The sequence below is a fragment of the Macrosteles quadrilineatus genome, unplaced genomic scaffold (genome assembly GCF_028750875.1).
Source record: "Macrosteles quadrilineatus isolate MER2022 unplaced genomic scaffold, UCM_ALF_1.0 Scaffold_8__2_contigs__length_117827958, whole genome shotgun sequence".
NCBI lineage: Eukaryota > Metazoa > Arthropoda > Insecta > Hemiptera > Cicadellidae > Macrosteles > Macrosteles quadrilineatus.
The window spans coordinates 55786266-55930444 of record NW_026542601.1 but is presented as its reverse complement, the minus strand read 5'-3'; the positions used below and the strand labels follow the sequence as shown (position 1 = coordinate 55930444).

General features: G+C 34.8%; 4 protein-coding genes across 5 annotated transcripts in view; all 4 read right to left on the bottom strand.

Annotated features, from left to right (window-relative positions):
* The window catches only part of LOC128999452 (monocarboxylate transporter 12), an 83839-nt gene extending 33527 nt beyond the window's left edge, over nt 1–50312 (bottom strand). Inside the window, exons 1-2 of one of the 2 annotated variants that reach the window (XM_054425983.1) lie at nt 50204–50312; nt 33527–33735 (exon numbers count right to left, since the gene is read on the bottom strand). In XM_054425983.1, the coding sequence (XP_054281958.1) occupies nt 33527–33614 (88 nt within the window). In that variant the 5' untranslated portion in view covers nt 33615–33735; nt 50204–50312. Of the gene's footprint in view, nt 1–33526; nt 33736–35086; nt 35146–50203 lie in introns of those variants that run through there. The other variant, XM_054425982.1, reaches the window with a different exon arrangement.
* Nucleotides 8396–10709, bottom strand: LOC128999451 (phosphatidylinositol 4-phosphate 5-kinase type-1 beta-like). Its single transcript, XM_054425981.1, has one exon. It carries the CDS (start codon nt 10668–10670, stop codon nt 8673–8675), a length of 1998 nt encoding a protein of 665 aa, XP_054281956.1. The 5' UTR covers nt 10671–10709; the 3' UTR covers nt 8396–8672.
* A 5231-nt stretch (nt 50313–55543) lies between the features above and the next one.
* Nucleotides 55544–56437, bottom strand: LOC129000397 (piggyBac transposable element-derived protein 4-like). Its single transcript, XM_054427362.1, has one exon. It carries the CDS (start codon nt 56435–56437, stop codon nt 55544–55546), a length of 894 nt encoding a protein of 297 aa, XP_054283337.1.
* Nucleotides 56438–62350: 5913 nt separating this feature from the next.
* LOC129001682 (dedicator of cytokinesis protein 9) lies at nt 62351–140452 on the bottom strand. The gene is made up of 38 exons (XM_054429074.1): nt 140277–140452; nt 137854–137970; nt 136735–136907; nt 133860–133929; nt 132233–132360; nt 130618–130720; nt 129356–129527; nt 123888–124060; nt 122732–122878; nt 121666–121842; nt 121155–121321; nt 118081–118242; nt 117345–117424; nt 115726–115967; nt 113828–114063; nt 113630–113717; nt 112890–113078; nt 111874–112059; nt 111458–111649; nt 110848–110994; nt 110438–110612; nt 109321–109508; nt 108345–108591; nt 107796–107934; nt 106602–106772; nt 106202–106416; nt 100626–100892; nt 97434–97594; nt 84927–85047; nt 81731–81939; nt 81072–81213; nt 77951–78144; nt 77555–77623; nt 73757–73903; nt 71463–71673; nt 64963–65135; nt 64190–64308; nt 62351–63626 (listed from the first exon to the last, which is right to left on the bottom strand). The coding sequence occupies exons 1-38, from the start codon at nt 140373–140375 to the stop codon at nt 63392–63394; spliced, it is 6231 nt and encodes a 2076-aa protein (XP_054285049.1). The 5' UTR covers nt 140376–140452; the 3' UTR covers nt 62351–63391.
* Between the last annotated feature and the right edge of the window lie 3727 nt (nt 140453–144179).

Here is a 144179-nt window from a genome sequence, read left to right as displayed (position 1 = left end):
TATAATGTGACGTGTTTACGTAAACAATGTACTGTATAATGCTTCAAGACTATATATATTCGTATTTTATTTTTTAGGAAAATTGTAAATTTTGTATATATTGTAGAAATAAAACTGATTTTATTTGATTTGATTTGAGTGTTTAGACACTTTTGTCTGGTTTCCTGCATTTCCATTAGTCTGAGAAGACTGTTCAACAGAAAGAATTATCCATACTATTATAAAATCGAGGTTGTGTCTGTTTGTCTGTGCGGCTGCCATAACTAAAACACTAAACCGATACAGTCAAAATTAAACACACCGATAGTCCACATATCTAGGAACGTCATGTTTAATTTCTGTGGCCATAGGCCTATTCACTTCCATGAGTTCCTCCCGGAAAAAGGTTCATCGGAAGGGGCTACGCCCCTTAGATGTCCAAAGTTGTGAAGTGAGGTTTTTCAAAAGTAAATATTAATTGGTCTCAATGGGAGCATGACCTTTGTGTTGGCATTTCAATGTAAACAATCAGAACTGTTGAATGCTTATTCGACAATTTCAGACAGCTGATCCAAACAAATTAAATAAAATATTTTACACAATTAATTCTATAAGTATGTCATTGATTATGGAATTAAAGAAAGGTTCTATAACAAGCTATGACAATTATGTTATCGATACATTTTAATGTTAAGAGTAAGACAGTTCAATGTAGGTCATACTTTTTTGCATACATTTGGTGGCTTTATGTTTATAAATTCGAACTACTCAACAAGTGTTTGGATTAGGCGGTATATAACATATTCCCGATGCGAAACACGGGTATAGAAGCTAGTTTTATGTAAATATAAACACCTTGACTAATATAGACATGAGCCTGTCTAAAAACAAAGAAAGTTGTCTACTTCATTGCAATGCAAGGCAACAATAAAAAAGTAATCAAAACAAAGTAGCCAGTGTTGAGATATTTTTGGCCACCACTCCCCCACTCCCCCCTCCCAACAACATATTCATGTGTGAGGTACACAACATAGGAATCCCCACGCATTTTGAATGTGTGTACGAGAAGAGACGGTTTGATAAGGTGCTTAATAGGTAGGCCTACACCAGAGAGTAAGACCCGCCATCAAAAATTGTTGGTATTATGAGTAAAAAAGTTATCTAAACATGCTGGAATGTATATTATTTCAATTTTCCTTGGTTATGTTTTTTTTGTTGGATAAAGGTATTATTTCCAAATTACAACATTACAAGTGCACGCTCTTTTACAGAATTCCTGAACTGTTTTGCAAACTAAAATAAAACTAATACCTCATTACTCATAGTCAATAATAACAACTCACCAGTCAATAATAACAACTCACCAGTCAATAATCAGTAAGCAAAAAGTAACCTTCTTAGACGTTTCAGTTAAGTATTGTCTGAATCATAATTCTGTCACTTGTAAGTCCCACGTTCACATTTAAAGTTTTTATACCATATAGGCAACATACTATCTAATATAATTTTTTTCGGTGATTACACTGAAGGAGATAGTTAGACATAGAGCACACAAGTGAAAAAGAGAGATAGCGTATAGTGTAATCTGTTTGTCTCTTTCTCAAGTGAATGTGAAAGAGATAGCCTCTTGAATAATATCTGTATTACTTTCTTTGTGACTCACACCACATAGATAATATATGACACACAAGTGAATAACAAAGATAGCCTATAGTCAAATATTTTTTCTCTTTAACTGATACCACAGAGATAGCTACACCTAGGACACACTTGAATGCAATGTCGTCTTTCCAGGGAAATTAAATCTGCTCCAAATCTCCCACGGGAACTGCGCAGATATTGGCAATCTGAACATATAGCTTACAATGACTACAGACACCAACAAAATATTGAGTTCTAAAGTCAGGTTGTGTTACTGGTACGTCTATAAGAAATATTAAATGCTATTTTTTAAATTCACACAGTCTAGTAATATGTGTTCATTAGAAAGATATGATTCGTCTTTGTTTGATGTGATACATTATGTGAGTTATCTTCAGTGTATGGTACGATGGTACTCAAAATAGGTTTTTAACAGTTGACATATAACAAAAGTGAATTTTAGCCTTAAAAACTCATTGGTCCAATATGCGGTTAGTGTTAAGTCGAGATTTATATTTTTATCCTTGCACTCAGTCTGTTTCCCAGTGTTAAAATGAGCATACCTCTCAAAGAAAGAAGAGGTTGTTAAACACATAGCTGTAGATGTAATTTAAAATTGAATGTTTCTCTGTCACTATCAATATGTGGATTCGAAGTACAGTAATGCCATCTGTTGGTTATTAGCAGTGTAGCTGTTTAGTAATTGAAATATAATGTGTTTATTTGGTAAAAAACTTCCTTTTAAAGAACTTTGGCCACAGTTGGGATTCATGTTAAAAAAACTGCAGTACTCTAGTATTTTTAAGTTCAAGTTTTAAGTTTTGGATTTAAATATTAAAATTAGTGCCTGCTTGATTTAAGTCGCTATTTGTTGGCATTGGACAAAACAAATCGAATAGTCCCTAAGACATTTATTTATTAAAATGTCTTAGGGACTATTAAGTTAAAAATATCTTAGTTACTAATCACTGACAATAGTAAAATAAATATTAAAAAACATAGGTTAATACTTTTCTGATATTAATATTTCAAATCATGTTTGTATTGTTTCTTATATAATGTCCTATCTACAACGACTTTACACCACAGTGCATAGTAATATAAATTATCAAGTCAATTTGAAGAATCTAAAACAATAACAAAGTTGTATCCACTGCATCGCTGAGATAAAGTTAATTTTTTACATATTCATAACTCTGTGGTACGTCTGTCATTTCTACGAGTTTGCGGGCTTATTTACATATTCATAGCACTTTAGAAAACATTTACGTAATTAATTCACATCCCAGGCTTATATTATGTGGGAAATATTAAACACCAACCCTTTTATTTATTATTAATTTATTTAAATAAGCAAATACTTTAGACCCTTGTGCTTGAAAAAACTACAAACTCTTATAATACAATTGTAACGGGCAAAAGAATTAGAACAAAATAGTTTTACATTTTGAAACGACTACGAATTTCTTGAGTTAGTAACAAGAGTTTCTTGTACACCTTTTTCAGCAATATTTCCAACAATTCCCATGAGAAACCCTCTCTGTCCGGCTCCGGGCAAGGATGCATCCTTTGAAAAACCTGTAATCGCATAAAGTCTTTAAATCTTGGCGAGTAGGCGTTTGGTTCAATTACAGAAAAACTGTTTTCCCTGATCAAAGTTTTTTTTACTAACGTCTCCATTTTCTTTACAAATACATATTCCTGTAATACATCTATAATTCCTAAATAAAGCCTTACTCTTTCACCATGAACAGTAAACGCAGGTATACTTCTCGGCCGATTATATTCCCCACGTTTAGAAACAGATGTAGTTTCTTCTTTGTCTTTACTTTCGCAAGGTATACTGGTAATTTCACCAGTAGGTCTTTCCCTTTCTTCTTTGCTTAATATTCTACCTTCATAAGAAACACCCAACAATAAACTGAAATCAACAATGTTTAAACCATTTAAAAACTCAGCATCGGAGGCGATAGCGTTTACGACTCTATCGTAGTCTCTTGCTTTCAAATATATCCCGTGAGAATGATGAAGAAGAAAATCATTTTCTTTGAAAGTTGGAAATTTCTTCTCCTTTTCATCATCATTTGCTTCTCTCCCGTAGCTGGATCCTTTCAGGTCATATTTCTGACTGATGATTTCAAGATCTGCCGGCATCATGTTATTCATCACGATCATATTTAAATCACTTTGCAAAAGCTTTTTTCGAAAGGACACTGGCACGTATGTATAGAGACCAAAGAATTTTGGAAGAAGTGTGTATGCACCTTTTTCCATATAAATCAAATACCGCTTCAGAACATTTTGAACTGTAGTTACTTCTGAAGACTTTAATGTTTTACCCATAAACTTTGCATCGCGTGATATATACAAGTCGGCTTTACTCTTTCCTGGGTTTGAGAGTGGCAATAAAGTGTCTTGTGAGAAAAATTTTAAATAGTAATCTTCTTTAACGCCGAACAAACGCCTCAGATCCAGGAAAGTCAGTGGTGAGTATGCATAGACGCGGAAGCTTTCAACTTTCCCAGAAACATTATCCGACAGTGTAACCATGAAAGTATCATCAGATTTCACTGTTTTCTGAGATTCAAAATCAGTGATCGCCTTTTCAATGCCTCGCTGAAAGGAGCTTATGAATTCGAAAGGATTTTGTTTTTTGTATGCCCAATGATCGCCTTTAATTTTCGAGAATTCTTTGAACTCATCAAGACTCTCACCTACACAAATCCAGTCATTACCTTGCATTACGTTAGTGTTCGGCTGTAACTTACCTACCACAGCCTCCAAGATACCGGTGGTAAGCATATTTGTGATATCGGCTCCTTTCATGCTGTTCCACAAACGGTCACCGATGCCACTGACTTTATTGTCCATCTCAATTACATCCGGATTACTAACACTGTCTACTTTTATTCCGAGGATGATAACCGAGCATTGGGATTTCAGAAACTCGGTCTGAATTTTTGGAAGTTCATTAACAGCTAATAGGAATGAAACGAAGCTTTCCTTAGGAAACGTATATTGAACTGAACCAGTTTTAGAAGTTGCATCGCAGAACTTTTCAAAGCTCGTCTTAGTCTCGTCAATAAAGGTTTCAAATGTCATAGGCTTTTTGAATGTCATACTAGCTTGAACTAAAACTTCGACATAGCCACTTATTAAAGATGGTTGGTAGCAAAAGTTCCAATTTTTATCACGTACCTGTAGACTGACTTCGGCCAGTGCTTCAGAAGTGCAAAGTAACCCCGACTTGCCGATGTTTTCTTGAAACCTGGGTATCTCAATTGATTTGGATATCAAAGACGTCAACGTGCCAAACATGTTTCTAATCAAACCCTCTTTTATCGTTCTTGTAAGCTCGTCGTAATTGTTTGTTGCAGGGTTGGCTAGAGTACATGTGTCCTTTAAACTGTTGTTAACGATGCCCGGCACACCACCAGTCGCACATTCCACCACAGTTACCACACTTATCGCAGTAACTAGATGTATCACTGAAACTCCAATGCATTTTCTTTCTTCCATGATGTGTTAACAAAGTCTAGAATACACGATAACGCTACATATGTAATGCATCACAAGAGCACAGTTCACAGCAATGTACAGCCACAGCATCACACGTGTGTCGCCAATTACCATCCATCATCATCATTTCAAAGACTGTATTTGAACGTATAGTTTGTAATTATACCGTGGGTCTCAAAAGTCCCACCCCCTGTTATTTCTTTTATTAATAGAGATAAAATTATATACCACTACCATCCATCATTTCAAAGACTGTATTTGAACGTATAGTTTGTAATTATACCGTAAGTCTCAAAAGTCCCACCCCCTGTTATTTCTTTTATTAATAGAGATAAAATTAAAATATTCAGAGCGTGTTTATATTATAAAAACCCCCGCCGCAGCAAACCTGCCGTCTTAGCGAATTTCCATTTGGCTGAATTGATTTTCAATTGATCTATTTAAATAACATTAGGTTTAACGAGTACCTAGGTTTGCTGCTACAAGGACACTAATAATGTGTGTGTTTTAGGTAAAATAATTATTGCTTAGTATAAAATGAATATATTTGCCAAGTTTGATCAAAAGATATCCATAAACAAGCAAACTACAACATTTTACAATATTCTCCATAAGAATAACATGGGAATTTTAAGTTGACCATTTTTTTTAGTTTTCTCCATAACCAATAACCGTACAAAACACTTTGATATGCTGAATTGTTTGTTTATTTAAGCTCTTTAAGAAGGTTTAGAGGAAAATTAGGAAATTTTGTGTTTTGAGGGTCAAAAGTGAGAAAAACCTATTTTTACCCCATAAAACCCTGTTCCCATGATCCGATCATGCTGGATCGCGAACTCATTCAAGTTTATCCCGCCTTACACCTTTAAACCAAATGTCATCAAAATCGGATAAAAATTACTCAAGTTATCGTGTTCACGGACACACACACACACACACACACACACACATATATATATATATATATAAATCTATATATATATATATATATATATATATATATATATATATATATATATATATATATATATATATATATATAAATTTGAACGAATGGTGTTTTTGGCCTCTGGGGACATCAAAATGAAAAAGTAAATCGGTCCCGGGCCTAAGTGTTACCATGAGACCTACGGTAATAGCTACTTCCCTATAGGGAAATTCGCTAAAAAGGATGTTTTTGGTGTATGTAAATTTTCACTCCCTCCCCCCCAAAGGTTTCATGGTGTCCACACCATAAGTCGAAATTTTCTAACGTAAACTCCTATTGAGCTATTTGGATAATACTTGTAAAGATCATAGTAAAAGAAAAATAATGGCGCAAACTAAATGTATACGTCAATCCTATCAAAATTTATGACAATTCAAAGTTTTAATTTCCCCCCTTTTATTAAAAAAAACTGGGTTTTAAACGGCTATAGCTCGTTTTCAGTTAAAACACGTCAAAAATTTAGAGACATTTTCAAAATCTAGAAGTACGGCTTTTTTTTTAAGGCGAAGGAGTGTGATCGGAAAACACCCAAGATTATTTTGTAGGAAATTTAATTCTTGACAATTAAAATTCTTTCAAATCTTCTTACCGCTTTCGAGCTATAGCCATTTTTTAAAAAACGTGTTCGAGACCTCTAGTTTGCGCCATTCTTTATCTTTTATCATCTTTACTAAAATTATGTATAACTTGATAGGGGTTTAAATTTGAAAATTTCAACTTAACCCCAAACTACCCCTTTTGGGAGGGAGGGGGTAAAAATTTACATAGACAAAAAACATCCTTTTTTGACCATATAAATATTCCCTGAATATTATCATTTTGTCTCTATTAATTAAACAAAACAACACGGGTGGGACTTTTGAAACACACGGTATGGTAATTGTATCAAGCCTTGCTTGTTTATTTCATTAATAATTAACCCTTTAGTTACTACTAGTGGCTTGTAGGGGCACTGGCCCCTATAATATTCTAGTAATTATTTTGTACAAATTATTAGTCTCATGGGTTACCCTAACTTGAATAATTGTTTAACATTTTTATATATTATAGCCTAATATGTATGATAGTTATTACATAGCTGCATTAAGCATTTTGATGTCTGCTCTGTTTAAAATAAAAATTCCAAAGGACTGTTTATGCGGTGTGTTTATAATTTTAACTTTCTAATCGTAATACAACTAAAGAACATTTTCAATATTAATCTTTATGACTATTAATTAAATACATATAAATTTCGTTGAATATAGACAAATTCACTTCGAAAAAACACATAGAGATAATGTCATCCTCCAAATTGTAAAATGCAAAAACTCTCTGTTTTACAGTATCCATATTAAAGTAGATTCCTTGGTCTTTATTTGGTAGTATTTTAACATCATCTGGCCGCTTTACCCGGCTAAAAGCAACATAAAGCTGGCCACTGGGTAAACATTGGTTTTTTTCCAAATAAATGCCAACTTTTGTGAAGGTTTGGCCTTGCGCTTTATATAGAATAGCGAGAGCTAATCACAATGGGAATTGAATCCTTGTAAACTTAAACGGCATATATTAGCATCTGTAGATATTAGTTTTATTTTGGCATCAAAAATATGTTCCCTTTGCCTACTCCAGTAATTCCTTCTAACTTTTTTCAGACATACTTAACACAACCAATCGTACTCCATTAACTAACTGATTCAGATCCTTAAAATTGTAAAAAAGTCTATTTCAGCTTTATAATACAGTAGTATACATATTACAGTACATATTACAAATTACCATATGCTTTAAATAAAGTTAAACCACATGTTTTAAAGTAAACAAAGCAGACATGACCTTGGATTCCCATGCTATTTAAATGAGAATTAATTTATTCCGTAATAACCTTTTGGTGCATAATTAAGGAAAATGGCTAATTTTCCCCAAAATTTCATGCCCAGACCTTTAAAATGAGACCTCTCCCAGCTTTCTACGGCCTCCCGTTCACTCACAATTTCATTGTAAAATTTTGGGCTTACAGAATTAGATATATAGATTTTATATGTTTTGTTACATCCACCAATTGAAAACTCAACTTGAAACAGTCATAGGCATGTTATTTAGTGAATGTCGTTTGGTAAAAAGTTAATACTATTTCCCAAAAAATTAAATTTTCTGCAATGACAATAAGCTTGTATTTTGCAATTAATTATTTCAAATTCTTACTAGCTAACTATCATATGAAAGGTTAGACTTTTCTGAAACACTTGTATTATATTATTTATTTACATCTCGTTTTAAAATAGTTTTACAAACATTTTAAAATTACAAACTGGGTAAATAAAATTGAGAAAACCCCTACAATCGTATAAATAATAAGTTCTAGGATGTTTTTAGTCTCCAACTTTCTTGTACCACTAACCTCGGGAGTTTTCAGTTCACACTGTCCAAGAGGTTCTGCATTCATTAGTTCATCGTCTATGTTTTAACATTTGTCTGGAATTGTTTGGAAATAACTTATTTCCTTTTCGAGCCTGCTGAGTCAAGACAAAGCATTTATTCAACATTTGTTATCCTTTCAAGAGATTTACTTATTTTCTGCCAAGCAAGGCTGCATCTTTCGGAAAACCTTTGATCCCATGAAGTCTATGAATCTTGATGCATACGTTTTAGGGTCTGTGATAGAAAATGAGTGATCCCAAACGTACAAACTGAAGACTCTATCCTGCATCCTCCTCTTAATATTGAAGTTCTGTAACCAATCTATAATTCCTAAATAAAGCATAACTCTTTCGCCATGAACCGTGAACCCTGATAAACCCTTGAGAAGATTATTTTCTACGTGTTTAAAATCAGAGGTTTCTTCTTTACTTTCACAAGGTATACCAGTTACAGTTCCAGTGGGCCTTTCTCTTTCTACTTTATTTAATATTCTACCTTCATAAATAATTCCCAATAACAAACTGTAATCTGAAATGTTAAAATCTAATAAAAACTTCGAATCCGATGTTACAACCTTCCTTAGTCTCTCGTAGTCATTTGCCTTTAAATATATACCGTGAGAATGGTGTAAAAGAAAATCTTTATCTTTGAAAGTTGCTATTGTCTTCTTTTTCTCTTTTTCAGATGCTTTCCTCCTAAACTCAGCTCCTTTAAGGTCATATCTCTGGCTGATTTCTTCCTCGTTTGCGGGCATGATGTTATTCATCACAACAATATCTTTTTCAGCGCCGTAAGGGTGAAACAATGTGCTTCGTTTCTCGTACGTGTAAAGACCAAACATTTTCGTTAGTAAGGTGTCTGGAGTTTTGCTAACATATTCGAAATAAGACTTTAGAATAAGTTGAAAAGTCTCCACTTCTGACTGTCTCAACGTTTTTGCTATAAACTTTCCATTTGGAGACATGTACAGTTTGGCTCCACTATTTGCTGGGTTAGGGATTTGCTTTACACTGTCCTGACAGAAGAAAGTAAAATAGTAATCTTCCTCAATTCCAAAGAAATTTCTAAGTTTTTGAAAAGTCAGCGGGGCGTGCATCAAAACGTAGAAGTCTTCATATTTCCCAGCCAAGCTGTCCGACATTTGGACAATAATGGGCTCATCTGATTTGACGGTCTCCATGGATCGAAAGGCAGAAACTGACTTTTCAATGCCAAGCTGGAAAGAGTTGATAAATTCTAAAGGATTGTGTTTCACGTAAGTTAGCTTACCTTTGGAACCACCTTGATTTTGAATGTGTTTTCCAAACTCCAACAAACCATCACTAAGACAAACCCAGTCTTCGTCTTGCATTCTGTTACCAACCGATTGTAATTTACTCAGCAAAGCCTTCACGATACCATTATTCATCATAGTTTTTATACCCTCTTCTTTTATACTGTTCCACAAACGCTCACCGATGCCCCTGACTTTGTTGTCTATCTCCTGTACAACAGGATAACTCACACTTTCAACACTGATTCTATTTATGTAAACCGTGCATTGCGACATTTGAAGCTTGGTCTGATATTTTGAAAACTCAGGAACTGCTAGCAACACATTGACGTAGCTTTCCTTCGGGAAAGTACAGTGAACAAACCCCGTCTTGGACCCCGCATCACAGAACTTGCCGTCATTCCCACTGAACTCATCCATGAAAGTTTCAAATATAAGAGGCTTCTTAAAGATCACACTGGCCTGAAACGAAACTTCTCTATAGCCATGCACTGGAGAAGGCTGGTAGGAAAAGTCTGAAGTTATATCAAGTACCTGAAGACTGAGTGTAGTTTCGGATGTGCACAGAAAACCTTTCCTACCAACGTTTTCTTGAAATCTGGAGATTTGAACTGATTCTGGAATTAATGAAGTTATACTTTTAAAAGAGTTTTTTATAAACACCGCTTCGCTCATTTTTCCATCACTATATTCATCCTCGTTGACACCGTCAGTCGTTTGAGAAATGTCTTCAGGATCTCCGTTGACATAGTCATGTGACTTGCCTGACGTAATATTCACCGATAATACAGAAACAACCGACAACCAAATCATTAACTTCATGATAGCATTCACAATACAATTAGTATTTATATCGTGCATTTTTCGCATTAACTAGCTTTTAAGCGAACACACTAGGTATTGGCATAACGAAAGACCTGCATCCATTGAGGGCTCTAAGTAGTGTTAGTATGTGTGAACAGCTGTGAACTATTGTAACAATGAGTAATTACTCCCTACCCCACCCGTTAAGTAACTGAAATATCATTGATAACACCTACTTTATTATTATATTTTTTATCCTAATGGATCAGCCGAAGAAAATTTTATTGTTGGTTCCGTCCGGTGCACTGTATAGATCGTGTGTTTTTTTACAATCGTTTACCCAAATAAAACAATTTAATCATAAACAAAAACTCATCCTCTACTTGTCACCAGACATGAACTAGACACTAAAACGAGACTCAAAATTTACAATGGGATGAGAAGTCTACTTGTGTTGGCTATGCTAATATTATCTATTCGTTATTAGCGAATTTCCCATATAGGGAATAAGCTATTACCGTAGTAGTCATGGTAGGACCTGGACCCGGGACCGATTTACTTTTTACCTTCCCCGTTGCAGCAAACCTAAGTACTCGTTAAACTAATTCTATTTGAATAGGGAATAAATGTGATATTTTTAAGGAGGCATTTTAGTGTAAATCCTATCAGGCTAATGGAAATTCGCTTAGTCTGCAGGTTTGCTGCGGCGGGGATATAATATTTATTTACATAAAACATTAATATTGGCTATAAAGTAATATTTGAGATATTTTCCAAAGGATCAGCCCAAATAGTACTCCGGTAAAGTCAAATCAAATGACATCATCGAGGCACGCCGACCTTAGTAATTAAGGAGAGTAGTAACTGGTTGTACGGACAATTATTAACAACTGACAAAAATATTTGTGCATAGGACAGTACAAATTTGAGATGTGTATGTAGGGTAGGCCTACATTGTGGTACCATGTAGTTGATTTGAGGAAAACCTTGTGAAGTATTTAAGTTATACCATTGAGTATACCTAGTCCATAATAAACCCGACCTCAGAGACTATTTGAACCGGAAGCTCGATGACAATAATGAAATACCAAAACTTCTATCGGCATTGATGTGTCGATCGTAGTAGTTAACACTTATTTTTCTATTGTTCAAGATTGTACCACCTGAACTAGATTATACAAGTTCAAATAGATATTCCAAAATAGTATTTTAGATGTACTCCAAGTATAGGGTTTCAGCACGGTTGTACAGGAGGAACCACAACTCATTAACAAGTATGATTTTTAATGACCCTGCGTGTTCACTGGCCATACCCTTGAATAATTTCCCTCTAAACAGCTGCAATCATCTTTACCCCTCACTTGCGGACTTAGTATTGTAGATCAATCGTAATAATAGTAGGAAAAATATACTAATAAAAAATATATAAAATATACTGTTGGTGTGTTAGTTCCACAACATTTTAAAATACTGAATTGTTAGTATTGACGTCTGTAGAGGAACTTTTAATATCTTAGAGGACCCCTGCTGCTCTGCAGCGTTGAAATAAATATCATATTCGAGAAATAATCAAATTTATGATTTTTAATTGGGTAATACAGTATCTTGAACTTAACTGGTTCAAACGATCAACAGCTCAAATTAATGCTTATGGTTTACTGATTATCTTGAGTCTAAAACATATAAAAAACATAAACAATACTGGAGCTATTCATTTTTAATGATTGAAAAGCCTAGAAAAATCATTTTTATGTTGGTTGTTCACCTTGCGTTTGCTTGAAACTCGTCTGATTTCAATAGCTAATAGCTGAAATGAAAGCCGGTATTTCACTGAAGGTTCTTATACCAAAATATATGGGATTATATAATTATAACTGGACAAATACATCTTAAATTGAAATAAGAATTCAAAATTAAATCAAATTTATGTTTTTTGGTCAAGTAATATAGTTTATAAATATATGTCAATGCTTGATGTGAAGTCTGTGCGTGCATACCTTCAATTTGAGACCTTAATCATGAAAATTGGTCGGGTAGAAGAGCCAAAACTACCTCGGAAAAGAAAAAGATATAACTCCCATAAAAAAAATACATGGGGAGCAAATTTCGTTTACGTATAATATAAGCCGAGTGGGACAGTAGATAAATATATGCCGATGCTTGATGTGAAATCCGTGCGTGCATACCTTCAATTTGAGACCTCAATAATGAAAATCGGTCGGGTAGAAAGAGCCAAACGAACTCGGAAAAGAAAAACCAATTTTTTCAATAAGATGTTTTGCATTTATTTGGTATCGACTCATCTAACACTGGCCTATGCAACTAATACAACTATGGTTTCATACTCTATTTGTAGCCCGGAAATAAATTCACATTGTCCTCGAAACGACCTCTTGCGACGCATAGGCCTACCAATGTGCATTTAGCAATCTAAGAATTGCGTTTTAGCCAAGGATTTCCCTACATAAGAGAAAAAAATAACATATCGCAAATTCAGCTTGGTGTTATATTGACATAAGCTAAGTGACACATTATTTTAATATAGCAACTACTACTTTTAAACTTATATGGCACATTCATTGTAAATGTCTTACTGAGAACTATTCCACTGTCTTATACATATTTTTTTACTTTATACCTTACACAGAGAATTGAAATAATAAGAACAAAATAATCATAGAGTAGCATGGAGGTGTTCTGTATCCTAAACTCATATACAATGTAATTGCGTCCCTTTATTGCGTTGCAAATACAGGCGATTATTTTGTATACCTATAATCGTATCTTCCTTGCTATCACTGTACCTAGTGTACCACAAATAGAATGCTTTATAGACTCGCTCCTCTGTGCCACAACATTATACAGTGCAGTGCTTTTGAACTTGACTTCTTGCTTTATCAAACAAATATGACCACATTTGAGTTGTAGAGTCGTCATAAACGCTGAATCGTTCATCAATGTAAATGTCTTGGTATAATACATACTTCAAATACTCTAGCTCCAATAATCTGTCACTGTGCATTACTTGACCTCAAACCCCGTATTTAAATCAACCAGATTGTAAATAACCGTGGGAGAGAAGCCATAGATCCCATAGAAGCCATAGACTTTTACAGTAGAAAATTGTTTTAATATCACTAACATTTAGCAATGTACCTACGATGTTTCGTGTATTGGATGATAATGCTCCAACCCAAACCCAACTCAAATTTTCCATTGATCTTGATTAGTCTTCCGGTCTTGTGTAAACAACTGTATTAAAAGTGTAAGGATAAAAAAGGCTATGACAAGTTTACACGTATTAATGCACATTTACTGTACTTATATTTTAATGCACAACATGAACATATTTTATGTAAACAAGATTTATTAGCATAAATAATATTGTCTACAGATATGGAGTCCAACAGTTTAAACATCAATAAGTAGGGCCACATTTTCATAATAACTGTAGACATAATAAAAATCAAGGATATAATTTGTTTAATATTTTTTATAAAAAAGTAATTAATATATTAAAATTATCAGCACACTGTGGAAGCACAAAAGATTCCTTTGTACAATATTTAGTTTATAATGCCGGACATTTTTAGTTACACAAATGAGGCAGACTAAACAAATAATGGGATTTTGAATATGCCTCTCAGAGTGTAAAGGTCAGTTAAAGTAATCTGCTTCAACATTCAACTTTATGGCAGCTGGAGGAAGGAACGTAGAGCCCATTGTTCTTCCATAGAAACTCTATTGTTCACCCAAATGAACTGTTTTCAATTGGAAATGCTTGATCCACTTCAATTAAAAATTACACTTAGTTAAAATTATTTAAACTAAAAATCATAACATGAGTTTTATATGATAAAACCTATATACATAATGGTTTCATCGGTAATCATTTGTTGCAACAACAAAATGTTAAACTAGATTTTGTTATTTTTACAGTAATTACTCTAGTTTTTGGCAAGGTGTTCACATAATTGGGGTACCGTAGTTTTAAATATACTAGAGGTCGTCCAGTGGTCGAAACTCGACCAAAAATATATAATGTACAGACTTCTCTATTTTCACCCCACACTGTAAATAAAACATGTGATTGGCATTTCTTCTATTTGTTTTGATTTTCTGTTTATATTTCGTTGTTATTTCGTCACCAACATGACAACCCATAAAGCCCATGTTAATTTTATTCAAATTTCAAATTCATTTCTTATGCTTATTTCTGAGCCTATTTTAATTTTTAAAGGGTTTCTGCACACCTACAGAAAAACATCTTTCTAACGGTATGCGTAGATTTTCCCTGCGATGCACACGAGCTGAGAAAAAAGGTTTTAAAGAAACATGCTTGCCTATTAATATATAGATAGATAGATTAGAATATAATTTATAGAAATGAATCGTGTAAACTGAAAGTATTTAGTTACAGTTAAAAACCCCTTTTAGAGCAATTTTAACGAAACAATTTACGTTTTGACCCACAAAGAGTGTTACAGTTAGATCCCAAACAGTCTAAGTTGCAATTCCATTAGTCGATTATACAAGCACAACGTGTCGACTCTCTTTTCAATCGAACCCAAACAACAACAAACAACAGTCAATGTTCCTAAACAAAGGAGTGCCCAATAAACAGTTTTGCATTCTATGGGTCAGATCATTTCAACGAAATTTATACTTTATCCAAGATTTCTAGAGCCTTTTTATATTTTTTATCACTAAGGTGAATGTTGGTATTTTTGTTAACTAATTAAAAAATACAAAGTCATATTTTTATGTTTCTTAATAACTTTTCAATTCAACCGCTATTTTTAGACATGGAACATTTTATATGCATCATCATACTGCATTTACTTTGTACTTACACCAAAAAAATTTTTCACACTGAGTACCAAACACCCTGTATATATAAGCTAACCCGATAAGGAATAACTATATACAGGGTGATTTGTACTCAGTGTGACAAAATTTTTTTGATGTAAGTACAAAGTAAATGAAGTGTGATGATGCATATCAAATGTTCCAAGTGTAAAAATTAGCGTCCCAAAACTTATTTTATGTTTTTCAAAAATAACCATGCTTTTAAACTTAATACAGTGATTTCTCAAATACCTGTATATGGATTTGAGTAGATAATGTCATTTTCGTGTTCTACATTAAATTTTGAACAAGAATAATGGAAAATTACGGAGGATCAGTTGTAAAAACTCCATTGTAAATAGATTCAAAGATAAAAATTAAGATATTTGATAAAAATTTTAAAAACAATGGTCTATTGTATTTTTCACACCCTGTATACAAGAAAGTGTCGGAAAATGTTAAAAACTGCGCCATTTTATAAGCTTTCCAACCATATGCTACACTATTAAGGTTTAGACTTTTTTTTTTGTTTTAGTGGTTTGAATACCAGAAAACAGGGAACTTTTTACTGTTTTTACTGTTCAAGCTGAATCAAAAATACAACTTTTGCTTAATACATGCCAACTTTCTATGTTTTAAATGTTAAAGACACCATGCTTTGTAGTCTTCAAACCATTAAAGCGTACATAAGCAGACATAAACCTCAATAGTGTAGCATATCGTTGGAAAGCTTATAAAATGGCGCAGTTTTTAACATTTTCCGACACTTTCTTGTATACAGGGTGTGAACAAATGCAATAGACCATTGTTTTTAAAATTTGTATCAAATATCTTAATTTTTATCTTTGAATCTATTTACAATGGAGTTTTTACAACTGATCCTCCGTAATTTTCCATTATTCTTGTTCAAAATTTAATGTAGAACACGAAAATGACATTATCTACTCAAATCCATATACAGGTAATTGAGAAATCGCTGTGTTAAGTTTAAAAACATGGTTATTTTTGAAAAACATAAAATAATTTTTTGGGAAGCTAATTTTTACACTTGGAACATTTGATATGCATCATCACACTTCATTTACTTTGTAATTACACCAAAAAAATTTTGTCACACTGAGTACAAATCACCCTGTATGTATGTTCCTTTGAAATTGATATATCACACTTATTTCATAATTTAAAAATTTCTAAGAGCAATTAAGCATAGATTTTTGAACAAAACATTTAAAACGTATCATAAATTCATCATTTTGTTGAAACTATAAAAAACTTGCCATGCAGTGGAGAATCCATTTAAAATCATAAATAATAATGTAAACATTTAATTTTGACAGTTTCAGTAGACCTTTGAATACAATTTTAATATTAACAGCTGGTTCATTAAAGTAGTGTAAAATTTTCCATATGGTCGTAATGTAAACAAAATTGCAGAGTGAACTTTAAAGGCTTCTGGGGCAGAGCCCCAAGGAAATTTACCGCGTTTCTCTTTTGAGGGCTCACCTACAGACCAATACCGTTCTTTAGACACCCCTACCAAGTTTCTACGCCCAGCCGTTCTCTCAAATTAGCTTTGAAAAAAACCTCGTTTTCCTCCATAAGAATAACATGGGATGGGAATTTAAAGGCCACTGGGGCAGAGCCCCGAGGGAATTCTCCATGTTTCTCTTTTGATGGCTCATCTACAGACCAGGACCTTTCTTTAGACACCTCTACCGAGTTTCTACGCCCAGCCTCTCAAAATAGCTGTCACAAAGAAAAACAGTTTCAAATTAATATATAGATAATTATTACTAATTCAAGAGATTTTAACATCACTCTTTGATTTTAAGGTTAAGTTTACAACAGTCACAATCATAATACTACTGTAAACGCAAACAGCAATAATGACTGTGCAACAGCTGATCTACATCTGAAGATAATTTTACAGCCAGTGTTACCAATTTGTTAACGCGTGTACGACCTCCTAGCTGCTTCGTTCTTGCGGTTTTAAGACTGAGGTCTACCACTATCACTTCGCCATAACCCTATTCCTTTTTCACTGCAAATGTTAAACATAAAAGCACAAATTAATATGCACGTAACAGCCAGGCGAGTTAGTTTGCGCGTGACAAGTTGGCAACACTGACTGTAATTAGATCAGCTGTTGCACTATTCATTGTTGCCGGAGGTTGTGAATACGACGACAATGTATATTTAACTTCGTGGTGCTTAGTGGCCTAGGGTCACTTACTGACTTAATAATAGGTTGATATTAAGACTTAATACTAACGCCTCTAGGCTGCCCTAATGGTTTACCTGTCCGTCGGTCGTCGGTGATCCAACTTCTGCCCGTGCCGCGTCCTAGTGTCATGTTGATGTCATGTAGGCCTACTGGCCACTTTCGCCGTCCAATATTTCTGTTTTATGTTTACATTTTGTTTGTGTGTACCAAAAACGAGTAATAAGATACTTGAATTTAAGTCTGATTATGATATTTTCATCTTGAATCCGGTCCCCATTTAGACAACAGTTGGGTCATCGACGGACATGTTAATCCAACCATGTATGTAACGTAGGTCCGTGAAGTTGGCGTACCCATATTAGCGTATCCACTTTTGATCATACCAATCGTTAGTTCATCGTTAGTTCTCGATAGTTCCCAAATTTTTTCGTTAGTTCTCAAAAAATAAAAAAGTTATAGCCGATTATAAGTGGGTACGCTAACTTCACACTTCCGGGTTCTAGCACGCGCCGTTTTCTAAAGAGAAATGTTTACATCTATATACCAATCGTTAGTTCTTCGTTAGTCCTCGATAGTTCCCAAATTTTTTGGTTAGTTCTCAAAAAATAAAAAAGTTATGAGGCATACAAAGTGGGTACGCTAACTTCACAATTGTACAATTTCCAGCGGGAACAGTTTTTTTACTATAAATGCCTATATCTATATACCAATCGTTAGTTCTTCGTTAGTTCTCGATAGTTCTCCAAAATTAACGTTAGTTCTCAAAAAATAAAAGAGTTACGAAGCATAAAAAGTGGGTACGCCAACTTCACAGTTATAGAATTTCCAGCGGGCACAGTTTTTTTACTATAAATGCCTATATCTATATACCAATCGTTAGTTCTTCGTTAGTTCTCGATAGTTCTCCAAAATTAACGTTAGTTCTCAAAAAATAAAAAAGTTACGAAGCATAAAAAGTGGGTACGCCAACTTCACAGTTATAGAATTTCCAGCGGGCACAGTTTTTTTACTATAAATGCCTATATCTATATACCAATCGTTAGTTCTTCGTTAGTTCTCGATAGTTCTCCAATATATACGTCAGTTCTCAAAAAATAAAAAAGTTAAGAGGCATACAAAGTGGGTACGCACACTTCACAATAATAGAATTTCCAGCGGGCACAGTTTTTTTAGTATAAATACCTATATCTATATACCAATCGTTAGTTCTTCGTTAGTTCTCGATAGTTCTCCAATATTTTCGTTAGTTCTCAAAAAATAAAAAAGTTAAGAGGCATACAAAGTGGGTACGCCAACTTCACAATTATAGAATTTCCAGCGGGCACAGTTTTTTTACTATAAATACCTATATCTATATACCAATCGTTAGTTCTTCGTTAGTTCTCGATAGTTCTCCAATATTAACGTTAGTTCTCAAAAAATAAAAAAGTTAAGAGGCATACAAAGTGGGTACGCTAACTTCACAATTGTACAATTTCCAGCGGGAACAGTTTTTTTACTATAAATGCCTATATCTATATACCAATCGTTAGTACTTCGTTAGTTCTCGATAGTTCTCCAAAATTAACGTTAGTTCTCAAAAAATAAAAAAGTTACGAAGCATAAAAAGTGGGTACGCCAACTTCACAGTTATAGAATTTCCAGCGGGCACAGTTTTTTTACTATAAATGCCTATATCTATATACCAATCGTTAGTTCTTCGTTAGTTCTCGATAGTTCTCCAATATTTACGTTAGTTCTCAAAAAATAAAAAAGTTAAGAGGCATACAAAGTGGGTACGCTAACTTCACAATTGTACAATTTCCAGCGGGAACAGTTTTTTTACTATAAATGCCTATATCTATATACCAATCGTTAGTTCTTCGTTAGTTCTCGATAGTTCTCCAAAATTAACGTTAGTTCTAAAAAAATTAAAAAGTTACGAAGCATAAAAAGTGGGTACGCCAACTTCACAGTTATAGAATTTCCAGCGGGCACAGTTTTTTTTACTATAAATGCCTATATCTATATACCAATCGTTAGTTCTTCGTTAGTTCTCGATAGTTCTCCAATATTTACGTTAGTTCTAAAAAAAAAAAAATAAAAAAGTTACGAGGCATACAAAGTGAGTACGCTGACTTCAAAATTATAAAATTTCCAGTGGGCACCGTTTTCTGACTAAAAACGCTTAAATATATATACCAATTTTTAGTTCCATGCATTGTAATTTGATTCATCTTCACACAATGAAAATCAAAGTAACACTGACATTAGAATAACTATCACATTATGATTCTCTCGAAGAGAAAGGATTGCTTATCAGTTCCAGGATAGCGCTTATCTGTGATATCCGCAATAGTAGTTGCAGGTGTCACTCGGTTAGATTATTTTTTAGGAGTGATAATTTTGATTACGTTATTAAAATGATTAACAGTTGAATATCAGTTAATATTATCAGTTAATTAGAACATCCAAAAAAGACAACGCTTCCAAAAATTGGTTTTAGATAGGCAATGAAATCATATTTATACCTAATTAGTTGTGTGAAAAAGTGCATTTTATAAAAAGTCCATCATGGAAACAAAATAAACTATCCATCAAAATGAAAACCAGAGTCTGCTAAGTAAAATGGTATAAAGTAATTTATAAGCAGTGATTATTTGAATTGGATTAAGCAGATAAAATATCAAAGAACTTCTGTTTGGTTAATTAAACTAATCGTTTGTATTGTTTGTATTTGTTTGTGTTCGTTATTAGTATTATAAAATTACATCATTAAACGTAACAAGTTACGAGTGACAGTTGCACGGATCGAGACTGGAAGGTCATACGGACTTGAACAAACTGGAGACTGGAGTAGTGGATGGAATAAATGTGTACAACACATTACTAGCATGGCGTATTGGGTATGGCGGGGTCGAGACAATATTTATTTAGTTGTATAGTAGTATACTGTAAGCATTTTTCGTTGAATGAAGGTGCGCGCTGGAAATCAGAAGCATTAAATAAGTTTATCTATTGATTATTGGCTATACGTATATTTATTTAATTTTTTTAGAACTAACAAAATAAATGAGTGAGCCCATCTTACGATTAATATTAAGATATAGGCACTTTTAGTCAGACAAGGGTGCACGCTAGGAATGATTTGGGTTTGAGGTTGGCATAACCACGTTTAAGACCTTATTGCCTTTTTATTTTTTAAGAACTAGTAATAATATTGGGGAACTAACACGACATAACGAAGAACTAAAAATTGGTAAATAGATATAAGCGTTTTTAGTCAGAAAACGGTGCCCGCAGGATATTTTATAAATTTGAAGTCAGCGTACTCACTTTGTACGCCTCGTAACTTTTTTATTTTTTTGAGAACTAACGTAAATATTACAGAACTATCGAGAACTAACGAAGACCTAACGATTGGTATATAGATCGTATAGATAATTATTTAATTATTTAATTTATATTAAGGGTATAGATGATAATTTGGTATATAGATGGTATAGCATTTATAGTCAGAAAAAGGTGCCCGCTGGAAATTGTATAGTTGTGAAATTAGCGAACCCTCTTTGTATGCCTCGTAACTTTTTTTATTTTTTGAGAACTAACGTAAATATTGGAGAACTATCGAGAACTAACGAAGAACTAACGATTGGTATATAGATACAGGCATTTATAGTCAGTAAACAGTGCCCGCTGGAAATTCTATAATTGTGAAGTTAGCGTACCCACTTTGTATGCCTCGTAGCTTTTTTATTTTTTGAGAACCAACGTAAATATTGGAGAACTATCGAGAACTAACGAAGAACTAACGATTGGTGTATAGATATAAGCATTTATAGTCAGTAAACAGTGCCCGCTGGAAATTCTATAGTTGTGTAGTTGGCGTACCCACTTTTTATGCTTCGTAACTTTTTTATTTTTTGAGAACTAACGTTAATTTTGGAGAACTATCGAGAACTAACGAAGAACTAACGATTGGTATATAGATATAGGCATTTATATTAAAAAAACTGTTCCCGCTGGAAATTGTACAATTGTGAAGTTAGCGTACCCTCTTTGTATGCCTCTTAACTTTTTTATTTTTTGAGAACTAACGTAAATATTGGAGAACTATCGAGAACTAACGAAGAACTAACGATTGGTATATAGATACAGGCATTTATAGTCAGAAAACAGTGCCCGCTGGAAATTCTATAGTTGTGTAGTTGGCGTACCCACTTTTTATGCTTCGTAACTTTTTTATTTTTTGAGAACTAACGTTAATTTTGGAGAACTATCGAGAACTAACGAAGAACTAACGATTGGTATATAGATATTGGTATTTATAGTAAAAAAACTGTGCCCGCTGGAAATTCTATAATTGTGAAGTGTGCGTACCCACTTTGTATGCCTCTTAACTTTTTTATTTTTTGAGAACTAACGTAAATATTGGAGAACTATCGAGAACTAACGAAGAACTAACGATTGGTATATAGATATAGGCATTTATAGTAAAAAAACTGTGCCCGCTGGAAATTCTATAACTGTGAAGTTGGCGTACCCACTTTTTATGCTTCGTAACTTTTTTATTTTTTGAGAACTAACGTTAATTTTGGAGAACTATCGAGAACTAACGAAGTACTAACGATTGGTATATAGATATAGGCATTTATAGTAAAAAAACTGTTCCCGCTGGAAATTGTACAATTGTGAAGTTAGCGTACCCACTTTGTATGCCTCTTAACTTTTTTATTTTTTGAGAACTAACGTTAATATTGGAGAACTATCGAGAACTAACGAAGAACTAACGATTGGTATATAGATATAGGTATTTATAGTAAAAAAACTGTGCCCGCTGGAAATTCTATAATTGTGAAGTTGGCGTACCCACTTTGTATGCCTCTTAACTTTTTTATTTTTTGAGAACTAACGTAAATATTGGAGAACTATCGAGAACTAACGAAGAACTAACGATTGGTTAGTCATTTATAGTAAAAAAACTGTGCCCGCTGGAAATTCTATAACTGTGAAGTTGGCGTACCCACTTTTTATGCTTCGTAACTTTTTTATTTTTTGAGAACTAACGTTAATTATGGAGAACTATCGAGAACTAACGAAGAACTAACGATTGGTATATAGATATAGGCATTTATAGTAAAAAAACTGTTCCCGCTGGAAATTGTACAATTGTGAAGTTAGCGTACCCACTTTGTATGCCTCATAACTTTTTTTTTTTTTTGAGAACTAACGAAAAAATTTGGGAACTATCGAGGACTAACGAAGAACTAACGATTGGTGTATAGATGTAAACATTTCTCCTCAGAAAACGGCGCGTGATAGAACCCGGAAGTGTGAAGTTAGCGTACCCACTTAAAATCGGCTATAACTTTTTTATTTTTTGAGAACTAACGAAAAAATTTGGGAACTATCGAGAACTAACGATGGGTATGATCAAAAGTGGATACGCTAATATGGGTACGCCAACTTCACGGACCTATGTAACGTTGTATCCTTTAAAACTTTTAGTGGTATCTATATTACTAAAAGAATTTGTTGGATTTTCGTGTGCAGCAAATCGACGCCTAAATATTTATTTGTTTATAGGCATATTGGGTATCAATTTAAAACTCTTATCCCCTTTTGAGGGTTTGGATGCTATAGGCTTTTAAAATTTCGTAGTTTGTGCTGAATTATGTTGTCAATCATCTGAACCTTTTTTAAGTTTACATTTGTTTACATCAAAACAGATGGCCATGATACAACTTTGTTTACATCCATATACGCAAATGGGGTTATCAGTAGTTGGTGATGTTTCAGTGAATTCAAGTAAAATGTTGTAAATCTTGCTAATTAATAGTTTTATGAGTTAGTCAAGATAGCCAAGAAGGTAATAGCTAAGAACATTTCGTTAAACCAACAAACAGAAACATAGCTAACAAAAACACTAACGTAAATAACAACTTTTTGGTGTACAAGAGACTAAGTCAAGGACTATCAGAAAATTTAGAACAACATATGATGTGAAAATGACTAGTTTTCTATTTAATCTATAACTGTAATATATTTCCCAATTTCCAGTGGACTTAATGTTAACAAGTGTCAACTTCGGCTGTGAAAGTGCAGCATCTTTGTTGGCATGAAGCCCTGCTGTACTGCCAGAGATAGGGTACACCACGTGGCGAGCACGGTGTAGCCTCTACATCTTGGCAAACACATTCACTACAAAACAAGTGTGTATACACAAGCCAACGTTGCACGCGTCTGACATACTGTTAATTGTAGACGCGGAGTATGTCAGTCAGTGTTGATTGGTGTAAATAGAAACGCTCTTCAATATCTGCCTCCGGTTATGCATGGATAGTAGTCGATTGATGCCCCTTAATCCACCATTACGAACAACCACCAGACCACCCTGTTGATGAAAGCTCTACAGAGATTATTATTTGCTTTGATTCGTTACAATGTATGAATATCCGAGGCTCGATATCAAACTCGACATGCGGATAGCACGAACCATCCTCGGAAGAAGGAACATTTTCGGATGTACTGTACTGATGTGGCTAAAGTAAATACATGCGAGACAAGACTTAACAGAGTTAAATATATTTTAGATTTTTAAAGTCGATCAATCACCTATGCAATGGCTATACATATGATCAAAATTCATTAAACACAAAGTAACGCAATATTTACTGCTAACCTTAAATTTTAATCATTTGATCATTATCATTTTCATTTATTAAACATTACTACTGCACGAAATATAAATTTACTATCAACAGATATATAATATTAAGGAATAAAGCATTGTCAATTGTTGTGTATTGATAAAATATCTACGTGTAAATAGGGGAAACCCCGGAAAACCGGGGAAAATCTATTTGATATTCGTAGTGAATACAATCAAACCAAGCATATCTGCAAGTGATTTATGGAATAGATGAATGCTCGTTTTACATTTAAATTCTTTTTACTGAAGCAATCACTCAATTTCGAGTTTAAGCATCAGTTTAAAATAAAATTTTCAAAATCATCTTCCTGCTTTGCTGAAGCTATACTGGTCACACTACCAACCCTGGTCTCACAACGTTGTACCAACATTTACCTTACCATTGTGAACTAGTTTATTATGTCCCAAATTAAAGATAAGCCCCACTAATCATGATAAGTGATAGCATTAAGTTTTAAACCCGTCAACAATCGTTTAAAAAATTATATTAAAATTAGTATTGAACTCCGTGTGAGGGGTTTAGTTGTATGGTTTATCACCGTAGCCCTATTATAAAAAGTTAAAAGTCTTAGACTAATTAAGTAACCTTAAAACACTGGAGTAAACAATGTGGAATTTATGAAAATAGACATGCCAGTCATTGAGTGAGTGTCGCTTTGTGGTATTTTCGGCTACCCCCCCCCCCCTACGAGGTTACAACCTCGATGACTCTACTTATACTTCCTCGTCTTCCCTACTTATACTTCCTCATCTTCCCATCTTGTACTTCCTCGTCTTCACACGTTGGGAGAAACAAGAACTGTCCACGAGTTGTCCTTCCGTAGTGTTCACTTGACATTCAAATTATTTATTTGTTCATTTTATTTTTGCGTATAGGAATACTACATCCAAAACTCATTACGAGAGCAGTTTCGCTCTTTTTGTAAATACGCACTACGAAAAATGTGTCTGAATAAATTTACTTGTTGGAAACAACAGGGGGAAATTAACTCTGTTTAACAACTACGGGCGACGTTGATAACAACAAAATGATTTTTTAGTAAAAATGAAATCCAAAAGTTATTGGCATTTTTGGTTCAATATAGATTCGAATAACAAAACAATAACAAAAATAAATTATCTCAATAATTTAAAAGAAGGAAAACTAAAATTGTTTAGATAAATGGAAATAATCCAAAGTAAATAAGGAACTTTGTATATATTTTAATATTAGCTATTGTCACTGGTAAAGAATGGTTGTAGCTAAGGCACTTGCAAAATATCAAAAAGTTACTTTAAAGTAATAGAATTTGTAAATGAAGTTCACATTACTGATGGCAGGTAGCTAAAAAAATTTTAAAAAAACGTTCAACTCTATTTTCTTTTTTGTAAGAGAATAGATAACATCGAGAAGAAATAAACAAAATCTCACATGATCATTGGTGTTAAGGATATGATGAAAGAGGATAGGCTACAATGTACAAGTACCTTTTATACCTTAATCAATGCCTGAATACAGTATATGAGTATCCAAATATTCATTCGAACTTCAGAATGAAGATGTTTACTCTGTGATCGAACCATTGCTCGAAACCAGTTAATTACGTACAAAATAGTGAAGATTTTTGAAGTCAGATAACCTCAAAACATGTTTGAACCCCCATAACCTAACAGTCTGCCATTTCTATTGTTTGTATTGAACTTAAGTTTCGTGAAGTTGAGTTAAAATGAACTGAACCACATTTTCCTCCAGCATTGTTATTCGTTGCACAAATCTAGAGACATAACAGTGAGAGAGTCAGTGAATGTCGCGACAGAATCGGTTCGGTTTCCAGGAACGAGGTTAATGAATATTTTGTTCCTCTTATTGCATTCCGTGGCGACGTGTAAAAACAGTGTAATTGCTGCTTGGTCGGTTTAATCGGATCTTATAAAGTAACAGGTTTCTTTCAGACCATTGTCTAGAGCGTTGTGTGCAGGTTTTTACAGCGTGCATTATAAGTTGATTTAAAACTTGACGCCAGTTCTTTGTGCACTTTATAAAAATTAGCATTTTTTTTATCAAATATTTTAAATGAATAAAACAAGTTAGATCTAGACTTTGTTGCCATTTAGTCATTCAATCCCCCATTTTTCATGTAGTTAACATCTAACGATTGTTTTGCATTGTTGCTACGTTATATTTCAGCTAGGCTAGTGTAAATTATTGCTTCATTTTTACTTGCTTCCCCCTATACAGCATATGTAGAAAGTATTGTTTTCGATTTCTAGTTTTGCGTGGAAATATCCTTTTTAGGTCTCCATGAACACAAACAAAATTGTCTGCAGTTATACTCGTGCTTTGCGGTTGCAATGGGAGAGGACACGGTTCTTTGTAAATAAAAATTTGGGTCTTTTAATTTACGGTGTATAATAGTATAGCACATCTACCATAGCCATAATGTTCTACCACTGACCCTAAACAATAAAGAAGTTAAATTCTCATCTTTCACAGCTTTTTGTTGCTAGTTGGTTCAAATTAGATGTTGTCACAAATGCAAAAAATTAACAGCGCTGCATCCTGTTGGTAAACCTTATAACTTTTTAATGCTATTTAATATCATAGAACCAACTTGTGTAGTTGAAACAGCTGACAAAATTCTTTTATCCCACTAATTAAATGAGAAATTTTGGATTTATGTATGTATGCAAATTTGTGACAAGTAAACGCAAAAAATACTGGTCGGATTGGGCTGAAATTTGAGGTGATGATAGCTCACATTCCCGATTAACATATAGGCATATTGTTATCCCAAATCTCCTTTTAGGCTCCACCCCAGAGGGTCTGGAGTATCCCATGTTAACCTTATGAGTATTCACATTTAAATGGAAAAATAGTTATTGGTGCAACTAGTTAGCAAAGTGAGCAATTGCCTCACTCGAGAGAAACCCTTACTCTAATGGTTTCTCGAGTGAGGCGATTGCACTTTGCACTCGAGTTGCAGATTATTTTTTCCTACAGTTACCATAAAACAAATAAATTGGTAAAGAAACGTGCCTTCACGTTGCAAATCTGGAGTGAGACAAAGTAATTAGAGCTGTTGAGCGAATTGGCCACTTTGCTTTCTCAAATCAGTGAGAGAACAAGTACTTTGTTAGGTAACTGTAGGAAAAATAATTTAGCCAGCTGATTCGAACAAACAATTTGGTTCTATGACATTCAATAGCATTAAAAAGTTATAAGGTTAACCATCAGGGTGCAGCACTATTATAATATTTTTTGCAATCCATATATAAAACCCAAAGTACCCATGAACTTTTGAGAAAACTTTAAGTCACACCCCCATAAACCATATAAGCTACGTAAAATGTTCGTCATGATGAGAAACCTTTCGCATAACTATCCATTCTTTCATAAATTGCCCTTTAAGGTCGTAATTCCTTTCTAAAGGGAACTTTCCATATACCTAATGTTGAAAATACCTCAGCTGTATTTATTTGTTTGTTATAAACCATCCTTGAATAATGCTTAATAATGCCTGAAAGCTAGTTTCATTACAATCTGTCGAGCGGTTTCGGAGTCCATAAAGGACAAACAAACAAACATACATACAAACTAGATTTTATATATATATATATTACAATCAGGCGTGATTATTTGTTTGTATTACTGTATTACTGTATTCTGTTTTGTTTATTTCAGCTTAACTTAACCAATCAATAGTTGTATTAATACTTATGAAGTCAAGCGGGGTGAAGCCCGTGGGTAACAGCTAGTCTATATATAAAGCTAGGATGGATTTGAACTTTTGAGAAAACTAAAGAAAACCTATCAACCTATGAGAAAACCTATCAACCGCATACTCGAATGAAAAGTCTTGGTGTGAAACTTCCCCGGAGAATATTAGTTTTTCGATAAACCCTCTTCTAAGGACAGGGACCTTAATTAAAGGGATGTATTTTATCACATGTAAAATATTGAAGATACATCAGCTGTTGGATTTGTTTTGTTTTAGTTTATTGTTTACTGTTTTTTGTTTGTGTTGTATCCGTAGAGTATTTTGCCTTGTGACATGGACATTGATGAAACCAAGCATAAAGATATAAAGAACAAGCGCCTGATAATCCAGCAGTTTGAATTTGGCGAGGTGGTAAAGAACCAGTGGCGAGGCACGGGCAGAACAACTAGTTCCTTTTAAATATGAATACTCATAAGGTTAACATGAGAATCTCCAAAGCCACTGGGGCGGAGCCCGAAAGGATTATTGAGATAAGAATGCGTCTGTATGTTAATCGGGAATGTGAGCTATCATCACACCAAGTTTCAGTCCAATCCGACCAGTATTTTCCCCTTTACTTGTCACAAACAACCAACCATCTGTCCATCCATACATCCAAACATTCTCACTTATAATATTAGTAGGATTGAAAACAAACCGATTTTAACAGAAGCGGTCCAAACGATTTTTACTAAAATATGTTATGGTCCTTTTACCGGTAACAAAATCACACAACCTCCTACTCTGTAGATTTTCGTAATTTCCCTTATAAAATGTCATTGTTACTTCCACCGCTTACCCATTTTACGGATTGTTGACAAGGAAATGAGAGATAGTATGTGTCAGTTTGCTGATGCCGTTTATATATCTCCTTACCCCATAGCCATATACAAAATGTTCCGAGCGCCCGAGCGGTGATCAAAAGCCAGTGAAGTTAAAGTAGTCTATCATGTCAAACCCTCGAACATTTTCCGTTATACGTCTACCACTATGTTTTCAGGTATATATGATATATATTTATCAACCAATCCCTATATGATCAGATTAGAACCGAAACACAACCTTCAACTTCAAGTTGGAAGTGGTCAGAGTACCGTTACTACATACACAATAAAGTGGATTTACTTCTTAACAATGTAATGAGGAACAACAATTACGTTTTAATGTGGTAATTACTTACATTACCTTACGCCTTAGGTAATAAGTTAAGCACCTTACTTCTCTGTGTTGCATACAAAATTATATAGTGGTAGTCGTACTCATAGGTAGTACTGTAGCGAACATCACATGGGAAGTGGTGTCACAGTGATAACATCGTGTAGAGGTCGGGTCTCGAACCACCAACGCCTTATCTGCACAAGACTTCGCCACTGAACCGTGGTTTAAACAATATACTGATGATTATTACATTTTCAAAAAAATAAACGTACAGTGCATTGATTTATTCGTCCGATATTAAAAATTGCAGGGTTAATATAAAAGCACTGAACTAATAACTTATTTTGTAAAAAGATTAACGGAAATTTAACTTCCTTCCATATCTTGTGTTACAGAGTGTAACAAAACACTGTGTCAACAAAAATAACAAACAACAGCTCATGTAAATAAGATGATCTTCAAACAATGAAGGTTTAAACAAACTCAAATTACATAACACCAAAACAGATATGACCTTGAGGATAAGAGACCTTTGTGTCTAAACAGAAACTTTGACTCGACCATTGATGAAACTGTTGGTATTTACACGTAGCTCACAATTCGCAATGCAGCTAACTACAATCGCAGTTGTGAACCCTGAGAGTTAAGTAACCATCTGGTTCTAGGAATACGTGTCCATTGATACTGCAGCGCAGGATCGTCTTTACACATTGAATACAAATTTGAGATATCTACTGTTACAGAACTGTTTCCAGAGGAAAAGAATCTATTTCGTCATAGTCAAATGTAAAAAGAATCACGGTGGAAAGAGCATCACTGCCGTTCTATTGACTTGACTCCCTGATCAGAGCTGGGATTTCTGCCTTTGGTGCCTATCTATACTCCGATACCATCAAACATAAATCGCATCTTGATGTGTGTTCATTCTCAAATTATGGTTTAGACCCTACTATAACCTGATGGCCCATCTATGTCGTAAAAGAGGGGGTCTCGGACGAGCGGAAGTTTTACTCCCTCAACTAAAATCCATTAAGACATTTTTATTACAAATAAACTAACTAAAATCCATAAAATGTGTACAAGTAAATTAATTTTCATAAGTTTCTTAGACCTACTAAAAGAGATGTGATTTTTTTTAGTTTCAGTATATAACATAAAATCTTAACTGTCATTTCGTATAGATTCTTTATAGTAGGCCTAACACTAAAATTTAAATGTGCGAAATAGTAGGAAACAACATCATACTTGAAGAACAATCATTAAACAGTGGTAAGTGCATACACATTCGACTGACGTATATCTGTAGTGATTGTTGATTGTTGCAGGTGTGTCTAAGTGACTACCACGTGACAACACAACTACAACGTCGTATGTACGCAACTGACGTACCCTACATACGTACGTACGCTGAAAATGTCATGGCCAACCCCATTCATTTGTTTTCTGGTAGCACGGTTTATTCCATTGTCTGTGCTGGTAGGGTCATGTAAAAAACAATATCATTTGTACAATAACCTCAAAAAACTGATTTTCCTTGAAGAAAAATGTTTGGTTTGTTTGCATAAGTGGAAATCGATATCTTCCACGGTTCGGAAATTTTAAATATGATAGTATAAATTGTAACATACATTACAGAATCATAATATAGCTATGTGATATACGAATGTCTACTTCAAAGATTGTAATTTACAGTATTGAATGGAAAACAATAAGACGTTCTTTTATGGTGGGCATAATTTACACGCTGTTAATAGGCTACTGGAACAAAAACAAAAGAATATATCGCTAGAGGCCAGTGACCTCTATATCACGAATTTGCGTTATGAAAGTATTAATGGGCTTCATATGAGCGAGAATGGACAATAGTCATGTATTTTTAGCTCTACCATTAACATCAATAGTCAACCCAGAAAAAAATATGTTACCGAAACATTAAACAGTGGTTAAAACCTAAACAGTAAACATTTTACGTAACATAAAAAACAAAAGCTACAAGAAATTCCATTCAGTAAGCCATCGATAACCTACATGCCCTTTGTGTAGTTAGTGGTTGCGTCGTATTTTACCATGGTTTAGTTAGCGGACTGCGTGAAGTCCTCTAGCGGACAAATGATAAGAGATAACAACTCATGCATCGGGTCCTGTTATCAGCTACTGATACGAACGTGTGACAAACAATGCGCCAACTAGTGGCTCTCTTGCATCATCCTGTCCAGCATGAGTAAATACAGTATTACCACAGGAAAACTAGTGTAACACTCATATTCTCTTGTGAGAACAAAACAAACTGCACGTGTCGCCTTGAGTATATTGCATTACGATATTACTTGAGAAAATATTACTTTCGCGAGTCTTTTCAGGGTTGATGTTTCCTGTAACTATAGAGCTATTTGTAGATGAATGTTAGTGTGCGTGATTGGGAGGGGATATTTACAGTCTCACACCGTTGTACTATATTATCCATTATGCAAGAAGGGTTCGATTTTTTTAAGAGAAAAGAATTTATTTATAAAAATAAATACGTCTGCCTTAAAAATAAGGTTGCCAATGACACAGAAAAAAACGAACACTTAAAATATAGATGGATTATATACAGGACTAACCCATAATTAAATCCATCTTTACATCCTCGTACCCTATGTTTCTTGCTAATAATTTCAATTAAGGCAATTGTATAACATAATATTAAAATGTATACCAGAAACTTTTATTATAAAGTTTATGCTAACCGTTTATCAAAATTTAAATAAAGAAATACGCAGAACAAAAAAAAAATACAGTACTGCTTAATGTTCGTGAAGATAAATTTAGTTTAAAAGACTGTAATTAGTTGCTAAGCCGTCTGCGGCGTCTTAAATGCTGTATAAAGGACATTCTTTTTGTTAGTCGGTATACTAAGAATGCGACATTTAACAAGGATTAACGAGGTAACAGACGAAAAACGCTTTTGAAGATGGGCTTTTTAGCGTCTATTTCAGTTATTTAAATAGTTAGTTCGGTACCTATCCACTCAACGTCGTAGTCGTTATTAGTTTTTAACAAATTTAGAAATTAAGTTATTTAAAAAAATATCCTTCATTCAATGCCTAACCACCTAAAACTTGAGGGTGCGTTTCTTTTATAACATCTTAACATGTTTACCGCACTTAATTATAGCTCAAATCTATAATATTAATATTATTTTATTTTATTTTTTTTATTATTGTTTTGGATCCACTATCACAAAAGAATGAACTGTTTAATTTCAGTACAGAAATAACAATTTTGATATAACTTTACTAACTGTAATCTCAAACAAAATACAGAATATGTATAGGATCAGAAAACAACTTTAGGCATCATATAGTCGTAGTCGTAAATATTATAATACAACTGAATAATTGTGTAATTAGTAATTTTAAAATCAAGAATTAATTGTAAATGGTATAATGAATGGCCAGTACATAAGAGATACCCAAGAGATGGCAAACTTGTTAACAAATTGTTGCAGGATAATTAAATGTCTTGAATACTAATGTGAAATGCATTCTCGAACGTAAATTAGATCTTTCATTGGTACAATTACTGTGATTTAAACTGTCCTAATTTATCCTAATAAACTTAATGACTCAGTAAAGTAAGATGTTTTGACTTTAATTGATAAAATTGCTTTTCTTTGCTACATATTATCAGACGACTCTCGTTAGATTCGTGCTGTTGAAGCCCTTCTGCCAGTAACGCGTTGGAAGGGTTTTTTATTTGAAACATCGTGGTAGGCTTAGTTGATATTTTATAAAGCAATATCTTGTACTAATATATTATATATGCCTAACAATACAATTTAGTATTTCAAAATGTAATGGGACGATGGTTCTCCAGATTTTATGTTTTCTCAATTGTTATTCTAATAACTAACTCTGTTTATAACAATTACTTCCTCTTTGAGAATATTTAGCTCATAAACACGTTACTGTATAATTTTGCTATGAATAATGATTATATTATTACTATCCTAAATTAAATTTCAAGGATAGCCTACATGTAAACCTGGAGGGGTAGATTCTCTTGTAGACTTCCTAAAATAATATAATTCAACCTATGCTTAAGTGTAGCCCTCTAAGAATATAGGTACATTTTTAGTTTCTTTAAGAAACAACTTTACGTAAAACTTTGTCTAACGCCGCAAAATCCTCAATAATCTTTGGTCTCTTGTCATAAGAACGCCTATCGCGTTATCAACAATTAACAGAACCGAACGTATAAAACATTATAAACAGGTACTCACTGACTATGTGTATCATGAAGGATGCGAAGACGACGACCCATCCCCAACCACCGTCCGGGGGCGTGGGTAGATCCGGGGACTTGGCCATCAGTGCGAACTGGACGGATGGCGAGTACCAGGGCGATGGAGGAGTACGAGGCGGCGTTGGAGGCGGCGGTGTCGGCGTTGGAGGCGGCGGCGGCGGCGTTGGTAGCGGCACTGGCTCAACACTGAAACACACCGCACCATACACTGACTGGCTGTGATTGTGTGTGTGATACAACCCCGATATGCGATACACAGCTACTACAGGCTGTAGTACCAGTGAGTGTCGCGGTCGCGCCGCAGCGCTGATTATTGTTTATATTTACCACGTGCTCCGGGTCCGGCTCCTGCTCCACTCTGAAGCGGCGCGCTGCTAGACGCTTAGAAGAATAGCATTGTAGAATAGCATTAAGAATAGCAAAGGGGCAAATTCATGAGTGAGGCGAGGATAAGGAGAAACATGTGAGAGAAGGTTAGGGTACAAATTGGGAGGAAGTAAGGGAAAATAAATGGTGGGAAAGGTAGCGCTTTTGTATGAGAAGGTTAGGGGGAAAATACAAAGGGGAAGGTTAGGAGGAATGAATGGTTAGGGGAAATATATGAGGAGGTAAGGGAAATATGGGAGGAGAAGTTTATGGGAATCATTGGAGGAGATATACAGTATATGAGGAGTGAAGGTTTAAGGGAAATATATAAGGTGAATGTTAGGAGATATTTATATTATAATTTAGGAGAAGATAGGTGAAATACACGAGGAGGTCAGCAAAAATATATGAAGGGAAGGCTGGGGGAAATATATGGGAAGAAGGTCAGGTTAGGAAGGTTAGAGAAATTATTGGAGAGGGTCGGGAAAAATGTATGTGGATTGCGGAGAAAATTGGGGCGATGTATGAGAATAAGCATATGGGGAATTATGTAAGGAGAATGTCGGGGGAAATAAATGAGGGTAGGAGGGAAATTATATGAAGAAATAATTGAAATGCAATAAGGTTTAAAAAAATATTGGTTGGGTTCTTGATACTGTAATGAGGCTGTCTGCTTCCATAATGAAACCACCGAATAAGATGATCTAGGTACTCGTATATGGTTTGCTAACTGAGCACTTTAGTTGTAAGCAATGAAAGTGTTTTTGATATTCAAATAATTGTTGTTTAGTTAATTATTGTAAGTGGTCTGAATAGGTTATTTTTTAATTTTTTATGACGCCAATCAACGTATTGTAGTTGTTGAAGTTCCGGAGGTGTACGGAACGAAGATTTTGGAATCCTTGCGAATGCAACTAACACAAAAGTGATCGAGAACGGCGAGACAGATACGATAAAAGTTTTTTTTATAAACGTTATAAACTAAAGGTAGGCAATGATACGGCTTAAAAAAATAAAGCAGAAATCATGTAAAATTAAGTTTAAAAATACATTGTCTCTCGTTTTATAAAATAAATGCTGCGCCATTGTATATCAATGAACATAGACACCACCCTCTTTCTCTATTTCCCTTTCCCTTATAAAAGAAGCATTAAAAAAGTTAATGACTTACTGGAACTTGGCAATGCATTCTGTGGAGCATATTTCACATTTTCTCATGCTGGAATTTTTGTTTAAACTATCACGAGCTCAGAATTATTGTTAACAACAACCAAAAATATCGTAAAATAAATACTATGTTAACACGTTCACAGTCATGTAGAATTCATTACACATTGAAACATAACCTTCTCATTGTTATGTTTACAGTATTGCATAAAAACACAATAATCATTTAGACAATTATTATCGTAGTAAGGCCGACATGTTCCTTAGACACAGATGTTTAGCCCATACAGCTAATGGCAACTAAGGGACCTAGAGTTGCTTTTTTATACAGCTGGTTTCGAATCAAATTTACTGAAGATAGTTCAGTATACAGTCTATAAGCATAGATAAAACACAAGTGTTGGTTCTATTTCTATACTATAAGACAAGACAACATGCGCGGGTTCTAATCCTACACGTGTGCAATCGATACTTATAAAGCTAAACTTATAAGCTCAACAATGTATGGCATAGCTGGCGTGGAAGTTGACGGCATTATTGAGTAAGGATTGTACACAACACCTGTTTTGCTTCTTAATACATTAGTATACAGGAAGAGGACACGGGTTTTTCTTTCCCTTTTTTTTGCTCTTATCTTAGTTAAAACTGGACAAGTCGTCTCAAAATAAATATATATAAAAAATACATCAAATGATTTAACATTTAACGAATTTATTTTTTAAACTTGGTGCTGTTTGATAGGAAATTTCGAAAGTTAAATAAATGTGTTGTAAGAACTTTTTTCATAAAAGCAGCCGTGTTTTGGGGTTATAAAAATTAAAACGGCCGCAGTTTTTAAACCAAAACCTTGTAAATTATGATATTTTCTAAAGAAGCTTTTGGCCTCATATAATGATATAACAAATTTCATAAAGATATAGACTATAAATATACATTTAAAACACACACAAAAATGGTGGATATCTCGCTAACGAGTTATTTTTGGAAAAAGTGTTATCCTTGATTTTCGCTTTATTTTGACCCATTAAACATATTCTTAAATATTTTGCACTTACTTACTAGACACCCTGTATAATTGTTTTTACAATGAATTGTGCATGTCCAAGACTATGTATTTTATATTTGTGTGCTGCGAATTGCGTGATGTACAACATTTTGTCAGATCAATAACCTTGCTAAGTAGATCAACTCTTATCTCGGTCTAAAGGGGAATCTACGAAGTTAAGACACTTGATTGACTAAGGACTTGGATATCTGATAAAACCACTCCACGGCTGTCGGCTGCAAGCAATTTTGACGCTCTATTGCATTTAAAAAGTCTCAACCATCGTGTTAGTGTTTTATATACTTATCAAATTGGATCTCTGATGTACCTGAAATATAACTTAAACATAAAAGACTATTTCTAGATGTAGAACATTAGCTACTACACTCGTATTGTATCAACAGGAAAACAGTATTTTAAAACATATTTACGAATCTTGCATACAATTTAAAAACTTAACAACAATTTACCAAATCCGTTGTTTAAATGTTAAAAAATACAATTAAAATGATCAAAACAGTTTTTCAATCAAAGAAACATTCATATGCCACTTTCTTGACATTTTATGGTAGTGTTTTACTTTGTATGTACATTATGTTATTCGAACACGATTAATTAATTTCGAGTGGTTATGATGGTTGATTGATTATCATCCCTAACCCTACATATTGAAGGGTCAACAAATAATTTTCTAACTACTGTACTTTTTCTTATGTTTCTCTTACACAAACGAAATTGGACTAGTTTTTTAATCTTGTCGGTCTACTTATACGTTAAGGTATTGAGTTCAGTAAGTGCATCGGTAAATGATGCTATTTTATAATATTCTATATGGACTTTCGTAGTCAATGACAAAATATTGGCCTGATAAAAATAAGAGCTACAAATAATTAAACTTACACTTAAGAACTATTCATTAGTTTAAAGTAAATAAGAGTTTCTGCAATATGGTAGCGAACGCCCAAGTATTAATTTCTTTGTTTTGACTTTGTTAGAAATGAATCATAAATAGATAACATCCAGAACTCCCAATTAACACACGGAGTTCTAAACGCTAGCAAGTAAAGACCAGCCCTCGGCTAAAAGCTGGCAATTGTCCTCGTAGCCGAAAGGCTTCTCTGAACCAGAGAGAGATAAATGTTTTACACGTGGAAAGCTTCACTCACAACGCGCTTTTCAACAATGAAACACAGTCCAGTAAAAGGCATTATTTGAGATCCCTGGCTTGAAACTACCTTTTTGTGTCTCCAAGACTTTTGTCAGCATAAAAATATAAAACGTTTGTACTGACAGGCCTACCATTTGGTAAATATGTAACGAATATAAGAGTGTATGCAATAAATTGAAACATACAAAGGTTGGTGAGATTCGTATGTAGACAACTGGAGTATCTTTTACCTACAAATGTTCTAAAAGAATGGACTATGATCCATGTTACATTGAAATCACCATGTGTTAGATCAATGGTGATAAAATGAATTTACCATCATTTAGCTTCAATTTTTTAAACATTGGTGTTGGAAAGTATTAACTAGGATTGACGATTCCATAATATGAATAGTAATCCTTTTAACGTGAAGGTGATTTATACGAAACACTACTCCTCCGTTAATAACGGACGGATTTTTAAAAAACGATGTGTCAAAATTATGTATTTTTTGTGTATACGCCCCCTTTCACTAATAATTCCTGTAATAAGAGTCCTCGGGCTTTGCCCCACAGGCCATAAAAATCCCAATGTATAAGAAGAAAAGATTTTGTTTATTTAACAGACGAATAATATGTATTAATTACAGCTGTTCATAGTAAACACACGATACACACAAAAGCGTTCGTTTTCAGTTTCGATAACTGGAGTGGAGTGAGCGTTCGTTTTCAGTTTTGATAACTGTAGTGGAGTGATTGATTACATTATTTTTGAGTTGACTCTTTTAAGTAATCGGAAATTATGACTGTTACTCGTTTTGAAATAACGCCTGGAATACTTTGAAATTGCTCGAATTCGAGCAACAGGTGCACTAGTTAAGTATATTATACGTAACCATTGGTCAAAATCTTCGTACATTCACTAAATATCACAATAGAGTTAAGTTCAAAAAAATATTATACTCATTGATTCTGTGATTACCTTACGTTTCAGATCTTTCATGAAGTTTTACTTACCTAAAGAGAAATATGGCTAAGTTATAAATCTATGATAACCAATCCAATCCCTTATGATTAAACAATTGTGAGAGCAAAATTACTAATTTCTCATTCGTTATCTTTCTTGGATTTTCTATCTGTCATGACTCATTGTTAAAATAAATAAAATATTTTTCAGTTGGATCAACTACTGTGCTTGATTAGGAATAGTATTCATTGTAAAATAGTACGAACACTAGCAAAATTATTGCAAACTCAGTGGATCAACAAGCCAGCAAATAACCATCAAACCATCATTGAAATAATTATAATTTCATACATGTGAAGTGGCGTTTTATCATTAAGGCAAGGTATTAACCTAATAGTTTAATTTAACCTTGACACATATTACATGTTTTTGTGTCTTGTTGAGTGAGTACTGTTATCCCCTTCGATAAAAATTCTTGATAACGCAATGAAATGTCGAACATGAGCTGTTGATGCTACTTTTACTATCCTTTTTAATACATGGACACTGAATTCAGTGTGCATACAATATACTGTGCATAGCCAATAAACAAGTAATAAGTAATGCAATTTAAAATATTGCACATCATTGCTTTAAATATGTAGCTATATGTATGAAATATATTTTAAACTCAAATAAAAACTTAATAATTTTCCTCTGTTTGGACATAAGATAGTTTTAAGAATATTTAGCTCGGCTGAATGTTAACTCGTAGGATATTCCAAGAAAGATGCGTGCTTCTAACATATTTTATTATTTAAAAATATATATTTTAAAATCAGATGCAAATTGAAACTACGGTAATATTTTTTAATCTATTACACACGCTGCAGTATGTTTAAATTAAAATAATATTTTTTTTTAATAACTGCACAGTTTATATTTTTACAGACAATTTAAGTGCATATTCCCGTTTCAAAACAAAACCCCACGTTAATGTCCTCGTATTTTGTAACGAATACAAAGTCTAGAGGTGATAAAACAAAAATGTTATCTCGGTACAATCAGTAGAGCTAACAGTTTAGTGACAGAATATTGCATTACCTCCTCCCCCTCCCTCACATCACCCAGTGCTGGAAACCACCGTTGGGGTAACAGGGGGGGGGGGGAATGTTGGCCTGGGTCGTGGTCGGTATATTGACTATTCAAAAGTCGTCACCTTTAGTAACGTTGCACTATGTAACAAAGTGAACTATATATTAAAATAAATCGTAAAATAACAGAAGTTAAATGGGTTAGTGAGGTGTATTCTAAAATTTACAATTGACAGTTAAGAAATTAATTAATATCAATGTAATATTTAAATTAAGTATGTAAATATATAAATTGTAAACCTTCATGTAGCCAAATTCGTATAAAATAATTGAACCTGAATTGTAAAAACTGATAAAAAAATTGTTTAATTCTAAAATATACACATGTTGAATACATGGCTTTCACAGGAAAGATACATCACGGAGCCTGCCTAAAAGGACAAAGTTCACCGTCTATCAGCGAGCTCGTGATATTTTACCTTGATGCAAATATGACAGGAGACTGACATGATTAACAAGTTAGTAAATATGATGTGTATGTATTGAGAACATGAGGGGAGGTGGGTATAAAATGATATGCCATTTTATGTTGTTTATCACAAAATCTCCAGTTATAAATTGTTTTGTATGATTTTTAACGAAATTGACTGAATGAATTAGGACATTAGAGTATCCAACTACATCGTGTAGGCCTACTTTTTTCTTGCAACATGCGAAAATTAGTAAAACATCATAGATGATAAAATAGAAAATAGTCAGTATATATGTGATAAACAAAAGAGTACGATTTGGAGTTTTTATAAAATAACCTATTCAACATGTTCATGTATAAAATGTCAAATGAAACATTGTCATTAATTTTTCTTCTTACTTGACATAAAGGTTTATAAATTAAATCAATTCTAACATTCCAAGTAGTAGGGAAAAGGAACTTCATGCTTTAATAAATGAGGTGAAGGAAACTTTAGAAGAGTGTACTCATTATTTAAGAATTTGTATCAACTAATAATGTACACCACACCAGGAGTTGAGGCAGTTGTTTACATTTTACACTTTAAGACTTAAGTGAAAAGATCCTTCGCGTTTAACAAGTTCTTTAGTGCTACCAAGTAAAACTGTTTTTGAAAATATCGAATTTACTGTCAGAAGTTTTGCACTGCTTGTTAATGCAATGTCCTGTACTTGGAAAATGAATGTATAATTCAAGGAAGGACAGAAGGTATAATGAACTTAGATAGGCCAAAAACACATCCGAACCAAACTAATAAGTTCTGGATTCTACTCCCCACATTTTATTGAATACCTTTTCCAGGTATTGGACACAAAGGCATTTAATTAAAACCTTAGTCACTTTTCAAGTTATTAATCCAACTTTGATGGAAAAGGAGTTCCTCCATATTCCTTAAGTTCAATTGCAAAGTATTCCAAGCTTTCAGAGAAATTATGAGATCTTTGAGCAACTTATAATTAAATTTTCTGAAAACTATTAAACCACTGTCAAACCCAAACGATCGATATGTGCATTATCGGATTCCTACCTCAAACATTTTTGTACAAAGCAAAAACTAAAATTTACCTGTAATATTGGTAAAAAAATATAGAATGTCAGTTAAAATAACCGCGTATATTTGTTTTTCAGATCCCTTAACAAAATAAAAGGTTCTAACTTTAATCCAACTTAATTCAAAACCTAAATGAAAATTATTTTCATTATTTTAATTAAAATTAAAATAATAAATTATATTATGATACATATTACATTATTATATTATTAAAATAATTTATTTCATTTAAATTACTTTTCGAGGCTAAGATACTGTACAGTACAACAACTTTGGAAAATAGTAATAGTGCGATGGTCCAAAAAATTAGTAAATTCCTACTGAAAATCAATTACGGGTACTCATTAAGTTACCCTTAAAAATGATAATAATCCATATGAAATGGTTTACATTGTTACATACCCGATTTCTCATTTACCCCTTGGTAGATGGCTTAAATGGGAGTTAAAAGAGCAAAAACTAGTAGTTAGTAAAGATAGGCAAACCTACACCAACTTTTCACCTGCACGATTTAATCGAGAGTGTAGTTTCGGTCAGCTCACACTCACAGTGTGCCCTTTAATATGCTGCTGAATGTGCATAAAAGGCCCAACTGAGCAGCAGAACTTATTCTAAAAGAAGGAAACCCCTCCCCATGCTGATATGTAATTGGTCTGTTAATTTTTGGGGCCAACACAATATAACAAGTTATGGTTTAGTGGTTGAAAAATCAAAACGGTGCTGTATGTAATTTTATACCCACCTCCCCTCATGTTCTCAATACATACACATAATATTTACTAACGAGTGAATCATGTCAGTCTCCTGTCATATTTGCATCAAGGTAAAATATCACGAGACGGTGAACTCTGTCCTTTGAGGCAGGCTCCGTGATGTATCTATCCTGTGAAAGGCAGTCATTTAGGTAATCTCAACAGCGGCGGTGAACATTGAAAAGGTTCTTTTCACTTTTAATTTTCTTCTATTTGTTATGAAGGATTTAATGTTTGCTGCACAGTATTTTACTTGTCCATCTTGTATAATGTCTCTTTTAGGGCCGGGTCATACAATTTACAATAAAAAGCTATTTTTCAGCATCCATTTCACCCAAGTTTGACAGCAAAACTGCAGAATTTAATTGTAAAAAATAATTTCACCAATTCGAACTATGCGTATTTACAAAACTAAAAACGTCGCCGCATTCAACTGACTTTATAAGACGTAAAATCAAGTCATAATAAATTATACTATGTAAATTCTAAATACTTTATATTTATTTATAACTAGAGGTCGTCCAGTGGTCGAAAACTCGACCAAAAATATTTTATTTACAGACTTCTCCATTTTCACCCAACACTGTAAATAAAACAAGTCATTGTAATTTATTCCTTTTGTTTTGATTTTCTGTTTATATTTCGTTGTTATCTCGTCACCAGCATGGCAACCCATAAAGCCCATGTTAATTTGTTTAAAATTTCAAATTCATTTTTTGTGCTTATATTTGAGCCTATTTGAATTTTTAAAGGGATTCTGCACATCTACAGGAAAATATATTTCTAACAGAATGCTCAGATTTCCCTGTGTTGCACAAGAGCTGAGAAAAAAGGTTTTAAATAAACACGCTTGCCTATTAATATATAAGATTAGTATTTTTTCTCTTATTTTACAATAAGCTGAACACTGAAGAGGGAGATGCTTTAAAATAATTAAATAAAACAGCTACTAAGCTACACTATCGTAACATTCATTGTAAAAACTCAATCAAACCATTTGTGTTTGTACAAATCTCTTACGTTCAATTTAGTCAAATAAGGTGGCAGGCTAAAATAATAACTTTTTTTCAATTTATACATAGGAAATGTGAAAACATTGTTGCTTTTATTTTTGTTACAATGGAGACTATCCAATTTACTTCAAAATGTCTCACTTAGACCTTCGAAAGACCGAGGGGAAATCCCTAAGTCAACATCGAAACAGGAATAAACCTGTAGTAATCCTGGGTTCCTAAATACCTTTTTTCAAAGTTTCAATTAATTTAGTGCAGTCGTCACGAGTTATTTTTATAGACACATTATTTATATGTGGTATAGATACACCCGTTTCTACCTACGTCGAACATTAATATTTGTAATTAATTTAATGTAATTAGTAATTGAATATTCAATATTTAACTCTAGGTCAAGCTTATCCATGATTGACAACCACGTGGACAAACGGTAGTTTGATTACTAACTAATAACCCCCCCCCCCTTCCCAGGAGGGGGTTGTGGCGGGGGTGAGGGGAGGTTAGATCAATGTTTCCTTGGCCTTGTACTTCTGACTGCCGTTATCGTGTATAAAACATTTACATATTAATTGAGTCGATACAATGTATTGACAGAGTGTGGGTGTTAAATTGTAGCTGGAACGTATAACAGTGTTTTACTTGTAGGAAATTAATCAGAGGTATTCACTAAATCGTATGCTGCAATGCAAGGTAACTCTAATAACATTGGCTGTATTGTATTGTACCGTCCATACTCAGAAGAAAAGCAAAAAGATTAATGAGATTTGTGGTTAATCAATTCAGATACTAATTTTTGCAAAACTCCTTCGGGGATTGTTGGGTGAAAATTTTGACTTATTTACAATACCACCTACATTTATTTAGGTTTCAATTCTTACAGAAGATTCATTGTTTTCAACACCATCAGGGCCAAATTATATTGCCAAATGCAAGATTAAAATAACTGCTTGCAAACCTCATTCTCTTATTATAGTTTTAATTAGGTCCTACATTTTAGAACCCTCAAATTAGTTATAACTAACCTATAGCTAAACCGTTTTCTTCTCTAAAATATAAATCAAGTGTGGTTTTATGGTTCTACATGGTAAAATGTATTTTATGGGGTTATGTTGTAATATTAAGCAGATGTAATTAAAATGTGTTGGTCGATACGTTGAATTGTTTATATTTTTAAAGTCCAATCTCAATTAAATCTTATACTTTTGCATCAAGACTAATGAATTCTCAATAACTAATGCATTTTTTAAAAACAGATTATAATGGCTTACTTATATATTTTTATTGAACCCCTATAATATATAATTATTGTTTAACTGTCTAGGAAATATCGTCTACACCGTAGATTTAAAGAGATTGGTATTAAAAATAAATAAAATTGCCTAGGCCCCTTACAATACAAGTACTAATTTAGATTTGTAGCGAGTGAAAGTATAAATATTCACTCCCATATAATCATTTTGAACCAATTTGTAGTGGTCACGTGTTACAATGACGTCATCTACACCTGTCTGCGGGTAGAGGGGGGAGTCACGTGACTACCGATCACGTGATCATTCAAGTGACAAACTGGATCATACGTGCTATTAGCTGCACAACGTCTTACTTCTATGTTGTCACTTGTAGTTTATATCATGATTCAGCCTGCAGATAGTGTAGAGCTTCTTTGGAGTTGTTCAAAACACTTCTGTGCTACTGCATTATCAAAATTATTTATAGGTACTTTCTGGTCTGTCTTGTTCTTGCCACTTGTTAAATTGTAAAAATATTCATAGTTTATCACACCGGTCGCACTTAGTCTTTTTGTTGCTTTTGTATCTATACTTATGTTATCTATATTTATTATTGTAAAATAATTGGGTTTATCCATTTTTACATTCTTAATTTGTTATTATTTAATTGTTATTGTTGTTTCTTCATGTGTTACTAGTTAATTACAGTATTGCCTACTTACTGTGATGAAAAAATGTATAAATTATTCTCATAATGTTATATATTATTCTAAGTATTGATAGCTTTATATATTCACCTACATATTATCTTCACGTATTGCTCACATGTAAACACAAAAATGTATTATGTAAAATGATGTTAACGTATTTAAATAAATAAATAAAATTTATTTTTCATTGTATTGTTTAAAATCTGTTTAATCGATTTTTAAAATAATAAGTAAAATAATTTCAACGAATTGGTTATATGAGAAAATGTTAACTAGACCTAGACACTGGTATTAACTTGATATGTTAACACATTATGGTACGTTAAATGAAAGTAGGCATATTCAATGAATTTGATTGATTTTCGGGTCAACAAATAAATAATTTGAGTTTACATTATGTTTCCTATCAGTCTGCATATAGTGTGAAGCTTATAAGAATATACAATTGAATAAGAAGATAATCACTAAAAATTTCGAAATAATTGAAAAGTTTGACCAAAAATTATATATTTAAATGTGTTGAACGTTAGAGGGTAATATTGTATACAATTTATTAAATTTCAGTTCAACAATCAAACGGCTTTGTCATTATGATCCATAACAGTTGGAGGGTAGTAAAACTTTTTTATACAAACTGTCACATATGTGTTAGTTTAGTTCATGTTAGTTTTATAATCAATGATGCCTTAAAACTGTGTATACTCTGTCACGAAACTTAATACTCTATACTACTGTCAGGACCATGTCACTCCCCACTATTCTCGCTCTCTGATTAAATGGCTACTTAACGAAATGGTCGTATTAATATTAAGCCTTCCCATCAATCCAATGTTAATTATATAAAACATGTCACAAACGTTGGACCCAATAATAATACATCTTCAAATAATGTGGTACGACACGGAGAAATATTGTATACATTTGATTGACTTTTCGTTCAACATTCGAACAACAAAATAACTATCTTCAGAACGTGTTCAACAAACTTAATAAATATAATTTTCAGACTGTGTTCGTTTTTAGTAGTTAAATCACGTAGCTTTATGAAAGAAGTCGCGAAAACATAATTTTCTATTCTGTATACAGTTTGAAACAAAACTAGTTTAACGCCCCACTAGTATATTATTATTTTTGTTCATTGTGTGGTGCAAATAAGTTATTCATATTCATATGTCATGTTCATATGTCGTATTTGTATTTTGCCTAATGTGATTGAAAATTAATTTTAAATGAAGACCAGAGTGGTATACTATGATGTAGGCCTTTGTTTGAACTACACGCAACTTTGGTTGGCCCAGCGAGATTGAATGTGAAGCATGATCATTATATTGTGTCTAATTGTATTTGAAATGTTTTTACACTATTTGTATAATATTTGAAATTAAGAATAGTTAATTCGACAGCTAATTTATTCCTTAAGTAATATACCTGGAGACCGAGAAATGAATTCCTAATCGTGACTTTTTGAAGGTTTAAATAACATAATAGGCTATATCTTCTTTCTCCAAGAAAATATGTCCTTTGACGATATGACAAACTTTCTACCAAGAATTGAAAAGTGGACGTACTTTATAATAATCTTTAAGGGTCCTTACATTATTTTACTCGTATTCTATCGATAGATACTACAATATAGTCGATGCTTCAGTCTATCATGGTATGGATACGATAAAAAACATGTTTGAGATAAATAAAAATGCAAGTGAAAAATATATTATACCAGTTCCTCTACATTAAGATGGGTTTTTGCACGAATACCAGAACAGAAAATTTTCTGTTCTAGTATTCGCGGGAGTTTGTGTGAATATTAAACGACATCATCTGATTACAATAATAAAGTAATAGTCTTTCACGCAACTATTATAAATTTACTAAAATGACTTTTTACTTCAAATTTGATGTTAACAGTATACACAGTTCCAAGCTAGACAAAATTCGTAAATTCAGCATAAAATCAGAAAATGTATGAATATGTAAAACGTGTCATTTAAATAAATATACAGTATCCATAACACATACAGGCACCTATGTAAATCCTAATCTTTCAATTTTTGTAGGTATTTTTACTTTTTTTTCGTTTTGTCTATACAGTTTTGCAATTTGGATACTAATATTTAATAATATTATTTATTAGATGCAAAACATTACATCTACTATGTAATTAACATTTGGTAAATAAAAGACCATTTAATTTTATGTCGTCTTGGTATTTGTTCAGTAATTAGTTTTGAAATAAATAAATTATTCCTAAATTTATTTATTTATTTATTTGTTTACGGTATAACACCATTTTTACCATTTTAGCGAATTTCCCATATAGGGAATAAGCTATTACCGTAGTACTCATGGTAAGACCTGGACCCGGGACCGATTTTTTTTTTGTTTTGAGGTCCCTAGAGGCCAAAAACACCATCCGTTCAAATTCATATATATATATATATTTATATATATATATATATATTTATATATATATATATATGTGTCCGTTAGCGCGATAACTCGAGCAAAAATGATCCGATTTTGATGAAATTTGGTACAAACGTGTAAACCTACGTTTATTCGAACGAGTTCGCGAACCAGCATGATCGGACCATGGGAACAGGGGTTTATGGGGGCTTTTATGGGGTAAAAATGGGTTTTTCCTATTTTTGACCCAAAAAACATAAAATTTTGAGATTTCTTTCCAAAATATTTTGTAGAGCTTAAAAAAACAAATAATTTGGTATATTGTAGCGTTATAATGCGCCTAATGGTTACGGATAAAATTCCAAAAAATTGTTAATTGAAAATTCCCATGTTATTCTTATGGAGAATAAGTAAACTGTTGTAGTGTGCTTGTTTATTAACATATTTTGCCCAAATTTGGAAAATGTTTTTATTTCTTACCAACTATTAACATTTTACATAAAAAAACACTTTTACCCTCCCTGTTGCAGCAAACCTAAGTATGTGTTAAACTGATTCTATTTAAATAGGGAATAAATGTGATATTTTTAAGGATACATTTTAGTCTAAATCCAATCAGGCAAATGGAAATTCGCTTAGTCTGCAGGTTTGCTGCGGCGGGGGTATTTTTTAATGTTCTGTAATGGTAAACAGAGGTGGGTAAATGTAGATGACACTTCCCACTACATATTTACATAAATTAACCGAAATTTTATATTAGTTTATTTTGCAAATGTGAATTATATTTATTTGTGATACAATTCTAATTAACCTCATATTCAATGAGGCTGATACCTCAGACATTTTAATGAGATGATGTACAAACAAGAATAAATTAATTACATGAAAGTTGAGGTTGAAGCATCGGTGTTTGTTTGTAATATAAACATTCGCGGGCCTCAGCAGTCGCTTGCGAATCAACGGTTTTTGAGTGCTCGATGCTCCAATACAGAGAATTCGTTGAGTAAAATGGCTTTTCCATTTTGATTATTTTATATCTATACTAGCTGACCCGGCGAACTTCGTATCGCCTAAGTTATAGGTTTCCCCTAAGACATACCGATGGAAAGAAAGTACCGTTACGTTTAATTTTCAAGATGATCTCGTTCGCATCGCTCAATCACGTCCTGGTTGAAGTTCGTTCGCTACGCTCACTCACCTTTGGGTTGGAGCTCGTTCGCTACGCTCACTCACCTTTAGGTTGGAGCTCGTTCGCTGCGCTCACTTGCCTTCAGGTTAGCTCGTTCGCTACGCTAACTCGCCTCCAGGTTGAAGTTCGTTCGCTACGCTCACTCACCTTTTGGTTGCAAATTAGCTGTTGTCATAAATGTAAAAGAAATAATAGTGCTGCACCCTGTTGGTAATCCTTGTAACTTTAATGCTATTGAAAATCATAGAACAGAACCAACTTGTTTAATTGAAACAGCTGTTAAGATTCATTAATTCCATTTCTCATAAGGTTAACATGGGAAACTCCAGAGCCACTGGGGCGGAGCCCTTTTAAGAATTTCGAAACGGGAAATAGTTTACGTCCGATTCGCATACCTACAGAATTTTCACACCAAATTTCATGACGATAGGTGAAGTCGTTCCGGAGGAGTTTGCAGACAAACACTGTGACACGAGAATTTTATATATTAGATTTCTATCTATACTTATAAAAGGCAAAGCCCTCACTGACACACTCACTCACTCACTCATCACTAATTCTCCCACTTCCCATTTACCTAGGAGGCTGAAATTTGGCACACCGATTCTTTAGGTATTAAATAGGAAAACTAAGTTGTTTTTATTCTGATCGGACCCTCGGGCTCCGTCCCAGTGGCTCTGGAGTTTCCCATGTTAACCTTATGATTTTTCATATTTAAAAGGAATTAATGAATCTTATCAGCTGTTTCAATTAAACAAGTTGGTTCTGTTCTATGATGTTCAATAGCATTAAAGTTACAAGGATTACCAACAGGGTGCAGCACTATTGTTTTTTTTTAATTTATGACAACAGCTAATTTGCAATCAAAAGGTGAGTGAGCGTAGCGAACGAACTTCAACCTGGAGGCGAGTTAGCGTAGCGAACGAGCTAACCTGAAGGCAAGTGAGCGCAGCGAACTAGCTCCAACCTAAAGGTGAGTGAGCGTAGAGAACGAACTTCAACCAACACGTAATTGAGCCATGCGAACGAGCTCATCTTGAAAATTAAGAAGTTAAACGGGGCAAAGCCCGCGGGTACAGCTAGTAACAGTATAAAACTATTTAATTATCCAACAAACTGTTGTAAAACATTTGTTTTATATAATTTACTGTACATTTTTAAAATCCCACATCCACAAAACATGAAATGCATGTTGGGTTTTCCTTTGTAATTATTCTTAATTATTTCGTATGAAATGGAAAGTATTGACCAAACGCAAGACTGACTGAAACATAGCATATTCAACAAGTTGGACTTTTGGAGTTGGGCACTACAATATAACTTATGCATGTGATTCGCGGTAATTTAGCCGGGTTCATGGTTCATACTCATTGGTTTGCAGCCGAGCTTAAAAGATGTGTATGTTCTCAAACCCCAGCAAAAAGTCAGACAAATGATCTCTGTAAGTGACGACCAAAGAAGGTGTCACATGCAGTACTCATTAATCCTCTCAAACACTGGCCTATACGGGATATAGGTCATATTAAGATTCGATATTTTAATTGTTCACCTATCTCAGCTAATATTTTTTTTGATGGTAAATAAACATCGTTAAGACTTAGGCCTAGATTCATGTAAGTCTTAGGATTTAAAGAATTTAGCTGAAAATACATGTACCTATTATTAAACGTAATTTTTAGGTACCAATAACGTAAAAGTAAGCTAATGTACAGCACACAATTAATTGTAATATTATATTTTTGATGCTGGATTTATTTCATTAACCTTAGAAAGTCAGAAATAAGGTGAGGACATATACATGGGATACTTGGCAGAAGCGCTTACTACCCGAACTCTGCCCAAATACCAAAGAATACGAGAAGTAAAATATAAATAAATATTTTATTCTGCTAGTGGACGACGGTTGTGGGTATCCCTAGTGCCGGCACGGTAAACCAAAATGTGCCGCAGTGTATATTTTAGTCTACACTACCTAGTGCAATACCTAACTACTGTAAGTACCAGGAAGGGTAAGGAGTATGTAGTTTACCTAGTGTCTACAGCCTCGATGACGATGATTGACTGATGATGTTCACTCACACAGACATACCACCCCCAGCACACGGGGGTGGGGACGGCGCTGCGAGGAGCATCGCACACCGACTGACGTCGCGTCGGGATGCCTCACCTCACCGTGGCGTCGGCGTCGCCATGTACTACCCGTTCCGCTAACATCTGCTGTACTACTCGTGCTGCAAACATGCAATGATCTCTGGTGTATTTTTGTGTCCGGGAGTCCGGGTATTGTCGTTTTGGATTACCCTGAGATTGTAAGAACATTTTGGCTTCCTTACTTTATCGATCTCCCCATTATTGGCCATGGTTGCATTGACTCAATATACTTAGGTACATATCAGTGACAAAAATACAAAATAGAAAATATTGGACGGAACTTAGGTACTGTACAAGCTATTGTCCGGCAATTATAATCCCTCTGCTCACACTTCATAACACATAATCTTTGAGATTGAAGAATTAATTTTGTGTTATAATTGCAGAATATCAACTAACGATGTAAATACTTGTCTCTCGAAGATTGTGATATTAATACCAAACATATGATTATTATCAGCTATCTACATTATAGAAAATAACAAAATATAGCACCAAAGACAAAGCAGCGACTAACGCGTCATAACAATGCTTGTCAACAAAATCTATATCTATAAAAGAGGAACTATGTATGTATGTGTGTATATATGTATACGTTATGGACTCCGAAACCGCTCGACAGATTGTAATGAAACTTTCAGTCATTATTATACATCTTTCAAGGATGGTTCGAGTGAAGTTTGGTGCAGATCCGTCAAAAGGGCTCTGCCCCAGAGGGTTTTAAGTGGGCCAATGTCAGACTTTTTGATCTACAATGTTTACAAATAAATATTATGTTATGTAAATAAGCATGTTTACTTTCACCAACTGATTTGTAGGTTTGAATAATCACAACATTCTGTATTATAGCATTAGTCATCATTTGAAATAGTGCCACAGTGTTTCTACAGAGTGCAGCACAGAAATATATTTTACTTTTGAATAAGTCCAAATGTATTAAACTCCAATCGAAGCACACCTGTGCACTCAACAACGTTTAAATTCTCCAATATTAAATATTAAAAACATAAAAACCCTTATCAAAGTATTGTATTATACACAATAAAAGGGATGGCAATGCTTTAATTTGTATTTTTTTTTCTATACCCACACAATCTAACATAAATTATTAAGAGAATAATAATCGTGTGTGTTATCTCGGGTATTCAAATGCCTCTCAATTTGTAACTAACCCACCACACTACTGTCGTTAACAGAACTCCAATAATACTAATGTGAAACTTAAATCCACCGAAGCTGTGCAACGTTACTAGACTGACGATTAACAAAATTACCATAATTGATTACGGAAAGTAAATAAAGTCAAAATTGATTTAAGGAAAAAATATCAGTGGTAAATTTAAAGGAGAAATAGTCTTAATCCCAAGAATACTGATGATTTAATCTGAATTACCCTCTGAATTTAAGAACCTACAATTTCCTTTGTGTCTGCATTTCGCAATCACCATTATAACACAATAGGGACTATCGTCGGTATAAATTTAGAAATTTCATGCTTTTCACACGGACAGCTGTATGTTGCGTGCTCACGTGGTGGTAGGTACGCCTGAATATATATATATATATATATAGCCTCTTTATACACCTAATGAAAAAAAACAAAAAAAACTTTGTTTATGCACTATAGCAATTAAGTAAAATGTTCTATTTTTATTTTTGGTATACATTTTTATTATTCATCGTAATGAACAAATTACCATTTAAAATAATAGTTTTTAAACCGCAGCAAAGCGCGCCGGGTAACCGCTATAGTGTTAAATATAATTAATTTGCTGTAGAGATTTATTGTTGACATTTTTGTATAGATTGCTCATTGGTTTGAAAATGTCAGTAAAAAACAATGAAGACAAACATCACTAAAAAGGAATTATTGGTTCTCTAACTTTAAAGATAATTTACAGGTTAAACCAACTACAGTAAAGAGTTGGTGCACAGATTAAAGAATCTGTGGTATTAAGAGCGAGTTTAACCTAAGACCATCTAGTTAGAGTTAACCTAGAAGATAGTTCAGTACGAAGACTACCCAACGATAGAGTTATCTCTGAAACGTCCGTGTGTGTGTGTGTTCAATTGATCAGGATTGCGAAGACTGTATACGCTTTTATATATTTCTTTCACGCAATCTGCCACACTGCATAATCTTAAACAAGAGTTTCAAATTACGAATTTCGGTTTTAAAGTGGTCACATTATTTAGATCTACCTATTCTAAATTGTAGTGTAGTATAAAACTCTTTGAACTCTTTTGAATCATAACACATAGCCTCTAGATTAAAATGTAGGCTATGTTATTTGTCGTATATCAAACCTTTAAGGGTGCGCTCTACCCCTGCCGTTTTGTGTAACCGCAAGGGTTTGGGGCAACAGCGTTTCCGAAGGCTACACTTAATGTAGAATCAAAGTTAGGGTGGTATTTTGAAGATGATTCAATTATCTAGATTGTTGCGGTTTCAATATGTTTAATATTGTACCATAAAGCCTAAAAATCTTTGAATGTAGACGAAAATCGGCAATTTTAAACTGCTTTAACTAATTATAAAACTGTTACTTTAAAATTCTAAAACCAGGGTCGCATAGATTGTTCTTTGTTCTGTAAAACCCCACTCATTGTTTTTTACCAGCATGTATAGTTTACAAAGGCAGTTGCCGTTGGTTTAATACCTATTTTGTCTTGTCTTACGTCTATACTACTTTTCTATGTATTGAAAGAGTAGATACATCATTAGAATTCAATGGTTTTGGATAAAAACTACATTTTCTGTAGGCTTAGCACAAAACTGTACGTGGGAAATTCTATAAAATATGGTATGAGATTAAAGGCCCCAACATACAAAAAATATTCTATTTGGATAAGAAATAAAATAGTTATCAAATTGGCCTCTCCCTCCTTGTTGTTGTTATTGACTTGTCAGTAGCAGAGTTCATCTGGAGTATGGCATAGGATATTTTTTTCATTTGTCATTTCTAATGGGTAGGTACAATTTTTGAACTGGCCTCAAGAAAACTTTTATTTTTGTCTACATTTTATGAGACATAAAACGTTGTCTTTGCCAGAAACCACTTAGGCTATATTATTTTTCTTAGTGACCAGCACATACATCTTCATTTGTCTCTGTTGGGTGCAAGTACAATGTGTCCAACGTTGATAATGTCAGTTCAAACATTCTTAGACAACTTAACACCCTTAAATATTCCTTTTTTTTAATCTTGCTCTTAGGATCATCACATAGTTTTGAGAATTTGTACAACTAATCAAACTTTTGGATACACACACACACATACACATGTATGTACAAACACAGTTTGAACAATCCAGTATTTTTAGCCTCTGAGGGCCTCAAAGTCTTATACAAATCATAGAGAGTAGCTTCTAGCCATAAGGGAAACTAGTTATAGTTCGGCCGCTTAAACGACCTGCACGCTAATGCTAAACCAATGCTGGAGGAGGTCGCTTTCTAAGCGGCCGAACTATAATGGTCATTTTATCTCATGAGATAGGAGGATTACATACGAAAGGTAATTCAACTACAAAAGCATGTCACACTGAGAACCTGGGAAAGGAAAAATACAAATTACAAGTGATTTACTATATTTATTACAAACATAAATGTACTTCAGAATTGATTATGTATAAAAGTATTTACAGTTGTGATGGTATAGTAAATAACATTAGACTACATTGATCCATTTAGGCCATGCATCATGCATCAATAAAAGCTATATCCTTAAAATACTTCTAGTACGTTAAATTGTACAACATAAAGATTTCTAAAAATTTTACAAACTTTTTCAGATCAGACATTTTTTATAAAAAAGTGTTAAATACTACCATTGACTATTGGATACAGAAGTTGTTGTATTAATAGTCAAAGATACTACACAAACTTTGGCAAAGGTTGATCAAAACGTAATGAAATGTGTCAAATACATAATAATGTTATAATAGATTTTTTACAGGTGTATATATTCAAAGAAAAAAATCTTTCAATATGGCCTATTTAAATCTATTACAAAACCATTTCAGGTTAACAAACAAGCTAAAATATAATACTGGATTTGCCATTGAAAATTTATAAAAGATTCAAAACAATTGCAAATGAATAATTAAAAGTGGTAAAATTACAATAATTAATTTATCTTGTACCGTATGAAATTGAGCAACAAGATATACATACGGGATTTTCTCACATAGTTTTTTACAAACATCAGACTTTACATACATGGCACAAAGCTATATAATGCTCAGTAATGCCAATATCATATTGAAAAGCCAAATTGCACATTTTTATCTATTAATAAACACACTTAGAATTTAAAGATTCAAAATTTGGAGATTGGACGGAGAAAGATTCGTTTGTCAGTTTTATAACACTGCCCTTTGCATTGAATACTGTTTTTGGATTTAACCTATATATCAAGCAAAAATAACTCCAATTAAAACGATAAAAAGTATGTTCTGTTTAACCCCTTGACTCCCGGCTATTCAATTAGCTGTGTATTTCCCCCAGCCCGGGTTTTTTCTGTAGTTTTGCAGACTTTTAGTAATAAATTCGTAAAAATTCTATAAATGAAGTAAACATACATATATATATATTTTTTTTGTTCGGAAAGAACAAGGGAATATAGAAATACCAAAAACTTGGTCCTAAACATAAACAAAAATTTTAAGTAGGATCATATTTCAGAAAAAAAAAAATTTTTCACATAAAAATTGGAAATAAAGTGATTCAAATACATTAGTTTTATGTTTTTGTAATTATTTGTTGTTACATATTGGTAGAGAATTTATTTCCCTACATAAAAATATATATAATGCATAGAAAATCTCATATCAACTCAAAGTTATGATAAAAAATGTAAAATAACGCAAAAGGGTTTTTGTTGTAGTTTTGCAGACTTTGAGTGATAAATTTGTAGGCCTACACAATCTAAAAATGAAGTAAACATACATAACTTAATATGTATTTTTCTTGTTCAGAAAGAACAAAGGAATATAGAAATACAAAAAAAAGGTAAAAAAATAGTTGGATTGTTTTGCTGAAAAATAATTTTTTTTATAAAATTTTAAAAAGTTTCAAAAAATTTTTTTAAGTTATTTATTAGGCCTATTACATATTTGTACCAGATAGTTTATTTCCCTACATAAATATACATATGATGAAAAAGTATTTAAAAAAGAAAACAACACTTTAGGCCTAGTAATAAATTGCACTTACAGATTAGAAATGGCGGAGGGTGTGAAAGTCCTTCATACATGGATGTACACAGAGAGGGACTTCACCGCAGGGTCTGCACATGTAGTAGGTGTCTTGTCGTTTAGGAGGCTGTCTTGTTGTGTGTTTGCATACATGACATTTTCTTCTCGGTCGAGGGTTCTTGTCTGTGGGAGGAATAGGCTCTGGGAAATGCCTCTGGGTAAGACGAAGGGGTGTTTCACCTGGGGAAGGTCGACCTCCTTGAGGTTTCGCACGTGTTGGGTTGTGTAGTTCAAGGATCTCCCTAACCAATTCCTTCCTAAACTCTGACAAATGCGAAGTAGTGCCAGTCCTCACTTTCTTCAAGATATGAGCATTTCTTATTGCTACATCGAAAAAATGAAAAAACAATTTCTTGTACCATTTGATGGACTTCCTAGCAGTGACGTTAAAAGAAAGTTCCATGTCTCCGATGTCTACTGCGCCCATATTCAAATTGTAATCCAAAACGCTTTTGGGTTTGAGTATCATTTGTCCTGTTTCCCAGTTAGTTTTACCCGTCGGAAGCATCTCACTATTGTGCATGGTGGAAAGCACTCGTACCTCTCTTTTATCCTGCCACCGTTCATAGGACATTACGTCTGTATGGTGCACATCCACTTGGCCAACTTCCAGTTTTGGTAGTTTTTTTGGCAAACCTTGTCGATCTGGAAGAACCGTTCCACACATGTTGGTATTGTGCTTATAAAGCTGCATTGCAAGGGATGGACTAACGTACCAGTTGTCGAGATACACTTTATGTCCCAGACCAAAGTAGGGTTCAAGAAGTGTAAGCACAACTCTTCCTGTAATGCCGACCCCTAATATGTCAGGGAATTCCAAGTTAGTCTCTGCCCCAACATATGGCAAAATATGCATAACGTACCCAGTAGCACAGTCAGACAATACAAATAACTTTATCCCAAACCGCGCCCTCTTTTTGGGAATATATTGCCGGAACGATAGTTTTCCCTTGTACAAGAACAAGGTCTCGTCAATCGCTAACTTCTCAGAGGGCGTAAAATTGTCGGAAAAGCTCTTATTTAAGGTACACAATACAGGATTTATTTTGTGTAACCTACCAAGTGACTTGGAGTTAGTAACCATTGAGTTGTTAAAATGGAGCATCCTAAGAATAGCCTGAAATCTATTTCTGCTCATGATTTCTCCAAATATCTTTGTTTCAATTAGACTGTCCTTTGACCAATAATCCCGCATCTCATTCTTCCTAATATGTGACATAAGGGTGCATAAAGCTAAAAAACAGAGTATTTCACTAGCATTAGTCTCTTTCCAATTTTTTAATTCATTTTTAGATGCATTAGGGAGTTTTGAAACAACTTCAGTGAAGTACAAGTTTGTTTGATTTACAATATGATTTATTAGGTCCATCCCAAATATCTCAAAAAAATAGTCCAAATTAGAGGAGGTTTCATCCAAACCATTATTTATGCCACAATTGGTGGCATCGAATTCGAAAAGATTAGGGACAAAGTCTTTATTGTTCACCCAGGGAAAGGTAATTTCCGGTGTTTTGTTCTTCCTTTTTTTAGGCCTAGGACCAGTACTTTGGTTTTCAACAATATTCTCATCATCTACAGAGGGACCAGGGACATTTTTTCTTACTTTATTTTTTGAAGCTAAACTTACATTCCTTTTTTTTGTAGGCCTAGGATTAGAGTTTACATAGTCTACAATATTTTGGTTATCACCAGAGGGCCCTGGAGCAATACTTTTATGCCTTTCAGAAGTATTTTCTCTCCTTTGGCTAGGCCTAGGCTTCACAATACCTTTGTTTTTTGAAGCTACTTTCCTTCTTTTTGTAGGCCTAAGATTAGTATTTTCATGGCCCAAAATATTTTGGTTATCACCAAAGGGCCCAGGAGCAATGGATACAGTAGTTTGAGAAGTGGAAGGAATATTTACATTAGTAACAAAAGAAGGGGCAATATTTACATTGGTTTCTGAATAGTTTTCAGCACTAACACCTCCAAAAGTAAGCTCTGTATTGCTTGACAACAACTGGGAAGGGGCAGTGTTTACATTGGTTTCTGAAATGTTTACAGCACTAACACCTTCAAAATTAGGCTCTGTATTGCTTACCAAAATCTGTGAATCTTCTAAAACCAATACATCTTCACATAAATCCACACTACACATTTCAACACAAACATCTTCACTAGGCTCAGTTGGTGAATTCGGGGTAGACGTCTCAAAAATATCGTCCACGGTAAAGATGACATCACTAACTTGAGAATTATCCGAATCGTCACAAATATCGTCTACGGACACATCACTAAACCTATCATCATCTAAATATTCCGAAATTTCATTATCAGCGAGTGAACGAAAGGGTCCCGCACGATTCGACATTGTTTACAAATAAACCATTGAAATAACGCAGTTGCACAACAGGTGTTACAGGTTAGTTCGCAACGAAATAAACATCTGTGTTTCAGCAATCGTAGCAGTGATGCAGCTAACGCGAGCGCAAAACGAAAAATACCACAAGAAACGGCATTCTTTCCCGAACAGATCAATACCAAACAAGGCAATATTCTTCTTCTCCTAGCGATCGTAGTTAGCGCGGGAAGTTTAAACTACACTCGGACGCGTATACGCGCCCGTGGGCTACCGGCGGGGCTACTGCGCGGACGCGTATACGCGCCCGTGGGAGTCAAAAGGTTAAGCATAGAAAAGGGACAACAATTATTTCAAATTAAAACTTCTAACACGTTCACTGCGGCATGCATCAAACTCGCCCCGGCGTGCCACCGAATCAGTGAACGCACATGGCATTCAAATATTTCAGTCTGACGGAGCACAAAAAAGCAGCGATGATTGTGCTGCATTGCCCAGAGAGTGGACGTAGTTCACTGAAACACTCAAAGGTAGCAGCACTGCCTGGATCTGTAGCCAGTGTCTTTGTAATGTGGCTCGAAAAGAGAAAATCCCCGAAACCGGGACAAAAGCATTGCCAGACAGGATTTTACAGGAATTTTTAGTACCAACCTACACCAAAATAAAGCTCGCATTCTAAGCTACAGGCTGGTAACGATTATAACGTTCCCCGACCCGGCAATCACGGAGCTCAAAATGAATCAATGTATTGGAAGGGACCCAATGACTGGTAAACCCGTCACACGCACCCTTGAGAGTTTTGCACCCGCAGTGAACGTGTTAAACTCAGTTTGAATGAAAAAATTCTGTAACATTTTGATGTAATCTATGATAAGTGTAAACACAGTTTTAAGGCTATACTTAATGCTAAGAACCAAACTTTGTATCAATTGTATAAAGGGTGTTTACATGCTCTTTCCATTGTTGCCTTTAACAGATGTGTTAATCAAGGCAAACAAAAACAACAACAAAACAGTTTGGTTTTGCAGTTTCTCATGTCATTAGATGATCATTTAAAGACACAATCGGATTTGTATACTAACAAGATCAAGAATTGGAACAATTACCAAGATAGAATGTAAAATTAATTACAATGGCACAAGTTCTGTTTTACATGCTTGAACATGGTTATGTTAATAAACAAAATCAATTGAATTATTCTGAGTTTTACCATTTTCAGTAATTGGTAGGGAAGGGTACAATACTACAATGCACTACTTTCAAGGAATATTTATTCGTTTGATCTGTTTTGCTGTTTAATCATCGTTAAATGAATTATAAAAGGGCAGTGACAGATATTTATGATTTAATTTCTGATAAAAATTCCAATCATCAACTACAATACTACAAACCTGAGAATATTGTACACAATGTGTAAGTATTTATACTACAATATGTATATGGCAGTGGTTTTCAAATTTGATAATAGAGAAACATTGAAACCAAATACAGAACATTATTACGTTCTAATAAATAAACTATACGTTTCCTTGGTGGGTCTGACTTAAGGGAGGTACAAATGAGGTAACAATGACATCATAGTTTAGTTCAAAATTCCTCCGTTAACAGCGTTGTAGTAGAGAGCACAGCGCGTCATTTTTACTTCACTATTAGGCCTAGTTAATTATAAAACTAAAAAAATTATGAACAATCTTACAATTTTTAAATTAAACTGTCTTAACCTAACCAAACGTGCTGATAATGAAAAAATCGAATGAAGGTTTACTCATCTAAAAAATAGTTTTGTTAAAATTATAAATGCCTAAAATTCAATTTTATAATTTTTTAATTATAAAATTAAACTGTCATAACCTAACCAAACCAACCAAACTTGCTGATATGAAAAAAATTGTTGACAAAAAGTTAATGCTGCCAGCGGGATTCGAACCCGGCACCTACGCATTATCAGCCCGACACGCTTTCCACTACACCACCGAGGCCGATGACTGAATTCCGTATCGTTGCGGTAATTGTGTTCCCTCAAGAGGAGATCTGACAGCTGACGTCATCGAAGGCTCTTCTGTACCTCCCTTGAGTAAATACTTACCTTGGTTTTAAAATAACATTTGTTTAATATTACAAAAACATACCAACGGTTAGTATTTTTTTAAATTAATAACAAATGATAATTGAAATTAATGTATGATTAGAAACAACAGAGGGGTCAAGCGAATTGAACAACAAACAAATCTTGAGTGTTTTGAAGCTGTGAGCGATAGAAAGTCTTATTCATTTTTATCTGCTACTATATATATTATGATTACGAATCATATCAAGGTCAATACAAGTTATATAACTTTACAGAAGGATAATAACCGCACTTAACAATAGCATAGCTTACACATTTGAGAATAATCCTTCTTTAGACAGGAGAATAGACTTAACCAAAAAACATGCCAAACTTAACATCGAGTAAATATTTCATACATATAATTCAGGATTAACAGATTAAAACCATAACAATCAACAATCACAGCAACACATAATAATGAACTGTCAACATGTTTACAAGTTAAATGGTTCTAACAATATCCTTAATACAAGTAATATACCTAAATATCACAAATAGAAGCAAATCATTGTTGTATATTTACAAATGCACAGTAACATTAAGTTGTGTTCAAATTGCATGGAAATAAAATAAATCCATATGGTTAAAAACAATATAATTTACAATGAATTAAAGTAAAACTAATGTTTCAACTAGTATAATGGTACAGTAGTATCAATGCAGCAGCACTAAAATGCACAGAGCTGACAATATTATACTCCAAACAAAATAAAAATATTACATATAGGCAAGCAACAAATTAATAACATAATACAAATCAATAGTTACCTATCAAATTATACTTAATAACTTTGACAACAGTGATCATGGCATAGGTTATTTTGAAATATCATTTTATAGAAAACAATTGACCATGGCAATATAATTTGAAGGTTTCTATTTCAAAATACATTAAGTCTTGAGTTACCTTTAAAATGGCAAACAAATATATTTAAGTTCCAGTTCAGACCTACTTTTAAACCGCCAATCTAAAAAAATATATATCTGGAACTGCAGAAAATGTAACTGCACAATTTATAAATGTAAAGGTTTTAAAAATATTTGTTAAAAGATATTTTTCATAATCAACAGAAAATCAATCTACGAGCAAATTAATTATTATGGCAAATATATTTTACTAATATAAATACACCAAAAATAATAAAAAATAAATACACGCTCTATTTCATAACTTGCTATAGCCTAAATAATTTTTGGGCAACTTAAAAAAAAGCTTTCAAGACATAGGTTCTATGTCTATACTGTGTAGTCAGTATTTAGTTGGGATTGCACAAGATCTTATACAGTAGTAGGAAAAACAGTAAAATTTAAATTTCTAATAATACTAATTCTGTGTCATATAAAGGTGAACCACAATAATCTGAATACTTGTACATAACACTCCTGATTATTCGAGGATTCTGGTTATTTAAGGTTGTTTTTTTAGTCCTAAAACAATAATTGCTTTGTTATAATATGTTTCTGTTAAAGAAAAGTGAAAATAGCATGTAATTTGTCATTTTGTTAAAATGGATAATTAAAATAACGACTAACTATTTCAATGTAAGAATGATCCCCAATAACCAAGAAAATAAAAATCAGTTAGTACTGTACTAGGTTGGCCGCCAACCTACAAGTAATGCAGGTCAAATTTACAACCTTAAAACCAATTGTTATAAAATAACAACTAAATGACCAAAATTACGGCTGATGTAGCCTACATGTGTGTTTGGTTGAAACTTTACCCACTCTAGTCTCTTACTTTCTTTACACTAGACAAAGTTCCCCAGGTGACGAAATATTGTGTACACAGTGTCTCTTCTGTATGTTCTATGCTCTACCTATACTTTTTCAAGGTAAGTTAACTGCTATTCTCCTTATTCTACAATTCAAAATCCTGGCCTAGAGCTTTTCCTTGAACAAAACTAAAATAGTTTTTCCCATATTGACTAAGCCCTGGACAAATATTAAACCTAGTTATTTCCCTAGGTGTTAGCGTCAACCGTCTAGTTAATTATCAACTAAGACGTACTAATTTAGAACGAATATTAAATTGTGGTGTTCTACAAGCATTCAAATTACCAAGGTTTACTTGAAATGAATATTTTATGATTACAACTACAATTTGGTTTGATTAGGTTTCAGTGTACAAAACAATATGTAATACCACCTCTGCAATGTCATTTAAAGACATTTACAAGTGTTAAAAATAAACACATATATACTATAAAATTAAAGTGTTAAAACATTACTAAATCAACCTTAAAAATAAAGACATAATTTTTATTTTTTAAATAATAAAAATGTTATTCTTGTCATAAAACTCTTGACATGGAGTCACAATTTAATAAATAATATCAAATCATAAAAAGTTTCTATATACATATAGATAAATACTTTTAATGATATGTAAATAAATATAATTGCATGATTCTAAAATAAAATGCATTATAAAATATATAGTGTAAAATAAAATGTACTGTAATAGTTAATACAAAAACAATAATCATGTATCACCATGTTTCATTTCAAGAAAATAAATGTTCCAAAAAATAATAAAAAACTTCAGATCTCTTCTTAGAGTTACAAAAATTGTATTCCACACAGAGTAAAAACAGTTGAATTTTAAATTACTTACGAGTATAACAATGTTTAAAAAACAGCTTGATGTAATCTAAATTATGTTCTTCAACCTGAAATCGCACACTTGCACACAAATTTTGCACTGTACCTTCCTTTACCAATTTGCTACCAATATTGTCAGATGCATCTTTGCCATTTAAACCATATTCTTCAAAACATAAGACAAAACAAATCAACAGCAAACTGACACAACATTGTTTCTGAGGTAACTTATGTGGCAAGCCTCTTACACTATGGGAGGTACACCAGTTGCAATAGGCTGTACCTTAGAACAATACATCTATAAAATGCAATCAATAAACTAAGCGTATAGAGATGAGGAACTGTGGAATGCTACACAGCGCCTTGAAAGCTACCAGTGCCGTCGTGAATCATGTAACTTGGTAATCTACCCGAAACCACCTTGGTCACAGCTGAGTGATAAACTACTCGGTACTCAGTCCTGCTACGATCTATACAGTCTAGTGACGATCAAAACAGTTTTGCCAAGATCTTTTGATGATCTACAGAATCCTGTTATGCCCTATGCAGTCCAGTTAAAAATGCAAGTGATGACCTAACTACTTTGTGATGATCTACAGTCTTCTCATAATCAATACAGATCCGTGATAATCAAAGTTCTGCTCAATACATCAACTTCAATTATCTTCCTATGATCTATGCAGTCCAACGATGATCTTATAGTCTCGTGATGATCTACGTAATAATGTCCGCACTCTGCAGTTCTGTATTGTTGTGACTTACGCAGCACTTGAGTTGCAGCTGGCTCCACTGATAGCACTAAACAAAGCCTGACTGTTGCGTTTGAAGGACCCGACTTCATCGTCCGGCCACATAGACTCCCCCAGTAGGGATGTCAACTCCATCACCAGCTTCTGGAAGTTCTGTTTGAGCGCCACCTGGTACTCGGCCTGATCTGATCTCACCACTTGACTGTTGAGCTGCAGAGCTGCGTAGCAAACTCTCACAAACTCCCTGCAACAGCAACACATATAATACTTTTACTGCTTTGCTGTTCCAAAAGGTACAATAGTGGGTACGCAGACAACCCCTTTCGCAGACCTGTCAGTACTTGGAAGATACGCACCAGGCTTTATGCACCTTACTATAGTTTCCGATGGTTTTGTCAAGTCCTCATACCTGCATAAATCTCTGCTAACCCTGTTATCTTGGATGTGATATAAATTACAAACAGAATCCTGCGTTTTATCTTGTAGTTTACAGTTACAATAGTGGTTGTTGTTTCACAAGTCTGTTGTTCTTTAACTTATCTGGGATGATGGCTTTAAAATGCTTTTAGTTAGCGGTTTCAATAGGAAACAAACACAAGTGTCTTGTTTAGGTTTGACTCCAGAGGAACTTTCATTAATATTGCAATTTTTAACATGTTTATATTAGTCAATTATTGTCTGTGCTATCCGTCCTTGCTACAGCCGGTTTGGGTTGAATCTGTGCGTTGGGTTGAAACTGTGCTGTAAATCAAGGATTTAAAAAACTACATATGCTTACAAATTCCAGGATATGAAAAGCAATATTACCTAAAGATATCTTTGAGTTCCTCCACTTTGTCATCTGGAAACTGACAGGCTTGACTAGGTTCTAGAAAAGCTTTGGCGTAAGCTTGAGGACCTGCGTTCACTTGTACACACACGCTTCCCTGGAACACAGAGATCTCTTATGATGAGCTAAATACGACAACTTAAAATGATTAAAGTAACAGTAAAATATTTTAATTGTTGTGTATAGTGTAGTAACGTGTTTGTGTTTTGGGTTAAGTTACCAGTTTTGAGTTAAGTTAAAGGACAAATAATTTTTCCTACAGTCACTCAACAAAGTGGGATTTCTTGCACAGATTATAGTACAGAAAGCCTTACTTTGGCGCTCAGTTTTTACTTTGGTTGGAATACAACAGTGTGCTTTTATTATGCATGTAATCTATGTACACTTGAAAATAAGTTGGCAACACTTAAAGATATTATTCCTATTATGACTACGATCAGCTGGTGCAGAGTTTCCTATTTCGTTCAATGTTTGGACATGTTCTTAGGTTAAACATTCGATGTTTAACCTAACCTAAAAACATGTTGTACAGTGTTTGAAAGACTAATTATTTATATGATTTATAGTAACTGTAGGAAAAATATATTGTGTAACACGAGTGTAAACTGCATTTGCTGCACTCGAGAAACTTTCCAACATTTAAAACATTTAACTGTTTAAACATGTAAACATTTCGCTCGTGTGCAGCAAAGTGCCACTTCGCCCACTAGTTACACAATTAACTATTGGATTAATGTTAGCGTAGGCCTACCTGTAGCCTGAGTTGTAGTTTCTTGACATCCGTGGGTTGTGAGAAGACGACATCCTCTAACTCCGACACTCTCTGTCTCATCTCATCTATTGATGTTTCAATTGGAGTCAACTCACTCTCACTGCGCTCAACCACTCTCAACCGCTTTTTCACATAGGGAAATGAATATTCCGCTGAAAAAAAACTTGTTTATTATTATAACATAACATAAATTAATGTTGGCAATAGCCAATAACCACTCAGCTACTTAACCACTAAGATTTTATTGTAGTGTTGAAATAAGAGGCAATCAAATACTGCACATATTTAGAGATGTTTCAAAATTTAAGGGGGTGAAATTTCAAGTGAGTAAGCAAACATTTAGACTTAGCAAATTACATTTATCTTAGCCTTCACCTGGGTCTGAGGGGGTTATTTTTACTATCATAGTAGTATACATCCTATGTTAATGCTGCAGCCAGTTTTAGATTAAAATTTACTTAGTTGAGTTGAGACTCAGAGACAAATTTTGCTCGAATGTCAATCACTGAATTCTGTCAAGTAAGCAAACTTTTGCATGAAGCCAAATTGAAAGACAACTCATTACAAACTATAGTCAGTGCTAAAGTCATTCATTAACTGTCCACTGTGGGTACACTCCCATCGTCCAAGTCTAAGAACTGACTAACATAGGATTAATGTGTAGGATTGGAACAAGCAGAGTAAACACTACACCACTGACTAAAGCATCTCTTGTCACATCAACTATAACTAAAACCAAAACACAAAAAGTAAATTACCTAGTAAGGCATTGAACAACCTGCTGTAGCGACCTCACAAAGAGCAAAACAAATAAACTAAAGATAATGCACTATCTTGTCGCAATCGTTGGTGTCAGCTTAAATACCGGTTTTTGACTCCTCAGTCTCCAAGCACAGATAGCCGAGGAGGCTAGGGCGTGTGTCAATTGGCCAGTGGCATTTGTTTGCTTGGGTTCGATTCCCGTCCTGCGTGGCAAATAATTGCGTGACCTGAGTGTATTGTTAGAATATACTACAACCACTGGGGCATAGTGAGGTGTTCATAATCCTTGGTTTAGACGTACACCTCGAATCATCGGATTGGGCGAATCTTTTAACTAAGTGGTTGTTAGTGTATCCTATGAACATGCAGGTCACCAATGGCCAATTTTTTGTTAAAATAACCTTCCTCTCTATATCCCTTAGAGATTTTAGTAAACAACGATATATTGTTGCATAGCACTCAAAGGGTTAAATAGATTTAATTGAAAATTAATTCAGACAAATGAAAATTTGCTTAGTCGGCAGGTTTGCTGCGGCGGGGCTATTTTAATCACCAGAAGCCCATTTGTAATTGTAGTAGAAGTCATTATAGTTTCATATATGAACAGTCATAATTATTAGTAACGGAAGAGTTATTATGTTTTGCGGGGTGGCTGCACTGTGCACTGAGCCCTGAAGTGGGATGATTCGTCACGGCTCCTTCTTCTATGTCCACCAACGAACGTAAGTGGTTCTCTTGCTATATCGTCCACTTTTCTAGCGTAACGTTAGGTTACGACATTTTGGCGCAGTCGGTAATAAACCTTTTTATCATAGTTAGGGTAGTACGCGATAACAGTTGTTGTTTTAGTGCGTATTATAGTTGAGATGATTAAAAATGGCGAGTATTAGTGTTGGCAGGATTTCTGAATTTAATCCAAGTGAGGAGGACATTGTGCCCTATTTGTTGCGCCTGAAACATTTTTTCAAAGCGAACAATGTTAAGAAGGAGAACGAGGTGTCGGTTTTAATTACAGTTATTGGTCCCAGGGTTTTATTGGTCCTATCCGATTTATTATCACCGGTAGAGGTAGATTCTAAGACCTATGATGAACTTGCAGCGTTGTTGAAATTACATTATGCGCCCAAGAAGTTGGTTGTGGCGGAACGATATGTATTCTACTCTCGTGTGCAAAAGCCGGGCGAAAGCATAGCGGAGTTTGTGGTTTCAATAAAACATTTGGCTAGTTCGTGCAAATTTGGTACCTTTTTGAAAGACGCTTTGAGGGACAAAGTGATTTCCGGCATTTCTAATGAAACTATCCGGCAGAAATTGTTGTCGGAGGAATTGGACTTTGACGAAGCTTATGCGTCAGCGCTCAGGCTGGAACAGGCGGAATCGCAGTCAAGCCTATTTGTGCAACCTCCTGGGGACATTGCGAAAATCAATGTGAAAAGTCAAAATAGGCCTAAAACTTTCGTGAATAGGAGTAGTGAAAATCAAAATTCTAGAAACTCTTGTTGGAGGTGTGGTTCTGCTGGTCATTGGCCTAGTGCGTGTGCGTTCGCCAGTTACAAGTGTCACGGTTGTCAGAGAGTAGGTCATCTCAAGAAAGTGTGTAAAGCCAAGAAATCTTCTAGTTTCCATGGTAAAAAGTCGACACCTAGGATGGGGGTCCATCAAGTGGAGGAAGAGGTAGGCCTAGGCCTAGAAGTTCCAATGGCAGAGATAGGTCTGTACAACCTTAAATCAGGATCAGACAACGGCTATAAGGTAGGCCTAGTGGCTAATGATGTATATTTAGAAATGATTCTAGATACAGGCAGTGCCTTGACTATATGTCCTTCTGAGATATTTTATGAAAAATTTTCTAACCTCAAACTTAGGCCAGCAAATGTGAAACTTACTACTTATTCAGGTCATGATGTACCTGTTCTGGGACAAGTGAATGTCAATGTTAAATATAATAATCAGCAGGCGAGTTTGCCTTTGACAGTAGTTAGTTTAGAAAGTAAGAGTCAGCCGATTCTGTTGGGGCGAAACTGGTTAGGCCAGTTGAGGTTAGATTGGCAAAATGTGTTTTCATGTAAAGCCACTGTGGATCACAGTTCTGATTTGGACATTGCTAAATTGAAGAGTAAATTTAAGTCAGTTTTTCAGCCTGGAACGGGCGAAATTAAGGGTGTTAAGGCTCATATTGTCTTAAAGGAGGGGACAGTCCCTAAGTTTTGTAAGGCGAGACCAGTGCCTTTTGCGTTAAGGGAGAAAGTTGAGAGTGAGTTGGACCGCATGGTTCAAGAGGATGTTGCGTACAGAGTTACTAATTCACAGTGGAGCACTCCACTTGTGGTTGTCCCTAAGCCTAATGGTGTTAGGCTTTGTGCCGATTATAAGATTACTCTTAATCAGTGTATTGAAATGGAACATTATCCGCTTCCACAGGCTCAAGATATTTTTGCAACTCTAGGCGGTTGCTCAGTTTTTAGCTGCCTTGATCTTTCAAATGCGTATCAGCAATTGGCGGTAGCGGATGAATCGCAACATCTGTTGACCCTAGCTACCCATAAGGGTCTGTATCGTTTAAAAAGGCTACCATATGGTTTGTCTTCAGCTCCTGCAATTTTTCAGTCAGCCATCGACCAAATTTTAACAGGTCTTCCAGGAACGGTGGCGTACTTAGATGACGTCTTAGTGGCGGCTCGCTCTAAGGAAGAGGGGCTTGCCCGTCTGGCGCAGGTGCTGCAACGCCTTGATGAGTTTGGTGTTCGAGTAAACCAACAAAAGTGTAAGTTTTTGCAATCTTCAATCGAGTATTTAGGACATGTGATTACTCGAGATGGTCTCCGTCCACAAGAAAGTTTGTTAACTGCGCTGCGTAAAGCGCCTGAGCCTAGTACTAAGGAAGAGCTACGAGCCTATATTGGTCTAATAAATTATTATCATGCATTTATACCTAACCTGTCTGCTAGAATAAGCTGTTTTTATGACTTATTACATAAGGATCATCCATGGGTGTGGTCGGAGGTGTGTTCTAAGACTTTTCAGGAGAGTAAATCATGGGTGTTGGACTCAAGTTTGTTAGTTCACTATGTTGTTAAAAAGCCCATAGTTCTGACATGTGATGCGAGTCCCAGAGGGGTGGCTGCTGTTCTATCTCATCTTATCGATGGTCAGGAAAGGCCAATTGCCTTCGCATCGAAAACGCTAAGTTCCAGTGAACGGAATTATTCCCAGTTACATCGGGAGGCTCTGGCTTTGATCTTTGGAGTCAAAAAGTTTCATAAGTATATATATGGAAGACACTGTATTCTACAGACTGATCATCAGCCGTTGATGGCTATTTTTGGCTCTAAAAAGGGCGTTCCTAGTATGGCGGCAGCTAGGCTGCAGAGATGGGCCTTGATTCTATCAGCATATGATTTGGAGGTTAGGTACCGGAAGGGAGTGGATGTCCCTCACGCTGATGCGTTGTCTAGGTTACCCTTAGCAGAAGCGGAACCTATAGAGCTGGATGCTAATTTTGTTTCACATGTAGATGTGTGTACAGAAGTGATGAACAATTTCTGTGTTGTCAAGGACATTGCACCTATTACTGCCTTGCATATAGGTAAAATGACGGATAAGGATCCGATTCTTTCGAAGGTCCGAGATTTTGTGATGTACGGCTGGACGAGCTCTGTTGAGCCGGAACTAGCTATTTTTCTAAGGAAGAAGGACGAGTTGTCCGTGGAACAAGGTTGTTTGCTGTGGGGTTCTCGTGTAGTGATTCCAAAGAAACTGTATTCATCTGTGCTTCAAATGTTGCATGATCAACACCCGGGAGTTACGCGCATGAAGATGCTGGCGAGAAGTTATGTCTGGTGGCCAGGCATGGAAAAGTCGATTGAGGACGTAGTGGCTTCTTGTTCTGCTTGTCAGTTAACTAGGAATTCGGTACCTAAAGTACCGTTGCAGCAATGGCCTACAACATCAACCCGATGGCAGAGGATACACATTGACTTTGCGGAGGATCCAGAGTCGAGACAGCAACTTTTAGTTTTGATTGACACATACTCTAAATGGTTAGAGGTATTTATCATGAGTTCCATGAATTCTTCCAAGGTTATTGAAAAACTCCGTACCTTGTTTTCATCGTATGGATTGCCTGTCGAACTGGTGTCGGACAACGGAAGATCTTTTACTAGTCAAGAGTTCAAAACCTTTTTGCATAACAACAATGTGAAGTTCACATTAACTCCCCCGTATCATGCGGCTTCAAATGGATCTGCGGAGAGAAGTGTTCAGGAGGTCAAGAAAAACCTTTTGCGTCAAGTGATTGAGGAACATCAGCGTTCTCAGCGTACCACTCTTCAAATGAAATTAGATAATTTCTTGTTTGCGTACCGCAACACTCCAAATACAGTTACTGGCTTAACCCCTGCAGAAATGTTCCTGTCTTGGAAGCCTCGTACTCAGTTGGTTATGTTAAAACCCAATCTCCAGTCATCCATTGATCAAAAACACAGGGAACAAAAAGATGCAGCTGATAGGCTTAGGGGAAGAAGCAGATTTTTCTCAGATGTCAAAACTGTCCGAAATGAAAAGATATCTTGGGTTCCTGGCAAAATAATTCTAAAGAGAAGTCCGGTCACCTATCTGGTGAGTGTTATTGGTGGAAAACCCCGATTTTGTCATGCGGATCACTTGAGAGCTCGGTATGCAGAAGAGGAGGAGATTTTTGTATCACCCAAGGATCCCGTTGTATCACCCCAAGTACCCAAGAATTCACCCCCGCCGGAGGATCGACCAACTAGTCCCATGATGATGTCACCTGTACCTAGGCCTACTACCAGTCCCAGGGAGAGCCTAGGGCAAGCCCAGCCTCAGCCAACTCCTGCGTCGCCGCTAGCACAGTGCAGCCCACCACCCTCGCTGAGGAAGTCTGCACGGACTGTGCGAAAGCCTCACAGGCTGGACTTGTAAAATTATTAATGAATAATGGGAAGAAGAAATTTTGGTTGCATTTTATTGAAAGTGAATTTATTTTATTTTGAAAGTTGAGTTAATTTTGAATTTATGATATTGACTTTTTTTTATGGGGAAGACGAGTGTAGTAGAAGTCATTATAGTTTCATATATGAACAGTCATAATTATTAGTAACGGAAGAATTATTATGTTTTGCGGGGTGGCTGCACTGTGCACTGAGCCCTGAAGTGGGATGATTCGTCACGGCTCCTTCTTCTATGTCCACCAACGAACGTAAGTGGTTCTCTTGCTATATCGTCCACTTTTCTAGCGTAACGTTAGGTTACGACAGTAATTATTTTTGGGTCTCAAGATTCGAAGATTCGAGATTTGATTTTTTTATGATTCGGATTCGGATTTGAGATTTGAGATTCGAGATTCGAAATATCTGGATTCGAAATATCTGGATTCGACCATCACTACTACTTACTTAGTCATCAGAAGTCACTGGGTGCTTGTTCTTGCCATAGTTCAGGCTGGAGGCTAATATAAGCTTAGGCCCTAACACAAAGTAAACGATGATTACACTTCTTAAACTTATTTAATTATTAATTAACTAATTATATTTGTAATAACCGCACTGGTGGATTAAGACATCTTAATTTTAAATATTTGACATCGCCAATTAATAACATAGCCCAAATCTAGTGTTTGTTGAAGGACAACAGCCATGATGGCCAGCTGGTCAGCTGATCGGGTACTACTGGTTTTGCAAGTTTTAGATATTACTTACTGGTCAGCACAGTCCGTCTCTTCCACTGCTGACTAGGCAGTCCTCGTGGTTTGCCGTCCAGCGTGAAGGGAGTCTCGTACATGAACCTGCTGATGTCATGCGCTTGCTCAAACTCTGTCAGTCTGTCCTCGGCCTCTGTCTTGTCAAAGAACGGTGTCACGTGGGTCACTTGTACATAGGCAAACTTGGGATCCAGGTCACTCGAGGCCATCTGTGACACCTCCAGCAAGTTAGTTGAGGACACAAAATTATCTAAATCATAGTGTCTACAAGTTATTTTAGATTAAAGTCTGCCTCTCTTCAGTGAAATTTTGCTGTAAAAAACAGCCTCTGGCCAAACATGTTTAGTTTATCTCAGCATTTTACTCCAGAAAACATGATTTCATAAGAACTTGTGACATAATTTTCCTGGCGGACGACAAGAGGGAAATTACGCCACCGGTAAGAAAACGAGATCCCAGGATTCGCCCTAGTCTGGTCGCGGGGAGTTTCCCAGGAGTCGATAGTGATTCGGATAGCCTAACTTTGATAGCCCTGGTTGTCAGAGCTCGAGACGAACGTTGCGGGTTACTAAACACCCAACTAGAAATCACCACTCTAGCCTAGGGCTTGTGGGGAAAATAATAATTTTGACTTGACTCTGTGGGCAATTATCTCAATGGCACACTACTAGCTAACTAAACGAGAGAACAAGTAAGCTAAGTAGTCACCCCACTTACCTACGGAGTTAAGTCGTCAACCTGCAACAAACAAGGTTAGTACAAGATAGGCCTAACCTAGCCCAACTCCCACAGAGTCCGAATTTACTAAAACAAGAAAACAAGTTGGCTTAAATTGTACAAGTGAGACACGAAACGAGAGAAAACTGAAACTAAAAATAAAACTGCTCCTGGAGCTGATAACGAAAAACTAAAACTTCAACTTCCTCACGTGTTCAACTTAAACCAACTTCGACAGAAATTGTCCAGCAGAAACCTGTCTGCTGGGACAAACTTTGGGACGTTTGGGAACTTTACAAAGGGTTTTAAGAATTAAAAAGAAAGTCCCAAATATGGATTATGAAACGTTAATCGAAATGATCTGTCACCAACTCCGATACTTTAATTAAATGAGTTGGTTAAAGCGTATGACGAGGTCTGCGAATCAGGCCTAGCCTATGAACTTCGACAAAGTTATCGCAGCCAAAACTGGTAAGATAAGGTACGAAAACCTGAGTCGTTTATTTCAAAACTTACCAAGATGACGAAACTTATTGTTTCCTCAAAAACACTTTCACCACACCACTTTTAAATTCCCGGTAAGCTTTCAGAGCTAACGAAACGTAACTTATTAAAACGAGTAAAGCGATGAAGAAGTTAACAAAATCTCTTCAAACCGAAGACGAAAATACGAATGCCGGGAATACGAAAAAACAATTCTTCTCCACAATTCTTCTTCTTCCTTCACCTTCGTCTCAGAATCGAGACGAAAGTTAAAACGCTTCCTGATTGGTCAGCACAAACAGAGTCAGCTGAGTCCCGTGTCAGCAAAGGCAGGCGCATGACAGCTTTAACATGCTTACAGCCGCCTACCGCTCAAAAGGTGGCCCCGCTGCTCTTCTTTTCTCCCGTAGCCCGCCCTCAGACGCAGTCGAACAACCAAACAACCAAACTGACATCAACGTCGTCTGCGATCTTGGGATTTGAGGTTAGGTGCGATGTCAGTTTAGCGTCGCGACTAGGGCTCAACAACAGCTTACATTCAGCTGTTTAATCTTCGTGGTTTAGCTGTTATTTTACCCCCTTCACATTTGACCCGTTACAAACTTAGTACATTTTGAGGATGTATAAATGCACTGCACTCAAAATTGCATTTCAAAATTGGAGTAAACACTGTAATTTATTCATTGTAACCACCAATTTCAATGTCTGAAAAAAATTAACAGATTATTTTTGTAACCCGGACAAAAATGTTAGGAATGCCTTAAAGATGTTTGTGACTCCCAAAAAAAAAAAATCAGGGAGATTTCAGTGACTGTAAAACACTCCAACAATGATGGATGCAGGTATACTAAGTGGTGTAAAAAAAAAAAAAATCAAAAACTGCAAAGAAATCAAGTTTAAGTGTTTAATCTTCACAAATAGGAACTATAGGTCGGCCGCTTAGAAAACGACCTCCTCCAGCATTGGTTTAGCATTAGCGCGCAGGTCGTTTTCTAAGCGGCCGAACTATAGTATTGTATCAGCATAATAAAAGATTAGGATCTTAACTTTAAATGCAATCTTAACATTGCCTCTCGCAAGACGTTGACTTACCGGAGCAGAGTCCATGATGATCTTGACATTCTCAGGCCCGAACCTGCTGCTGTACTGATGTAACAGTCTCTCTGATATCTCACTGAGTGTAGTCACCTTTGGCTCCTTGTATACAAACTCAACACCACTGTCATCCTCGAAAAAAGCCTACAGTAAACATCCATCAATGGATTAGCCAATTGTGACACAAAGTAAATTAACTACATAATGTATGTCTACCTCAACTTAACATCAACGAGTACTAGAGTAGAGAGCAAGTTACTTTAACAGTCTATATTCTGTAAAATTTCAGTATCCTTGTATATAATACGTGAAGGCGATTTCTACAAAACACTACTCCTCCGTTAATAATGGACGGATTTTTACAAATGACTTGTCAAAATAAAGTATTTTTTGTGTTGACGCCCTCTTTCAACAATTCCTGCAATAAAAGTCTTCGGGCTTTGCCCAACAGGCCATCAAAATCCCAATGCATTTCTTATGAAGAAAATATTTTGTTTACTTAAACAGACGAATAAGTTGTATTAATTACAGCTGTTCATCGTAAACACATGATACACACAAGAGCGTTCGTTTTCAGAGTGAGTTTGTTTTCAGTTTCGATAACTGGAGTGCAGTGATTGATTACATTACTGGATTTGACTCTTTTACAGTGGAAATTATTACTGTTAGGGTTATTCATTTTGAAATAACGCCTGTAATACTTTGCAATTGCTCGAATTTGAGCAACAGGTGCACTAGTATTATAGATTATTTGAAAGCTTATAGGTTTAGGGATGGACGGAGTTATATTTTTAGTTCGGGATGGGAAGGGACAGGATTTTTCCTGGTAAAAAAGGTTTTTTTTTTAATCTTGAGTAAATAATCTTGCATATAGCCAAAATTACAAAAGAAAAAAACAATTTGCACTGTTCTAAAAAAACAGTATTGGGTAAAAAAATATACATGTAACAAAAACTGTTAGCTAAAAATATTTTGCATTTGGTACAATTTAACTGTGAAAAACCAATCTACAGCCCGCCCTCGCTAGTCCGACAGGTACGGGACTGACGCAGTGTCGGATTTTCAAAAACGTCGGATTATCGAAAATGGCTATTCTGTAATGCATTTGATTGCCAACAAGATATAACTATCATTTTAAACAATATATTAATCACTATTAAATTCTTGGGAAGAATTAAAAACACAGAATAAAGTAAACACAATTTTAATTTATGTAGCTAAACTTATTTTACAGTATTTACAAACAGTACCGTACGTACATCCCAAAAAATACGCATAAAAGTAGGCCTACAGTACACAATTCATTAAAAAAGTAGGCCCCTGTAAAATTAATACATACGTGTTTCAGCACGGTATTTAGTTGTTAAAAAAGTCTGTGATTGACTTCTGCTTCTTTTTTTGTACACAGTCCATCATTGCTGCTTCTTGCAATCCTTTTAAAACTAAAACTTTTGTCATGTCCACATCTCTCTCTTGGCACCAACGTAACAAAGTATTAGCAGCCGATACAGCGTCATCACAGCTGACGGTGAAGGTTTTTTCTGGCGCTGCGTCCTCGATCACGTCGTCATCAGCTGCTGTAACTTCTTGGATTATATCTGCGTCTGTCACGTCAGCATCAAGGTTGTCCTCCATGATCCATGTCCTAAGCTCTTCAACTGATGCGGGGGCAAGTTGCACTTCGTTACAAAGTTCCAATGTAGCCTCCAAAACGGGTTCTGGGTCGCTGCTGGATGTAGGATTACATGTTGTAAGACATGGATTGTTAGGCCATACATTTTTCCAAGATTTGATCAAAGTTGTGCTTTTTACTTGTTGCCAAGCATATGCAACATTCAAAATGGCGTCCTTAATGTTGAAAGCTTTCAAAATCGCTGCAATATCAGCATCAGGTTGACTGACAACATCCATAAGAATGCGCTTTTTGTAGTGAGCTTTCAGAGTTTTTATCACATTTTGATCCATGGGCTGGATTAAAGCTGTGGTATTTTTTGGTAGGTACATAGCTTCAATGTAGCCATCAGCAGTTTTGATTTTCAATTCATCAGCATCAGGATGTCCTGGCGCATTATCCAGTAAAAGAAGGGCTTTCATTGGTAACTTGTTCTTCTTTAATTCAGCCTTAACTTGTGGAACGAAGCTGTTAGTGTACCAGTCATGAAAAACTTCTTTTGTGACCCAAGCGCGACTTTGTGACTTGTAAGTTACTGGCAGAGATTCAACCTTGACATTTTTGAATGCTCGAGGGTTTTTTGATTTTCCTACAACAAGCAGTTTTAAAGCATGAGTGCCTGATGCATTAGCACACACCATAAGCGTGAGTCGTTCTTTTTGCAATTTCCTTCCAGACACTTTTTTTTCCTCATCACTTACAAATGTTTCTGCCGGGAGCTGTCGCCAATTCAACCCGGTTTCATCGGCGTTGTACAGTTGCTCGGGAACTAAACCAAGCTCAGTAATTTTTTTGTCCAACATTTCAATGAACGAATCAATCTCAGACTTGTCAGCAGATACCTTTTCACCACTCATCTTCATAAACCGTATACCATGGCGTTTTTTGAAGTTTTCGAACCATCCATGACTAGCTCGAAAATCATCCTTCTTTGTTATTTCTGTGTAGAAATATTGCGCTTTTTGTTTAAGTATGTCTCCGGAAATAGGAGCATTCCGTGTGCGTTGTTGTTTAAACCAAATGAACAGTGCTTCTTCCACCTCAGGAAACTCGCTTGTTCTCAGTGTTTTCCTGTTTAAAGCGTCGTCTTCAACAGACTTCATAAACCCTTCAATTTTTTCTCTCTTCTTCATTACATCATAGATCGTAGGCCGTCCGATGTCATAACATTTCGCTACTGCAGTCGGCGTTTCACCGCTATCTATTCTTTTAATAATCTCCCACTTCTCCGATATTGTTAAAGTTTTGTGTTTCCGTTTAACACCACTTGTACTAGCCATTTCACACAACTACTGTACTGTACTGTACACGAACACTTGCACTTACTAACAAAGGTACGACTGCAACGGAAAAGTGAACTGCACGTCTCGAAAGTCAACTGAACACTGAACGGAAGGGCTCCGTCGGCAACGAGACGTGAGTCACAGTGTTTCATGTCACTGCATGCTTATTTTTGCTCCCGTAGCGGCGCCTGACGGCGCGTCGGATTACCGAGTACGTCGGATTTCAAAGCGTCGGACTAGCGAGGGCGGGCTGTAGTTATAAAACACAGCTAGCTAACAAGAAACATAACTGCATTTTGAAAAAAACTGTGTAGGGTTTCAAGGCCTGATATGGTTACCGGTAGAAAAGCAGTACAAGCTTTAGTAATCATTGTGAAGTTTGTACATCCCAATGACATCAGGACTATAATTTGCGATCGCGGTGCCATCGAGACCATCTGACGCAATAACGACACCATCATGAATATGTCCCGATCATGGATCCATTGTCAGCATGTTTTGCGTTCGCCGTACCATCAATGTTTCACCATCACGGCACCATTGTGAACAGCAGCCCCTATTGTGGCGCAATCACGGAGATAGTATCATGTTGTGGGTTTGCGGAATCATCGTGAATATATCCCACAATTGCTGAGTTATAATCATCACCACTCCCCATCCTGGTGACATTTCCCATGATTGCGGCAAAATCGCTGACAATTGGAACGAATCCTGTCCTGATAAAATCTCGAATCAAATATACTCCCACCCCATTGATAAATAAAATATTTTCCCCGAATATTTCTTTAAGTTTCAGGACCCGTCTATCCTATAACATATTTGAAGCTGGAAGTTGTTTACCTGTCCATAAAGAGCCACTCTGTAGTATCTTCCAAGAAGTCTCTTGCCTGAACGTTGAACTTGCACAACCTAAAAAAAATGTCATAGTAAAATTTCATATTCAAAATATATATTGAATGTTTCGAGGATAAAATCCCATTTCCAAACTTGAATTTCATAGTTTCACAACACAAACAAAGTCAATGTTAAAACATAAAACCGCAGATTTATAAACTTTTTACTATTACAGGATAGTGGAACATTTTTATTTATGAGGTCGGCTAGCTACAAAGTCACGAGGGGAGCTATCGGCATAGTTTCTGTTAAGTCCATGCTCAGTTGCTAGTAGCCACATTTTAATAATAATCATAACAAGCGTATAAAAGTAACTGTACCTTGACCTTGTATGTAACATACCTTAGTATAAGCCTGTGCCAGGTTCTGGTAGCATTGTGCCAGTGCCGGGTAGTTCCGTCGACGCTCATAAATCGGCACAATGAGTCGGTAAAGGTTGCCAAGACACTCAAACCGTTCCGCCTTCTCCAGATACTCTGCACAAGCTTCCAACTGCTCAAGTAGGGACTGTTCCGTGTACTGCACATCATGTACCCCTGAGGAAACAAGAAAAAATGACAATACTTAAATAGTTCTTATATTAGACTAGCTGTTACCACCCATGGGCTTCACCCCGTTTGACTTCATAAGTATTAATAAAGTTAAGCTGAAATAAACAAAACTGAATACAGTAATACAAACAAATAATCACACCTGATTTTAATAAGGTAATAAATAAATTGAAAGAAAAACATACAAATAAGTACAGTTGTGGTATTTTTAACATTATGTACCGGTATGTGGAAAGTTCCCTTAAGAAAGGAATTACGACCTTAAAGGGCAATTTATGAAATAATGGATAGTTTTGCGCAAGGATTCTCGCCATGACGAACATTTTAAGTATATGGTTTATGGGGTGTGACTTTTAATTTTCTCAAAAGTTTATGCGTACAGTCCAACCTCAGTATAACGAATCTGAAGGGACCGAACTGAATATTCGTTATAGCAAGGATTTCGTTAAAACGAGGTTCGTTATATTGAGGTTAGGTTTGCAGGAATTTCGCTAAGTCGAGGTTCAGAACCAGCATCGGTCAATATAGGTCGTGATTTGATCTCATTAAAACACAATTAAAGTAGCATAGGCTATAATACTTTACAGTACAGTGTTTACATTGTAAAGTAGAACCTCGATTATCTGGAGCACTAAAGGGTAGGAATCTTTAATATTGCGCAATCATGACATTTTTAGTCATTGACCTTGGTACAGATTATAAACTGTAAATCACAGCTTCCTCTAACCCACCTAAAACCTAGCCAAACACTGTATTGTATAGCAATAAACCACGTTAAGAACAAAACAAAACAGTAGAGAGTTTTGTAAGCTACTGCTAATGATAGGCCGGTAGGCTACAGTGCTACAGTACTGCAGTACTGCTTTAAATCACAACAGAGGAATGTCAGTACTGTAATAATAATCGTCAACTATGGAATTGGTGTTGCATTAGTTTAAACAAATCGTATTGAAATGAAAATAATAAAATTATTAGATAAGTCGTTATAAAAGTGTATAATCATAGCCATCTTAAAGATAATAAAAACACTCGTAAAAGGAATGTTAAGATAACGATGATTCTATTCTTTCTCTTTGCTTTGTTCTTCTATTTTTTTTCTTTCTTAGGTTTTTATTCATCCAAAAATTGTACAATTCACCATATTTACTTATCACCCGATCACAGCTTACTACACATTATGTCGTCATCAGTCCTCAGTGAATGAAATCAGTTCTCTCAGTTGTAACATAGCGTGCATGCAGCGACGACAGCAGACGGCAGACAGCGATGTGTTAAAATGGAGCGTGAGCGATGACGTCACCTTTCCATTTCATTTGATGAAGAAACTCATTTAAAAAAAAAACAATAATGGGGGTGGGTGGTTCGTTGTATCGAGGGAGAGACGCAGACAATTCGTTAGGTAGAGGTTAAATTCGCTATGTAGAGGTTCTGACAATGACAAATTCGTTATATTGAGGTGTCTTATTTTAGCCGGGATCATGAAAAATTCGTTAAATCAAGGTCGTTGATATGGTTTGTTCGTTATGTAGAGGTAAAACATACATTGTGTCTTATGGAGAGTTCTAGGGGATTCAAAAAAATTTGTTAATATCAAGGAATTTGTTATATCGAGGTTATATCAATTGCTGAGTTATAATCATCACCACTCCCCATCCTGGTGACATTTCCCATGATTGCGGCAAAATCGCTGACAATTGGAACGAATCCTGTCCTGATAAAATCTCGAATCAAATATACTCCCACCCCATTGATAAAAAAAAATATTTTCCCCGAATATTTCAAGGTTAGACTGTACTTTGGGATTTATATATGGATTCTTGATAAGATTTTTTGTTATATTAGATTGCAATTGGTTCAAAACCCTCGAGGCAGGACCCTTGAAATATCTGAATTATCAAAGGTTAATAAAAAATATAAATGGTTACTTTTAAAACCAATCTTTTTAAGTGTGCAGTATTGCTAGTTCTACAGTAAATAAGAAGGAAAATCAGCAACAAAATCTGTTCAAAATAAGAGGTAGAGGGTTGTGAATTACTTATTTACAAGGTTATGGAAAGCAATGTGCAAGTAATTTTATGAATTTCTCCATTTGATCCATCCTAGGTGTGAACATTTATTTATGTGGGTAAGGTTTGCTTCCTAGTGGAACGGAAAGTAAATTAAGATACGTCTTATAACACCTAAAACATATATTTATGCTTATACTGTTACTCACAAGACGGTAAATATACAAAAGATGGTAAGTGGTGATCGATTTTGATTGGACAGTCCAATCATCATCAGACCCAATAGGCGAATGACCTGTAGAAGTTAAGTCAAAGTGAAAAGCTGAATAAGGTTTTAGAAAAGTCATAGAAGGTACCACATTTTAAAAATTAAATACAAACAAAAACAAATAATTAACTTTGTCATTCGCCTATTGGGTCTGATGATGATTGGAGTGTCCAATCGAAATCGATCACCACTTACCATCTTTTGTATATTTACCGTCTTGTGAGTAACAGTATAAGCTTAAATATATGTTTTAGGTGTTATAGACCTATCTTTATTTACTTTCTGTAAATTTAATAACACGTACAATGCTGATCAAGAAGTTATCCTAGTGGAACTCAGATGTGTAGATCATAAAAATTACTTCCTACCTTACCACATAATACTGTTGCAGTATTACTCTATATACTCATATTTTTCCTTTTATCGTCAGTATTACACTATTACTGTTATTTTGCTTTGTTATTTTGCTTGGACAAGTTCCTGTTCCTTAAATGTGACTGTGGTAGGTAACAAATCAGTGACCCAGAATGACATAAAATGGCACAAGATTAGTATCCCCTCTTAAATAATCTAGCACTGAATCAATTTTCCACCGACCAAGCCAATGATAATGAGTCAAAATATATTTTCTTACTTACCAGAGTCCAATTTGAGAGATATCTCATCTCTAGGTATGTTGGAGGAGATAGCATCAAAGGCCTCAGCCCCCCATGACTGGGCCTCCTTCAGCTTGAGGTACTGTGCAATAAGAGCAGCAATATGCAGCTGACAACACGCAGCCTACACACAACACATCATGTCAGGCTTTTATATCCAAACCATTTAATGTATAGAAAGAAACTCATATTAAACAGCTTTGAATGGTTGATTTTCGGTGCTTCCGGTTGGTTTTATTCCTACTTGGTTAAAACAACTTATTGCAAAATAAATAACAGAGAGGTTTGAAGTTTAAAGATAAAGTTAAAAGTTTGAAGTAATTTTTTTCCTATATCTTAACCAATCATTAGTACGGAAACTGTGTAGGAGGTTAACAGTAGAACCTTGGGGGAATTATACAGGGTGTTTTTTTTACACAACCCAAGTTACAAGTACCATGAGACACTTTTCAACAATAAAACAAGCTGATTTGTTGGTATCCCTGTGTTCTTTACTTTATTGCCAATCACATAGGTCCCTTCTAAAAGTTCATGTAAAATATACACAATGGCAGATATTTGGTTATTAAAGCAATTTTCGAAAAAAAATTATTGATTTTTTTATTATTTCCTGGAGTTTGGCTGTTTTCTAACTGGTATACCTCAGAATAGTTTCCCTCCTTGGCGTGATGTCTAGTCATCGTCTGCAGCCAGGTGTGACGTAGCTCTGGTGTGGATGCGTAACTGTTGGCCAGACTGTGCTGCAGGTCTACCAACATCTCAGGGTCGTGGTGCAACTCTCTCATCTGCGCAGTCGCCATCAGCACTGTGCGTATGCGCCGCGTCAAGTCCTTCACTTCCACAGGGAAACCTGCCAGAAAAAAATCTCTTTTAAAATCTATTGTACTTTTGTGTGCTGTCAATTACTTGGAATTTTTTCCAGTGTAAATTAGTTTTGTATGTTCCTTCTTTGCTGATGAGTTTAAAAACAATTGCAAATTTAAAAAAATTCAATGATGATGATCCTTTAATTTGCAAAAATGTTAATGTTCCTAACCTTACTTTAAATTATATAACCAAGGTTTGGCTGGTTGGTGCTCGAAGTGTTGTACATTTTCTGGAGGCTCGGGTTCACGAATCAAGAATGAAAATTTTTTGGGCTGATAATTCTGTGATATGGTGGTACAAAATTCATCTTAAGCTGCAGGCTAACCTATAAACCTCAAAACTGCTATCTTGGGCAAAAAGTACCTATCTATATCTATCTATCTATACTATATCTACTTTCTACATATATAATATGTGAAGCAGTTTTTGTGAACACTACTCCTCCCTTATTTTTGGACCAATTTCAACGTTTGAGGTGTCAAAATATTCGTCTCAATGGTTAGTTTTGCAATAAGGTTCATAAAACTCATACCCTTAAGTGTGTGAGGCACTCCCAAAGTTCCATTTTCCCCCATAAGAATTACATAGAACAAATTTAAAAACATAAACCAGATGTTTATAAAAAGAAACTCGCCTGGTGGTTGTTCGTAGAAAGGAATTCAGATACTCACTTGGAGAGATGAATAATATTTGCCAGTTCTGCTATGCAACAACTTTGGAAGTCAAAAATACACGAAGAATATAAACATTGTGTTGTCACAGTGGTAAAGTAAACTTGCCTAATGTCAGATCAAACATGCAATAAATGCTAACTGGTAACAGCTAATGGGTAATGGGTAAGTCGGGAAACATTTGTAGAAAATACTAAAAAATGCCAGCTTCTGAAAAATGATAAAATATTTACAAGAAGTGTTTATTATATCAAAGTGTTATCAACAGTGTGAGTATTTCCATTAGTTACATAAGCTTTTATTTTAGACTTATTAAGATCATGGAAAATTATGACTATTATTAGTTTTAAAACAGCTCCTGTACAGTACCGGTACTTGATAAAATTGCTCGATTTTGAGCAACAGGTACATTAGTTGAAGATAATCTTTCACAATAGGCCACACAATAATTAACTAATTTGGCACTTTAAATCATTTAACAATAAATAATCAACTATTAATTGATAACATAATTAAAATAAAATTATGATTAAATCAAAATTATAATTCGTGTTGCAGCTTATATAAAACAAAACACTACAGTACTGACCACGAAAACTTTGTTTATGACGTCGTCGGAACATTGCATGAGTAGGGATTTCAACAGTTTTTTAGAACTTCAGAGAAACGAAATTCAGTTTTATTAGAGGAGAGGTACGGTACACAAAAAGCACATAACATTTACTTGGTCAGGGAAAGAGCAATGAAAGAGAGGTGGAGAGAGGGAGAAGCAAGAGAAAGATAACAATACATACTGACCAGCCTGATAGTCTTATCTATATTAGTTCACAAGCAAAGGTAAACGTTTCTTAAGGCTTTTCAAAGATTTTTATATTTACAGACTGTGATTGTCTTCAAAATATATTGAAACGATAATATTTACTGGTGAATGGTTGAAGTAGAAAGTTATCTAGTAAATGTCAAAGCATGGATTTTTTAACTTAAACAATACAATTAATAACTTTGACTTCTAACCTATTGTGCCAGTGAAGTTACTTATTCTTATTAATTATTTTTTAAATCCAGCTTTAGAAATTGATCACACATGATAGGTAGCTATCGTGTTGTTACATCCAATAACTATATTTAGAGTACAAATTTACACAAGATAAATGCTGGATTCATGTATTAAAAACATTTCAAAGAATACACTTTGGTCATCTGAATAAAAACAAATTTTAAACTACAAAAAAGAGGAAATGTTTTTTAAACTTAACTTCCGATTAACCGTAATCGTATTAACCTCGTTGTGGCTTAACCAGGACATGTTCCAGGAAAAATAAGTAAGATAAATGCAGACGGAGATGGTCCTAATTTCCAATAGTTTCTTATCCAAATGTAGTTCAATGGTTTTGAAACTGAAGGGTCTTATTCTTGGAAGGAAGCGGAGAAGAATGTAAACAAACCATATCACTTTCTCCAGCCGTCCTCTCAAGGTCAAGTCCCCTTCTTACTTACCGCTCCATCATTTGCAATAAAACCCTCTGTTACAAAACAAAAAAAAACATGAAAGTAGAATCAAAAAGAGGCGTTTCTCTGTTAAAGAAGAAAATAGTTACAAATTATTTTCAAAGGAAGTAATTCATGGTACGAGTAGTTTGTTCAATCTTCATCCCGATTAATTTAGAATTGAGTGTAAGCCAGCTGTACTCTAGGGAGCAATTATAGTTAGCCAGCTTATTTGGAAAAAAGAAGATATTGAGATTGATTGATTGATCGAGATTTTAAATCAACCCTGAAATAATTAGGACTATAGTGCAGTATATGATCCTCTGGACTCATAATTTTCTCAAATTATAAAATTTAGTTTTTTTGTTTTGTTTTTTCTCAAAAAGAGCTTTTTATTTACAAAAAACCTCATTGATTAGTAAAATCCGATAAAATCCATTCTTTCTGTATAAACAAATGTGCAATGTTTTAACTTCAAAAGTAAACAATTTATTAAAACACTGAAACAAGTAATTAAATTTTGATCTTTTGCAGGTAAATATTTTACAATTCCATAAATTGGTCCCGGAGCTTAAGAATTATAGTTCGTCCAAATAACAAGAATCGTTGGGGATGGGACCCACCTGCAGCCAATGAATAAGGTTTCATATTCATTGGCCGCAGGTGGGACCCATCCCCGACCGCCTTTGTTATTTAAACAAACTATATCTTGCAAAATAATGAAAAACCACTTGAACTTGCTCACTGAACACCACCCTCTTGCCGCATAGGAGGAGTTGTATGAAGCATGTTTGTGTGAAGAGTTACTGACCTGTTCCTTTCATAACCTTGTCACTGTTGGCGTATGAGTTGATCAGAGACAAAGATTCCTGGAAGCGAGCGTTGTTCAGACCCACAATGTTACCCAACAGCTGAGATACGGAGATAATAACCTGAAACACCACATGTCACCTGTACAAACAATTGACGTAGTTACTGTAAATTGGCAGTAATTTCAAGCATTCTAAATTATTATGATTTATCAAGTAGCTGTTGGAGGATGCATTGCACGACGTCCAAGTGCCACGACGTCCAATAATATTTATTCAGTGCCACGATGTCCAAAACATAATTTTTGAGTTGTTGCACGACGTCCAATATAAATTATTTGACTGTTGCACGACGTCCAAGTGCCACGACGTCCAAAAGTACAGTAACTGCCAAAAATATAGTCTTTCTACAAGCTTTGGACGTCGTGGCACTTGGACGTCGTGAAACAGCGCACTATAAGGATTGTAAAAAAGTAACATTTGCACGACATCCAAAGTCGCTGCCAGTTGCACGACGTCCAAGTGCCACGACGTCCAATAAATATTTGACTGTTGCACGACGTCCAATATAGCTCAGCGCTGTTGCACGACGTCCAAGCTCCTTCATGATCACTTGCCGAACTGTGTTCTCTCGTGTAAAATGCTTATGTACCTTTATTAGTTATATATACATGGGTATATGTTCTTGTTCAGAAATATATATATACTATGAATATTTGTACCATTTATTGAAACATCATAAAGTAAAAAAAAACATAAAAAAGAAAATATAAACAAGGCAACAGTTGGAAAAGTATAAGGTTTACATGGTTTTAACAAATGTTGACATTTTTGTTAACAACCGATAACTTCATTATGTTTGGAGTAAGCTTTTAAATACTTATTTTTTTCAAGACTAGATGAATGTACATTGATCAACATGATCTTTGAAAACTATTTTTTATCCCCTCATTTTAATTTTTACTGGTATAAAGAATAGAATGCCTTTTTTGAACTGTTGTTTAGGCTTCAATTAAATGTCCTTATGTCGCAAATATGTTTATTAATAGTATTCACTTAACATTGACTTCATTTTATTTCAATACAATTTGTGTTTGTGCTTTGCTACACCACTTATTAAATTGCAACCAATGAGAATATCATATAAATAAGTTGTACACAGACAGGGTTCTTTTGTTTCCCCAACTCTAAAATACAACACACATGCTTTGAACATGTTATAGGTTTAATAGTACTGTAGCGAATCGAATATCAATAAAGTTAACGTATAACAATAAATTTACATATTCCTAGATTATAATTGAATGTGATTACGAAGGAACACCACAACCTCAAAATTCAACATTACAGTATATTTAGTCAAGATTTATTGTTTTCATATAGCACAGTTGATGTTGCCAACTAGCGTGGGAGCGGAAGTCCTGATAAAGTCTGGTTCTCGGAAAAGTAATAAACTTGTACTTTGAATGAAACATTTTTTTTATTTTGTACAGGATTCATGGGATCCTCAGCATCAAGTAGAAACTGCAAAATGTGTGTCGAAGGTCTAATTAGACCTTCCGATATTTAGACCTTCAGCAACTGATCCGTTTTTTACCTTCCTTTAATTTATTCTTTTTCATATTGTGCTTCATGTAGAGGGCCGCTCATGCCCTTGACAAATAAATTAACATTTTCGCACAAATACAAATCAATATCGACATTAGACAAGAATTAAAAAATAAAATTTATAAACAAAACCTACCACGGCATATTCTTGAACAAGTATGCCTACAAACCTACGATAAGCATGTTTTTTATTATTATACTTAACCTACAAATGCTATGACTAAGGGCATAACTGCTTTCCTAGATAAAACATGCGAACTAATTGCGAGTGCGACGTGAACTTAGAAAAAGACTAGTAAGAATTTACAACTGTGAATGTCTCAGAATTGATTGACAGTTCAGACGAACCTATGGCCACAGACTACGGAAACCTACAGTATTATTGTATTAGTACGGTATACTGTATTTGTATTATTGTGTTACTAGCAGAGTACCCGTCCTTCGTTTGGGTTTGGCATATAAGTATAAATGCTTATTGTAGTTATGGGAGAGGACACGATTTAAAAAAATTGGTCTTTTAATTTATGGTATCCTATCGTGTAGCACACATCTACCATAGTCATGATGTTCTACCACTGCACCTAAACCATGGAAAAAGTTTTTTTGCTAGTTGGTTCAAATTAGCTGTGGTCATTAATGCAAACAAACAACATAATAGTACTGCACCCTGTTGGCAAGCCTTATAACTTTTTAGTGCTGTTTAATATCATAGAACCAACTTGTACAGTTAAAACGGCTGACAAAATTCTTTAATTTCTTTAAATATGAATACTCATAAGGTTAACATGAGAAAATCCAGAGCTAGAGCCACCGGGGCGGAGACTGAAAGAATTTTTGAGGTAAGAATATGTCTATATGTTAATTGGGAATGTCATCTATCATCATACCAAATTTCAACCTTGTCGGTTTAGTATTTTTCGCGTTTGCTTGTCACAAACATCCAACCATGGTTTGCACTGTAAACAAAAAGCTATCACGATAGTTCCAAACCGACCAATAGAAAAAATAGGAAAATATAAATAAATATGGAAAATAGGGTAATTTTCTAACATATTTTAGTGAAATTATATAATCAGGCAAATGGAAATTCAGTCTACAGATTTGCTGTGGCAGGGGGATTATATTACGGTTTACAAAAAAATTAATCAAAACATAAACCTCATAACACTCAGGATAAGGGCCTAGGTTGATAGGGCAATGATTATAGAATCTTAATTATTTCCTATATCCATGATGAATGATTTCTCTTAAAACGAATTATTCCCAGTAAAATATTATTACAGCATTTCACAAAAATAGAACAGACTCAGTATAATAGATCATAAACATAAACAAATGAAGTAACTGAAAGAATCATATACTAATGAAATTACATTAACATATGGTTTGACAACTACATTTAAGTAATGTAAAATAATGTTAACATTCAGGCCAGTAACATCATTATTTTAAGTTTATAATCCTTACCCTCTCTGTTCTAATATTCGTGCACTATTTAATATGTTTGAACCAGCTGTGTGGAATTGTGAAATCAAAATTCATTTGACAGTTAGTTCTGGTTGTTTACATTTTTAAATTTTGTAGGTTTGTTCTTTGTTACCATGGATAACATCAATCAATATTTTAAAATCTCTCACCTCAAATTGTTGAAAGCCCCCGGGGCAGAGCCCTAGGACAATATCGAAGAGGGAATAGTTGTATAATATGTATCCTCGGAGCTATAGCTTCATTTGCGTGCAATTTGAGCCCAGTCGGTTCAGTACTTTTTGAGATTATCTCATACAAACACACAGACACACACACACACCACCTCTTCTTTATAATAGTATAGATAGATAGATAGATTACTATTATAGTATTATACTAGCTGTGTACCCGTTCTACGCACGGGGATCTTATAATATTCAGTTGAAACCTTCTTATATAAAGAACAGCAGTTGGTTTGCATATTTTAAGATATGCTGGCCAAACTATTATACATAGCTTCATTTTATGTTGTTTTTTGTTGTTCCGGATCGGTATGACAATCAATAAAAGGTTAAATTACCTCTGTGTCTGCCGGTCGATCCTATAACGGTAGGCTTACTTTTATTTTTACTATCTGATCTCGTTTGCATGGCTCAATCACGTCCTGGTTGAAGTTCGTTCGCTACGCTCACTCACCTGTATGTTGGAGCTCGTTCGCTGCGCTCACTTTCCTTCAGGTTAGCTCGTTCGCTACGCTCACTTGCCTTCAGGTTAGCTCGTTCGCTACGCTCACTCGCCTCCAGGTTGCAAATTAGCTGTTGTCATAAATGTAAAAGAAATAATAGTGCTAGTGCTGCACCCTGTTGGTAATCCTTGTAACTTTAATGCTATTGAACATCACAGAACAGAACCAACTTGTTTAATTGAAACAGCTGTTAAGATTCAATAATTTCATTTCTCATAAGGTTAACATGGGCTTCCAGAAATTCCACGTCAAAAATCGACAAAAACTTGATTTTCAAGGGTTTACTGTTAAATATCTAACTGTCTCATATTCGATGAAATACGTCTAAAACCATCTCATATATGTATAGTATTTGGAAAATAAGTTTCAGGCGGGACAGTGCTATAGTTATTGAGGAGTAGTTGTAATAAAGTGCGTATTTTAGCGTTACCAAGAGAATGACAGATAGACAGACAGACAGACAGACAGACAGACAGACAGAAATTGAGATAAGGTTTGATTCGGTTTCTCTGACCTATGAAATGTAAAAATAACCAAAAAGTTCATTATTCTAAGCAATGTACAGACAAAACTCTAATTTTATTTATATAGATTGTCTGTGCTATGGCTAAAATACGTTTTTATTACTGCATCAGCTGGAGACACTCTCTGAATATCTGCTTCAACCATTTGTTGTCAAACATTGATCTCGTAAAATAGTAAAATTATTTTTCGTATGCACTAATAGAGCAAGGTTTGTACTAAAAGAAACCCTTCTTTTAGTTTAAAAAATACATGTTTCACAGGAAACATTTGTAACCATTGTAGTAACACCATTATAGCTTAAAAAGTTGATAAGTGATAGTTCACGTAATATGTATTTAGGCTAGCACATTTGACGGATAAACCTATTTTGAATTTGTCTTATTATAAGTGTATGAAAATTCATATATCTTATCTCATTTCTCATTTCATCTCTTACTTATCTCATTTCTGTTCAATGGAAGTTATACAATTTCAATCATACCGGTACTTAAATGAGAAGTCTTACAGCTGTTATAAAACTGTGCATACATTTTATCTTACGAGTAAATTTGCTACCAATTGATATAGTACGATAATTCTATTCTACTGCAGTACTTAGAATTCTACTACTACTCACATTAAACCTACCTACCATTTTTACTTTTGGGCTAGTGATTAATTTGTTGTATTAATCATACAATAGTGAATAGTATAGTCATTTATTTTTTTCGTTTCTATGACATAGCTCCATTTTGTAGAAATCAATTATGCAATCATAACAACAGAAATACTGCATCATTACATTTTACAGTGACAAAGTATTTATTTTACATATAAAAAATTTCAGCTAATGCAATAATTAGTTCAATTAGAACCATTGAATATTGAATAATTTAAACATTAATCGAAGACGAAGCGGTTGACATCTTTCAAACAGTTGACTAGGCATAGTTTCCTTCAATAATTGCAATGCGAACTGTATGCACTGAGGTCGGCAAACAGTGTTCACAGTGTGCAGGCACTTTGGACGTCGTGGCACTTGGACGTCGTGCAACAGTCAAATATTGATTGGACGTCGTGGCACTTGGACGTCGTGCAACTGGCAGTGGCTTTGGACGTGGTGCAAATGATACTTTTTTACAATTAAATAGTGCGCTGTTTCACGACGTCCAAGTGCCACGACGTCCAAAGCTTGTAGAAAGACTATATTTTTGGCAGTTACTGTACTTTTGGACGTCGTGGCACTTGGACGTCGTGCAACAGTCATATAATTTACATTGGACGTCGTGCAACAACTCAAAAATTATGTTTTGGACGTCGTGGCACTGAATAAATAACATTGGACGTCGTGGCACTTGGACGTCGTGCAACACTCCCGCTGTTGGATATCATTAGAAAGATGTAAAAAAGTTTAAATAAATTTAAACACGATTTACAGTACTACACACTCTGGGAATGTAAATGATATTTTTCAAGTTTTAAATACCAAACTTAAAGCATTAAATATGGCTGTGGTCTTAATTTAATTACTTTGAAATTGCAGATTTTTTTAAAGTAGGATTCTTAGAACCATTACTTAATTTTTTGAATCTAAGTTTGTCACAGTGACTCTGAGTTACATTCCTTCTCCAAGGATAAGCTTCCACAGTTGTAACTCATATCACAGAAAACGTACTACTATAACTCAGAATGCCAAACGCATGGTAAAAAGCATTAAGTGTTTTGAGAGAGCTTTGCCTGTCAATCCGTAGGCAGAGCCACCAGCGTTGCTATGCTATTGCATGGCAACGCTGGTGGCGCTGCCTACGGATTGACAGGCAAAGCTCTCTCAAAACACTTAATGCTTTTTACCATGCGGTTGGCATTCTGGGTTATAGTAGTACGTTTTCTGTGCTCATATTTACATAATCTTAAACTTCGGAGTTCGACCCCGTTTAAATTACATTCTTGTCAGTCCATTATTATTAAAATGTCTAGTTTGAGTTTCAAAGCACCATTGCTATTATTCCATTATCAAATCTGGAGAACCATTCTAGGTCAGTTTCTGAATTCTGTTTAAAAAGAAATTCGTGGTAATGACAATGGTATTGTTTATTGTCCTTATCTGGTTTGGTTTCTTGACTTCAAATCAAATCAAATCAAATCAAATCAAATAATCTTTATTCATTTTTTTGTATTTACATGAATACATTGAATAGAGTCACATTTCTTATAACTAATGTCCTTAATTAAAATATGATGGTTACAAATAAAACTGTTTTATGTTGTTGTATGACAATGACACACTAATAAATTTTTTTTTATTTTACATTCCTTGAATTAAAAAAATCTTTACTTGAAAAGATAGGATGAGACAATAGGTATTCTTTAAGGCGGGTTTTGAAACTGGTATATTTTTCTTCACAAAGAATATTCTTAGGTAGATTATAAAGAAATTTAGTACCAATAAAAGTTGTTTTATTTTCAAAAATTTGTAATTTATGCGGTTCTACATATCTGTTATTTCTCAAGTTGTATGTATGTGATTTTTTACTGTATTTTTGTGTGTTTAATTTTTTTACATGTAAAATGGTTTCAAATATATATAGGTCATAAACCGTCATGATTCCTAATTTGGAAAAATATGGTTTTGTGGATTTTCTATTTTTTATATTAAAGATAATTCGTAATGCTTTCTTTTGCTGTTTCAGAATTTTTTTAAGGTTTTTATTGCTAGTCCCGCCATATATAGCAATACCATAAGCCATATGCGAGTTGATCAGAGCAAAATAGATTGATTTGAGAGTGTTAATATTGCATACATGAGACATTTGTCTCAAAGCATGTATGCTAGTTGACATTTTATTTACTACATGATCAACATGCTTATCCCAACTCAAATTCTCGTCTAGAATCAATCCAAGGAATTTTGTATGGTTTACTTGAATAATTTTTGATCCATCTAGCTGAACGTTTGGTTGTAATTTTAATCTAGCCTGTTTTGTATTGAATGATAAAAAATTTGATTTATTTGAATTAATTAAAAGATTTTTACTGTTTGAAAATTCACTGACTGATACAAGATTTAAAAATGTGTTAAGCTCTATTTCTTCCTGGGATTCCCCTGTAACTATGATACTGGTATCATCAGCATACAGGCATACAGAACCTCCTGCATTTATAGCTTTTGGCAATCCTCTCATGTAACAAAGGAATAATAGAGGGCCTAGGATGGATCCCTGAGGAACCCTGTGTTTTATTGTTTTAAAATCAGAATAATAGTTTTGAGTATAAGTGTATTTACTATTGGGATAATTGAGTTTATGTTGAATTTGGACACATTGTTGCCGATTTTTTAAATAAGAAGAAAACCACTTGTGCTCCTTATTATCAATATTGAAACTATAAAGAACATCAAGCAGCTTATCATGAGTCACACTGTCGAATGCCTTTGAAAAATCAAGGAAGATCCCAATTACTTTTTCATTTTTGTTGATTGAGTTTATAATCGATTCAATAAAGTTTATTCCAGCAGTAATCGTAGATTTACCAGGGCGAAAACCATGTTGTTCATTGTCAAACAACAGATTACTTTCTAAAAAGTTTAGCAGTTGGTTATACACCACTTTTTCTAAAATCTTTGAAAAAACCGGTAATAATGATACTGGTCTATAGCTCGAAGGTTCGAATGCATCCCCCTTTTTATAGACTGGCACAATTTTAGCAATTTTTAATTTACAAGGAAAATGGCCGGAAATTAAAGAAGAATTAATAATATGGGTTAATGGTTTTGAGATAAGTGGGAAAGCCTGTTTAACTACAGCAACTGGAATTTCATCTATACCTGTTGAAAGTTTATTGGTTAAGGACCTTATTATTTTTTCAACATCTCTTTCATCAACCTGCTTGAATTTGAAGTAGCTTGTGGGTTTAGGTGGATCATCAAAGTTACATTGTTGAAGTTTATTGTTGTTGATGTTTGGAAGAACTAAGTTATCAATTACATTTATAAAATAATCATTTATTACATTTCCAACCAAAACAGGATCCGACTCAGGCTTACCATTTGATCTGATTTGCATGTTACTTTTTGGTTTTGTTTTGTTGTTAATCTCAGAATTGATTATTTTCCAAGTTGATTTAACTATGTTTGTAGCTTCTGAAATCTTTTTATCAAAATATTTTTTTTTCTCATTTATTAAATCAAACTTTAACTCTTTTTTTAACTGTTTAATTTTGTGTTTAGTGTCATCATTTTTAAATAATCTGTATTGTTTTTCAAGCTCCACAATGTTCAGTTTTTTTCTTTTAATGTCAAGAGATATCCATGGATTTTTGTTGTTAATCTTTTGAGTTTTTAACGTTTTAGGAAAGCTATTTTCAAAGGTGTGTAAAAAAATTTAATGGAAAGTGTCATACTTTGTTTCTACTGTTGCTTGGTAAACTTCATGCCAGTTAACTTTTGCCAATAGTGTAAGGAATATGTTTGTATTAGTATCCGAAAAGCTTCTTGTATAAACTTTGTTTACACAGTTCTTACAACTATTTACATCAACCATTTCAAACAACTGTGCATCATGATCAGAAATGCATGTTATAATACCAGATATTTTTAATTTCTTATCCTTAATATTAGTTATAATGTTGTCTATGGCACTTTCTGTTTCTGAGGTAATTCTAGTGGGAAAATCTACTTTGTATTCCATATTATAAGATTTTAGAACATTCACAAAGGATTTGTAGGTTTTATCTTTGTTTAAAACATTAATATTAATATCTCCAGCTATAACAATATTTTTGAAATTTTTACTCAACAGATTACACATTAAATCCAGTTTATCTAAGAAAGTGCGGCTGAAGCAAGTAATTGGGGATCTATACAAACAAACTAATACAAATTTATAGGTATTTACAATAATTTCAGATATGCAACACTCAAACTCCTTTTCAACAATAAGATCTTGTATAGCAGGAATTTTAATACTTTTACTTTTTATGCTATCTTTGACTAAAATTAAAACTCCTCCTCCCAGAAAATGTTTTCTCGTGAAAAATGAACATTGTTTATAGTTTTGGATATGTAGGGACAAAATTTCGGATTCAATCATCTTGTGTTCTGATATTGCTACTATATCAGGCTGTATTTCTTCCAAATTAATTTTTATTATATTTAATCGAGAGGACAGATGTTGAACATTCTGATGTAGTATTTTTAAAGTTGTTTGAGTGTTGCTATTTTTTGTATTAACTAAAAAGCTTTGTTTACATGCAGAATATTTTTCTTTGTCATGATTATTTAGTTTAAATCACAACTCAGAACGCTCACTCCACTGACACTATATTGCCCATGATTTTGAACACTTACACTTGACACAGATGTTGGTGGTGAAGGTACAGTTGAAGTCTGAAGCTCGAGAGGGACTACTCCTGTGGGTGGACATGGGCTTCCTGGACTGTTGCAGGTCTTGGCAACAGCTTGATAGGTTTGGCACTTCGCAGGAACTCGCTGTGGAGTGGACCATCCTCTCCAAGGGGAAGTTTCTGAACTGATAGAAATATTCGTTGAAGATGATGCTGGGGTCTGATTATTCGGTTGATTAGCTGAAGGAGTTTGTGGATGCTCTACTCTTGATAGTTGGAGATTGGCTGTGTTAGCTGAACGTAAAAGGTCTTGAAGTTTATTTTTGAACTCCCAATGTGAGAGACCATTTCTCAGTGACTTATTTTTTGTTGCTTCGTTAAACAGGACAATGTAAACTTCAGCACCTGTGGATCTTTGGAACTGTAAGATATTATTAATAAAATTATTAGGTGTTATCTTATCTCTTGTACAACCCATTGGGGTACATATTAATCTTCTTAGTCCTTTTAGTCTGAAATCCTCTATCAGGTGATTGAAGGACATATCATAGTCTTGTAGAGATGGTTTGGAATTGTAGGTGGGTTTTGTCACAAGGCCATATGTCATAGCCCCCCATTCAAGCGCTGACATGCCAGATGATCACTAACTAAATCTGCTTCTGAAGGACTTCCCAGATGAACTTTGAAGACTTTTGCTACACCAGCAGACATGTGTCGATCACTCTCAAAGTCGCGCGAAATACAATGACCAAAAGCATTAGTTCCTTCAGAATGAAATTGTTTTATTATGTCATTCATATTAGCTTCAATAATTTTTATTGGGATGTTGTCCTCTCTAATTGCTGTCTTTTCTTGAAGATTGGAATCATCAGTCTCTTTCATGATTGACGGTTTGTTGGAATGTATCCTGATGTTTGGCAGAAGATTTTTCATTATTTTTGATACTATTATATTTTTACCAATATTGTTGAAGTGGATTCCGGATTTCTCAAAGCATTTTCTAGAGAAACCTGTTAGGTCCAGGAAATTTACTCCCTTGAGTATGTGGCAGATTTCATGAACAAATAAGTTATAGTTCATTATGTTTTCATTTATCTGGTCAGAAAGGAGAAGATCGTGCCTAAAAGGAACACTAGCTACAGTCACCTTACAAGGTTTCAAGGATGTTACGAGTGATTTTAATTTTTTGCATAATGACTCAGTTTGTCCATTATAAATATTATTTGCCCCAGCAATAAGTACGACATGGTTGTTTTGCGTACGCACAACATGTTGAGATTCCTCTATGATGCGATCTATCACTGCACCTGGCCTTATAATACTATTAATTTCAATATTTTGATCAAACTTGTCTTTCAAAAGCTGGTCAATCCTCCTTCCATGGCTGTCACTTAGAATAGTAATAATTTGCCTTGTTGTTTTTTGTTTGAGACATGTATTTTCTTTTTGTTTCTTGGTTTTTTTTATTTGACCATGTAGTTGATATTTATAGCTATGTTAAAAAGTCCTTTCTAGCCGATGTTCAGTGGTCAAAAAAAGATTTACTATATCTTTTTCGACAATCACACCTGAAAAGGAGCAAAAAGCTCCAAAACTAGTGATCTGGTGTGGTTAACAGAGGATTGACAATGACACTCCAGGTTTATAAGCATTTATAAAATTCTGGTACATTGTGAATTGATAAAAACAAGTTGATGGAAGGTCATTTTTTCCTTTCTAGCAAATTTCCCACATAGGGAATAAGCTATTACCGTAGTACTCATGGTAAGACCTGGACTCGGGACCAATTTACTTTTTCGTTTTGAGGTCCCTAGAGGCCAAAAACTCCATCCGTTCAAATTCATCTATCCTATATATATATATATATATATATGTCCATTAGCAAATTTGGTTCAAACGTGTAAACCTACATTTATTCGAACGAGTTCGCGAACCAGCATGATCGGACTATGGGAACGGGGGTTTATGGGGGGTCGTATGGGGTAAAAATAGGTTTTTCCCATTTTTGACCCTAAAAACACTGAATTTCACAGTTTCTTTCAAACCATTTTGTAGAGCTTAAAAAAACAAATAATTTAGCATATTGAACCATTACTACATGCGCCTAATGGTTACAGAGAAAATTCCAAAAAATTGTAAATTTAAAATTCTCATGTTATTCTTATGGAGAATAAGTCATGTGTTGTAGTTTGCTTGTTTATGAACATATTTTGATCAAATTTAAAAAATACATTAATTTCTTACTAAACTACAGTATTAACATTTTACAACAAAAAACACTTTTTTACCCTCCCTGTTGCAGCAAACCTAAGTACTCGTTGAACTAATTTAATTTAAATAGGGTATAATGTGATGTTTTTAAGGAGACATTTTAGTGTAGATCCAATCAGGCAAATGGATATTCGCTAAGTCTGCAGGTTAGCTGCAGCGGGGATATTTAAACCGTGTCCTCACCCATTGCAAATGCAAAGCATGAGTATAACTGCAATATTAGAATTGTATACTTATACGGCAACCCCGAACAAAGGATGGGTACTCTGCTGGTCAACATTTATAAAAGAGGTATTATGTATGTATGAATGTATGTGTGAGAATAAATAAACTGTTGTAGTTTACTTGTTTATGGATATAGTTTAACCAAATTTGGAAATGGCGGGGGTTTTTATTATTTATCGTAAAGAACAAATTACCATTTAAAATAATAGTGGTTAGTAGTGGACCGGGTAACTGCTAGTTAAAGATAAGAAAACTAATTAATATTATACTATCTGATGTACCCAACTGTACAATTGATGAGATAAAGATGATATGATGAATGATGATGATGATGGTGATATGATATTACCTGTAAATGAACCCTGGTCAACCCCTTGCGGTTGGAGAACTCAAAGTTGCTGCGCATGAGCAGGTAGAGTATAGCACAAGACTCCTGACGTATGGCTGACAGTCGACTGTTGCAGCATCTCAGAAGCTCCAGACATAGTCTGCCACACAACACTGCGTTACCTGTCACAAGTATACAACCATGGATCAGATTGGACAATGCCTACACGCCAGGTGAAGAGTACTGAATGGATGATATCATAGCCTGATACTGATTTTTATTTTTACCAGCTTCCCATGATGAAGTGGAAGTTCATCTCTATCCTTGATAAGATAATGTACTGTAACAGTTTACTTCCGATTAACTGAGGTTGTTGGGACAGAGACTACCTCGGTTACCGAAAATCTCGGATAACACGGAGGTATCTTAGATTTTGAGGTTAGGGGTTACGGTACCACCTCAGGAAGTAAAAGACTTGTAGTAAAGTATGTTTTAATAACATGCATAGTTAATACAAAATTATCAATAATTTGTATTTTGATGGAAATTTATGCCTATGAAACCCTAAAACAGTACAGTATTATTAAATTATGCACAGAATTAAATAAAAACCCAATAAGGTGGACTCCTACAGTTTGTTAAGTATAAAATTAATTTTTGTTTGAGTTTGACTTGAACTATATTTGACACAATCTTGTCAATATTCAAACATTGTAATAGGGGTGTGCGATGCATCGAAAATGCATCGAAACTTCGATTTAATTCGATTCGATGCATCAAATCGTGATTCGATTCAGCATGCATCGAAATCACGCATCGATTAAGTCCCGATGCAACGATTAAGTCCCGATGCATATTTAAAACTAATTTAGGACTCCAAAATGAGTTTTAGATAGGGAAGTGTCAATTATCGCTACCACCGATACTCGGACATTGCCGATACTAGGAATATCGGTATCAAGAATCGATTGCCAAACGTCGATTTCGCCCGATTCCGCCAATACCGACACCCGACAGGGATGGATAGATATTTTATTGTAACATTTATTTATTTGATAGCTATTAGTTTTGTAATCACGCTAACAATTTTAGTAACCAACTTAGAACACTATTTAGTTCAAAACAGCTAAAGTTTAGCTTCAGCTGTAATGATATTGCACAACACAATACAATCTACATTTCAAGATGTCAGACAGTCATAATTCAGTCTCAGACAACCGGCGCGCGAGTGTCCTCAACATGAAATTATACAAAAAAATGTCTGTATCAATAAGTCAGACCTTTAAATGTGTTATTTTTATTTTTAGAATAAAATAAATAACCTATACTTGTCTAAATGCTTAGTTTCATCGCTGCATTACGCATCATTAGAAAAATTTGATTCAAATACAAACAACATCGACGAAGTCAGAGGGTTAGGCTTGCACTTGCCTATTGCACCAAAAAAGTAGATCCGTATTATCTGTACTATCTACCTAGTTTAAGAGCTTAAGTGAAGTTTTAAGTGCTACTATAACATGAGTATTGATTGAAAAACACCATACGCATACTCCATGTCGATTTTGTAATATTATAATGAATGGTGAATGTTGACTATCTAAGATGATAAATCAAAGTATGTAACAAGAGTTCTCATTGGTCGAGAGGCCACGCTGCACTGTCATGTCAGCCAATCGACGTTCGTGTTTCAATGGAGCAAATGACGATTGCTTTGATGTCGTTATTTGTGTGTGAGTCTATTATTGTGGGAAGGGTTTAGATAAGATACATTGATAAATATCGAGAACCGTTATGTAGGACGTGTTTGTTTATAAAGAGTATAAAATTGGGTTAGAGTTTAAAACCGTGTGATTTTCTTTTGTCTTACAAAGACCTAGATTTGACGTTCAATTATGTTAGTAAACTAAATCTTGACATATGGCTTTATATAATATTTTAATAAAACATAAATTTTTCCGATTATATATCAATATGAATATTTTTGGCTCAAAACATCAATTGTTCCAATCGATCGTTGTAGCATAGACTAACCAACACAAGGCAGTAGGCTATGTTTTATATATGGTTGTAGTTACGTCGTACCCGGCTGGTTCACAGTGAATCCACTCTGCCCAGCCTTGTTCTTGGTATCATCAGGAACATAAACACATTTGTTACTAATTTAAACTATGGAATGTTTGTTAAAAGCACCAGAAGAAACATATTTTGCTGCACAGTGCACACGATTCTTTTACACTGTAAGCTATTATTTTATATTGTCGCATAGTTGCACATTAACTTATTGAAATTAATTGCATCAAACGTGCAGTCTTTTCTCTTTTATCAAGGAGATTTAAGTACCAAACAAAACTAATCTTTCTTTTCTTGAAGGCTAAATTAAAAGATATATTTACATATGAAAGTAAAGAAATAAAAAAACTGACAAATGGCTGATAAAATTCTGATAAGCCCATTTATAAATTGGAGCAAAGTTTATCAGATCTATGCTTTAGTCATTGAATTCAAACATTTATTTTAAAATTAACACTCTGAAACTTTTGTTTAGTAGAATTATTCAAGCGACTGAGGGTGAGGGAGGGCATGTGAACCAGACTTTACAAAGGGCATGTCTGCCATTCTTACAAACTTTCTCTTTTCCTAACCCTTGTCCCGTTAGACAGGGGAGGTGGTGCTTCACTTCACAGCACACTAAACACCCGCAGTTCGCAATCGCTATCGCAGTAGAGTTGAGTTGTTGTGGTAGTGACGTAATTCTGTCGTCTGCTCTTCACAGCTGACTCATAAGCGGCTTTCGTGAAATTATAATTGATACCTAATTTTTTTTGATAGTCACTAAACAAATGATGGCCTCCTCACCCTGTTCAAGGGAAAAAGTTGAGAATTAAAATTTTTGTAAAATGTGGTTTGTTTTATTATTTTGTATTGAAAAGATATCGTAATTTATTAATGTGTTTTCAGCTAGACTTAGTGACTTATTTTCATAGTTTAACAAATGTTTAAGATATAAATAGTGAGAAAATGACATTATAGATTATTTAAGTTCTAATTAATAACTATTATCTTTTTGGTAGAATACATATCCTTCTGTAAGAATTATTGCGTTACCAATTTCTTAAAATCAAAAATTGAAATATAAATCAGATATCATGCCTGGTCTGATATGTATATGCCTACATTTTTGATTATGTCTTAACTAACATTAGTCTCCTGTACCTTGGAACAGGGCCAGAGAGAAGTTGTTGATGAAGGCTCTGAGAGCTGCAAACACGTGACGGAACAGTGTTTCCGACTGTCCGACCTGGAGAAAGCTGAGGTAGAGGTCAAACACAGCCTTCATCACGGGATTGTCACCGTCATCCACCATCAGAGAGTCCCTGAAGTGCTGACAGTAGAGGCCGAGGGAGTCTAGCGCAATGAGACCCACCTCTGTAGCCAAGTTGGCCTCTAGCAGAGCCTGGTAGAGGGTGCTGGACTCATTCTCTATTGATAACAAAACCATAGGTTAAAGTGAAATAGAATATTCATCAAAAGGATGGTAGTTTCTTTTTGAGTATTTCTTGTATAGAATGACCAAACTTTTCATAAAAACTCTGCTTTCTTTTGTCTTAACTTTCTTAAATTATTAATAATAGACTCTCTTTGATTCCTAGGGAATCAGCTTGAAAACTTACACTGTAATATGAGAGCTTAGCTTTGAAACCTTTTTACATTGGTAAAACTATATTATTTATATTTGTTTTGTGGTAGTGTATGTGTATTGTGTGTGTTGGTATTGTACCTTAACTGTATGTACAATGCAGTACACCCCCCCCCTCCCCATGGAGCTCTTTATTTCTCCCCAACACCTGTGAGTTTCAAGCAGCAAATGTCACTTTCGTGTGATTGAATCAGTCAGTCATCAGAAATGCAGCGACTGACGCCTGTCATGTGACAAGTAATTAACTGGGATACTATACTTTAAACATCAACTACCTACTATAACCTCCAACCAAGTGTTGACATTCTAGACTTTTGACACAAGATCTACTTCTTACTCCAGCTTGTTTTTTTCACAAGTGAAAAGTACAATAACAAATAGATGACATTTTTCAACCGGTTTTTTGTGATTCAATCAGATGGTAGACAAATAATTGTAATATGTTCATATTGACACAATATTTACTTTCCTCCTACAGAAGAAAAATTCTGGCAGAAGAAAACTGACATAAAGCCGCCAGTTCTACTGAAGACACTGTCCTCTACAAGAACACTGTTCAATGGTTACTCATACAAAGATTTTATTCACAAACTGAGAGACTCCATCTCTGAACAATATCAACAGAAGGTGTTCGATGAGTCATCTCACATAACCATAAACTGTGGTCAAGAAACCATCAAAACTCGTGAAGAGGATGCAGTGAGCGAACATCAGCCTGTCTCACCTACCACGACCAGCCCCCCCCCCCCCCCCCCCACAGTCCCTGGAGTCCTTGACTACAGTGAAGTAGTGAAAATGTGTGATCGTGTTAGTGGTGAAAAGCAGAGCACTAGTGAAATCAGTAACGTCTATAGTACAAATCATTATAGTGTGTCAGTGTCTTCCGATACCATAAGTCATAGAAATACGCATTTTTTGTCTCAGAGTCCTCACCATTCACCCCCTCCGGACGTCCTTTAACTATTCCATCTACGATTACCCTACCACCTTATCACATATCCTACATAACTGGACCACCTAATCAACCACCTAGAAACCACTTCTCTCAAAGTCCACCTCAAAAATGTAATTATCAAAATAAGTCTATAGTTAAATTATTCCATCAGAAAATTGAACATTTGAAATCCAAAATTGAGGCTTTGCAAATAACTTTGAATGAAATAAAAGCACATATTGTTATCTTGACAGAACATGATATGAAAGAGGAAGAAATTGAGCGCTTAAATATAGAATACTATTCTGTAGGGTCATATTTTACTCGGAAGCTGTCACGCAAAGGTGGAGTAATGTTACTATCTACCAATGAAATGAAACAAAAAATAGTTACAATTCCTGACTCTTTGAAAAATAAATTAATAGAAGAAAAACAGTTTGAATTTTGTATATGTAAATATTTAATTAACAATTTTGAAATAGTAGTTGTAGCAGTTTACAGATCCCCTAAGTCAAAAGCTGAAATATTTTTAGACAGATTAACTGTACTTTTAGAATTTCTGAACAATAAGTTTAAGTGTATCATTGTTGCAGGAGATATTAATATAGATGTGCTTGTTAAATCTAAGGAACACACTATGTTAAAAAATATGCTAAAAAGGGTAAATATGGAGTACTTGGTAAAATTTCCCACTAGGATCTCTAAAATATCAAAAACAGCAATTGACAACTTCCTTGTCACAAAGTCTCAAAGCAGCCTCATGAAAATAAACGGCATAATAACCTTATTGTCTGACCATGATGGTCAATGCTTAGAAATAGCTTTGCCAAAATCGAAATCTGTAAGGGAAAATTTTATTTTCCGGGACCAAAGAGTTTTTAGTGAAGAAAACATTAATCTGTTTAAAAAATTTCTATCAGATGAGTCATGGGTTGAAGTAATTCTTTCGCTGGCTAAAGATAAATACAATAATTTTCTAGACAGTTTCATGTACCACTTTAATACAGCTTTTCCTATGAAAAGAATAAAAAAGAAAACAACACAAAAAAACAATTGGATTTCCCTACAACTTAAAGAAGAAAAGAGTGCACTAGTTAAACTAACACGGGAAAGCAGAAGTAAAAAAGATAACAATTTGACAGAAATGTTAAAGCAAAGATCTTTGAATTACAAAAAAAATGTTAAAAAGGCAAAAAGAGATTATTTTGACAGTAAAATAAAAAAATCAAATAATGTAAATAAAACAGTTTGGAATATTATAAATTCGGAAGTGGGAAACAAAATCCATAAAAATAATCAAAATATTAATTTAGTTCATAATGGAAAACATTACTGTAACCCAACAGATGTATCAAATATATTTAATGATTTCTTTGTAAATGTGGTAAAAAATAACATTGATTTATCTCAAATAAACAATTGTACAGATAGTAATGATGTAATATTAGATTCTGCCAAATGGGAAATGAAACCAATGTTTAGATTAAGAGAGGTGGGAGTATTAGAAATAGAAGAAATGATCAGTTCCCTTAAAAATAGGCTAAGAGTTCGAGTGGGTATGATGAAATCTCTATATTTTTGTTAAAATCCATTAAAAATGAAATCAGCTATATTTTAAGTCATCTCATAAACTCATCATTTGTCTCAGGAGTCTTCCCGGATAAATTAAAAATTGCAAAAATTATCCCATTACATAAAAAAAATGATGTTAAAAATCCGTCAAATTATCGCCCATTATCCTTGTTACCAACATTTTCTAAAATTTATGAAAAAGCAGTCTACATTCAATTAACAGAATTTCTAGTTAAGAACCACTTAATAGATGACATTCAGCATGGTTTCTGCTGTGGAAAATCGGTAATTACTGCAAGTATTGCTTTCATAGAATCAATAATTGACTCAATTGATGCTGGAGACCCGTGCATTGGTTTATTCATGGATCTGTCAGGCATTTGATAGTGTAAATCATACATTACTTATTAGTAAATTAAAATCTCTGGGGATGGTCAAATCTACATTAGATTGGTTTTGTTCATACCTTGAAAATAGATTCCAGTTTGTCCAATTAACTAGTTGTTCTGATAATAGAATTTCAAATCATAAATCACAATTAAAAAAAGTACGATTCGGAGTTCCTCAAGGATCAATTTTAGGGCCCCTTCTTTTCATATGCTATCTAAAAAATATATCAACTTCACTATCAAACCCTGAGAAAAGCAGTATATGTTTATACGCCGATGATACTAACCTAAAAATCTCAGATAAAACAATAGAACAAATTGAAATTTTGTCTTTCCTAGAATTAGAAAATATTGTTCAATTTTTCAAAAATCATAATTTACAGCTAAATGTTAAAAAAACAAATTATATATCATTTAAAACAGCTCAGTCAAAAACCACAGCAGAACCTGTTGTTATGATTGATTCCGAACCTATTGAACAAATTTTTAGCACAAAATTTCTCGGTCTACTAATAGATGGCAACCTAAATTGGAATGAACATGTGGACAAAATCATATCAAAAATTAATTCAGGTTTATGTGCCTTGAGAAAAATGGCAGATTTATGTAGTCAATCAACACTCAAACTAATATACCATTCCTATATACATTCCCATATATCATTTGGCATCTGTCTTTATGGCTCCACCAAACAAGAAAATCTTGACAAAATTCAAAAATTACAAAAAAAAGCAATTCGGATCATTAAAAATCTTCATCAAGAAGTATCCTGTAGAGAGCATTTCAAAAATCTTCAAATTATTACAGTTTATGGACAGTATATTTTTGATACAATTATGGTTTACAAAACTTTGAATTCAAGCAAGCCATTAATAAACCATCCAACTCACCCATACAATACCAGAAATAAATCGGAAATCATACCCACTCATCACAGATTGCAACTCTACACAAAAAAAACCATCATATGCAGGAGCAAAGTTTTTAAGAACTTTACCTAAAGAAATAAAAAAAGAAAATAATGTTAATAAATTTAAAATTAAGTTAAAAAATTATATTACATCAAATCCTATTTATTCAATTGAGGAGTATAACCAGTTGTAAATATGTATTATAAGCCCTGTTAGCTATAAGGAAATGACACTATTCAGTTGTATGACTCATGTACACATTATGAATAAAGATTGATTTGATTTGATTTGATTTGACAATCGGTTTAACTGTAGGTTTTGTCTCGACAGCCACAAAAGTGAACGATGTGGGGTTTTCAGGAAAGTATCCCAGAGATGGAATATGATTGTCGAAAGGAAACTATGTTTATTCTGCTTTCAGCGTCACCAGCTTCAAAAATGTAAAGTAAAAAAGGTTTGTGGAATAAATGGATGCAGGTTGTTTCATCATCGTCTTCTCCATACTGACAAAATTGAAAGGTTTCCCAGACAGGACAATGGATCGCAAAATAAAGAAATTATCAGCAGTCATTTTGTTAATAACCGTATGATTTTGTTTACTTTTGTCATGTCTTTATTAAATTGCAAATACAGTCCTTTTTTATTTGTAATAGTATGACAATATTTCTACAACAAAAACTTGGTTAAAACAAGATCATTTGAACACATTTTGCTGCCTGTAAACTTTTACTTTCTGTAACTTTTGCTAGTTATCTTTGCCTCAATGTTTGTCCCCTCAAAACTTTATCAATTCTTACCAACTTAATCATCCGAATATATATTCTCGGTTTTGTTAAGGTACTAGTCACTAAATTTCTATAATTTTATAGAAAAACGGTAACTTTAAACTTTTATTTATAAAAGTTGGCAATAGAAACAGTAGACCTTTTTAGATGTATAGAAAGTATAGCTTCAAATCGAGTTGTATCGGTTCAAATCGAAAATCTTTTAAATCAAATCGTTGCTTTGAATCAATATATTTTGCTGCTTCGCACACCCCTACAGTAGGAGACCTGTTATTGTTTAAGATAGATCGTTTTACTTGGTTAAACGAGGTTTGAAATGGCAAGAAATAACAAGAAACAAATTCTAAACAAAACAGGATCCCTACAGTGCGCCGTACAGAACTAACAATAAAACTGGCTTCAGCTGTTCCGTAAGGATGAGAAATCTACCAAGGCAGTATGTTTTATCGATGGCCTAACTAACAAGATACTTTGGATTTGCACTCTCCAACCCTGACTCACCTCTGTGTGCCATGTTCTCACGGCCGACGCTGTTGCTGCCACTGAGTGTGTTGTGGGGAGGCAGTATAGGGGAGTCACCAGAGAAGTCCGGGGGCTGCATGCGGGCAGGCAATGTCATAGCCTTAGTAGTTCCCTTGCCTGGTGGACCACTACCACCGTTGACATACCCAGCGATCTGCCGCCGACCCGTGTACTTGAACTCATGGAGACTCAGTCTACAAACACAATTCAACATACTACAATTGAACAATACTAAATGTTAATAATTTTGGAGTAACAATTTTTTTTTACACATTTTAGATTTTGTTGGTTACAGTGACATTGTTACTTTAAAATTATAGATACTTCTAGCAATAGGAAAAGTAAACTAGTTAAGTTACATACATATAAATAAACTCACTCAATAACTTTGAAGAAGCTCAATATATCCGCTTGAGAGCAGTTTTGCCACCACGAGATCATCTGGTCGTGGCTGATGTGTTTGAGGATGAACAGAAAGCAGACAAGGATGTCCTTGACCTCCACTGGCTGTAGTCTGTCACACCTCACCACCTGAGTACCACTGACAGATCTACCAACATAACAAAACATTGGCTACTACACCACGATATCATCTGGTCATGGCTGATGTGTTTGAGGATGAACAGAAAGCAGACAAGGATGTCCTTGACCTCCACTGGCTGTAGTCTGTCACACCTCACCACCTGAGTACCACTGACAGATCTGGCAACATAACAAAACATTGGCTACTACACCACGTTATCATCTGGTCATGCTGTCACACCTCACCACCTGAGTACCACTGACAGATCTACCAACATAACAAAACATTGGCTACTACACCACGATATCATCTGGTCATGGCTGATGTGTTTGAGGATGAACAGAAAGCAGACAAGGATGTCCTTGACCTCCATTGGCTGTAGTCTGTCACACCTCACCACCTGAGTTCCACTGACAGATCTACCAACATAACAAAACATTGGCTATGACACCACGAGATCATCTGGTCATGACATATGTATTTGAGGATGAACAGAAAGCAGACAAGGATGTCCTTGACCTCCATTGGCTGTAGTCTGTCACACCTCACCACCTGAGTACTGACAAATCTACCAACATAACAAAACATTGGCTACGACACCACGAGATCATCTGGTCATGACATATGTGTTTGAGGAAGAACAGAAAGCAGACAAGGATGTCCTTGACCTCCATTGGCTGTAGTCTGTCACACCTCACTACCTGAGTACCACTGACAGATCTACCAACATAACAAAACATTGGCTATGACACCACGAGATCATCTGGTCATGACTGATGTGTTTGATGACATCAGCAGCTACACCAAATAATAGTTATCGTCATCGCTATTACAGTTTATAGCTTGAAGGTATCCATAATTTCTTTGATGGGTTGCTATTAGTCACTCTTGGCTGTACACATCCTTGCCTTCAGATCTGAAAAATGCCCATTCAATCCTAAGAAGGGTTGATTTTGTACTCAGATGCTATTTTTCATTGAGCTATCAATTACATTGATACTATCTATTAAAATATTCATGTTAGATAGTAACAAGACCAGAGTGGCGTACCGTGAGTGGCGGGATGATGCCGGAGTACAGTCTGGGCGCTGTATAGCTGTCTCTTGACTCACAGTAGAGGTGCCATCACCAGACATAGATGAAGCCTCTGAGTCCAGGCTGCCAGACGACCCAGCTCCGTTCAACAAACCTGCCGTAGTGAAATAATAGTTAGTTTAAAGGTTGGGTACAATTAATATTGAGTTGAATGATCAACTGATTAGGTTATAAAATTAAAAACTTAAAAGCATACTCATGGATTAAGAATTCAGATTTCAGTTCTTAGATAGTTGTTTATTTTATATTATCAGTCATTAAATTCATAAACTGTAACTATGAATTTGAAATAAAGAACTCAAATGTAAGATGTATGAAGGCTTTCATAAAGTGTTTCTACCATCAGTAACTTCATGATTTCTCAGTTACTTTACAAAATCTCTCGACCACAAATTACTGATGGTGATGGACGACAAATACTGTACTGCATTGTATTAAACAACTATATCCATGTATCGGCAGAGATAAACGTGATTAAAGGGATATTGCAAGTTGTGTGCAAACCTTGGCCAGCAATTGCAGCGAAGTACGTAGAGTCCCTGATGTGCAGGTTGACAGATGCCCGCGCACCGCCTGGCCCTCCGCGGATGAAGGATTGGTGTTGTGGCGTGCTGATGCTGCTGTTGCTGAGACTGCTGCTCTTGGCTGTCTGGTGCTGTTGGCTGGCAGACACTACACTGAGCCTCTGCAGGTTCATCAGTACTAGACTCAGCCACGGCACGTACAGTGTGGCTATACGAGCCAACTGACCCTGGGGACCAACAGAGGTCAGTCTGGATTAGGAGTATAAGCAGGTCTAGTGTCTACAGGTACAAACTATAGGTTGCAACAAAAATTGCCAGATGAAATGTAATATATGAAAGTGAATAAAATATGGAAAAAAGAAACAGCTACAAAACTAACTTATCTAACAAAAGTCGTTCAATCAGTTGAAAATACACAAAAGTTTCACAACTCTGTTAATTTGATTTTCCACTACTACAAGGGGGCTTTTTAAGAAAGGATTAGTAGAATGGGAGCTAAAAACTGGGTACTCTATGGATTGTCTAAATCACTCTCTTCAACTTTGTATCACGCAACATTCCCAAGAACAATCTGAATCTCTGAACACTGATCGAAATTCAAAAGGAAAACATAAAATAGGATAACATGGATAATATAAAAATTTAAACTATAAAACATATCTGCTGGGGTGAAAAAAATGAACAAGAATAGAAACAAAAGTCTTAGTTCAGAATTGTTGAGGGTTATAAAAAATAACCTATGTCACCATAGCTCTAATTGAAAATGGTTTTTAAATGTTCTTTACAATGTTTTTATATTGTTTTTAATGTGCATACAAAACAAACAGGAACTAAAAATTAAAATTTGCTGAAAATTATGATGTGATTCAGTTTTAGTTTCACAAAGAAAAAGTTAAGATGGCAAACAATTATTGCCTTGACTATAATTATATCTAGAACTACATCACTCCAATCACCTTGTTCTGGTACCGATCGTCCAGTTCGTGTTTGGCCACAAGGTCGCGCAGTACAGTGATGGCTGGACGACGCACACACACCATGTGTGACAGAGCTGCACGCACTTCCTGTAGCAGCAAACCTACCAGGAAGTGTTGCCTACAGAACTCCTCCGTCAGCGTGAACTCTTCTGCAACAAGATAACGAGCTGTGGAGCCGTCACACGGCAGACATTAGTGGACTGCGACTACATCAAACAAGCTCAACTAAAAGCAAACTAAAGCTAACTGTGTTGAAGAAGAAATCAAATCTGTAATAAAGTGTTGGGTATGCTAAAAGTGAGTTGGTTATTCAAACTAATATTTCTATGTGTGGGAAACTAGGTGAGTTCTGGATAAAGCGTGCAATAGGCCAAATGAACAACAATGGACATAACATTATATGGCTTTTCATAAAATAAGTTACCACAAATTACATTTATCAATATACGGAATTTGTTTAAGAAGGGGTAGAGTTCAGCTAGCTTACCTGAGAAAATTTGTGTTCAGATAAACAACAAATGGTCACAATATATAACATTGATATTTAGTTGTGAGTAGATTAAAGAGTTATGCATATCAGTAGACAGTCAGATGAGGGTCCTAGACTACCAGAGATGAATACAGAAAAATCAATGTAAACTATTCGCAACATATGAATTTTACAGTGTAAAACATGGATTTTACAACAAAAGCATAATTTGGAGTGGATTGGTTTATCCAATATGTTTTTTGTTGCATTGGGTTTCTGTTTCTGTATAACTGGGTTTTTTGTCTAGCACCCCTATCTTACCTCTCACTAAAATAAATTATATTGTCATTCTTGTTAAATGCAAAAGGTATAATGTGTGTTAGTTCAAATGAAACTACAGTAAAAGCCCTCATATCCAACCATAACCAGACCAGGATATGGTCGGAATGGCCAAAAGGTTGGATATTGGGAGTTGTTTATGCAGAGGTCGCATGAGAGGGGTTTTACTGTATAAATAAATTAAATATAACTCTTGTAAAATGAAATATACTGGTTGCGGCAATCCTGATTGGAAAACTACCGATAAAATAGACGAAAAAAGTCTTGACATGCTAAGGTGTAACTCACCAGTACGGATGAGCAGAGGCAGGTTGAAGGAGATGTAATGTTCATGGGTTGTGATGATCTGTAGAAACGCAAGCTTGAGGTCATGAAGGCCCCGAGCCTCAGCACCAGTGAAGCAGGCAATATGACAGTTTATCATGCGGAACACAAAACCACGATCGAGAAATGTCAGGCATTTCTGCAACATCACAGAGAAGTTATGATTATACATGGACCTAATGCCATTACTACAACAGAGACAGGCAATAAGCTATCCAATAGTAAGTTTTAATTTTAAGTTAATTTAATTTTAAGTGTGTTACATAGAATAAGGGGAAATTTACTCAAATGAAAAGAATCTGAAAAATGACACATTCTGTTTTGTGAAATGTTACCTTATGTATCATTATCTCCTGTATAACATGAAAGTTTACCTTAAGGAAGTCAGCGATGTTTGAGTTGAGTTTCAGCATTTCTTGAGGCATGTCTCTATACTTGGCAGATAGGTAGGGAGTCAACACATTCAATAAGGACTCCACCTTTTTCAAGAAATCTGTGGAAAATCTTTCATTGCGGTGCATCTAAAAAGTATAAACAAATATCTAAATTAACTTAACCACTTCAATACATAGTAAACATAAGAATATTTTTATAAATGTTGACAATCACCAAGTGTGCATACTTATAAATTAGTTATTGCAATGCAAACCATTCAGTTTTATCCATCGCCAATTACAGTACAAACTACATAGAAAACTATGAGGGTTAGTAAAATTAGATTTTCTTAAATTATACATTGACTTCTCATTAGAGTTTGTGCTACAGAAAACCAATATCCAAACATATTTAAGGAGATTAAGAGATTAATTTTAAAATTAAGGTTCAGTTACTGTGAGAAGTTGTGTCGTCACATTTTTACAGCTTTCATAACTCTTTAAGTAAGACTTATAAATCTATTGGTGCCAAAAAGTGCCATTCATTACTAATAACCAAGGTTTATATGTAATTGTATGTAAAAGGGAAGCAAATGTTAAACTGCCTAACCTTGATCCTCCCAGTGGTCAACAGATGTTGAGCCATGCTTTTTACAATTATTTGGAAGAAAAACCCGGAATGTGGTAGAAACTTGTTGACCAGAAGGAAGTCTGTGTTTTCTGGCTTGAGCAGATCCGGCAGATGACTACAGAGTTCTTCATGGACAGTTCGTGAGGCTACAGTCTCTCCAGCAAACACAAACTGAAACAGGAAAACACAATGAGAACAATGGAATGGGTAAAGTAACTGACATCTTCAACTGTTCAGACATTGAGAATAAAATTGGCCTTGAAGAAATAATGCTGACATATGGGGAGTCTGACAAAAGCCTGACACAGTTACTGTACCACAGTGTCTGTGTAAATCAATAACCTAATTTGGAAATAACTACAATTTGTTTGTTTTGTTATAACCTTAACTCAAACCTTGACATAGGTGGAGAGAATATCAGCTCTGCCAGCCTCCTGTACTAGATGGACCAGATGGATCAATAGACGGATGATGTTCAATCCTACGTCAGGACTGGGTGACAGCACTAACAGGCTAAACAGCTGGTTAAGCAGAGTGGGCAGGAACTCTATGGCTGTGTTCAGATGAATAGCATGGGTGGCCTGAAACAATCATAATACATAATTCATATTTAAAATTCATTTATTGAGTTAAAGTTTTTATAAAAACCTCAATTAACTTGGTGCAACAGAAATACAAAAAGGCACCACAAGATGTTTACGTAGTCCGCAATAATGTCATAGGTTTAATGGAGAAAATCAAGACAGATATACAGATATTTGAATTTTTTATTGTCAATGCCAGTGACATCCCATTCAGATATGCCTACTATCCCGACAATAATTCCTAAACCTAGGCCGTTGTGCTGTACGTTACATACATCATTATATGATTCTTACTCATTCATTTGGATTGTATTTAGCTATTTTTGAAAATATTCCAAAGTAAAGAAAACTATGTGACTAAACTTATCGCACTATTTACCTAAAAAAAACAATGAACGAAGAAACAAATTAAAGTCCTATAAGAACCCTACTAGGTACTTAAAGGGTAAAAGAATTGTCTCTAAAAATCCTGAAAGTCTTAATGCAAATCTAAATTTAAGCGGCGCAGCAAAATTACATTCCGACATAAGTACATGTTTATAATGTTACAGATTTTTCTTTGGGAAATCGAACCAGGGATATTTAAGAATAATTTCCAAAGTTGCAATAAACTCCTTTAGTGAGAGCCATCTTAGGTTTTTTGAAGTATAAAAGAATTGTCCAAACAGAAACCCTCAAACTCTTCATCAAAAGCTCAATTCAATAGGTGCACAAAAATAGACACGGACATGACTAAATTTACACAAATAGATTATTCTTTAAAAATTCCAACCCGAATATTCTTAAAAATTTTCTCAAATCCAAAGTTACAATCTTATTCACAAGACCTTGAGTATTTTGCAGGTCTCTGTCTCAGGGGGAGGACTAGCCCCAGTTTTGGGTTCGTGTAGTCTCTCTGCGTGTGCAAACAAGTTTTGCAGATGTTGATCTCGGGTGTACACAGTGGAGCACAGCTGGAAACTGACACTGAATATTGGCTTCTGGTTGTCCACCCATGTCATCTCTGGTCCTGCATACTGTAACACACAATAGTTAATTGCAACATGCCGAAAAGTCGTTTACTGAACAATATTTCTGATCGGTTTTATCTGTAGCTATTAAAGAGTGCATTTTAGTTACAAGGTGGATAAATGTTACAGTCTAGTTCCCAGCAAGAGAATAGGCCAGTCGATTCATTATCATTATGAGATGGGGATGCCACTTAGGTGCATATATCATTGTGAGATGATCTGTGTACTTTTTTACTGACTAATATCAGCTGCATCATCAGTCAGAATCATTAATTTTAAATATATATATTTTTTTTTTTACTTTTCAAGAACTGAAACAGAGATACAATTCAAATTCCTTACAACTGCTACTCGAAAACAATGACGAACATTATATGTAGGCCTACAATACAAAAACAATCTGAGTACCATTAGTCTTTACAAAACAACATGAAACATTGCGGAAGTAATGTGAATACCACATCTCTACTATAATTACCAAAATGAAACAGTAAACTTTTTTACAAGATGATCAAACTAATTAGATATACAATTTTTCTAAAAGAGTATTCACCTACCCCTTTCCCGAGTCCCAGAGGCTGCACCGACAGGTAACCAGGAGGAAGATTAGCTGCGACTGGGATGGTTTGGTCTTCCACATTGAGTCTGAAATATGCACAATACTTGTTATAAAAAACAAATAAACTAATTATAAAGTATGAAGTATAAAGTATTTCAGTTATACAGCATTCATTTGCAAATCGTTGACGAATTACCTTCCTTTCTGCAGTAGAGGTATCCAAGCGTATCCAACAGTGTTCTCAGGTCCTGTCTCCCGTTTCTTGGACCCCTCTATTGATATGTGTGTGAAGGTGAACAGCAGGTGGTGGTGGATGGTCAGCTTGGCTGGCAGACGTAGTTTGATCTCATCATACCAGGCAGGGTTGGTGGTGTGGTGCAGAACACAACAGGTAGCACTGCTGACTAGCAGACCATTGCGTCCGTAGATACACTATGACAAACATTTGTGCACTCAATCATCAATATCAGGGTGAGTAATCTGCAAAGTTTTGTTACTGACTAAGATTAAGATTGGTTTTGTTCAAGGAAAGGCTCTAGGCCAGGATTTTGAATTGTAGAAAAAGGAGGATAGCAGCTAGCTTACCTTGAAAGTGTAGGTAGGCCATAGAACAAGTAGAAAAACACTGTGCATACAATATTTCGTCCCCTAAGGGACTTAATCAAGTGTAGAGAAAGAGTTTATAAACTCTTTTTCTACACTTGACTAAGTGTTCTATGGCCTACCTACACTTTCAAAGTAAGCTAGCTGCTATCCTCCTTTTTCTACAATTTAAGATTAAGATTGGATGTTTCTTTGGGAAGGACCATTTATTACAAACCAAATGAAGAAGGAGAGCTGGGTCCTGTTTCAAACCATCAAAAAGCTACAAACTGGTTTTTAGTGTCCTAAAAGATTTCAATGTTCTTCTGATTGTTAGGAGAGTTAATGGCCACTCAGATACAAAGCTAATTGTGTTATGACAGCTGAATGAGATCCTTAAAATACATTATTTAGGACGGCCAAGTTAATTTCAATAGAAACCTAATTATGTTAATATAAAATATCTTTCTACAAATCATATTTAATCATAATATACATCATTGGCATAAATTGGGTATTATGAAGTCTTTGACTGAATACTGGACATATTTAAACAGTAAAAATATATTTAAATTTTAAAAATAACGATATCTGAACACAAGTTTTAGAAAATATATTCATGAGAACATCAGAGTGAAAAGCAAAGACGAAACAGAATTAGAAACAAAGATAAAACGATAGTTTGGATACGACAGAGCAAAACTAGAAAACGCCAGAATGGTAAGACTATAGTGGTTTGGTCTTGTAAACAGGATGAATGAAGGAAGAGTGGCTGGAATCTAGCTCAAAGAAGAATTAATGGAAAGAGGAAAGTTAGGGTTTATGAAAAAAAGGAAAGACATGATAAAAATACCATTAATGCTGAAAGTAAAACATTTTAGAGGGAGAGGAGGAGCTTTAGTTGTGGAAGTTTTAATTTTGGAGCTTGTTTGTGTAGGAGACAAATGGACGAGGATTATCAGCATTTAGTACATCTAGGCAAATGAGGCTACTTAATAAACAATTAAACGTGTACTGGTGAAATTACCTGCTGTCAAGTGATCCTTGTGTCCTTTCAATCCTCACGGGATCATCTTCAGGCGGACGTTGTCATTGTATTTTCATTTTTGCGAAATTGAGATTTACAGTTTTACAACACTTAAAACACTTAACACAAAACACCAAAAATTGCCAATAACCTTTTTTGTTTTTGGCCAATTTTGTGTTTTGTATTAGGTGTTTTAAGTGTTGTAAAACTGTAAATCTCAATGTTTTTTTAAAAAACGACCTGTTCACAAGAACGGAAAGACAATGACGACGTTTGCCTGAAGATGATCCCATGAGGATCGAAACCGGTCGCCTTTCAAGGTCACAAGAATCACTTGACAGCAGGTAATATCACCAGTACACGTATTGATCAGTGATTCGGAGGCTTAACTCAAACAATGATTAAGGTTATAACTGATGAATTAATTACTTTAAGACAGTCCTCGACTTACTACTATATAAAACAGATCACATCACAATGCCTACCGTTACGCTCTTTGCATTCTCAGAATCATCGTCCCGCAACTGCACAGTGCATGCGATGTTGCGTGCGCGAGTGAACATCTTCTGCGTGTCGAAGGCGAGGCTCTGCGGGTAAACGTACAGGTGGTTGAGGTAGGAAGTGAAGGGCTGAGGCTCCGGACATAGCTCTGCCACCTCTACAGTCACCTCACTGTTGGGAGAGGCACTGAATGGCTTCAGAGGGGACAGAGAACAAGTCAGGCAATCTGCAACATCAACAACACTGTCAATCAAGTGTGTTGCTGTCACAAATAAAACTGTTTTTAAGAACAACTTTGATTGTAAACTGACTGTTCTTGCTAACGACCGGTAATGTATTTCTGTGACACACATACAAAAGACAAAATGTATTTTTTCTAATGTGTATCTATATTTTCACCATCAGCACATGTAATGTATTTCCTGAAATGAGATGTTTTACAATGGCATTCCGCCAAAACATGTAACACCTTGATTGTTATGATTTGACCTGCTGACAGGTATTGTAAAACTCATGGTAAATTTATAGTACTATCAACACAGTGAGCGGTTGAAATTACACCCATAGAGCATAAGAATAACTAAGGTTGTATTTTCTTATTTTCATCTGTTGACAGCAGCTGTAGAAATTTCTAATATAAAAGGAATGTCCACAATTTGCTTGTAAAATTATTTAATATTGTTGGAACCTGTTGTGAGAATTAATCAATTATAGCTTATAGACAGGTATAAACTGTAAATGGATTATTTCTCAGGACGAGCATTCTTAGCCTAATTGTGTTCAAACGGTATTTATGTTACTACTAGCTGTAACCCGCGGGCTTTGCCCCGTTTAACTTCTTAATTTTCAAGATGATCTCGTTCGCATGGCTCAATCACGTCCTGCTTGAAGTTCGTTCGCTACGCTCACTCACCTTTAGGTTGGAGCTCGTTCGCTACGCTCACTTGCCTTCAGGTTAGCTCGTTCGCTATGCTAACTCGCCTCCAGGTTGAAGTTTGTTCGCTACGCTCACTCACCTTTTGGTTGCAAATTAGCTGTTGTCATAAATGTAAAAGAAATAATAGTGCTGCACCCTGTTGGTAATCCTTGTAACTTTAATGCTATTGAACATCATAGAACAGAACCAACTTTTTTAATTGAAACAGCTGTTAAGATTCATTAATTCCATTTCTCATAAGGTTAACATGGGAAACTCCAGAGCCACTGGGGCGGAGCCGATTGGACGGATCGCGAAATTGATGGTGTATAAACCTATTCCATGACATTCTACACGTATGTACTAAGTTTCATGGCAATCGGTTCAGCGGTGTCTGAGTTTATCACTGCCAAACAAATATACAAACATCCTCTTTTATACTTATAGATAATAAACCAATCAAGAAATGAACAAACTAAATGGATTCCTGGATAGGCTATTTGAACATTTCTTCATTAAAAAAATATGTTTTAAACAACGATCATAAGTGATGGTATAGACTACAATACAAACACTGCTAGATTTTATGGCAATATGGAACATACACACCCCACACAAAATATATTACGAGTGCATGTTTCCTTAACTAGTTAAGAGAGATTGAAATGTTTCAACAAGAGTACTCACTTTCTGGGAGCTCAGTGAGGGCTTCTATCCTGATGTGAACCCACCCTGGAATTGTTGTCAGCTTATTTAACTTGTCTGGTCTGAAAAATGTTAACACTTGTGTAAATTATTTTATTCTATAAAGATATGGAATGATTTTCAATTAACTAAGCTACTATGATTTGACCAGAAACAAACCTACAGTAGACTCAACAAGTTGATTAGAATTAGCTGCTGATTAACCACGATTCCAACAAAAAAAAACTAAAAATATATTATGCAAGTTGAAAAAATGTTATATAGCAACAACCAAGACTTATGGTGTGAGGGAGGCCATCATCTCGCAAGCTACTGAGACTACTGAGTTGCTGTTGATTACTTCACCGACCATGGATCACTCACATATTACAACTGATGAGTTGATAATCTAGATAGTGAGTGTTTTAATTTTTGTTATTGCATAAATAGGCTCTCTAATATTTTTTTAAATTTTTTTTTTAATAACAAAACAAAATTAAGGGGCATCTTCACAGTGTTTTAAATGTTTTATTATTACATAAAACTATATGAAAGCTTAACAATACCTTAAAACTCAATAATAGTTGTTTCCCTGATATTTTAGATAAGATTTGCATTATCCAAGGTTTTTTATCAGCCAATATTTTCTACGGGTAGAACTAAGGCTGGATATCAAGGGCTCTATTGTATCAAACAATTTGTGAAATCCCTTAAATGAGAGCATACAAAAAAAACTCACTTTCTATATTCAGCCAATATTTTTAACAGTTCTTCATCCTTTAATTTCCCAGCTTCTTGACGATAAATGGCTGGGAAATCTGAGGATGTGTCAAGTTCATTACTGTACAGGCGGAACAGAGGTCGGGCAGTCCAAGCAAACGGCATTCGGTATTTACCCAACCTAGAACATACATACTTCATTATCAAACACCTCATTGTTTACTCTAAAACTCAGAGCTATTGTATTATACTGGATTGGTTAATTGTATTGGTGATGGGCCGATTCCAGAATTGGTCGATTCCGATACCGATTCTGATTCCAGAACTTTGGTTTCGATTCTCGATTCCGCACTCGATACCGATACCTGTTATAAATTCATTTTATAACACATATATGTGTGCTTCTCACGATCCCTATAAATAAAGGAGCATGTTATTTTTATTTAATCTTAATACAAACATAACTGCATTTCTATTAAATAAGGTTACATAGATTTTGTTAGCCTATAAGGAAAATAAGATACTTCAAGAAGACATACATTTTAACATATCTTAAAAAAAACTAAATTGAAACAAAACCACCGGTTTAGGTAGGCCTAAAATTTTCACTGAGTTTTTTGTTTGCATAAACATTCACACATCTGGGCCTACATTGAATGTTCCATATTGCTTGAGTTATAAACTCAAAGTCAATACAGTATCAAAGTCATCTTCAATATTGTCAAATCAATATCACTTAAATTACTTAAAGAATCACATAAAAGTCATGGAGTTCATCACATCACTGGACAGAGATCATAGCCCATTTTTTTTTTACAATTCAATACGCACCACGCATAGCAATCAACAACAAAACATAAACAATTCACCATTTGCAGATACAGATACAATTAAGTTAAGTCTTTTAAGAAAAGAGTTACAGTTATTATCACACAAACAGTTCATAAGACAGTTAATTGACTTAATATTTCACCCCTCCAAGAGGGTCATTTCTGAAGCAGTGACTTTTCATGTGCTATTAACTGCCTGGAACTATTTTTTTTTTAGTTGAGTTAGTTTAGTATATATGTTCTTTCTACCTTAGAGTACCCCAAAGTAAAGGTGTTTTTTCTCTTCAAATTGTACCTTTCCCTATCTGACACCACTGATAAGGAGAAAACAAATAAAATGTTATTATTAAAAATACACAAATTATTAAATATTAAACAAAATAAATTATACCTCCAGTAAAAAGATTTGATTCCAAAAAAAGGGGAAAAAAGACAAACTTTGAAGGAAGGTAACATGATAGAGCACAATGTTGTGATGACAAATAGCCAAAGCGTAAAATTTAATTTAGCATTTATGAAGGATGAAGGATTAAGCAAATAAGGATTAAGGATGAAGCAATTAGTCTTATAAAAGACATTGAGCCGTATTAATAAAGAAGAGGTAAACCTTTTACTTGCGAAAATTCGAGCAAATCCTTCTATCTGTATTAATAAAAACTCAAGCAAAACCTTTTACTTAAAAAGGAAAAGGTAATCTATAGAAAGTTGAGGTTTTGCTCATGACTTAAGTAAATGGTTATTAATAAAACTGACCATTTACTTTTTCTTTGAAGTAAATCCTTCAAAAATTATGCATCTGATCAGTAGCAGATTATACGTTTAAGTAAAAGGTGTGTGGTGGTTTTACAGAGTGGTGCTAAATTTTAGCGAATTTCCTAAATAGGGAAAAAGCTATTCCGTAGGTCTCATGGTAAGACCTAGACTTATGACCCATTTACTTTTCCGTTTTCAGGTCCCCAGAGGCCAAAAACCTCCTCCGTTCAAATTCATATATATGTGTGCTCGTTAGCACGATAACTCGAGCAAAGGTGATCCGATTTTGATTAAATTTGGTGCAAACGTGTAAACCTACGTTTATTCTAAGGGATTCACGAATCAGCATAATAGGATATGGAAACGGGGGTTTATGGGCGGTTTTATGGGGTAGGCCTAATTGGATTTTAACATTTTTTAACATAAAAACATAGAATTTAAAAACTTCTTTCCAAGCCATTTTGTAGAGTTAAAAAAAAACTATTAATTTAGTATATCGAAGCGATATTATGCGTCTAATGGCTACGGAGAAAATTTAAAAAATCGTAAATTTAAAATTTCTATGTTATTTTAATGGAGAAATTTTAAACTGTTGTAGTTTTCTTGTTTATGAGCATTTTTTTTATCAAATTTGCATTCATTTCATACTAAACTATTACATAAGAAAAAAAACACCTTTTTACCCTCCCTGTAGCAGTTAACCTAAGTACTCAGTTAAACTAAAGCTATTTAAGTAGGGAATGAATGTGATATTGGAGACATTTTAGTGTACATCCAAGCAGGCAAATGGAAATTTACTTAGTCTACAGGTTTGCTGTGGCGGGAGTATTTTGTTTACCTCCTACTAAGCTATCAACATTTCAATAAAAACACACCTCAATACCTTCCTTGAATCAGCAAACCTAGGCACTCATTAAAATTAATATTATTTAAATAGGAAATAAATCTGACAATTTTCAGGGAATATTTTAGAAGAAATCCAGCCAGGTAAAAGGAAATTTATTTAGTCTGCAGCTGCGGCGAGGGTTCCTGTGGTTATACAGTACTGCATGCTATCTACAAAGCATATATGATGATTGCTATAAACAAATTTATTATGTACCCAACTAACTATTATCATCTACCAAATTCTATGTCTAGAAAGGGGTTAAGATTATGGGGTCCCAAAATCCGGGGTAAAATTCCGGCCCACACACTCTAGATTTTATAATTTAGTTTGCTATGATTCAATTCAAAGCCGGATGCGAAACCATTACACGGAGTTGGCACAGTTAAGCCTTCGAGGGGTATCTGTAGACAAAAATAGACAGGATCAGACGTGTAACATGTGATGTTCCTAAAGAACCATTTACTTCCGAGCAGAAGGATTTGCTCGGAAGTAAAAGGTAATCATTATTAATACGGTTTGAAGGATATGCTTTTACTTTTACCTTTTCCTAGAAGCAAATGCTTTTGCTTCATACCTTTTCCTTTTGAGCATATCCTTCTTTTTATTAATACGGCTCATTACCTCTGGGCGCAGGCCTTGACTGCCTTGTGGACTTTGAGGCCGAGTTTGGGGTCCTTGGTGGAGCGGAGATAAGGCTCTGTCACCTGACTGATGCTACCTTGTAGGATCTTGTCTATCCTCAGCACAATATAGATGTCAGAGTGGGGCTTGCTGACACTGAACACTGCCTGCAAGTCACATATAGTATCATCAGAACATCTCACATGAAAATATCATCATCGGAATACCTTACAAGAAAATTACATCATCAGAACATGTCACTAATAATGTTCACCGATGGAACATTTCACAAACAAATCTTATCAACAGCTGATCTCACAAACATATTTAACACAAAAAATAACAATTACAGAACGTACAAAGTTTCCAAAATATGGATAGGGAATGAGTGAACTCAGTCATTTATTACATAGTCTTAACCTAATTAACTAGCTTGTGATAATCTACTGATTGAGAAAGACGTGGATACGGTGGCTCTGGCTTAAAGTTAGACAAGTAATATGAACCTTACCTGTCTGGGCCGTAAGGGACCCGGTAACAAATCACCCAGGATGTTCTCAGAAGTTCCCTCAGGATCAGCCAACAGTCCGACAACTATGTTGTGATTAATATCCACATGGAAATCCTCGGTCAGCTTGCGGCCTTCCTTGGCGTCATACAGGGCCAAGGTCGTCAGGTAAGGCTCCAACTGTTCAATCAGACTAATTCATTACAGTTTCTTGACGGGAAAGAAACTCACACCAGCATGAGAGTTTTCCTTCAACTTTACAAAAAATATAGTAATTATTAAAAAAAATTATGGTAAGTTGACTTCAAAACAAGTATCCTCTAACTCTATCCTGTAATAATAATTGTGAAAATGTTTAGGTGTTTTTTATAGAATCTAACTTAAAGTTGAAAGTCCATATTGATTGTACTGTTAAACAACTTAACAAAGGGATATTTATGATAAACATGCTTAAGAACGGTGTAGATTTTAATACCGTGAAATGCATTTACTATTCACATATACATTCCCATCTAAGTTATGGAATAATTGTATGGGGAGGTAGTAATTATAAAAAAAAACTTTTGTCATTGCAAAAACGAGCTTTAAAAAGCATGTACAATGTTAATTTTAGTACACACAGTAAACCATTATTTAGGGAGGCTAATATTTTAACTGTACAAGCAATGTATATTGTAGACTGCCTTGTGTTTGCAAAAAATAGTTTTAGTAAAACAGACACACATGAAAATGTACACAGTTACAACACACGAAACTGCTGCAATTTTATATCTAGACAGTGTCGATACAGCACTACAGCTACTAGTTTTATTGAAAAGTCCAAACAGTATTATAATATGTTACCTTATAGAATTAGATGTTTTAATTGTTCTAAATTTAAAATAGTACTTAAAAACTACCTGTTAAACCTGTGCTCATATGAAGAAATAGACTTCATAAATGATGTTAAATTAAACCTTAGTTAAAATCTTAGTTTTAAGACATTTCCTTGACTGTGCCATGCATGTAAACCAGTGTAACGGCAATAAAGCATTCTTATTCTTATTCTTGCTAGGTTAGATTAACTCGCCTGACACAGTATCTCTCTGTCGCCGTTGATGGGTGCCTGCAGACGGAACTTGAGGTTCTCACACCTGACTAGCAGTCGCTGACCGAAGTGTTCCCGGTACGGCTCTACGCTTGCTTCTCCCAGCTGACTTGACCCTGCCTTCGACAACTGCAACACAACACCAGTGTCATATTACTGACAACAAGTTTTAAATGATGATATCAAAACGACAAATACTAAATAGATACAGCAAAATGATATAAACACAAAACACTTTAAGTAATAACTCTGATTGACTGAAGAACAGTAGGGCCTACTGCTCCCAATTGTTTGAAAAATCAAAGGTGAAATGTGATTTTTTTATACTTGTGAACAATGTACAATTTATCTCTTTTGGTTTCACAAATGTCATTGGTACACTTATGTCTCAAACATAAGCTCCCTGATTACTATTATTAAATAAATATATAGGATGGAGAGGACACAGTTAACTCACCTGATGAAAGGTTGCAGACGAGTCAAAGAACACATAAAACACACACATAATAATACTTGATATTTCGCTGCTTTCAGAGGCTTCTTCAGAAGTAGGCCTAGATGGCCACTATGATTACTATTACTGTGATAAAAAAAACAGCACACTAAATAGCCTAGCATTTTCTAAACCTATTAATGCTGTAACTAAAACTGTGAAAAGTTTACATTTGGAGATATAGGTTACACATGTGATTGGAACACCTATTAGACTTTCTTTGCGCAATCAAAAAATAACTTAGGCCTATTGAAGATCCTTGATTAGTACTAAACAGGAAAACACTACTTAATACTGAGTGGATATAACAAAGGTTCTCGTTTTCTAAATTACTGTTACTGGTTTGGTATGGACTCTAGATCCACTTACCTTTTATTGTGACATTAGTTACACTTTTGAACACATCACTCTTTGATATTACAATTTTAAAATATAAAAGACTAGAGTTCCGACCAGCATGAAACTGTCAATGGTAAGTAAAAACGCAAAATAAAACAAAACATCTTACAAATTATATAGTGCATAAGCAAATTCAATAACATAATGTAAATAGAATCTTTTTGTGTTAATTTTAAATACTTTTTAGCCACATTGGAGTACACTGATAAAGGTATGATCGTGTAATGTTATAATCATTTTACTCACAGGCATGAATGGATACACACTGAACAGCCTTCTGCGGTTGTCTTTCCTCGCCAAAGCTATGGAAGAGTCAGTTTCTCTAGCATATTTCATCAGCTGAGGATTGACGCTCTGCTCCAAGCCCTTCAGTGTTCCATACAGAGGTACTATTGTTGCTGACGGTGTGGCAGTACTGGCTGAAAATACAACAATCGATGACGGATATAGCTAAACCACATTGTAATTGTTTATTTGGACATTACAAAACAGAAAACCAAACTGGTCATTGTTATTGATATTGATATTAATATGCATCTTCATATTACAATCACTATTTACACTCTCCTCTTAAAACTAATGCAAGTTATGTTGAATAGTAGGTCTAGTATTTTCAACTTAGCTTGGTAATAAAAGTTTATTGCAGTCAACAAATCTTTTTAGCACTTTTAATTATTTCCCTATTACAAACACAAGAATAAACAACATAATGGTAATAGAAACAAAATTAGAAAAATAACTGATATAAAAATTGGCATTTTAAGACACAAATTTACATAATAGTACTGCAGTGCATACTTCTGTAAATCGAGATCTAAAAATCTATAATCTATCTTCTATCTTCTATTATGCTAATTCCATAAGGAATTTCTCTTGTACAGCAAAACTCTTTTATTTATGAACCGATTTTGATGATTAAGGTGAAGGGAATTCTCTGTAGAAGTCATGGAATAACATTAAAAAGGTTTAAATACCTGCTATCAAGCAATCCATTTAATTGCAGTTGCAACTAGTTTCGACTCCTATGTGAAGTCATCATCAGGCGGTGCAAGGACTTCTTTCTTCACATGAAGAGCGTCATATTTAACACGTAAAAATAAATAAACATTTACACACGGCACAAAACACGTTACGGACACAAAACATTTACTGATCCGTTACAACAACAGACGACGCTAATGGATTGCTTGATAGCAGGTATTTAATTATACCTTTTTAATATTATTTGGCAATCCGGAGGCTACTATCCATCATGGAATAACTTTTGTCACGCTCAGTTCAATGTACTTTTCTCCATTAGTCTTAAAAGTTTTCATGTATTTTAAGTATATAAGTCAAAATTTTTTAAGATTATGTAACATATGATTCATTTCTTAAAAGAAAACATCTGTCTTCATAAAAATAGACTTTTAATATTTACTTTTTCCGTTTAACCATCAGTTTACTTCAGGCAAAACAAATATTGAAAAAATAATTTATCCTAAATTTACATATCACTTTTTAATTGCTTGTTTAACATACGTAGAGTGATTTTCCCGATTGTTTTATTTGTTTTAGTGTATCAAAACATAAAACAAACATTAGTACTAGTACTACCGGTACATTTCAAGTTCCTAGGTTTCATATGTTTTGATAAGTAGTATTAAACTGTTAAAAATGACGAGCTGCTACACTGCATTTTTCAATGGATAGTATCGGGGAATATCACTGCTCTAAGTAATTTTATACAGTAAGTAGTTCAAATCATTCGATATACCTGAAAAAAAATCTATAAGTATAAAAGAGGATGTTTGTATATATATTTGTTTGTTTGTTTGGCAGTGATAAACTCAGACACCGCTGAACCGATTGCCACGAAACTTGGTACATACGTGTAGAATGTCATGGAATAGGTTTATACACCATCAATTTCGTGATCCGTCTAATCGGCTCCGCCCCAGTGGCTCTGGAGTTTCCCATGTTAACCTTATGAGAAATGGAATTAATGAATCTTAACAGCTGTTTCAATTAAACAAGTTGGTTCTGTTCTATGATGTTCAATAGCATTAAAGTTACAAGGATTACCAACAGGGTGCAGCACTATTATTTCTTTTACATTTATGACAACAGCTAATTTGCAACCAAAAGGTGAGTGAGCGTAGCGAACGAATTTCAACCTGGAGGCGAGTTAGCGTAGCGAACGAGCTAACCTGAAGGCAAGTGAGCGTAGCGAACGAGCTAACCTGAAGGCAAGTGAGCGCAGCGAACGAGCTCCAACCTAAAGGTGAGTGAGCGTAGCGAACGAGCTCCAACCTAAAGGTGAGTGACGTAGTGAACGAACTTCAACCAGGACGTGATTGAGCCATGCGAACGAGATCATCTTGAAAATTAAGAAGTTAAACGGGGCAAAGCCCGCGGGATTATAAATAGTCAAAGGCAAGACAACGTCTGCCGGGTTCAGCTAGTACTTTATACAAGTTTTAAAATAATTATCAGCTGTTTCTATGAATTTCTCTAACATTTAAATTAATTGAGATTCAATCGCAGCTGGTCCTTCTTTTGTTTTCATTTTAATCCCATGTTATTTAAATGGACCAAAACGTACTTTGAGGGCTTGCCAAGGGTTTATGGGTCAACGCAATGACTTGAGACCCTCAAAAGGCACATCTACACGTTAAGGGCTTTCAAACAACATAAAAAACATTAAAATTGAGTCAGTGGTTTGGGCTGTAGGTCCGTCAACATTCAAGGAGAAGAAGAAGGAGAACAAGGAAAATTTGTGAATTTTCAAACTAGTTTTTCTTGGCTCAAACACAACGGTTTTTTTATATTTTTTTTTATTTTGTTGAGAATGAGTGCCCCTATCCAGTAGATGAACAATTATTTTAATAGCTTTTTGTTTCTTCAGAGCTATAGACAAGTAAAAAAACCACTTTGTCACGTCATGTATATATACACTAGAGGTGTGCGGATATCCGAAAAATCGGGTCGGATTCGGTTCGGTTCGGATATCCGTATCCGAACCGAGCCCAAATTCGATATCCGACACTATCCGTCATATATCCGACTTTTTCGGATAGACAATATATTTTGACGTTTTGGACAGAAAACCTCCATAACCACCATTAGTTTCCCAGGACAAAATTACAGCAATACGTTTCCAACGACCTAACAGCAAACGGCAAAGAAGCCGTATGATGCAATACTGATAACTAGTTTAGTCGTTATCGGCTGTTTTGCTCTACGATTAGATTCGTCTGGAACGAACAGACATAAAGCAGAAAAGAACTACCATGGTCAAATGAAAGTCAACTCGTGCTTGTCTTGCTCCTGATACTAGGGGCGCTGCGTAATAGTTTTTTTACAGTACTGTTTCAAAGTAGAAAAATCTAGCCTACTACTGTGATGTTACGTAAACAATAGATTAAATGTTTCCCGAAAAAAAGTCAGAATAGAAACAATAGAAAGGCAACACAATAGAAGGGTGGGAGGGGTTGGGCAATAACCTCGAAAGGAGCGCGGGTAGTGAGTCAAGTAGGACCGGAGGGGGAAGGGGTGGGTAAGACCTTGAAGCTATATATAGACTTGCACTACTTCCCTAAACCGAAAGGACTGGCCGGCGAGTGGTATTCCAATCACAGGACAAGATAGTTGTTTTTTGGGTATTCATTGCCCGGTTTGACTTTGGATTGTCTTACTGTGTAGAAACTTTGAATAATAAAAAATAAAGTTAGAACTAACCACGATTATTTAGCATTTATTGTGTACATATTAAATGATTAAACGATAGGGACCATGGATATATACAAACTTTTGTCGTGATTTTAATTTCAACATCAAAATACAATATTGCACAATCGTGATATTTTAGGTCATTGACCTTTATTATGCATCCGGTATTGCTGTTTCAGAAGAGAAGCAGTTGATAAATTATAAATTGATATTCCCGTAGTTAAAAAGAATTATTTTATAAACCTATAAAACAAAATCATAAAATCTTACATAAAGATAACAAAAAATAACGGAAATTGTAAAAAGGGAATAAAGATAACAACGTCATTATTCTTTCTCTTTGTTCTTCTATTTCTTGGGTTTCCCTTATCACGCATTCAACGTCGTTATCAGCTTTTATGACATAGCGCACAGCAGGGGGTAAAACACTGAGTGCAGCCGAGCGGCACTAATGAGGGTCGGACCTTCTTGGGGGTGAACAATAGACGGCTTATCAGACCCTCCCCTCCCCTCCCCCGTGGTCTGGAGAAAGCTTGTAAACAAACTATTGCACAAGCGCGCGTGACTTGACATTGGGCTGCTTCAATTATAATTTTGTCAAATGAACTGTGATGTTTCAAAATCAAAAACAATAATTTGGGACCATACTGCTTAACAATAATGGACTGCAATTATTGTTGAACATACAATTCATTTTTAACAAACTAAGATTATACGATTCAAATACAATTATAAAGATTATCTTGGTATTTTACTTGGGGTAATGAAGTTATGTCTAGGCTAGTGTAATTCTTGGTTCATCAAGGTTCTACTGAATTATGTTTGGCAGTGAATATGTGTAGAATGCAATTTATAAATTCAGGGATACACACCTTTTACACAGTTATAAAGTCTAATTGCCCAACATCAAATCGTGAGCTAGAGCCAATTTAGTGCATTAGTGATTCTACATTTGGCAAACCCACAAAATGCCACTTAAGCCCAATAATCCGTTCCAAAAACGTAAGGAAATACAATGTGAAAATAAACTTGAGATCGAACTCCTTGGCTTGTGAGAACCAGGAAACAAGATAAATCATAACCTCAAGTAAACAAGCCCAAACGTTTGACACCAGTCCTGCTGAGCTAAGGTGTTTGTGAAGATTTCGGCTGCTAGTGTACTTAATTCAAGCAACCAACTTTTGAAAATAAATGTTGTGAATTGTGATTTTCATGTTTTACACATTACATTGTTATTACATTGTGATTACATTGTTTTATAGGTTAAAAATACATATGCAGCTTATTATTAACCGGGCCGAACTATCCGAATCCGAACCTCCCAATATCCGATCCGATCCGAACCGAGCCTCAACTATCCGATCCGAAATGAAATTTCATTATCCGCACACCTCTAAAAATTATAAGAGAGAGAAAACTGTGGACTTAGCTAATTTGAAATTCTATAGTTCAAAATCGTCATTTAAGTTTATTTACACAGCTTTACATTGTTTTGTAGGTTAAAAATACATATGCAGCTTATTATTAACCGCGCCGAACTATCCGAATCCGAAAATATCCGAATCCGAACCTCCCAATATCCGATCCGATCCGAACCGAGCCTCAACTATCCGATCCGAATCCGATCCGAAATGAAATTTCACTATCCGCACACCTTTAATATACACTGCAGCAGCTGTGTACCGCTGGGGGACTTGGCGGGGCAGAACGCTGCCGCGTTCCTTAATAGATCTGTTTTTACTCCATATGAATGAAAATGTAAATCGCACACCCCTAATGAGTATACATTTGATTGCAGTAAGGTCTACTAGTCTTGTCTTGGTAGAGCACGAGACTTTGGTCTCTGAGGTCCTAGGTTCAAATCGCACAAATCACCAATGGATTTTATCTTAGCGATAATGCCTCGACCCTCAAGTACTAGTCTAAAGTAATGTGTAAAATGGTTTCGGGCTAAGCCTAGTGTTTGAAGGTGGGGAATAAATAAACAAAAAAACTAGCCTTACCTCTCTCTAGCGATGCAGCTCTCTTCTCCTCCTGTTGTCTGTTATGCTGCAGCACCTGATGCAGCTTGCTGACCCAGTCCTGCAGCTCAGACTCCGACTCCGCAGCCAGAGTGTATGACTTGTGTCCAGCTGTCATCCATAGTTCAAAACAGTGCCTGCCTCTCTTGGTGTTCTGTAAAACACATCTGTTTGTATAGGAATATACAAAACGAACAACAAATTAAGTCAAATAAAAACATCATCAAGATCTCTTGCAAAATGGTTTTACTTTTGAATCTTTTTAATGTACAGTAATATATTTGAATATTGTTTTAAATAGATTTAAATTTACAATTTGCAAACATGGTTCTCCTCAAAACGTCAAGAGATATTGAACGACTACATTTTTTCTCATATCTTGTTACTATTTAAAAAATCTAAACTGTTTTATCCAGTGAGCGCTTTATTTCTAGTAAGAAGGTACCACAAATAAAACCTACCAGGAACTATGACTTTGCCTCTCATCTTAAAAAAATATCCACCTCCCTTCCATAGACTATAGTGTTATTAAACTCAACAAAAAGCAAAATTCATAAAGCCAGTATTTTTGGTGGGGGGGGGGGGGTCGGAATGTTCTTTAAAATAGAATCTGTAACGGCATTCTACAACATTGTGCTTCAGATCAATCCCAGCTCTCAGTTACGATGGCAATAACTTACATTATTCAGGGGATTTGAAAAAAGAGATTTGTCATTTGTTATTCTTATAAGTATAAGACCTATCTATTTTAGGCTAGTTGGTTTCTCATACTAAAATAGAAGTATTGCTTTTTCATTTGATGTTTCATCAATAACTGATCACTTTATTGAGACCAAGACACAGACACATTGTCGTTTATTTGCTGACATCATTGTCACAAGGTACTTTTAAACTTTTAAGGGGCTTCACAAACTATTTACATAGGTTGAGCCATGTGAGCATGATATTCAAGCAAAACATTTGCTCATTAGGGTAAACAAAAAGCTAAACAAGCAGTGACACTCCAAGGTCAAACTTAGACAGTCTGTCTCATTAAACATTACATCTTTCTGCTGATTTCACTTTGGAGAACTTATAAGTCCTACACAGACATAGGCCTATTAAATTGATTATCAAACATAATGAAATACAAATTTTTACCCTCAAGAATCAAGGAAGTTAAAACAATAACTTGTTACAATTATTTTAGTAATCATAAAATTGTTCTATTGAAAAAAGCTAGGTACTTTATAAGCGACACATACCCTAACAACTTCAGTACAAAAGTCCATGACAATGGTCACTTTAGCATCCCCTTTCTTCTCATCCTTGTGCAGTTCCAGAATGTAAGTGCCATCAACTTCTCTCCTGTAAACCAAGTGTCAAAATGAACCATAGAAAGTTTCAAGGTACCAAGCGGGTTTCAAACCATTAGCTATAAAAAAGCTTCAATAAGGGTTTAACTATAATCTAAGTTATTGCCACTAAAATTATTGTCCTCAAATTGTTGAAAATACCTTTGACACCAATCAGAAATCTCAAGATAATGAACTGGGTTTTTTTTCTTAATGAGGTTTGCCCTGTTTATCAAACCGTGACAAAAACACCCAAGACTAAACATACATCATAGAATATATTATTTGTTTTTACGTACAAATATTATCTGAGCATTTTTGTTTATATTTGAGTTTACAATATTAAAGTTAATTCACATAAATATACAATTGTTTTTGGCGAATTTCCCATCTAGGGAATATTAGCGAAATTCCCATATAGGGAATGTTAGCGAATTTTCCATATAGGGAATATTGGTGAATTTCCCATATATGAAATATCAGTGAATTTCCCATATAGGGAATACGCTAAGTACCGTACTCATGGTAAGACCTGGTCCCGGGACCGATTTACTTTTTGTTTTGAGGTCTCTAGAGGGAAAAACAACATCCGTTCAAATTCATATACACCTATTATATTACTAAATATATATAACTTATAAAAATATTAGTGATGGGTCGGTCATGATTTTGGCTAGGTACCGGTACCAACTTTGAAAAAGTGGTACCAACCCATCACTAATATATATTTATATATGTGTTCGTTAACATGATAAATACCGCAAAAATCATAGCAAAAATCATCCAATTTTGATTAAATTTTGTATAAACGTGTGAAACTACATTTTATTTTAACAAGTTTGCGAACCAGCATAAGCAGAACGGGTGTTTATGGGGGGTTTTATGGGGTAAAAATTGGTGTTTCCCATTTTTGACCCTAAGACAAAAAATGTTTCAAATTCTTACCACACCATATTGTAGAGCTTAAATAAAAAAATAATTTAGTATATTGAAGCGTTAGGTTACGGAGAAAATTCCAAAATATTGTAAATTTCAAATTCTCATGTTATTCTTATGGAGAATAAGTAAACTGTTGTAGTTTGCTTGTTTATGAACATATTTTGATCAAATCTGGAAAATGTATTTATTTCATACTATTAACATTTTGTATTTTTTTATAGCCTTGTTCAGTATAAAGATGTATTGCCAATGATAATGGTAGAGAAGCTTAGAGTAATTTGCATTGCGATAAGTATTAATTCTAGTCTTCAAATAAATTTAGTAGTTTATTTGTCATATTTGCTAAGTTGACAAACTGGTGTGTGTGGGTTTTTTCATTTTTCTGGTTCGTCTTTTTTATTGCAATTTCATTTTTAATGCCTCTTTCACAAGATAATGGCATTTATAGCAAAAACAAACCTTGTCTAAGCTTGTTTTTCCAATATAAGTAAAATAATTTTTAAACAAATCATATATAACATTTTTTAATCGAATCAGCTAATCATCTGCCAAATTTATTTAATAATTTACCTAAAGTTAATTTTACCTGAGGTAACAGTATCGACGTTTAAATGACTTGGACCCGATATTGACAAACATTCGGTCATTCCCCACTTCAGGACCTTTCATCAGATAACCTTGCTTGGTTATTCCATCGTGTTTTGGCGACAGCTCCTACATCAGTGAGAAACAAAAGTAACTTTTTAGGTAACCATGGACTTTTTGCTTGGTATAATATCCTATAAGACACAGCTTATCAAGAAATATGCCACAATAAAATTTGGAAAAACTTCCTTGGCCTTGAGAAAACACAAATACAATCTATAGATAAAATTATTATGTAACTCAGATCTTTTCACTTGACAAACAATTTTATTTAAATTTGATCCCTTTCCAGTCTAAGGTAGCCTAATCATCCTTTGTGTCACAAACTGAACTAAGTAAAGCTATATCAGATAACAATTAATTGTTTGAGCAACCATCAAGAAAGTTTTGGAGTCAATTGCTGTACTGCACTGAAATGCACGAAGCTTAGAAACCCGCTCAAATTATTATCAGTTTGGGTGGTATACATTTCTTACAGTGAGTTTTAGATAAATAGGTAAACAGTAGCGGCTGGTGTTCATAGGTGGTGGGAGGGCTCTGCATATTTTTATATATAAACGAAAGCCTAACATCATTCACGTTTTTCAAATAATTTTAAAAGATTTAATTCTTAAATTTGTAATACAAACACACATAGGCCTAGCCTACGATATTTATATATTTAAACTTGTTTCCAAGTCCAAGGCTCCTATTGTATTTAACTTAATTACAGTGTCTGCAAATGGGTCTGTCCTGAAAATAACGTTACCAAAATAATTATAATATTCTATAAAATATCTTAGGTATTAAGGAATAGAAAGCCAAAAAAGTAAAACCGCGCTTACGAAAACAAATTACATTTAAACTTATACCGGTACCTAAAAACATATTGTACTTCAATAATATTAATTAACCAGAAATGCATGGCCTACCTTTAACTAAACTGGATGTGAAATCAATTTAATAGAGTATACAATGTTAGTATTTTGCTTAAACACGCACGAACAGTACTTCTACTCTAGATCACTATTCATTAATCACTAAACATCAACACCAAACCAAAATAACATTTTGAGGTTAGCTCAGTTGTTTTCTAATTTCTAGTTTTAGAAATTAGATGGTTTGAGTTATGACAAACAGGTGCGCCAACATCAGTTCTACCCATCAAAACTGTAGCTTACCATACAGAATATCCTGATTGTGGTGGCTGCCCTGATTTAAGAGTGCGCGCGCAACTTTGGACTCTGCCCAAAAGCGCCTATACTAAAGCAATGGAATGACGTCATGGCACCCTCAGAGCGGTTTGGTTGTTCTGCCATAAGACTACATGTATTGGGATTGGGACGGTCTGGCCGCCGTCCTTATTAAGCAAGCGACGATCAAAATTTAGTCTTTACTGAATTGAATTATCCAATTATTTGATATATTTATGTTGTATATAGTTTGAAATACTCGTTAAAGTAAATTTAATTACATTTAACTGAATTATATCAATATTAAAATGTAATTTATTTATGTATTGTTGGGAGGGCGGCGTCCGAGAGTCCTTATGGGCTAGCCGCCACTGTAGGTAAACATAAATACTTTACCTCATCTAACTGATCGACATCAGTGTCAACTTCATAAACTTCGTCTTTTAACTCTTCAGACTTCAAAATCCTGAGAACAGCGACAATTAATTGTTTGTAGGTAATTACTAATAAGTAACACTTAAAGAATGAGACTTTATGTCCTTATATACATCTAAAACTATCACAGTTATAGGACACACTGTACATTGGAAATTATAAAAGAACACATTTCTTTCAACCAAGACAGTGACATAGCAAAGTCTCATGGCACTTAAAGTTATTAGGTACCACTTGGCAGAGGTTCTACTGAGGGAATTTGGGGGTGTAGAGTACTCAGGGCTAAGAGGGCGATCGCGCCATTTCCTTCCCCAGAAATTTGTATTTAAATTTGTAAGCCAGTTCTTAATTTGTAATAAGCTCTTCATTTATGCATGTCAATCTCTTATTAAAAACCCTTTACTTCTAAAAAGTATAACAGAAAGGGAAAATACTTGAACACAGTAGACTAGGGGTAAATTGCGCTTGTTTCTCTACCAAACATTTGTCATATTCCGCTTGGAGTTTATGTGATTGGCCGCTAGAAAGCAGCATTGGATGGAGTTATCACTTAGCTCCCTTTGCTACTAAATAGAATGATACATTTCCAGTTCAACCATGCAGTTATCTCTTTTTTTTTACAAAATGTCACTTATACCCCCTTGCTTTTAGGGGCCTCCTTTGGTATCATGATTAAATGGTAGTTTAACTGCCCTCTCTGATTTCACCCACTCTACAATAAGTAACTGACAAGCAATAATAATTGCCACACCAGTCCTGGAAAATTACCTTGACCTTGCTAAATCATCTTGTAACATAACTATTATTATATGGTTTTCAAAAGTAAAAAAGATTAAGCAACAACATTGATTTTAGATTGGTTCTGGGCTTACATTTTGAAATGGCTATAATAGGATTTCACTTACGGTACAAGGAAATAGATTGGATTTTTCAATACTAGAACAAAGCTGTAATTTTATAGCTTGGGGTTTTTCCAGTGTTGGGGAAGCTACTTTTAAAATGTAGCTAGCTACAACTACTGCTACATTTCCAAAAAAGTAGCTTAGCTACAGCTACACCTACAGTTCCGAAAAAGTAGCTAGCTACAACTACAACTACAATGAAATGTAGCTACAGCTACAATTTTAGCTACTTTTCCAAAGACGTTAATTTTTATTCCACGCACATTAGGTAAATGTAAAATTATTTGCAACTACATTTTTATTGAACAAACATTTAAAAAAATGTCAGTATTGGATCTAACATTACTTGGAAAACAAATAATTCCTAGATTGTATTTAATTTGTTGGCATTATAAACCTAACATTACAACAACAGAACCAAATAGTTGGGTGTCCCATCATATTTAGTAATTATTTTTAAATATTGCATTATTTTTAAGCATCTTAAAATGTAATTTTATTAAGTTCAAAGGACATACAACCAAACTATATTTTAAAAGCTAATTTTATTAATTTAATATAGATTCATTTATAGATGTTTTATATCAACAATTAAGACCAATAAAACTGCAAAAAGATGATTTAAAAATACTTTTTGTGTTACAGAGCCTAGCCTACTGAAATTGGAGTTTATTGCCTTTTTTTAATTTTAATGTTAAAAACAACATTGCTATAACTTTTAAAGTGATAAATTACTTATTCTACGAATAACACTTTTCAATGTCAAGAAATCGTCCTTTATTGTCATTATGCATAGGGCAAATTGTGCTTCAACCTAGTTGGTAGAGAAAACAGTATTCAGCAACTTATCCTGAAATCGGCTTTTAATTTAAACATGATGAAATTTGTAAAGTAAAAATAACATGTAGGCCTACTTGGCTATGTAACAAGTTGGCTATAGTAGGCTTGTTCTTGCAAGGACTAAACAGATATATTCATAATAATTGAACTTGGTATTCGTCTTAAACCATAGCCTCAGTCCTATACAAGAGCTGTTAGCAGGAGCAAACTATGCTATTTTTTCAATGTAAGTTTCATGTTATATGGAGATTTTTTCATTACAATTATCATGTAGTCTAGGCATATCTTAAATCTCATCAGGTAATTTCCTCTTTGCTAATTTAGTAAACCTTTGAAAAATCTTCGTAATCTAACCAAGGAAGGGCTTGTGATGATAAACCACAATCACCAGCTGAAGCAAAGGTTGATAGACCAGCTTTCTCATTATTTCAAGGTGTGTTGGTTTCCATTAAACCCCAAGTTGAAGCATTATCGATATAATAAAGAAACTAAATTGATTACTAATTCCCCTGTCCTGTCAATCACTTGCAAGCATTCAATTCAATAGCTTCTCTTGTCACCGGTACCGTTTAAACGTCGTCTGCATCTAGCGATTTTATTTTATCTGACAGTAATCATAGAGTAGTAAATTAAGGAAATGAGAGCCAAAAATGTGGATAACACTCATTTAATGGCCTCTATGTCCACACAACGTTGTAATAGGGAATGAAACGGCTGCAACCAGCTGTTTGAAGCCAAGAAAGTAGGCCTAATTTTTTTGAAAATCTCAGTTTGAAAGAGGTTGTTTCACGTAAGGTTGAGGTTATGATAAAAATCACTATCTCAAACAAATGTTAATGTAGCGAGAAAAGTAGCTAAAATTCCGCTACAACTACTTAAAAAATGTAGCTAGCTACAGCTAAAGCTATAAAATCTTAAAAGTAGCGTAGCTACAGATAACGCTACAAAAAAAGTAGCGCGCTACTTCCCAACACTGGTTTTTTCTTCATTTAAAACAAAATGGTTTGCATTAACCACTGTTGAAAACACACTTTTGTATTAACGTTAACTTAATGTACTAAATTACAACATTTATTCAATGGCATTTTTCTTACTTTGGAAGTTCTAAATAGGTCCCAGAGTATGCACTGTACTTGTAATGTATCAGAGTCCAATTGGACGTATAACTTTTGAGACACTCCTTTACAAATAGGTTACACTCCTTGACCTCATCACCGTGGGGAACATTAGGGCTGACAGTCCGGAACTTACGAGGCAATACTACATGCTGAAACATCATTGACAATTTAAAATACCCTCATCACAGCAAACCTACACATTTAGTGCAAATGTTTAGCTATTAGCCTATTCAAACGGTTCACATTGTGAAAATAAACTTTATCGACACAAACTAATTGAAATATATATAACACTGGGTCAACACTTACTTAAAGTATTTTCTGCAAACAGGAATACAGATAAAAATGTTGATTTTACAGTAAACTTTGTCAGTTTTGAAAGTGCACAGAATACAGATAAATAAAGAAGTGCTGGTACTGTACAAAAAACAAATAAATTTAATTGTAATTGCATTTTACAGCAATTAGTTAATCTTACATTAGAATAACAATAGGCCCTACTGTTAATATCTTAGTAAATACCTGATGTGTAAATTAGCAAAAGTAGTCATGCTATCTTTTATTTTCGACTTTTATTTTTCAAATAACAACATTCTTGCACACACATTTAATGAGCCATCTGCTTAGTAGGGACCATCTGCTGGGTATACATGGTCATGAAGGCCACATTAGAACTACAGTAAGAAAGTTTTGTATGACTTTCAAATGCAAATTTCAAAGTACCCAGTTTTTACATTTGATAAGAGCCTCTTAAAAAGAAGAACTGCTTACAATCATCCAGATTGACATGGTAACGGATGGGGCTTCTACTAAAATACAAAAAAAATGGTTTTATCGGTGGGAGCCATTGTTAATGTTTTTACAGCCTTCCTTTGGATGTCTGCTTAGTTAACCTATATTGTACATTATGAAAAATTACAGATTATTGCAAGCAAAGTGATGACAAGGTGTTAAACTTCCTAAAAATGCAACTTATGCCTACTCAGAATTTTATTTATAAGTTACCAGTATGCTACAAGATTTCAATGCCACCATTGAATAGGCTATCAATAAACTTAACACAATAGTTAAACACAGTCAATGTAGCCTACTTACCGAAACATCGTCAGATGGGTAAAGCAAGAGTTCTCTCTGAGGGTCATTCTGAATTAGGGTTTTATTTTTCAGTATAAAGTTCTCAAAGTCAATTGGTTCAACAAGTGTGGGTTTGTTCTGAAAAAAAACATTTTTTCTATAAGATCTTGATAATACCTACATAGTGCAGGTTTCCTATAACAATAGACCATTACCGACTGTAGCTTAATTAATGACAGGCTAGTAAGTTACCGGTAACTAGTTTTTAATGGTTTTTGTTTCATTTCCAATAGTAGCCCTACATTAAAAAAACTTGCACTGTCACGGAGGTAGGCTAAGGAAAAAAAACAATTCCTTCTCTCAACCCAAATCTAAATTATAGAATATAAGGTATTAGTATAGAATATCGCTTAGGCTACTCTGAGAACAAACCCAGGTTGCAAGACCACTGTAAATACTCACCCATTTTATTCAATACTATTTAGAGGGAACAAGGGACACTTTTTGATGGCGCATATCCCAAAGTTGTCGCCGGATTTTGGAAAGCGCCATGCTCCTCCGACGACCCTTTCATACTGTCACCAAGTTAAGTGCTCCCATTAACTCAATATAGGGTTGCCATATTCCTTGATTTTCCCGGAGATTACCGGATTTTGAGGTTCAAAATTTAGCTCCGGGGGATTTCTGCATAAAGTGAGACGATCTCCTCTTTCTTACTCTGTATTAAAATATACATTATATACCGGCACTTTTGAAATAAAATAAATGTTTGCGTTCCCAAATATTGTTATACAATAACTGAAAAATGCAACTCTCAAATTCTATACTAATGTTTATTTATTCCTAGGTTTCACTTTGGCCAGCAACATCCTTAGTTTATCTTTACCGTCTTTTTCATTGCTCCCAGTCCTTTAATTCACGTCCACCCTCTGCCTGCCAGCCCGAAGGTATCCGTGTTCACTAGCAGACGGAGAGTGTTTTGTTGACTTTATTCAGTTATTCGTTATTTTTAGTGAGATGTGACAAGCGGTGCATCATTTAATGTTTTCGCGTACTATTTGAATATTGACAATGTAGCACGAATATTAAACAGAAACGGTATGTTTCAACTAATAAATATAAATTAATTACGTCACAACCGAATGTCTATGGGCTAATAGCGGTGACAACTGGTTTGAATGTTTGTTTTTTACAGTTCCATTTAAATAAAAGGTAGGCTTATAAAAACGTGTTTACTTTCGGGCCAGTGACATCATTTTGTACAGTTTCTCCTACCCTATCTATTTTTGCTATGTAGGCCTATAATTTTTATCCACTATTATAGTGGGGGCCGCCAGCTAAAATCTCCTCTTTTTTACACATTACTATATGGCAACCCTAATTCAATAGAACTAGCCTAGGAATGTCCAGCGACTGCCAGACATAGCGTGTAGCCAGGCATAAAACCAGCCAGTGGCAAAACAGATTTTTTCGGGCCCCCCTCCCATGAGTTATTTTTAGACCACCAATACAACATAATCAAACACCCTCCTCCTGAGTTTTTTTGGACCACCGATACAATGATCAAACAGTTGTTTTATCATAAATTGAGTACCGTAGTAAATAAATTAAGGGTAATGTTTCATAAAATGACGTGTTAAGTAGGAAGTTATTTCAGTCATGGTTTGATGATAAAGTTGCATCATTATATATTATAGCCTATATCTAAACTTATTTAATACGCAAGCAGGTTTTTTGTGACAATTACTCCTCCGAAACCACTGAACCGATTAACATGTTTTTGGTGTCATTGGAAAGAGCGTAACGTGAAGTTGTACAGGAAACTTTCTTTTTGGGACCCTTTAAAGTTTCATGTTTCTCCATAAGATTAACATGGGAAACAAATATTGTTATGAAACTCTAGCTGTTGTCAGAAATTAAAAGTGAGAACAAGAACATACTCAAGAACATTCCTGCTAGATAGCGACACTATACTTTACCAACTGCAACTTGGGTAGTGCTGCTACCTATCAGAATCACTTGGTACTATGCCCAAAGCCAGTTTTATTACAGAACATTGCTATCCAGTATAACTACTGTTGTTTTTACTGCAATTCAGTGTATCAGCGGCAATGTTACACAGCGGTAAGCACTAGTTCAGCTCCTGGCGCCGTCCCCTCATCTAGCGCTCAGCAGCGAACGTGTTAAGTATAGGCCTAGACCCTAAACATGTTTTACCAAGTCTGTTCAACATAGGGAGCAAGTTAATTTAGGCTAGGCTGCTTTTAACACTGTGTTGTAGCCTATGTAAAAATATCCAGGAGCCTCTAACAAATTGTATATGCATACAGTAAATTACATGTTTAAGGGGTTTCCAAAGATGCGGTACTGGTCTTGTTCCACATGAAAATATTTATAAATCATCTCGCCCATATGATTATTTTATAAGTACTGTAAATACTTACATGATCGGTGCTCTCTCTAACTACTTGAGACACAGTTTCCCTAAGTTGAGCTGCCATTCCAGGCTTTCCCAGACTGCGAGAAAATTTTCTTTCACTCATGGTATTTATGAGCACAGACACATTTATGAATAAAATAAAATACCTATAATCTAATGAGAATACTGATTTTTACGACTATGTTTACATTCTGAGGAAACCTTCATGAAGTAAGTAGCCATTTGCACCTGTCATGTGGCAAGTCTACCAACCTCTGTCCGAAAATATCCTAAATCCTAACTCTTGAAAATATAAATAGAAAATACTCTTTGCATTCTTATTACTTATAGTATAGATTAAACTACGCTCCCAGGACAAACTCCAATCATCTCTAGACAAGATTAGTAAATGGTGCGATGAAAACGCTATGGAGCTGAATTTTGTTAAGTGCCTCGTCATGTTTTTCAGTCGCAGAACCATACAACTACAGCATAAACGATGTCAGTCTAAAAGTGGTTGATAGGGCCAGAGATTTGGGTGTCATAACTACCCCACCCTCAGTCCCAATGAGCATATTAGCTTTAGCCAAATATCTACAAGGGCTTCATCCACGGCAACCTTTAACTACAGGCCGCGGCCTGGTGGAATTGGCAACGTCGCAAGTAGGGTTGTTTGTGACAGATGACCCATAAGATAACATGGCAGACAGGTGACATCAGCTTATTAATTCGCACTTTATTGATTTTAATTTTAATTTATGAACATAAATCATTAAAATATTGAAAATAAAACAAACAGAATTGAAAACCGAAACAATATGAATTAATAACCGATATCTGTAAATACAGATAGCTGAGTCAATATTGTCACAGTCCAGTAACCAAGCTTTCGTAAATACACAAATACCATTAGCTGCTGCTAAACTAAACTGCTGTTACAACCCCACTTGCGACGTTGACACTTCGAAGGCCGCGGCCGCGGCCTGTGGCAACTCCGGCCAGATTATCTCTGCATTGACCAGTCTATGTAGGAACATCCCAGATCAAAGATTTTCCTTCTAGACATCAGCGTATGAAGATCCAAGATATATGCCAAGGCACTCACTGGAACATCTGCTTAGAGGTATCCAAGGCGAAGACGCACCAGGCGGATAAACCGAGCCTGTATTGACTGGAGTCTTTCTTGAAGATAGAGGTGGTAGGGGGTCCACACTACTGAGCAGGGTACGATGCCATAGCTTATAATGTCATAGCTTATAATTGCGAATATGTTGCATAGCTTATAATCTTGAAAATGTGGCATAGCTTATAATGGAAAATTTAAATTGTTCCATAGCTTATAATCGTAGAAATGTGGCATAGCTTATAACGGTTTTCTTAAAATGTGGCATAACTTATAATGGTATAGCTCAAATGTGCTGCAGCTTATAATATCTCGTTTGTTCTATAGCTTATAATTTTAAAAACGTGGCATAGCTTATAACGCGCGGGAATTACGTCATAGCGGATGGGACAGCTGATCGATCCTGAGTAGACAACAAAATTATCGTGCAATGGTCCTCAAATTATCGTATGGACTAGCAGCCGCTACTCGGCAATAAGAAGTTGCGTTAAGTGCAGCCAACGTAGCAAAACCAAAAGTATTTCAATTTTTTTCTACTCCTGGACGACATATGTAATAGATGTAGCCTATATATGAAATGGTTTTTTGTTGAATAATAGAATAACTTTTTGTATCTGCTGTTTTACTTTAATTACGTAAGCTGAAATATATTATCATAAGCTTGATGTTGCTCGTGTTGAAATCAGAAATCAGAAATCAGAAATATTTATTTGTCATTGGACATTACAAAAATGCATTGACAATTGTCATGTGTATATAGCATGGCTACAGTCAGGCTAGACATTACAACTAACATGTCCAATATGTTAATTTTTTTTTTGTGTCAGCTCTGTGGATTACCAACAGTATGGAGTGTGATTTAACAATAAATACATTTTGTAAATAAATATGAAAATTTAACAAAGAATAAATTATATGAACCAACAACAAAATACCTGCTTATTTATGCTATGCATGATAACTATTGTATAATATTTATTTTGTAATATTGTGTAATACCGGTGTAAAAATACTTTTTCATAGATAAAACCGTAGACTATGCAACATAAGTAGACTTCTCATCCCATTGTTGATTTTGAAGCTTGTTTTTCGTGTCTAGTTCATGTATGTCGACACTGATCGCTAGTGTAAACGAAATATTGTTTCTATTATATTAGGGTAATTTTAAGATTTTTGCTTTACGGTTTGGTTAGATAACTAGGAGACCAGTTTTTTTTTTATGATTATATAGTTTTATTTGGTCAAATTAGGTTTTAAATAACTGAAATAACAATCAAGAAACATATTGTAAAAAAAACACAACCTCTACAGTCGGCATAGAATAACAATAAAATTGCCTTCAGCTTTTCAACAAGGATGACAAATCTTCTAAGGGGCCCTTGGTAAAGACAAAGAGCAAGGAGATAACAACAAAAAGCTGGCTAACAAAAGGCATTATAATAGCAAGTAGGAAAAAGAGAGAAACTACATAAGTTGAGCAAATTATCAAATGATGTCAACTTTATCCAATATGTTAGATCTTATAAACTAATTAAAAAAAAGGTTGTACAGTGTGCTAAAATGAAGTTTAATAATAAAAGAATTAGTTGTGCAGAGAACAAAACTACAGTTGCTTGGTCAATTCTCAAGGAGGAAACTGGTAACAGGAAGCAGGATTTTAATTTTAATTTAAAAGGAATCCAGAAATCAAATAAAATAATAAAAGACCCAAAAGTAATTGCAGACCTTTTTAATGATTTTTTCTTGCACACCAGTGAACAGCTTAATCTAATGGGAAATATGGATAAAGTGAATAAATATTTAACTAATGCTGGTACAAATTGTACTGACTTCTTAGATTGTTTTAAATTAACTACCTCAAGTGAGATTAGGTCCATAATTAGTGAATTGAAAAATTCCAGATCCTCAGGATGGAATGGCATTCCCTCTTTTATTTTAAAAATTTGTAAAAGCAGCATTGTTGAGCCTTTGTCATACATCATCAACATTTCTATTAATAAAGGCATATTTCCAGATTTACTGAAATATAGTATTGTTCGTCCAATCTACAAAAAAGGAGATAAAACACAGCTTGAGAATTTCAGACCAATATCCTTATTGCCAGTTTTCTCCAAGGTTTAAGACAAATTAATCTGTAATAGACTAGTATCATATCTTGAAACCATCAACATTCCTTGTAGTAATCAGTTTGGATTTAAAAGGGGTTGTAACACTTCAGATGCTCTCTTTGAGGTCTTGAATTACATAGCAAGTGCGTTGATGGATCACAGTATGCCATTGGCATTTTCTGTGATTTGTCAAGGGCATTTGACTGTGTCAATCGTCAGTCAATCACAATATTTGATTGCACAAACTTCAGTTTTATGGAATTAGACAAAAAGCTTATGATTTGGTGGAGTCGTACTTGTTGGGTAGAAAACAAAAAGTTCAACTGAATTACTCTTAACTATTAAGGCTTCAAAAATGTCACTGAAGGTGTTCCCCAGGGTTCAATAATGGGTCCGTTGTTGTTTCTTATTTATGTTGATGACCTCTTGAAACAAAATCTTAAGTCAAAATTGGTAATATATGCTGATGATACTACTGCGGTATTAAAAAATAAAAACCCTGATATTTTAAAAATTGAAATTAAAAATGATCTTGATCTTATGACTGAATGGTTTCTGGCCAATAATCTTAAACTTAACAGAAATAAAACATATTGTGTGAACTTCCATTCTAATAGCATAAAAAGTAGACAGATTGACTATAACCCGTTAGAAGACACATTAAGTAAAATTCAATCTTGCAACCTTTTAGGAATAA

What these genes read in the sequence shown, in the direction of transcription:
- LOC129000397 (XM_054427362.1), bottom strand. Translation starts at nt 56,437, where the DNA reads ATGCATATTTTGCCATATGTTGGGGCAGAGACTAACTTGGAATTCCCT.
- LOC129001682 (XM_054429074.1), bottom strand. Translation starts at nt 140,375, where the DNA reads ATGAGTGAAAGAAAATTTTCTCGCAGTCTGGGAAAGCCTGGAATGGCA. An exon ending in ATCTCTCAAATTGGACTCTG is followed by an intron (nt 78,145 to 81,071) that starts GTAAGTAAGAAA and finishes TTGTTTCCTCAG; the next exon opens with GGGTACATGATGTGCAGTAC. An exon ending in TGGCACAGGCTTATACTAAG is followed by an intron (nt 77,624 to 77,950) that starts GTATGTTACATA and finishes CATTTTTTTTAG; the next exon opens with GTTGTGCAAGTTCAACGTTC.
- LOC128999451 (XM_054425981.1), bottom strand. Translation starts at nt 10,670, where the DNA reads ATGCGAAAAATGCACGATATAAATACTAATTGTATTGTGAATGCTATC.